This window comes from Pecten maximus, chromosome 8, assembly GCF_902652985.1.
Source record: "Pecten maximus chromosome 8, xPecMax1.1, whole genome shotgun sequence".
Lineage (NCBI taxonomy): Eukaryota > Metazoa > Mollusca > Bivalvia > Pectinida > Pectinidae > Pecten > Pecten maximus.
The window spans coordinates 23,753,519-23,897,697 of NC_047022.1; the positions used below are offsets into that span (position 1 = coordinate 23,753,519).

Genomic DNA, 144,179 nt, shown 5'->3' on the forward strand with positions numbered 1-144,179 from the left:
GATTTAATGACGTCATCTACATAAAATACATGATTATAAGCTACATCACTATGATACATGCATGTAGCTGTTTAGGGCAAACAAATCACTAAAACATGCATTATATAGACTTAAGGAGACAAGTGACATTTCTGCTGAAAAGTGTTATGCAAGAAAAGTTAAAATACACTGTGTTGTAATTTTGGACGTAATGACTTGATAAAACACAACAAATATTTACAACCACTTACAAATTGTAAGACAAGGAGAGTTACAACTAAGGGGGACAAATCTTACACTAATTAGAGACATAACGAGTATAGCAACATAATACCTTAAGATAGAAATCTCAAATGAATTCCATGCCACATTATTATCTTCTCTTTCAGGATTATTAATCCATGGAAATATGAACGATGTCCTATCAAGTGTAAATATTACCTGCCCAAGAATGTTGTCTATTACACTACAGATATTGTATATTACAGGTACTACATTATTGACGACTTTATCGATCCGCGTGAAATCGACATATGTCATAAATCAGCTGTCCGTATCTCCAGTAACAATCACCCAACTAACCACCCATTGTTAACCAATTTGCTTAGAATGTGTCGCTACATTAATACTGCATGGGAATTTGTCTTCGGCCATTGTGCTTTTAAACGTAACGACCTTCCGTAAAACATATGCGATTCGAAGATATATCAACCAATGTCATCGCGTGGCGTGTCAGGATGAAGAGATATTTTTTGACACATGGTACAATCAAAAGACACTTCATTTATGTTTTATCAGAGGGGATCTCCGCCATTATTTCTTCTATACAGAAGATGTCTCTCGCCTTGTCGCTCAGACGATGGCTCGATACAGGACACGATTTTGAACAATAAACAAATACAACAATACGAATGGTTTTGGTCACTCTCTCTCTTATAGGGACACAGTAGTGGTCACCACCTATTTCTAAATTAGCTTTAGATATTTAAGTCTCTTTAAGTGTACTAGATATGTGTGGTCAAACGCTTAACGTTCAAATCTTTGTAACCTGTCAAATGCACCGTAAACTGAAGTTCTACCAAATCACTTTGAATTCTCTACACCTCTCTATAAAGATAAACCTTATTTAGTTTACTACAATAATTGCGAAATAAGTTACATCATCTTATATTTCTCACTGTTGTTGGCGCGGGTTTGATTGATTGATTGATTGATTGATGGAGCTTGACGTCCTTGCGCGGGTTGAAGCCCGCGGGGGTCTTAATGTGGGAGGTAACCAGCAATCGGAGAAAAACGCACGTGGTCGGAGATTTAACAGGTCGGGGATTCGAACCCTGGTTGTCTAGGCGAAAGGCGTATGTGTTACCACTGCAACGACCTCTTACTTATGGGGACAAGACTGAGCGTATGACAAATAGACATTCTGACAGACTGTGATTCTGAGAGACAGACAAACGGACGGACAGATATATGGAATGACAAAACAAAAATAGTTTTACTTATACACAGTTCACTACGACATTGTTAAAATATTTATCCTAAAATCATAGGAGGGGATTTCACTTTTCTCTTCAATCAAAATGTATACGTTGCATCATATTAGAATTCGGCAGTTTCCGGAAAGCACCGAATGCCTCAATGTCGCTTGTGACACATTTCCGCTACAACATTACCTCGAGCACCTGCGGACGACATTTAAATTCTTCTGTGTTTTTTTTTTTTTTTTTTTTTACAATTTCCGAATATGAATCAAAATCCAGCCGGATTATTTTGTACTCAAGGCTGAAGACCATCTGTTGAAACATCCTCATTCACGTTATCAACTGAACGCAACATGTTCATAAAATTCTGTACCGGAATGTTAATTCTGATCATTTAGGGAGGAAGGCGGAGTGGTGATTGAAGGATAGGGATTTCAATTACGCATACCAGGACATCGTTTATATTGAAGGCCTGTAAACAGGTGCGAGCTATTATGATAGAAAAGGATAATTGTGAACAGCTCTGATCTCTACGGTAGCGAGGTTTTGTTCTGCATTGACAATCATGCAATTATCAATAATGATGTTTTAAATGAATTCTAAAGGAATAGCACATATAAACATGTGTGTGTCATCATCCGCCTACTACAATGACCAGGTATTATACACATTTAAAATCAAAGGGTCCTTCTTTTGCACATTATTATCTAGTCAGATTTGTAAAGGTATCTCGAAAACGGGACCCTGGATTTTGATGATTGCTTTCAGAAGCCGGAAATATTTTTTTTGCACTCTGTTAAGAATAAACGTACATTTTAAATGGAAATAACATGGTTACTCCCTTTAAAATTCCATGTGGTGAAAGTAATTACGGGTACATTTAGTAGGAACGTGTGGCGATTTCACAGTAAGTTCCATTTACACCTCTTTATGAACGGCTCTATATATATATATATCGACGCTCTAGTAATGTTGTTCATACTCTGTGGGTACACGTGTGATAACAACACACCCTTGTTAAAATAAATATACTTTGATGTGACCTGGTCAACGGTAAGCCGGCAGTATTAGGTAGTTGGCGAATCGAATTTCTTCTGAAAGTGTGGATTTATCGATAAAATCAGAGAGTCGTGTATTAACTAACACCATCACAACGAGTAGGCGTATACACGTACTGTATTGTTTATAATAAGCTGAATCATGCTGTACCAAAACCGAATAGACTTCTAAATCACCTAAGCTGACTTTAAAATGACACTAAACGAGACTAAATTCTATTGAAAAGCTTGAATATGTATCAAACTGACTCTCTTTCAATATTACGTTCATTGACATAGTTTTAATTTAATTTGCTCGTATTCCTTATTTGTCGAGATATGTTTAGTCCATCTGGAGAAAGTCATTTGGAATTTCAAGATATGGTTTTTATTTCAGTTGATACAGATTTCATCCAGGTGTGTCATAATGATTTTTGGACGTATATCAGATTCCCATACGTTTATACGTAATACTTCTGTATGTTCATACAAATGTATACCTATACCTTGTACGATCCCGCCCTGTCACCTTTCCTGTGAAGCAGAGTATCATTCGTTCGAATGTATGTATCGATTGCATGATTCAGCACCTAGATATTTTGTTCATAACGATTCATGTTACCTGCAAAAATCTACTATTATAATCATGATCAATCTCAGAGCTCCAGAAATGTATTGTGTTTAGATTTCGAGTATCATGTATCAAGTCGTACAAGTACATACTTCACAGAGTATAAACATGTAGATTTTGTATGTATAATCATGTAAACATATCAGTACAAGTCGCCATTTAAAGCTGTCTGTCAAAAAAAATCTTTCGCGATTCCAGATGGTTTCTTTTCGCTATCCTAACGATATTTTGATTCAGATATGAAAATAAAGTCAAACACCAAAATAGTTTTACTTTGGAACAGATGTCTTGACTATGGAGCCGGTTAGTGTCACACGAGGTAAACTGTGGCGTATTAATTACGACATAACTGTCTTGTAATTACGACATAAAATATGTTATATATGTGTTGTACCCCCCTCCCCCGTCTACTCGTCCGTTATACGTGATAAACCAAATCATTCTTTGTCCATCTGTATGCGTCCTGACTCCACTACTGATACGTCATAGTGAGGTGTCACGAGACAAGGAGGCCCCAATTAACATAAAATTAATATGCACGCTTGGCCACAAAACTAAAAAGATTTTATTCCATCGATGAAAACAATATTTTCCCATTGGAAATCCCATTGGTTCAAACAAAATCGGATAGGGTTTACCGTAAGATACTGCTTTCCGAATAAATCTTTTCATCAGGATAGGATCTTTCTCGTTTTGAAAAGCGTCATGGATATTTCACAACTTAATAGAGATGAACAACTAGTATATATATATATAGATTCTAAGTACAATATATGTAAGACCCAAGGACTGTATAGTATAGGAATTCTGAAATTCGTGGAAATATATAATCTCAACAACTGTTCCTTGAGAAATCTCACTGTTCTATGAAAATCACATCATCATCATTAGTTATTTCTAATTCGTGATGACGAGATAGCTATGTCATAATTACGACATACTAAGTCGTGAATACAACACACAAAAAAGTTTACCTCATGTGGCACTAACCGGCTTCCGTAGGTGATCCTTAGAAAACTTTTTTCCGTTTTTTTGTGTTAATATTATTTTTTTTCTGAAAATACCACATTGAAATAAAATATTCCAATTTCAAAAAGAAGAAATCACTATCATGTAAACAAATACAACATACATGTAAGATAACTGAATAAGTTACAAAACGAAATCTACAAGGTCAAATGAAAATCACCTACCTATTGTTTTCTTAATCCATCATCGGCAAAGAAAATCTCCCAAAATATATTGCCAAGTCCACTTGCAATTCCAACTGCTTACGACAACATCTTCATCTACATAAACAGACTGATATACTTGTCAATACCTTATATAGAATTATCAGGCACAATGACGTCAAACAGGTGTACCTGTGAATCCAATTAGCATTGTTTTCCTACCTGTATAACATCTGTACAATGCACATGTGTTTTACCCTCCAGGTATATAGGTCAAAATCCAGCCACTGGTCAAATCAAGTAGTGGTCAAACACAAAAAATCAACTCCGACAATTGTTGATTAAGTACACATAAATCCAAACCCGGTTTTAATTTTTCGCCAGGTAAAACTGCAGGTAATCCTTTGAAGTTAAAATCGGCGTATCAAGTTAAATATCCATTAATTAATCCCATTAGTCAGGATCAGGTTTTCTCTCTTCACATTTTCTGTATGGTAATAATGCTATTTCTATACTTTAAATCAGCGCGTACTTGTTACCAGTTTTGTAGTGACTACGCATGTTTGAGTAGTGCCGTACGTTTTCATAGCTCGGCGGTATATAGCTGGCGGACGCCTCGGAAATCGATCACGGGGTAGAATACAGTACACTGTCTATTGAGCAGCATGAGTAGGGATCGCTAATAGACACTGTATTTCTTTCATTTTTACCTGCGACATTGGCGGATTTCATTGAATGCTGCTGTAAAGATATATGAAAATAAAAAATTCCCCATGTGGTTCCATATATGAAAATGTATGGTGTTCAAGCATACGTTGATTGGTTCATGAATTTGGATCAAATATTATAAGTTCGAGTTAAATACGGTATGGCTTGATAGTACATAACATGCTACCTTGCCCACGACGTACATTGTGAGAAACAATGCATTTAGTTCAATTATGGACATGTTCTGAGGTACATGTAACTATGTGGTTGTACATGTATGAACGCGTAAAAGATTTATTAACCGTAATGAGGATCAGGGTTAATGAGCTGTATCTAGGCCAGTATACATGTAACTACATTGTGATTGAAACTAAAATCAGGAGTAATGACTCACTAATTCTTTATTTCTTATATCAGATATGGAAATTGTCTTTGGTAAATTCTGTTAAATAACCCAGAAGGGATGTAATTTACTCTAACTAAAAAAAAATGGAAGTATTAAATTGAAGCAATCTTTCACTCGAAGGTGTCCCCGTCGAATGACTATCATCTCCCTTTCCTGTGTCGATATAGATCATATTTCTTCTGAACCGGAAGTGAGTGACGCTACGCTAGGTAAATGACACGGTGGAAAGTCAACCTTCTCTCCACGTGTACAGTATATGGCACCATTAAAACTTATATTGTTACTAAGATTATCCTAATGTGAATATGTATATGTTATCAAGTATAACATTTGGCTGTAAACGGTACAGGTATGAGGCCGGCGCCGCGATAACTTAGCCGGTTGGATCGCCGACAACGTAATCTAAGGTGAAGATCGGGGGTGCGAGGTGCAATGCTCCCTACCCCGGTGGCGTGCGACAGGCATCCCGTATGTTGTTAAGTGAGGTAGTCACCAACTGCTACAAGAATACCTCGCCTCAAAATGGCGCTGGCTGTTCACGGGCGATAAACCGAGCAAACAAACGAACCATATACATTATATTACTCCTAAAGTACATTGTATGGAATAATGTCCAGATGTTCATTTGTCAGAGTTTACAGGCATAGGTATATCGACTGTGAAAAGTTAAAGAAAATAGATATTAAAAAAATAATAATAATTCAGACGAAATTCTTAAATTCTATAAACCGGGACTGTGGATGTAGAATTAAGAATCCTTACCCTCGTGTTGTGGTTGCTGAAAATTGCGCAACATCCGTACAGGATATTGATTGGTTTCTACAATATATTTCACGAGTATGACAGAATATTTATATTGTATCGAGTACTAAGCAAGAGTTAACAGAATTCGGTATTTTGTCATGTGATTGAAAATGTACGTGTAATTCAACGGGAAACCCTTCAACTTTCTATTTCTTTTAATTTTCAAGACAAGGGGAAAACAGAAAATCATAAGCCTGTAATCAGTTGCATAATTTGTATTCTTTGACGTAACAGTTGACATCAAGACGCTACCAATTTTAGTAGGCTGTTCAACGCAGTTTCGGCGTCTCTGTTGCTGAATGGTAAGGTTTGCTTACAATTTGATGTCGAATGCAAATACTCCTCTCTTCACTTGGATCTGAGCAGAGAAACGGCAGATTTCGAGGCAGCTAATCTCAAGTTTATATTTCTGATATTGTTACATAATTGACCAGTTCACACAGGAAGATTGATATTCTTCGTATTGTTCACGCATCAAGACATGCTATTCAGTGTAGAATCACGGTGGACGATATAGAACACTGCGTATCGACTAGCTCACGGTGGGTCTAGGTGTTGTAGCGTGGTATTCACGGTGACGGATATGGTACGTATATAGAACCAGTGTAGGAGATATAGAGACTGTGAACAACACCTACGTGTAAATTAATTTGTATAAATGACACCTACGGTTTGTAGTCAACTGGCGATGGGTGTCATGGGGTCGGGATTTTGAGAGTAGGAGTTATTTTAGCGCGTGGGAACATTCTCGCGACATAGTCACGTAAATGTACTCGCAATAAAATGGCACTAGTCTAAACACTCACGTCAATGGTCGCCTTACGAGTTCACACTTCGTTCCTACGCATTGACCAATGTTTTAATCATGCTTCAATGCAAGGAATGAAAATATGGAACGGTTACTGAGAATGGGTATACTAAACCTGTACATAGCATTAAAATTGAATGCTTTGATATGTGAATGTCGCTATGAGACTTTGTACGTACAGCTTCAAATGCATGTAAACTTGTAAAACTTAACTACATGTATTAAGTCAGATAAATGTACTGGCATTCAATAGAGACATGATTTGATCAAGAGCTATACATTCTACACCAATGGAGAACTGTGACACCATTGAAACTTCGAAAGCAAGCTTGGGGTAATCGAGAATTTGGTTTAGTTTATTGGTACATTTTTTTAAACGTCCTATTAACAGCCAGGGCCATTTAAGGACGTGCCAGGTTTTGGAGGTGGAGGAAATCTGGAGTACCCGGAGAAAAACCGGCCTACGGTCAGTACCAGGCAACTGCCCCACGACGTGGGTTTCGAACTTGCAATCCAGAAGAAGAGGGCTAATGATAAAGTGTCGGGACACCTTAACCACTTGTATAGACACCACGCGTACGGTCCCATATCGAGGAAAGGGAGAGGGGCGAATTGGTACTTGCTTGCAATAAAAAGTAGCGTGTGAACGTGATCTCGTTTCGGTACCTGTACTTATGATACCCGTTTGATTCGATTTCCAGTCATTTCGGTACTTATGAAAAATACGTTGTAGTAGTTACAGATACTTTTGAGAGGAGAGTAAATTAAAGCTTACATTTGTTATCGTTTTCCTATTGAATGTAGAACTTAAACAAACAAACAAATAAATAAACAAACAAACAAAACCAAAACAATAAAAAGAAACCTTACTCGTATAAGTAGTTATGTTCCGTATGCTATCCTTTGGTGTGATTTACTCGGGTAGTACAGGCGCCGAGATATGGATTATTATACTTTATCACCACAAACAACCCTGGGTTATCGTCACTTCATTAAAACGACCAGTTATTAAAAACTTTGGCAGTAACAACTGGCCATAAACGGCCAGACTTATCAATCAAAACACGAGCCTTGACCATGATTAGCAATTGACCATTATTACTGGTTTCACCACCGTTTGTTTGGAATGTCAGTCAAGATTTTTATCGAATTTTCTTAATTTTCTCTGATTTTATCAGTACGATATTATATTACTCGGTTTTGATAAGAGCGTTTTACAACCACCTTGACAGATTTTGTGATAAATACTTTTATTTAAAATCACATTTCCCGGCTTCTGTTCACACATGTGTGTTATCTCGTGTTTCAACTGGAGGGATATGTATTGTGTTCTGACTTGATGACTGACGGCGATATAGATGGGAATAAATCCAAATTAAAGCAGCTTTTATGTGAATGTTTGTGAAAATTTCCACGAGAATATCATTGGTATTTTTTCAAGGATGAAATTGACACCAAATGAAACTGACACCAGCTGATGACATGAATAGATATCGACTGAAATCATTTTTAATGATTTTATCCCCCCCCCCCCCCCCCCCCCCCCCTCCTTCATTTTTAAAGAATTTGCTATTGTATTGATTGTACCCCAACCTGATTAAGATAATACAATGACTGCGTTATTGATGATCTGTGTTTTAATCGGTTTGGTAATACCCAACAAATGTAGGTCCTATATAAAATACCACGTTCCTATATAACATACCACGTTCCTATATGAAATACCACGTTCTATATACAATACCATGTTGCTATATAGCATACCACATTCCTATATAAAATACCACATTCCTATATAAAATACCACGTTCTATATACAATACCACGTTCCTATATAAAATACCACGTTCTATATACAATACCACGTTCCTATATAAAATACCACGTTCCTATATAAAATATCACATTCCTATATAATACCACGTTCCTAATTAACATACCACGTTCGTATGAAAAACATTGCTGTGTGACCGGTGGTGATTTACATGTAGACGGATCTACATACATGTACCATCTACAGACCTACCACACGGCCATTTTATTGCCAGGCCGGTTACTTTTCCTCCCCAGTAAGATGACGTCTCTCAATGGTTTCAGACTCACTTGTATACAAATACCCTTTATTACTTCCTTCCATAAAACCATACTGCCGCTGAAGATCTCCCAAAATCGCTGTCAAGCACGTGAACTCATAAAAAATAGTTTGTATCTGAGATCAGTTGTGTATCTTATGCCAAGCAGATTTTAAAACTTTCAAACTACATGTACATGTCTACGTGCAATAATTGTCATTAAGTGTATACGGTTTACTTGTAGTTAATGTCATCGATCCCGTGCAAAACACGGGCGAAACGTTGTGGTGGACAATGACTGTATGTATGCACGACTACGTGTATCATTTTGTAATGATAACCAAACTCGTATACTTACACATGTATTTATCTTATCAATAGTATAGTACATACTGTAAATACTCACCTGTACCTATATTTATGACCTTTCGGTGGTTTTTGATGACACAGATTGGAATAAGACACTTTGGTATTTTGACCTTTTAGTGAACTTTTAAACAACTGTATATTATCATTGTGCCGTATGAGTTCTGTTGTATTTAATACCAAACACCTATATCGCGTGTGAGGTCCTTATCTATGATCGATCTGTGACAATCACTGATCGATAATCAATGGCCCCTCCTATCACATCAGTGCTACATTGAGAAATGACACGGTTCATTAATACTCTAAGCGAGAAACCATCCAACCGAACTTAACTCAAATTAGCGTCGTGACACTATAAGGTCCGCTTGTAATTTATATAGAAATATCTTCTGATATCAGCATGAAATTTAATATCAAGCGAGATTGTCTCTATCAATACATGAAACTAACGTGCTATCTGCTATACCGGCAGTAACCCTAGTTATGATTATGATATGATATAAAACCTCATTAATGCGCCGTTACGCTATTTCATCAGCCCGTTCATGAAATATACCTGGTGTATATCACTACATGTCGTGAGAGGCGACTCATTGTGCCCCCCCCCCCCCCCCCCCCCCCCCCCTACCCCTCCACAATCCCCCCTCCCCAAACTGTATGGCCGGTGATTTTCTTCCGTGTCTTATTTTCGGAGACATTAATGGTCCAAACTAGATCTTATGTCCCAATTAAAAAACTTGGAATCTTAAATCTTCCCTTACTTTTCACACTGTGCTATGACTTTCTGTGCTTTAGTTTCATCTATATATATAGACTAACGATCTTATATCAGCCTGACTGGTGGTGTCTCCTTGACACTCGTCCTCATATTACACTGACTGGTGGTGTCTCCTTGACACTCGTCCTCATATTACACTGACTGGTGGTGTCTCCTCGACACTCGTCCTCATATTACCCTGACTGGTGGTGTCTCATTAACACTCGTCCTCATATTATCCTAACATGTGGTGTCTCCTTGACACTCGTCCGCATATTACCCTGACTGGTAGTGTCTCCTTGACACTCGTCCTCATATTATCCTAACATGTGGTGTCTCCTTGACACTCGTCCGCATATTACCCTGACTGGTGGTGTCTCCTTGACACTCGTCCGCATATTATCCTAACTGGTGGTGTCTCCTTGACAACCGTACTCACATTATCTTGACTGGTAGTGTCTCCTTGACTCCCGTCCTCATATTACCCTGACTGGTGGTGTCTCCTTGACTCCCGTCCTCATATTACCCTGACTGGTGGTGTCTCCTTGACAACCGTACTCACATTATCTTGACTGGTAGTGTCTCCTTGACTCCCGTCCTCATATTACACTGACTGGTGGTGTCTCCTTGACACTCGTCCTCATATTACCCTGACTGGTGGTGTCTCATTAACATTCGTCCTCATATTATCCTTAATGGAAGTGTCTCCTTGACACCCGTCCTCATATGACCCTGACTAGTGGTGTCTCCTTGACACCCGTCCTCATATTACCCTGACTGTTGGTGTCTCCTTGACACCCGTCCTCATATTACTTTGACTGGCGGTGTCTCCTTGACACCTGTCCTCATATTACCCTGAATGATGGTGTCTCCTTGACAACTGTCCTCATATTACCCTGAATGATTGTGTCTCCTTGACACCAGGCCTCATACGACCCTGACTGGCGTTTTATCTCTGTAGGACCAAGACATGTTTTATCTCTTTAGGACCACGACATGTTCTATCTCTGTAGGACCAAGACATGTTTTATCTCTTTAGGACCAAGACAGGTTTTATCTCTGTAGGACCAAGACATGTTCTATCTCTGTAGGACCAACACAGGTTTGATCTCTTTAGGACCAAGACATGATCTGCCTCTTTAGGACCAAGACATGTGTTATCTCTTTAGGACCAAGACATGTTCTATCTCTGAAGGGAAGTACAATTATAAACAGTTATTGTCACATGTAATATATTACATGTAAGTTACAGACGTGAATTCCAAATTCCAAACCATAGTACTTGTACATTGTACTTACATTAAACGTGTCAATGTTATACTGCTCTTTCAGATATAACTTTAAAGTTAAGGATAACATTCAAGGTTTACTAATAATTCATTAAAACATATGGTAAACAACAAGGAAGTTCTCTGTAAAACAAGGAAGACTGGAAGGCTCGTGATTGTAGGAGAAATAAATCGAAAATAACGTATCGAAATCGCCTAGATTTCAAGGTACCTGAACGAGTTTTTATCGGACATTAACATTTTTGTTGAACTGCAAAACGTTTGAAAACTTCAGCTTGAATTATCAAACTAACACGATCAAATTAACTCAGGATGCGTGAAGTTCTTTTTACAATTTTAACTACTTTCCATCGATTTAGATTTTGAACGGCATTGACAAACTCTGTTATGTCTCCGGAAATATCATTCATAGTTTTCATCACAAAAGAGTTCCAATGTGGGATATGTTAGTTATTACATTTACTTAACGTCAATATTCAATTTCAAATTGGTACAATTATGAAATATTATTTTATCGCCCAGTTACTTCCAATTGACGTTTAAGGCTGAAATGAACGTTGATAATACCGATAAATAGCACATTTCAATGTCTTGTACTGAAGTATCATCATGGTCAATGGGGCGATTGACGTAAACGGGCGCACAGCGATGGTCTAACTGAAAACTTCAGTAATTAGGGGGTTATAAATGGGTGATTATTGAAACCATCACAGGTCATGATTAGTCTCAGTTTCCGGACCAAGCACCGCCAGTCTATCTCACGATTCTAAATGAAGAAGACCTCGTCATAAATCACTTCGTTTTTCAATATGTAGTCCCAATCTGATCTTTCTGGCAGACCATTTGTCAGCTTAACAGCAAGGCAAAATTTCTAAAATTTAGAAAATATTTGGATGAAAAAATATTACTATCAGTTTGAAGATTGAATACGGATTGATGCAACTTTTCCTCGCGTGCAATTATCAAACCCCTGAAATGAAGAAAACAATGGTCGATCATTGGTTTCATTTTGAGGTGTACCATAGAGTTGACCTGACTTCGGCCAACTGGACAATGGCGTTAATCTGTAAACTATGTCCAGCATGTCCAAGGACGTGACTGACAACACTGCGTGTCGACAGCTTTTTCACAAAGGATGGAATGCACCAGATGATACCATTGTATGCAAATGAGATGCTGATTGAAGGCTTAAGATTTCAGAATCAATCACGAATATAGTGTATTAAGAGAATTAGGACCCCACAGGAATAATTATTGACCGTTTTGATGGCTTCATTATCGCGTACATGTGCCGAAATTTCATCCCATCAAGCTGTTTCCCGCCTTGCCGGATGTAGGTGACTAGCGAGCAAAGCAATAAAATGTTTCGGTCTGAAGAATACGGCTTTGACTGATTGGATTTGGTTGCGGATGGTCAAAGGTCATTTGTGAACCCTTAGTTAGGGCGTGACTGGTCAATTCAGTCACTGGTCATGGATCATTTGTAGTTTTTTGACAGTTTCATGTCGCCATGCATTTGGGTGGGCTTAAACGAGAAGAATAAGTGTTAAAAAATTTGCTGGAAATATTCAGAACTTGTTTTTCTTTCATCGGTACAAACAATAATTAAAGGACATGTACGAACCGAATGGATATGTTACATTTAAATGAAATCATTGATACACTTCTTTTGTCGGCTAAATTCCGTAACTATAGAAATGTAAATTGGTACATGATAAATATTAATATTAATTTAATTTCACACAGGTAAAAATATCATGTCTTCGTCTCACGGATATGAAGCTGTTGTGATCTTAGAAAAGAAAAGATAAAGATCATTTGTCTATGAACGGCCACCAGCCGACTTTTGGTCTGGTGACTTCCTGTTCATACCATCACGTCCTGAAATATTTTGATATTTTGAGTTACACTCCCTTTAACACATTGTTAATCTGGGTACGTATTAGATGGCAATAATGTGACGTCATCATCGTTGTATTATATTCATGTCGACTTACATACAGTTTTATACAACAGTACAGTATTTTTTAATATATATATAATTAATTTTTCTTTGTTTTCATGGTAAATACTCAAATGTGATTGGTCGAAAAATTCTTTTCATTCTTCTAAGAAAGAAATTCCGAGAATGGCGCGAAAAATGTGACGTCACAATGCGACAATTGACGTTGCGTATTGATTTGAGAAAAAGAATCCCATTTAAAACCAGTAAAATTGTACATAAAACATGTTTTAAATTAGAAAATCATTTTCAAAAATTAATTATAAGCGTTGATGTCATTTTTTTTAGTTTCATCGGGGTATGAAACAAATTTTGTTTGCAAACTGTATGAATTTAGTTTCATCGGGGTATGAAACAAATTTTGTTTGCAAACTTCTGTAAGAATCCGCTAAGCGGATTCATACAGTTTGCAAACAAAATTTGTTTCATACCCCGATGAAACTAAAAAAAAATGACATCAATGCTTAAATGTAGAAATCGCTATGTCAGGATATCGGCCTGGCCATCACTGCGCCATTGAAACGTTCTTTTTAATAAGCTGCGGGTATATCTGGCTAGGTGGTGTAGATCGTGTTTGCCTGGTCAGGTCAGGAGTCATAAATTGTCTTCCTTCGTCAGTTGTGTTACTATGCTGTAAATCAATTTTGCATGTTTATTATGTAAGTAAGTAGTTTCCGGGTCTTTCAATGTGGATATGAACACGTTATCTACCGAGATATGATTTTAATATCATGTCATATGTGGACATAGATGATAAGATGTGTTTATTACTGAGATACGTTGACATTATTCTTATATACAGACACACACAAAGACTCCGGAGAGTTTATCAGCCACGCTATATAGATATCAATATTATACATGTACTTGTCTGTCTCTAACGTACAGTACCATTACCGCGACGAAAAATAAACGTAATGACCCCAACTTTATACCTTGGAGCTATCTAACGTGCGATTAAACTGTAATAAATACTGCAGTGTTCATTAATACTGCAGTGTCCATTAATACTGCAGTGTCCATTAATACTGCAGTGTTTATTAATACTGCAGTGTCCATTACTACTGCAGTGTCCATTAATACTGCAGATTGTTGGATACGATATATACATGGAAGGGAAAATAGATGAATGTATTTCACTTTTTACATTTTGACATTGATATTCAAACAAGGTATTTGTCCTGAGGACTTACTTTACGACTATTGTTAAGATGTTACTCCGACACTTGTTTCCAATGTATAAGAGGAATCCGACAAAGACATTAGCTGCGCCCACAACTCTGTCATTCATCTAAACGTAGCCACGTGAACAGGTTTTATGATGTCATGAGTGAGCCGAGGATAAAATCATACAAGAAAGGAACCTCGCGGAGTTTGAATAAACAAGCACGTGTCTCTGATGTAAATGTCGGTTAACAAGGACTATTAATCAGTTTGAAGTCGATTACTCTTACTTTGTCATCCAACTTTGAAGTTCGTTGCTAGTTACAATGATATAACCTGGTCACGTGATAATATTGTTTAAATGATTTCGGAAAACGCTGATGAATTGATTTAACTCACGAAGAGGAAATCTCGTGCTCATTTCATTTGTCACGATAGCCAGGTCGGCATGACGTTCAAAGGAGACAAATTTTCATTTTTAATTTCCGTTTATAAATCAACAATCCTCGGAATACTGTGCAATTATATATTTAAACACTCGTATGCACAAATAGCCATCACTCACATCATAAAATCGGGAAAACATTTACCTTCTTGCATAGATAGGTTTTGCCATCAGATGTCCATCCTTTATTGGACCACATATATATATATATATATTAACAGGAACTTTGACCATTCATGTAGTTATTGAAAGCGAAACCCTGTAAATTTTGTATGCATGTTGTCAGGTTTTCCTCCGGGTACTCCGGCTTTCCTCCACCTCCAAAACCAGGCACGTCCTTAAATGACCATGACTGTTAATAGGACGTTAAACAAAAACAAACCAAACCAGAACAATCTATGTTAGTGGTATCAAAGTGTATATATATAAGTTATATGCAGCAACCTTACCGAATTAAAGGCATTGTGTCAAAACAAAACCTTTGTGATCTCTGCTGATTGTCTCTGTCAGGTAAACAGTTCTGTGATCTCTGCTGATCGTCTCTGTCAGTTAAATACATCAATGATCTCTGCTGATCGTCTCTGTCAGGTAAATACATTTGTGATCTCTACTGATCGTCTCTGTCAGGTAAATACATCTGTGATCTCTGCTGATTGTCTCTGTCAGTTTAATACATCAATGATCTCTGCTGATCGTCTCTGTCAGGTAAATACTTCTGTGATCTCTGCTGATCGCCTCTGTCAGGTAAACACTTCCTTTATCTCTGCTGATCGTCTTTGTCAGGTAAATACATCTGTGATCTCTGCTGTTTGTCTCTGTCAGGTAAATACTTCTGTGATCTCTACTGATCGTCTCTGTCAGGTAAATACATCTGTGACCTCTGCTGATCGTCTCTGTCAGGTAAATACTTCTGTGATCTCTGCTGATCGTCTCTGTCAGGTAAATACATCTGTGATCTCTGCTGATCGTCTCTGTCAGGTAAATACATCTGTGATCTCTGCTGATTGTCTCTGTCAGGTAAATACTTCTGTGATCTCTGCTGATCGTCTCTGTCAGGTAAATACATCTGTGATCTCTGCTGATTGTCTCTGTCAGGTAAATACTTCTGTGATCTCTGCTGATTGTCTCTGTCAGGTAAATACTTCTGTGATCTCTGCTGATTGTCTCTGTCAGGTAAATACATCTGTGATCTCTACTGATCGTCTCTGTCAGGTAAATACATCTGTGATCTCTGCTGATCCTCTCTGTCAGATAAATACATCTGTGATCTCTGCTGATTGTATCTGTCAGGTAAATACTTCTTTGATCTCTGCTGATCGTCTCTGTCAGGTAAATACATCTGTGATCTCTGCTGATTGTCTCTGTCAGGTAAATACTTCTGTGATCTCTGCTGATTGTCTCTGTCAGGTAAATACATCTGTGATCTCTACTGATCGTCTCTGTCAGGTAAATACATATGAGATCTCTGCTGATTGTCTCTGTCAGGTAAACACTTCTGTGATCTCTGCTGATTGTCTCTGTCAGTTAAATACATCTGTGATCTCTGCTGATCGTCTAGATTCCAAATTCTTTATTTCTTTGTGTTTTTCAACAAACCAGAGAGACATTACAAAACAATACAATGTAATATAGTATGAGTACACAAATACAAAAGTACATGTCCATTACGCTTAATAGTCTAACACATATATGTATACGTACACTTTAGTATTACTATATATTATAAATAGACTAACATATAGTAAATTAAACAATTAAATGGCGTTATTACGTTGTTTTGTCGCTAAATAAAGGAATTTCCCTAGCTTACTCAATTCACACACATTTTGAACACTTAATAATTGTATCAACTTAAAAACACTTTGTCTTCTATAATAATATGGCTAAATGTACATGTATGTACATTTGATGTACTTCGAATATTGTTATAAAAATTACATTTGAGAATAAAATGATATTCATCCTCAATATCATTATCTTGACATAATGTACATATTATTTGCTCTCTCTGCTGATTTCTGTATCTTCCTTGTTCTATATTGAGATTGTGAGAGCTAAATCAAATATAGCTTTTTTTTCTTGACATAATGTACATATTCTTTGCTCTCTCTGCTGATTTCTGTATCTTCCTTGTTCTATATTGAGATTGTGAGAGCTTAATCTAAATCTAGCTATTTGTCTTTTATACTGGTCATCTATAGGCTTACACAAGAAGAACTGTAAAGAGAATTTATCAATAACATGTTGATATAGTTTACCTTTAGAAATATCACTAATATTAGATAAAAGCTCCTGTTGATAAACATCATAAAATCTTTGTTTAATCACATTAAAAGCTATTTTCTCGCTACAATCAGAATTCCTTAAATAATCTAATCCTAATTTGTTCAGCTCAGCTTGAATATTCAATACCTGCTGACATTAGATGCTACCCTTTCTTCAATCGTCTCTGTCAGGTAAATAATTTTGTGATCTCTACTAATTGTCTTTGTCAGGTAAATACATCTGTGATTTCTGCTGATCGTCTCTGTCAGGTAAATTCTTCTGCGATCTCTGCTGATCGGCCGCGGTGGCCGAGTGGTTAAGGTGTACCGACACTTTATCACTAGTCCTCCACCTCTGGGTTGCGAGTTCGAAATCTATGTGGTGCAATTGCCGGGTACTGGCCGTATGCCGGTGTTTTTTTCCAGGTACTCCGGCTTTCCTCCACCTCCAAACCTGGCACGTCCGTAAATGACCCTGGCTGTTAATAGGATGTTAAACAAAAACTAACCAAAATGATCGTCTCTGTTTGGTAAATACGTAGTCATAGTAAAATGGTTTAATCAAAAATGCATAAATCACATTACAAATACCTTAAATACATTTTAAATGAACGAAATACATTACAAATGAACAGAATACATTACAAATGAAAAAAATACATTACAAATGAACAAAATACATTACAAATGAACAAAATACATTACAAATGAACAGAATACATTACAAATGAACAAAATACATTACAAAAATACATTACAAATTAACAGAATACATCACAAATGAACAAAATACATTACAAATGAACAGAATACATCACAAATGAACAGAATACATTACAAATGAACAGAATACATTACAAATGAACAAAATACATTACAAATGAACAAAATACATTACAAAAATACATTACAAATGAACAAAATACATTACAAATGAACAAAATACATTACAAATGAACAGAATACATTACAAATGAACAGAATACATTACAAATGAACAAAATACATTACAAATGAACAAAATACATTACAAAAATACATTACAAATGAACAGAATACATTACAAATGAAAAAAATACATTACAAATGAACAAAATACATTACAAATGAACAAAATACATTACAAATGAACAGAATACATTACAAATGAACAAAATACATTACAAAAATACATTACAAATTAACAGAATACATCACAAATGAACAAAATACATTACAAATGAACAGAATACATCACAAATGAACAGAATACATTACAAATGAACAGAATACATTACAAATGAACAAAATACATTACAAATGAACAAAATACATTACAAAAATACATTACAAATGAACAGAATACATTACAAATGAACAAAATGCATTATGGACCAAAATATTATGGCGCCCAGCTACTTGGGTATATGAGACATGCATGCATACAATCAAATATACACGTATACACATATATATATTCATTCATCTGGTCTTGACTAGAAAATTTCCTTCGGTAAATCATTAAACAAACACACAAACCACCACGCACCCACACACTTACGCACATACACACATGCATGTATTAATACACACACCTGCATATGCATGTATGCATACATCAAACATAATAGATTTCCTGTGATAAAATAAAACAATAGTTTAACATTGGCTTTTCTTCTTTTTGTACATCGCTAAAAGTCATCATCGTTCATAATGTGTAAGAATTTTTCAAGTTGAACTTAAGAAATTCTGATGTCTATCAGATTTAAACTTCAGGTAATTATTGATGCTATCAGAATTCCATTTTTGTTTAACAGAAAACTGGTTCTCATCAGTACCTCAGTACCTCAGTTTAAGTGAGTTTAAAAGTCACATGACTCTTTTGTATCACGACTCAACATGATTTTATTTGGAACCTTTTCACCATTCGTTCGTTAGTAGCAAATTCTGAAATCCTCAGTCTTTTGTTTTGTCTTAAAAGAGGTCAATCCCAGGTCGCCTCTTGTGTTGTGTATGTACATTATGTAGGTTGTATGGGTGTTACAAGATCCATAATTGTACAGTCTAGGGGAGATAATCTATTTCCATATATATATGAGTTATTCCCCTTTGTTGTAATGCTTTTCGTTTGTGAGATACATTTTGATTATTCATATAAAAGACATGGAACTGGAAAGAAGTGTCTGGTTTTGCTTGCGATATGTAACGTACATCGAGTTCCCCATACCTCACAACATTACACTTGTCCCTACACATTTGATACGTTTTTGGAATCACCCAAAATATCTACAAGCTCTATTCTGTATGACTTCTAGTTCCCTGTTTTCATTACTACCCCATATACCCACACCATAAAGTTGTACTGATTGTACAAGGGGTCATATGCATTGTACTTTAGTATAAACATTTTACCTAGAACTTTTCTGGCTGTTAATAGGACGTTAAACAAAATAAACCAACCCTTCTAAAAATGTCATTTTGTTTTATTGATATTTTATTATTATTATTATTTATCTTTTTTTTACGTTGAGAGACAGTCACCACTTCTGACACCAACTATTAACTATTAGCTATGCGTTCATCATTGTTTGTAACGATTCTTCATCAGGAGCTAGTAAGACAATATCATCCGCATGCAATAGAAAGGATAACATTGTTTCATCACTGTCAATCAAGATTCCTGTTTTTAAAGAGTTAATATCTTGTGCCAAGTCGTCTGCATATACTTCAAAGAGTGTCGGAGATAACTTACAGCCTTGTGTTATTCCATGATTAACAAAGAAATCATCAGTTAGATTATCATCAATCTCATTTCAACGTGTTACATTGTTATAAAGGGAAATCACTCCATTTAAAAACTCCCCTCTAATTCCATTACGCTTGAGTTTGTTTGTTTGTTTTTTAACAACAAATCTCTGTTGAGAGTTTCGAATGCTTTCTTGGAATCAATACAGAATGTGAAAGTTGATTTAGGCTGTAGCTTTCGTCTATACTTATTATACCAGTAAGAGCATAAACATGCCCTAAACAATTTCTATTTTTGCGAAACCCATTCTGATCATCAGCGTTATTTATTTTCTTCTAGCCATTTGGAGAGACGTTGATTCAGGATATCTTCATATATTTTACATACCGATACGATATAAATATCTATACAAAAATCATTTCGAATGTACTTTGAACCTACTTCATCAATGTTCATTGATTTGTTTAACTTTGTTCTACAAACTGTCCTTCTAACCTCTTCATAAGATATAGCACAGGCGTCTGCATCTGGTTAGTACATGTATTGATAGAACCATAAATCTCCTTCTCCTACTATAGCAAGGCAGACGTCTGTGGATATATATGTATGTTTAGAAGTCATTTTTCATTTTATAAAATATTTTTATAATAGTTATTTTCCTTGACCGTCAATCATAATTTTCTTTATCACATACACAGTCCCATAGACGTTCAATCTACTTTTACCCGTTGTCACATGTTGTGTATTGGGTATTTTCACGAAGTTTCAACTTCTCTGAAAAATGTAAATCGACGATTATTAAAGTTGTAGCGATTGCTTTCTTTTCATTTAAATGGTTAGATTTTAAAATATTATTATGAGTTTATTGCAAAAAAATGAAATTTATTCATTGAGTCGTTGTTGAAAAAAAAAGTAATATGTATATTCCTGGTACGGGGATCGGGTCCAGGTCCGGGTGCGGCGTACAAGAAATCACGGGGACCTTCGAATATTCCCAATCGGACCTTTCCGTCATAACTTCGGAAATCTGAAAGGTCTGAGTGGTTTTCTGATTGAGATGGAATGTGTATTTCAATTTTGTGTAAAAATATTATTTTCAGAGATTAATAATAGATAACGATATTTTACCTACCAGCAAGAAAGCTATTCTTATATTTAAAAAAAAAAACGGCTTCATTACTACCATGACCATGCTGTTTCCGGTTAGGCCTAATGATTTCCGGTGATGTTACACGTGTTTCGCCAAGAAATGTAAAAAAAATTGTAAGGTGAGTTTGTGATATACTGTGTGAAAGCATGCTTGGCTGATGTTGGTGAGTCTTTTTGACATATTTCAATGATTTTGCGTCTTCAACACGTACTTCGTTCACTTCACCTTTCCTTTTCTTCTTGTTTTTCTGACCTTTTCGTACCCTTGAACTTCTTGATTGAAAGCTTCGTCTGAACTTTCACATTGAGATGACTAACGTTGAGGCAATATAGTTATATAAGCTCATGGTTGCTAATGGTTAATGTGATTACACTGTATAATCTCTCAAATCAGTACATAAATAGATCTATTATATATGATGTAGGGACATTACTGGTCATCAGTTTAAAATTAAAAAGTTGAGGAAAATTATGAAAACCGCTAATATTATAGATTAAGAAAGTCATCTAAAGTTGACAATAAACATTTGCTGGGATTGTTTGACTGTAGATTAATTACAATTTGCAATTTAATCAATGTGTTATTAACTGGGTCACGATCAACAAGAGGGATATTTCATAAATTGTTTAGTAACGGAAGGGAAATAACTCCTAGAGTATATATAATATAGTCGGTTTCTCTGGTAACAAATAAACTTAAAACTGTTTTTTGTCGTTGCTTCTGTTTTAAAATTACGGTCAACAAAATACATAGGGAAACAAGTATATAGTCAAATATGTTTTTATATCACGAGTTGTTTGTTATAAATTATATGCCAATTTACAACAAAAACAAGTCTACCCGTAAATTTTTTTTTCTGGAAAAGGCTATACCATGAGGGGAGGTAACAGTTTGTGTGATTTTATAAAACAAAATTGATAATGAAATTATCTTCTTTATTGAGCAATTAGATGCTTGAAACAAAAAGCTCACTAAATGTAATGGCTTTAGTTAACTGTATTAAAGATTATACCGTTCAAAATATATTACATATGGAAAAGGGGAATATTATCTTAACTTTACAAACTATTGGCAAAAGTTGGTAAAAGCTTCAAAAGAAACACCAGATGACAGTTAAATGCATATATGTATCACAACTAGATCTCTAGGCAACTAGACATTACATGTACTCGTTTGCGTATTTTGTCACCTAATTTAGTAAATTTATCAATTTTCAGCAATGTTAACTTGGTTTAAATATTTTTAAGTTGTACATATGGCAAGAAGCGCAGATTTGAGTATGCCTGTCTGTGAAAATTTTCTTTTTCTCTTCCCTATTTCTATTTGTTCACTTGAAATATTTTTCTCTATATTTATCTTTCTTTCTTTTTCTATCCTTCTTTCTTTTTCTTTTTTGCCGCCTTGCCTACCTTTCCTTAATTTCTCCTTCTATTACAGAAAAGCAATGTAACAACTTTGATTGAAAGTGAATTTTGTGATGTACGGATGAAATTTCATAGAAATTATTTTGTATGTTGACATTCATGAATATATATTGTCTTGCATTGTAAAAAACCTCTTGAAAAAATAAAAAATGTAAAAAAAAAAAAAAAAAAAAAAATATGAGGACACTTCATCAACACCTATGTAATCTGACAGGTTCATCTCTAGAGTTATTATCACCAACACTATATGTTTTGATGAATATGCACTTGCTCGACTAACTTAAAGAAAAATTGTTCTACATCATATGTGTACATGACCTGGTGGATTCAGAACAGTTTGTAAAAATGCCAACCGGATAATTATAACCGACTTGGGCTTACCAAACTATAACCTGATAACTTCCAGGAAACTAACAGCAAAACTTATATCAATGTGTCAACAAGTGTAACATGTACTGACTATCTTTCATGTGGTTCTATTTGCGGTACGTGACTGTCAGTACAAGTATCGCTCACTCATATGCTTGCATGGACAGGTAATAATCCAGCGCTCGCGTGATGGCCTAGTTTTGGAGTCAACCGCTTTCGAGGCGAACTTGCACTGAAAAGTTTAACAATGTTTCCGAAATACAAAATATTATCTTTCTTAAATGTACATAAAAAGAAACAAAATTAGTAAGTAGGTTTCAGGATACGAAAAAAGGACTCGTCCACTCGTCCTGGACGAGTTAAATTTGGCTGGGTACGAGTGAATGTCGTCGTGCACTCGTCCCTCCCAGCCGAGTGAATGTCGTCGTGCACTCGTCCCTGGTGACGAGTAAATTTCAAAAGAAAATAATAAATAAATCATGTTTATTCATATTGTCTTGGGCGTTTATTCCACAAATTCTATAGAATTTTCTAAACAAATTACAATTAAATCATACTCAAAGTAAGTTTCATCGAGCAGTGAGCCCTCTCTCCACGATTGCTCTGCAGAAGCGTCTACATGATACTGATGCGTTTTTGTGATCAAGAAGGGCGAGACTAATACAGTTAAATCATAGAAATAAATCAGGACCCGATATCATATCAATTACGACAATTTTTAACGGCACTCAGAATGACAATATTTGAACACAAGCGAGTCACACTTCTGAACACTTTTATATCTCATTTTTGTGTATTCTAATACCTAATATTAAAAAGTATCAAAGGCGAATACATTATTGAACTTTATTTAAAACCAAATCCGGAAAAAAGATTTTACTGATTAGAACCGACTTGTTAGTTCCTGTTATAAGGCCATAGCGAAACGAATGATATACTGACTCGTTTTTTTTTAATGAAATGTTCACAAAACTACAGTTCAGATTGTATAATTACAACTAGTAATGATCAAAACTTTTTTTGGAAAACATATTTACACAGGTTTTGTGTGTATGTTTTTTTTTTTTTTAATTGAAAATTTTAAGTCGGAGGGACTAGTGATTCTATCCAAATCTATCGTCTATCATTAGTCAGTCCATAATTATATATAAACAGTCCTTGTCATCACTATTTCTTGAAAAGTTCTGGAAAGATAGTCCTCAAACTTCATGTGCAGGTTTCCCTTGGTCTCTAGTTGTGCATGTGCCAATGAAATTTGAAATTTTGACCAAAAAGACAAAATGGCCCACAGATGGCCATCTTTGATTTTGAGAATTGAAGTTTGTTATCACTATTTCTTCAAAAGTGTTGGAGAGATATTCCTCAAACTTCATGAGTAGGTTCCAATTGGTTCTTAGTTGTGCCAATTAAACTTAGATTTTTGATCAGAAAAACAAAATGGTTGAGATACGACTTTCTTTGATTATGACAATTGACCTTTGTTATTTCTTTATTCTTGAAAAGAACTGAAGGGATGGTTCTGAAACTTCACATGTAGGTTAAAGTTGTTCTTGTTATCAGATTGTAAAAGGAAAAGGAGGTAAAAGTAGAAAGAAGATCAGTCTTACATACAACTGATCAAGATATAATGGTAGGTAGTGCTGCAATGATACGTTTCCCTGATCATGATACGATGATTCCATATATATATGTATCATGATACATTTATTTCGCAAATAAACAATGAAATGAATTCAACACCACTTGTTTCGATTTCACAGAACACGAAATGTTTCTAAATATGTGATTTTAGTGACGAAAGCGCTTCCACAGAAAACCAGAATCGGCCTGATCGTGGGAAAACTGGGTGTACCGCAAAGTGAGAAAAAAGGGGTACCTGTAAAGTGTGAAACGAAAGCAAAACGAAATCCATCAAAACGAAATCAAACGAAATGAAAACATTGAAAAAAATAGATAAATAACAACACACAGGAATAAATTTATCGCAATAGGAAGAAAGAAGTATGGCGAATGCTAACCCCTATGTATGATGACATTCTTTTAACTGTATCGCTTTGAAAATAAAACAAAATTATTGAACCTGAAAAAGATTATCGCAATATTTGTTCAGTTCTTTAAATGTGAAATAACTTTATTCAGAATATGTTTTCTTATCTATTTAACGTTTTTTTTCAGTCCGCTATTACGGACTTATGGTCTTTCAGCGGACGAGAATAGATAGGAAATTGAGTAGATGGGATCAGTATAGAATGAAAAAGGAATTAAAGTGGGGTGGAAGAGAGTGGCCTGTCTAATTGATGGTGTGATTATTTTTTGAAAGCAACTCCCAGATTCTAATGGGTCCTAACCTATCACTTTTTATACCCCCCCCCCCCCCCCCCCCCTATACTGGAATCACCTTGTCCGTTCGTCTGTCACAAAATTTGTCCGGCTAAATTTGGTATATAGTTAGAAGACCATATAAACTTGTGTCCCCTGCAGTGATTTTGCGATTTAGCCCTTTTGCCCCTTTTTCATACAAAATTCGTCATAATTTTGTCCGGCTATGCATTCACTCAGTTTTTGATGGATTTTCTTGAAACTTTATACAGAGTTGAAGGATGGCATGAAGTTGTGTCTCCAGTAACGACTTCTTCCGAAATAACCCTTTTTACAGAGTTATGCCCCTTTATGTAAAAAAAATGGTTACTAGCTTGTCCGGCTATGCATTTGCTTTGTTTTCAATGGATTTTCTTGAAACTTTTTACACAGTTGAATGACTGCATGCACTTGTGCCTCCAGTAAATGCTTTTTCCAAAAAAAACCTTTTTACAGAGTTATGCCCCTTTATGTAAAAAATGGTTACTAGATTGCCCGGCTATGCATTTGCTTTGTTTTCAATGAATTTTCTTGAAACTTTTTACACAGTTGAATGACTGCATGCACTTGTGCCTCCAGTAAATGCTTTTTCTGGAAAAAATGCTTTTTACATAGTTATGCCCCTTTATTTGAAAAATGGTTATGATTTTGTCCAGTTATGCATTTCCTCAGTTTTCACAAAATTGGTGTATAGTTAAAAGACCATATGGTGTTGTGATTTTCCCCAAGTAGTCCTTTTAAACAAATTATGCCACTTTAACCCTTTTTAACAGAGTTATGCCCCTTTTTCATACAAAATGTGTTATAATTTTGTCCGGCTATGCATTCACTTAGTTTTTGATGGATTTTCTCGAAACTTTATGCAGAGTTGCAGAATGGCATGAAGTTGTGTCTCCAGTAACGGCTTCTACCGAAAAAAAAACCTTTTTACAGAGTTATGCCCCTTAATGTAAAAAATGGTTACTAGCTTGTCTGGCTATGCATTTGCTTTGTTTTCAGTGGATTTTACTAAAATTTGGTTTGTAATAAGAGGACCCTATGAGGCTTAGCTCTAAGCAAAGATTTTGCTGAATTACCAGTTCTAATAGAGTTATGCCCCTTTTTCTTTAAAAACGAGCAAAATTTTGTTCGGCTATGCATTCACATAGTTCTTACCTAAACATAGAACATGTTTGATTTGTTTATAGTACCATAAATAGGCAGCTTCATGAAATATCCAAACCAATCATGGTAAAGCGGGGGGTAGACTTGTCACCCCGTTGGTGACAGCTCTAGTTAGTAGCAGTTACACGCTTACCCTAGCGAAGATGAAGGGAGAAGAGAGACCCTACCCTGTGAATTTTGTTTATCAAGGTTTTTGACGTCCATCTAAACACCTAATAAATATTTCAAAATATTAAATACTGGCCTAAAAATACCCTATCATCTGTGCCGGCGTTATCACACCAAAAGACCACTGGTGGATCTTTATTGTGCAAGTTAGATATTCTCACACGGGACACCAATTTAAGTCCTATCAGACGGACTTGATGTTAGCCTTAACCGCTTAATTTAAGAACTAGTGCTTTATTTTTGTGTCCGCACTTGTAAGACTTCCTTCGATGTCTGATTCAGAATATACGATTAGTCCATTATTTATAGGCATGCAAATCGCGTAGTGTATTGTGTGTACAAAAATATTAATTGTGTATATAATATTAAACATGTTCTTCTACCAAAAATAATCACAAATACTGGTAAAATATCTTCTTACCAATAGATTTATAACCATAAACTATATACACTATTTCTTACCCACCTGCTAATTTTACTTCCAAAATGAAGGGACGTTACTCTTACAAGTAACGAAGTTAACGTTGTTCAACTTGCTATAAGCGTTATTTCAAGCATGCACGTTCAGCTACAGTACGCTATTTAATGCATGTCTGACATGGGGTTTAGATGAAAAGAACAAGTTGGTCTTACGAAAATATCCGAGCAAAGCTGAAATAAAATAAAATATATTCCTTTTTCAACCATAGGAAATGCGCTTAACTTATGCAGTACTTAAATATTTTCTAAAACATATCCAGAATTATTCACAGTTCATCAAAGTTACAGAAATAGAGTCGTACTCTGATGCTTCCATTCTGTCTACACACCCGACACCAGCAATACAGGAACAGCGCGTTAAGCCGTCGTTTTTATACGAATCGCGCCTTTCAAGTCCAGCAATTTTCCCGGAACTCTAACTTTTCGCGATCAGATGCACACCTCGCTTTCCTACTATAAAATGATTTGCCTACAATCACCTCTGTCACATGATTTTAGATCGAGTGTGAACCAATACACTACGCGATTTGTGCGCCTATAAATTGTGGACTAAGCATATTAATTATCGAAATAGAGTAAATTTTTTATATCTAAAAAACTGAGTGAATATTGCGATAAATTCATTCTTTCCTGTGTGTTGTTTTAACACCGATCGATGAGAATGGGACACTAAGGCGTTTGCAAAGTCTAAAATTGTCTATTTATCTATTTTTTAATTTTTTCAATGTTTTCATTTTTCATTTCGTTTGATTTCATTTCGTTTGATTTCGTTTCGTTTTGATTTCGTTTTGCACTTTACAGGTACCCAGAAAAAAATACTGAACCATGATTTACACGAGAAACATTTTGTATATCGATTACCATTGCAGCACTCATGGTTTTGCCAAGATCCCTCTGGGATTTCTTCTTCTTCTACAAGTTAATAAAAAGATCAAAATTCATCTGTGTATTTAGAAATATTTCTAATTTTCAGAATTTTTGAAAAATTCTTTCGTAGATCCATGAAGTACAGTACATGCATATGTCATTACAATGATTTTAATATTTTCAATTTTTCGGTAACATTTGCTGTTTACGTTGTGCGCCATTTTGAATAATTATTTTGATCTTTTGGAAATGCTGATAATGCAGACGATTCACAGTTTATATCAAACTTACTCTTTAATTCCACCAGTGAGATGAGATTTACCTCAGACTTGCCTTAAATGATCCTGATAGATGGTCCTGTCAAAGTGTTGTTATTTTCAGGTCAGTTCAAAATCCAAGATGGCAGTAATCTTGAAAAACACATTTTAAACCTCTTCCTGTGATCATTTTGAGAGGGCCATGGGGCCTTGGTTTGTTTGGTTTGTTTTTGTTTAACGTCCTATTAACAGCCAGGGTCATTTAAGGACATGCCAGGTTTTGGAGGTGGAGGAAAGCCGGAGTACCCGGAGAAAAACCACCGGCCTACGGTCAGTACCTGACAACTGCCCCACGTAGGTTTCGAACTCGCAACCCAGTGGTGGAGGGCTAGTGATAAAGTGTCGGTACACCTTAACCACTCGCCCACCGCGGCCCCCTGGCCATGGGGCCACCCACATGATTAAGAAAAATCCTTTTAATTTCTATAAATGGCCCATAAATTATATTACAGATAGTTCTTTTTCTTGAAAATGACCCATCCATTTGGTAACCCAAAATAATTTGTGCTTTTCTCCAGTTCCATTGGTAGGGATGTTAAACAACAATAGCCAATAAAGTGTTTCAATTTTTCATATTCATAGAAACTTAAACATGGCAGCCACGAGAGCCATTTTGTAACATGGTTGCACAATCATGGTTTTCCTGAACAACACATATATAGTTTGAACATCTCATGTCCATTATAATTTAGTGAGATTCAGCTCAAATTTCTGAAAGGTCCCAAGATAGTCCTGACAAAATTTGTGTTGGTATTTTCAAGTCAATCCAAAATCCAAGTTGGCTGCAATCTTAAAAAACACATTATAAACTTCTCTAAACTTTTAAACATGATCAGCCTCTCATTCGCTGTTGCAGTCATTCATAAAAAGTCAAAATGGTAGAAGGGTTGGATAAAATCTGCTTGATAGAGCTACAAGTAGGAGATAACTTTATGGAATTGATCGACTGAAACTTTTAACACATACAAATGAACTGCATTTGAAATCTGGCCAGCGAGGCAGCTTTGAGGCCTAAAGAAGTGTGCGAACTCAATAATCCGAAGTTGTGCAAGAGATTATTGGTAAACAAAATTATTAACCTGCAGACTACCAGACCAAACAGCGCATAAGAAATGATCAGATGTCTGCATTTCCAATGGGAAGAAGAAATACCGTACTGAAAGGGAAATTTCAAAACAGTTATTTAGCCACAATTTTTATAGAGTTTATGGCTCGCCCAACACCAAATTATGACGTAACCATCTTGACTGACAGATAATTTTGCGACAGAAAAGTCACCTAGGTACTTGGAATCCGAGATAAGACTCCAGGTGTGAGAGATTGTCAATTCTCTTACTGCACAAGAAATGATGAACTGAAATCACTTAAGTCAAATTCAACACTGGCCAAACCCCTTGCCATCCCGGGAGGTGCCATGATGAAAACAAATTCGCGATATTTGCCACTGCGGACACAAGACGTACCAGCTGTGCCCTCTGCTTTGGGCAACTTTTTTGGAATCTCCACTAAGCATTGGGAGTTCAAAAGAGAAGTTCATGCTAAGGTAAGATGTCTGTAAATTCAATCAAATTTCTTGTGTAATGCATTGAAATTGTACTTTAATTCCAGTTAAAAAAAAAAAAATTCTTATGGTACCAAGTTCAGATTCAAATGTTTTTGATAATTTTTGAATATTTATACTAAAGTACAGAATATGAATTCTTATACTACATTGTAAGTTCTAATACTGTAACTGTACAGACATTTCAATTTTATATATCAAGTTAATTAAAAAATACAGAAGTCTATATTTTGCTTGGAAAAAAAGTTTACATATTTCCACCTCATTACCTGAAATTGTATGGTCAGTTGCAATATTTGATAAATGTTTAAAAGGGGCGTTTATATTCCTTCGTTTGGACAGCAGAAACATGCAAAATTTCTATTGATGAAATCTATATCACAACAAGGCCCCTGCGAAACGATTATGAATAATTCATGAACATTCATGAATAGTTCATGAATTATTCATGAACAAAATTCATGAATATTCTTGTTTTATTCATGAATATTTTCATGAAATTCATGAACTTAAAACTTCATGAACATTTTTTTCAAATTATGTTCATGAATATTCATGAATTATGTAAGAAAGTTTTTCATTCATGAAATCATCATAGTTCATGAATGTTCATGAACTTTTCATTCATGAAATCATAGTTCATGAATGTGCATGAACTTTTTCATTCATGACAATTCATGAACTTAAAACTATGATGAATACTCATGAACTTTTTCATTCATGACCATTCATGATTAGTTCATGAATATTCATGAACTTAAAACTATGATGAATATTCATGAATGAAATATTTCATGAACATTCATTAATCCCGAAATCAAGATTTTCATTCATAAAATCGGCATAGTTCATGAATATTCATAAACTATTCTATTCATTATAATTCATGATTAATTCATTTAGAAAATGAATTTGCATGTATTTTACCACTTAATTTCATCAAAGTTTGTCATGAACTGTATCACTATGCATGTTTGACAATATTCTTGTAGTCCTTCCATTAAAAATTACATTCAAATTGATCCATCACTTTGTTTCAAAATTCATAACTGCTTGAAATGAGTATATGTATACAATCATTTGGATGCAAAATCTTTTTAATATTCTTCAGATAAAAGTGATTTATGTTCATTATTGCATTAATTCTCATTGTACATATGATGTGTGTTTGTACAATTTAGTTAAATGGGCAATGCAATTTAAGAAATGCCAAAGCTGTTTGAATATTATGTGCACTATGTAAATTTAGGTCACATGCATGGTGATTGGTTTTAAGTTAATTCTTACCTATAAACAGGTTGACATATTTCCAGAGTTGAATATTTCATTTCCTGGTAGTCTTGTATTGGTCATGAACCAGGTATGAAAGATAAATACTTCATTTGTAAAATAACATGTTATTCATCTCTGTGAGAAAAGCCTCATGGCTGCCATGTATTGGAACTCTCCTGCTAGAAGTTATTGGACGGGAAAAAATTGGCGGGAAATTTGAAGTTTTCTTATTGTAAAGGGGTTTAGTAAGCCTGTACAGTTTCCTTATTCTTCTGTAAGCCAACAACAAAATTGTTATAGACATGGAATTAAATTCAAAAACTTTTTAGACATTAAGTTTGTTATTCAATTTAAAATGTAAGGTATTTTTTTAATCAAGAAAATGTTCAATTTTAAAGTCAAATTATCATTCATTAAAATTCTTCAAAATTCATTACTATTTTATTCATTTTGAATTGAACTCATGAATACCATCTCACGGGGGATTATATGAGTGTATGTGACGAATCGCTCACAAAAACTGTCTGTCTTTGCCTAAATTAGGGATACAGTGTACTTCGGGGCGAACTCAGAATTTCTAGGACTTGGTACTTGAAAAACTTTGGTTTAATTTGCAAGTAAAACTGCCATATTAATGTAAAGATTATAACTTTTACTGCTTGGGGAAAATACATATTTTCCCTTAAGTTCCATTTAGGTGACCTAAACTTTATTCAAACGAAGAAATACCCTTTAATTTGTTTAGCTCACCTGGTCCGAAGGACCAAGGTGAGCTTATGCCATACCGTGTCGTCCGTCCGTCCGTCTGTCAACAATTGACTTCTTCTCCATAACCACAGATCGGAATTTGACCAAATTTGATCAGAAGCATCCCTATGGGGTGGGAACTCAAAATTGTACAAATGGTGGGGCTGACCCCCCAGGGGTCTGAGGGGCGGGGCCAAAAGGGGTCAATTTGGCTCTATTAATATAAACGACTTCTTCTCTGAAACCAAGGAAATTATATTGCTCCTATTTGCCTGGTAGCATCACTATGGGGTGGGGATTCAAAATTGTACAAATGGTGGGGCTGACCCCCTAGGGGCCTGAGGGGCGGGGCCAAAATGGGTTAATATAGCTTTATTGATATTAACGACTTCTTCTCTCAAACCGAGCAATGGATATCACTCATATTTGCCTGGTAGCATCACTATGGGGTGGGGATTCAAAATTGTGCAAATGATGGGGCTGGTTAAATTGATATAAACAACTTCTTCTCTGAAACTAAGCAATGGATATCACTCACATTTGTGTGGTAGCATCCCTATGAGGTTGCGCCAAAAGTCGATTTCATTTCATGGATTAATGCATTTTTTGGCATAAAAACCTCACGTATCCATATAGAATGCCTTTGATATATTGACATAGCAATACCAGTGACAAATATACTTAATCATCATTCTTGTTTCATATCTCATGAAATCCAGGTGAGCGATACAGACCCTCTGGGCCTCTTGTATAAAGTTATGTTTGTATTCCTGCTTTTGAGACTTCTGAGAATCCTTGCACCGCGCCAAATAGATTGTTTTTTTCTTTAAATACTGACATCATTCTTTTGAATATTTACAGGGGGAAAAGGAAGTATATGTTAACTTGAAAAGGAGCTTAAATGAAACGAGGAGTCACTTAAAAACTTGAAAGTATTCCGGATTACAAATCGTACTAATTTCATCAGTACAGTCCGACCAAAATTACGGGTATTAAACCCTGGCAGATATCATGGTAAAGATGGAAACCAAGCATTACAAAAAGATCTCTGGTTGCTGCAAATTGCTACAAAGAACACAAATCCCTGACGAAATTGACACTAATAGGACAAAGAAAAAAAAACACACAGCAATTAGTGCTGGAAAATAAAAGGTCATGTACACTAGTTTTGACTTTCATGTTGAAGAAATGGAGCCTATCAGAAGTGCTTATCAGCAATACCAGTTTCAGCATAACACGATGAAAACCCACATTTTCGGATTCTGTCCATGCATGGATGCAGTGGATGCCTCCATCACCTATTGCACCGTCTGTAATACACCCTGGAGAGTCGGCTTGTACACCCAAACCCACGTGCACCATCAACAGTCCTAGGCCTAATATACAGCATCTTCTCCCAAATCAACCCAACTATGTAATGCAATATTTCTCCATCCTATCCAACATCCCCAATGCAAGCTTTAAGACAGTAAATTTCCCTCTATGCCTGACGTAAGGTTCACTGAACCAGACGCCCTAAAACTGCCCAGAGGCAACAGGCCCTGATGGCATACCATCAAAAATATCAAAATACCTTGCCAAAGAATTCGATTCAGCGCTTACCAAACAAAATGCAAATTTCACTTTTGTTCTGTTCCACCTGACTTGCTCGAAGTACATACTGTCTCTGTCTTTAAAAAGGGAGAAAACTGTAGACCAGTTTTATTGAATTGCATCACCTGAAAGTTACTGGTACACTTCATTCACAGTAACGTAATGGCTCACCTAGACTTACCCAATATATTTACCAAATTTCAACATGGTTTTCCGTGAATACACTCCACAGAAACACAGTTTTTACTTACTTACTTACTAGACAACTTAGTAAGGAGCATTAATAACCAAACACAGTACATTACCCTGATATACTTCTCTAAAGCATTTGAATAAGTCCTTAATGAACGCCTTCTTTCCAAACTACACTTCTGCGGCATTAGAAACAATTCTCTCCCTTGGATCAGGTAATTCCTAAAATGCAGAAACCAACTAGTATTAATACACGGTATTAACGCAGATGAATTAAAGCGCCTGTTTTGTCTGGGCCACCACGGATACAGTAGTCTGACCTCTGCTGTTCTTGGTGTACATCGATGGCATCGTATGGTCAGTCTCTTGGAAGGTGTTATTTTTTTGGACTATTGTCTCCTTTATAAGTCATACAACGACTGCTGAATTGCTTCTATAAGAAGATCTTGACAGACTAGAACAGTGGAGACTTAATTGGCAAATGACTTTTAATACTAACCAATGTTGCATTATAAATGTCATTAAAAACAGAAGTCGCCATCACATTTTCAAACCATCTGCATAACACACTGCTAGACAACCTGGCCGCTAGACAACCTGACAACCTGGCCGCTAGCAATACATTTGGATTTACGCTAACAGGTGGTCTCAGCTGGGGTAATCACACCAACTTGATGGCTGCACGCACTGTATGTGATTCCCGCTCACTTGCAACACATGTCATCTGTCGGTAGTGCACATTATCATTTACTTTAATGCTGACATGCTCTCCAACTTTAACTTCTGACACTCTCTTGTTTTCAATATCATTTATATCATTAAGTTATTTTATCTAAACATGTAATTCGAAAATGCCACCTCCAAAAACACAAACAAATGCGACAAATGCACTCGAACCTTTGTGATCTGTCTTACAATGTGGAAGAAGAAAAAACGACAGCTATCAGCCAAAGATGTTCAAAGTATATGAACAACGGAATATTGACCATTAAATGGACAAATTAGTCAAACATGTTTTTTATAATTCAAGCAGTATCAATCAAATACATTCAGACAAAAGGATATGCAGTCATTACGACTCAATAGGTATATGCTTCGTAGCCAACTTCCAGTATCGTCAGTTTCAGTTTGAGGAAAGCCAATTTCAAATATAGCAATACACCAAATATAGTGCAACATACTACGCCCTCTGGTGGGAACAGAGTTGGTTGTTAACATCAATACGATCGAAACAGTGACAACACGGTATATCTGATTTCGCGCATACTTATTTCTTTGGATTTGAATTTCAGAACATGCGTGGCAAACAATTAATTGTATCACAATTAATCGATTCAATGATGAAGTATTACTTTAATGATTCAAATCGACCAATAATAAAGGGGTACCGAGGATGAATCGGTGTTCATGAAATTGTGAACACATAAATACGGCCGGTAGGTCTTTGCGTTCACCTGACGCAGAAAATACGATTATTATGGAAATATGTGACAACCACACGCAGGAAGAGGATATTCAACTCTCTTCCAGAACATTTGATATCTGCCTCTTACACAAACATATTGAAAAATAAAATTTGGACAAACCAAGACCTTGTTATTTTTAGAACGAAACAATTAATTTGACTACTAGTATTGATATAATCATTACAGTCTTTGTTATCTATATTACATGTACATTTTGTCTACAATATCAGTATTATGTGTTACTGCTTTGTATGCTTTTGAGTCCGGTGAAGAGGATTGTACAAATCCTGTACTGGAATAAACTTAATATTCTAATAAGCGCAAGACTTAACAAACTCATGTGACCTATACGGTCGTTACAAATGATATAAATACATGTATTTAATGTGTTCGTCCATACTAACGACATTATCGACGTTCTTGACAATATGTAAATCGTGGGTTTGGAAATGTGTCGCACCCTTGTGATTACATGTAGTCGGATATAGATGTGCTGGAAAACTCGTGAACTCTTAAAAACGTCATGTTTACATATAACTTTGCACTTTGTTTCACAAAACCAGGGGCGTACATACATGTATATATGTAAATGATTTTGACAACATCATTAATATCATCAAGTTCACATATTCCAATTCGCTGACCTTTAGAAGTTTTCCCCTAAATAGACCGTAAATTTCCTCTTGTCAAAACGTCAAATGTGCCGCTTGAACACATGTTGCATTGACATTTTAGAATATTAAAGAAACAAAAGATTGGATAATGATATCTGACCGGTTGGTCATGGAAACTCTCAACATAGCATTACTAATAAGGTTGTCACTTCTTTTACAAACGATATCTTTCAATGACTTGGAGGCTTCCGTATAGAGAGTTTGGGACTCAACAAGTTGGGATGGATTGAATGCATTAAGTATTTCTCGTAATTTGGGACGGTTGGTAATCCCAGTCTTAAAGGCATTACCAATAGATTTGGATATATGAGACCATAAAACAAGAGGTGAATTTTGAGATCGGTAGAAAGTACCATATAGTAATATTTCTGAGCCAAGAACAAGTTCTTGTCAAAACCATTAAACATTTCCCCGCTCTGTATCGGACCTTCTTTTTGCTTGAAGATTTTCTTTCACATAAACTGATATACCACCGCGCATGCGTTCGGGACTAAAGTAGTAGAATGGGCTCAGAATAACTGGCCATATTTAGAATGAAGGAAACATCACTTAAGTTTAACTTTGTCTCAGTAAATGATAATTTTTATGTTACCTAATTCCGTGAAAAGAATATCTATTTTTGTTTAATGCTACGAACATGAAAATGAACAAAAGAAAAAAAAAATCTGCATGAAACAGAATACTGACATCTGAGCAAAAATAGAGCCATGATTTGGTTCTATGTCGCCAACTATCAGCAAATGTCAAAGCACTAAGTGAAGATATAGACAATTTATCTACAACGAACGTGATAGAAGTGTCAAACTGATGAAGCATCGATTTTAGGAATATCGGAATGGCCTCTCGTGGAGAAAGTTGAAACTGAAGATACAGAAATTGGCTTGAGTTTAAAAACCAAGTATGGTTAAATATATACCATTAGTTAACGGACAAAATACCAAAAAATTAGACAATTTAACCAAATATATCAAAGCGGCAAATGTCAAAAGAATTCCTTTAACATAGGTATGCTCTCCGAGTATATGGTCTCTGGCACGATTTTTTTGATGTTGTCAATGTTATGTTTTGTATATTGTGTATGTGTAGGATACTGATGAGTCGAAGGACTCAAAGTTAATAAAGGACTTGAACTTGAAGTCAATATACCACCAATATATAAGAACAAGACCATCAGTAAGTAATGTATCGAGATATAAGCAGGAGAAAGGTGATATGATAACATGAGCTACTTCGGCACCACTTGTCGATATTTAGCTTACATTAGAATCTCTGTCAGGTAAATACATACGAGATCTCTGTCAGGTAAATACATACGAGATCTCTGTCAGGTAAATACATACGAGATCTCTGTCAGGTAAATACATACCAGATCTCTGTCAGGTAAATACATACCAGATCTCTGTCAGGTAAATACATACCAGATCTCTGTCAGGTAAATACATACCAGATATCTGCTAATAGTCTCTGTCGGGTAAATAGTTATCATATCTTATGAAACATCTTCGTGTTTGTAAGAAAATAGCGTCTTCACTCAATCGCTTTCATCAAGAAAAGTGCCAGCTAAATAAATAAGCATACGTACAATGAGGTTTTATGTGTATGAGAATTCTGTGATCTCTGTTAATTGTGGATGAAATATAACCATTTTTTTTTCATTATTTCATTTTCTTAATCACACGTGCCTGATTCTTCAGTATGTTGACATAGCAGGTTGTACAAGCAGATTAACATTAATGATATACTCGCAACTTTCATACTTACACATATACAACTAAAAAATATGTCTTCTAAAACCATACAGTTTTAGAGTTACCTGTATTACGGTTTGTTGGCCTGTTTCTGCTTCAAAATGTGGACCTAGGTTCCAAGGGGTATCATACTTACAGAGAATATGTGGGAACGAGACAAATTCCTCCTCGTAAAAAGGCTCAATATGGTATCTATCATTGCAAGATGCCATTAAACCTAATGAATCCATCGCAGGTGTGTTTTATGATGATTTGTTCCTCCGAGTATAAGATGGACACACGTCCTGTGTTCACCATCACACGAAATATCGGAAGAATACGTCAGGCGGATGGACAAATTGTCAAATTCCCACAGATTCTGATCGTTAAAATCTCGAAAAACATAATCATGCATTGATGATTTTTTCATAGATCATATTTGTTCACTCAGAGGAATGACAGAAAGGCCCGAGTGATTCCCGACCGACACGTCGGCGACCTAATAGCTGACGGGTCAGGGGAAGTCACTCGAACAGCCTTGACAGTTTGGCTACTTTGCGTCCATTTTATCTACCGGCGAAAAGTGGTTTTACTTGAAATAATTAATGTTATCAGTATACGTCATCATATCAGTAGAATATTAATACAATAATATATTTAAAATTAGAAAAGGGAATCTAAATAATTGTTATGGAAAAAAAGATATTTTATGATTTTTAAATAATGTAATTCTGTATGTTTATCTCTTCTTCACAGACTGTGCCGGCGCTATTACAACCAAACATGGGACACAGTTTTATTGTTAGTTCATGTCTGAGCATTCCGATGCTCCCAAACAACTGGATTTTGTTTTATCGTCTGTGTGTTTACTGGTATTTGGGGTTAATCATCAGATTTTGATATTGTGTTTCCATGAAATATTAATTCGATGAGTTAAAATGGAATACAATTGTTAAGATGCCATTGAACTGTACAGGAGTATATTTAGTTATCGATGCAACTAAAGCCATATTAATATCAAATTTGTATTTTTTTTTTTTAATCTCATCAAACTCGAGGTATATAAAATATCTGTTTTATTTGAGTTCCGAGTAACCTATAAACGGTATCAATCTATTTAAGATTTGATGTTCAATTTAACATACGGAGTCAAGCAAAGTTACTTTGATGTTCATATTTTGAAAGAACACTTCATAGAAAAGTTAAACATAGCCCGGTCGACAGATGCATGGCTTCACAAATGGACACCAGCTGACGGTGGCCATGCATATAAAGTTATACGAGTGACCTCCCTTACTTTACTTTACATGTGCATGTCCATCTCGGACGCTGCATCACACAGTTGTTTAGTAATTCTAGAAATTGTCAGTGATACTAAGGGCCTAATTTGTTTGATGGTAGGAGGCGACCAAAAACTAAACAAGAAAGAAATACTAAAATGTGGATGGGGAGGTGTTCTGTAAATTCTATTATTTTCCATTAATTTAATAATTTTCAATATCTTAATTCCAAATGATCCGAACCATGTCACTATTGGAATGAATTAAACCGCAACAAACAGGTTACGACGAGTAATCATGAGATAGAATGTGATTTAAATCTTAATCTTCCTTGATAATCTGTTATGACATATATGAAATAAGCTTAAATAGGAGATTTTAAGATCATGTATGCCGGTATGTTCTGGTTGCATTTTGAATACTGTAGTAATTTAAAAATTCAAATTTCATTTCGTTGCTATATTTCACAATAGCATTGGTTTAATATGTAAGTAAATGAGATTTAACTGGGACCAATATTAGAAAACGAGGGTTATCTAACAGTCATCTCAAAGACAATATATTATATATCAAGCTAGGCTTACATTGTTATCACGAATCGAAGTACAAAAACAGGTGCTTGGGATAGTCCCTTTAAATGTACAAGACTCCCCAGTGAACATCAACATTGAATTATAATTATGAAAAATATATATTATATACAGAATATTGAATACAAAACTGTATCACACAACTGCTTCGACCCTCTAGGACTTATCAGTGATGTCAAGGACATCATACAACTGTTTCGACCCTCTAGGACTTATCAGTGATGTCAAGGACATCATACAGCTGTTTCGACCCTCTAGGACTTATCAGTGATGTTAGGGACATCATACAGCTGTTTCGACCCTCTAGGACTAATCAGTGATATTTAGGGACACCATACAACTGTTTTGACCTTCTAGGACTAATCTGTGGTGCTAGGGACATCATACAGCTGTTTCGACCCTCTAAGACTAATCAGTGATGCTAGGGACACCATACAACTGTTTTGACCTTCCAGGACTAATCTGTGATGCTGGGGACATCATACAGCTGTTTCGACCCTCTAGGACTAATCAGTGATGTTAGGGACATCATACAACTGTTTCGACCCTCTAGGACTAACCAGTGGGTCCAATTATAGCCCGTTTTCCCTCAATTATTTATGTTATTGCAATATGCATAGCTAAGAAATAAGTAAAGAATATCAAAAACATTAGAAATTAAGCATCAATATGAATTGATTCGTGCACAAAGTCGCAAAAATATGAAGCAAATGGATAAAGAATAAGTACCAAGATCAGACAAATATTGTGGTTCGATGAGGTAATACTCAGTTTTAATGTTTGTGTTTTGTCAGCACGGTAGCAAGTGTGCATAACTTCATTACGAACCTGTTAGGCTGTCGAGTCGAGTAACTCACAGAAGCAATGCAAATTCCTCGTTCGACTCGATCCACGCGGTCTCTTTCGTTCTCTCCTATCTTTTCATCTATTTGCCGATATTTGTACGACTTTTCATGACGTTTACTATCTTGTGTTCTCATTTTGCGTCCGCTTTTTTTCGTCAACTTATCTTTGCATGCTAAATTTTCAAAATCTTGTATTTTCAAGAACTTTGGGTTATCTTCGGACTTTAAGTGTCGTATTACGGTTAAATTTATAACGTTTACTAGTTCAGACAATTGCCAGATTCCCGTTTACTTATTTTTTTTATTGCCTCAACGACAGAATGCCTTATCGTTCTTTTGCAACCCAATACCGATATGTTGGCACCTCCCCATCCTATATCGATCTATTATTAAGAGTTTGTTGGTCTATCAACACTTTGGGCCCTTAACAACACTGACGAGTCCCACGAGGACGGAACAACTGTATGGTGCGGTCTAATTCATTTTGGCTCCGCTGTATCAATATGTTTTGAAGTGTGTTGATATCTGATGTGTCTCCTGTCTGTACAATAGGAACTAGTCTGGTCACTACACCAGAGATTCACCACGTCACGCCGTATAATGATCGTGAGTTTAGAACTAGTTTCAGCTCATATTGTTGACATATTGCTTAATATATGGGAATGTGTTACACGGAAGTAATTAATATACAATTGCGGAGTGGAGTATTTAAATTCAATAGCTTATCTACCTGTGCCTGTCTGAACACGAAAACCTAGAATTATCACAGTTCGTCGACCATTAAAAGTCAAAAACATGTTGATATTTTCCTGGTATGGTGGTGTTTGCTATCAAAATATCTTCAGGAAACTGGAAAACATGTATACAAGTGTTGGCATCGGGAAACAAAACGGACGTTTCCTTGTGATTTTTTTGTGTGACGAATGGAATATATCTAATTGAAAACCATCTTGATATTGGGTTGTTAATGACATCGTTTGGTGATGGTTTTGTTAGCATTATTACACTTCTAGATTTACGGCAAATTGCTTAAAAACAGGTAATTTAAATAATTTTAGTTATTAGAGAAACAATTGCGTACAGTGCTACGATTATTTAATGCCGTATTGTTTGTGATATACTCAAGAAGTTTAAATGAAATCTTTGAACCACTGCCTCCTATACATATATACACTAGACACGTGGTTATTCTCTTGTTTGGTCAATGTTGGTGTTGATATCACGGACAGTGGGGTCTATGATTGATCATCATGGCTTTTATTTTTGCCCCATCCTTTTATCAATCCATATGATGCTTCATTTTGTTTAATAGATAAGTTCAGTTTAAATGTTAAATGTTTGGCCGTCATTTATAAAGTAGATTAATTGAACAGTTACTAACAAACATTTTTTATGATTAATTGAAAAAGTCACGTTACGTTTGTATCATGCCAAAGAGAAATCTGTTGCCATTTTCTTATTTTGTGAAAATGTCCCTTTATTTATTCTCATTTAGAGGTATTGAACAAGGAAGCATGCTAACCGTTGAGTATGTTTATCATTATAATCCGGCCTTCTTTTTATAACTTTCAATTTGTCAAATGGATAGGACTTTTCCAAATTATTAAAATCAAAAAGTATATTTACCTGAATTATACTGCTGTGGTATACCCTATCGGAAGTAAAGGGAGATAACTCCAATTTATTTTTAAAACTATAAGAAATTCATTTTATGCAGATTTACTGATGAGCTGACTTGAGAGTAGCTCGACACGTAAACTGGAAAGAAATTCATATAAAATATAAACATGTGACGTATACACTACATACTTATCTCTTAGGCCAGTGTCACAGATTATAAACAATTTAACAAATATCCTGCATCTTCTGTGTCTCATTCTAAATATTTTGAATCCATATGTTATAATATGTATTCCCTTTATAATAAGTACTGTATAAATCCAAATGCCATCATTCTCTGTTATCATAAGGGACCGCATAAGCCATTAGATCAATCGACGAGAACGGTTAAACTCAAGTGAATATCCTAGGTATGTGGTTTGACACTCCCTACCCGTATCGGTTTGTGTTCTCGGGAAGCTGAGAAACGGACCGGTCTGTGCTGTCATGTGTCCTTTGGCAAAAACATTTACCATAAGTGTTCTGGATGACATACGACGGGCCTCCCGTATGTTGTTCAGTGAGGTAGTCACCAACTACTTCAAAAACCTCAAAATGGCCTCGGCTGTTCACGGGGCAATACACCCAGTAAACAAACAATCAAGTTAAAATTAGACTTGTCATTTCCATTGCTTTACAAGTCCAATTTTAATTAGATTCAGTAAACAAACAAAATCTCATAGGATTAAGTAACATGTCGTTTGTTACTATAATTATTTAAGTGTATTTCTGATTGAATGTAACTTTTGTATGTCGTTGAATGTAATGCTGGTAACGTATCGAGACACTGGCTAGTATGACCATTTTAGAGTCTTGCTTTTTAAACGAGTTGCACGTCCTAATGATGGTACGTACATGTACAATTATTCATTATATGTAAATATATGTAATACACGGAACTAATTGGTATGCAATTAACGAGTGCAGTATTTTAATTTAATATCAGAAATGCATGTTCGAGATTACATGAAAACCTAGAGGAATTATGATTTGCTGACATTCAGCGCGCAAAACGTGTTGATTTTTTCCCCTGGTTATGATTAAATATAACACAGGTTTAGTGGTCACTGCACCTGCCGGAAGCTTGCAATTTTATACAAGTGTTGATGCCGAAAGAGTAAGGCGGACATTACCTAGTTCTCTTTCTAACCTTTTATCACCAAATCGATAAAACGTCAGAATTATTCGGGCAAATATGTCCCACTGGAATTTCATTGTATGACGTCAAATGAAAATATAATATCCTGTCGCAAAGCGTTTTAAGAAATGTGGTTAGGCGGCGTCAGATACAGCAGAGAATGCATAATAAATGGTAAAAAACAGAGGTGAAGGCAATCTTTTGAGTTCTTTGTGACATGCTTTAATTATAATGTCATTATTGATTGTAATTTTTGATATTCCCATTTAAAGCGCCCTGTGTCATTGCTAAAGCTGCAGTACACAGACCATGTTCTTCAACAAAGCTATCCGTCAACAAATGTAATAACGCATTTGTAATGCAAGGAAAATAAGGAATTTGCTGTTGTAAAATGTATTGGTGTAGAGTTTAAGAAGGTTTTACGACGTGACCTAGACCTTTGACGAGCACAATATCGAACATTCCGTATACGGTTTTCAGCTAAGTAATCTCTGATGTATTCTTATTCCAATATTGCATAAATAAATCAACATCAACAAGTTTTATATGTCAACAGTCGTCAATATGACAAGACAATACTGGAATATTGCACTCTATCATATCATTTGCATGTACTGAAGTTGGTTTATTCAACACAGTGTGTGATTCTACTAGAGTGCAACCGAGTTGATGCAGGACTCTATTAAAATACATATGAAGTTATATTCGAGTACAATTTGTTTGCAATAATTGATTTAACTCAATATGTGATACTATTATACTAAATTTGATTAAATATGTTCATGGCTTGTTTTACGCATGAACATCCCCAAGTGGCGCGATCTGACGCCCAGACGTAGGTCATAGTAAGTACGCCTTGTATATGGACATACTATTTTACACATACTCCATTTAACTGTATACAGAGTTTATTTAACAAATTTTATGAGAGTCCCTTAGAGTATATAAAACATTATATTATATATGATTCTATTAAGGTAAAATATGGCTGTAATTTTCTATGTGTTTATTTTTCGTTATCTTGAGAGATACCGTACTGTAGTTGGTAATTTTTGCGGGTATTGGATTTCGCTATATTTGCAGTCATTAAATTTAGCATTAAAACTAAATATATTTTATATATAAAACAAATATATGAAAATTTGAGCAAGGTCCTAATAGGACAACCGTGACATATACCAACTACACTGTAAACAGTAGATAGAACATTCGCCAACCTAATAATGTAAAGTTGTATCCATCATTCGGTTTTACAACATGAAATGGATCTATTATACCCATTCAATGTGCAATTTTTATGTGTACACGTCATTTTGAATCCTATAGCAGGATTACATGATTTCCGTGGTTTCAGACAAGGGGACTGCAACACCAGAATGATTTGTATTCATTACTGAGTTGACCTGTACCATTTGATGTAAGCCACTTGTAACATCTGGCTGTTGCTATGACTATGATGGTCTTCATGGGAAATACGTAGTGGCGATGTCTCCTTTAATACACATATTTAACGAAAACATATAGGCTACACTACAATTTTTACCTTGACGTTAGATGGCCCGGTCCGACAATGTATATGTGGTGTGGGATAAATACAACACATCCTGTTATTGAAACTGGTGGTGAGGTTCGCTAAGTGGCATCACAATTGAGCTTAATTCAGGTACGATATCAGTTTCTAAACTTAGTTGATATTAAATATAAATTGGTGAGGATAAAGTTTCGAGATTTAGGTTTTACTCTTATTTGTTTCATATTCATTGATTGATTTATCAAATTAGAGTAAATATCATTTACTACTTCATTTGAAAAATATATGTTTTGATTTATTTTACAGTGTGATACTTGTTTGATATTTGAAGGCGGATTTAAACATTAAACAGGATACAATTCATCACATACAGACAAAGGTACGTCTCCCTAATCGTATGTTTTAGATATTTCATGTAAATGTCACGAAGCTTAAGATCATGGATTTAGTTACATATAGTGTATCATGCATCTGCTTTCTCTAGATCTAAACTCTTTTGCTGAACCTAAGTTCTTTTAACTCGGAACACTCCACCCCAGCACCCCTACTCTTGAATGGTGTATGGTTTATTAACGAAACTCATTAGTTTTTTGTTTTGTTTTTGTTTTTTTCCCCCTCAAGATCTGTCAAAACGATATACTGTGCTATATAATGTATAAACAGACTATTCGATTATCAGTGAAAATCTGCCGTACCTGTCTTTGTGATAGTCCTTCTAGGACTTTGTCCGCGTCAAGTTCATTTCGAATTAAATAGGTATACTTAATATGCTTTTTTGTAAAGCGAATCGATATTCTTTTTTTAGTAATTTCTTTTCCCTAAGTTCCGCTAGTAGTCATAGTTTTAAACACTACAGTTTTAATTTCATTGATGATAACAACATTACTGTGTTCAAATGTCGCTGAATATCTCTTAAGTATACTGTGTATCTCGGCATAATGTTGTTACTTAATACCGTACACCACGTCATTGGGTATTATTGATCATATCTCTGCATTGCGTTGTTACTGAATACCGTACAACACGTCATTGGATATTATTGATCATATTACCGTTTATCATATACTTCCTACTAAATACTGTATTCCCGCCCTGTGTAATACGGCTAAATCACGTGGCCCATTTCAGACCGCCGGTCGGAAAATGTATATCACGTATCGGACCGCCGGTCGGAAAATGCATATCACGATTTTCGGAACTCCTCTTTACTGTTTAAGTTCGGAACGCCTCTAGGATGTAGCACGCAGCAGACGACAGTGTTTACATTAATTAGAGACGCGCACAGCTCAGCTGTCAGCTGTCATTATGTCGACTAGAGAAAGTGAGGGAGGAAAGGTCATAAACTCACTTGCAGATCGCATAATGGAACTTGATTATCTAATATATAAACGGAACCAGTCCAGTGAAGCTACAAATGAACCGAATGACAGATCGGAGGAGGAGTTTCCTCGTACTTGTGTTGATGAGTCGGAGGAGTCAACTCGTCATTTTGTAGAAAAGATGAGGAACCTAAATACTGTGAGAAAAACTGTATCGGACTTGAACAAATTTTCTTCATGGTTGAAATCTAGAAATGAAACAAGACAGATCGAAGAACTATAGTCAAAGGAACTTGACCGATATCTAGCAATATTTTTCATGAATGCCCAGAAATCAAACGGGGAAGAATACGAGCCGGACACATTGAAATCCATTCAATCGAGTATCACTCGCTACCTTAAACAGAAAGGTGTTGACGTAATTACTTTCAGTATTGAAGTATATGATTAACAGAATAAAACATGGGAAAATCCATATCACATGCCATATATCAGCCCTCGACCAATATCAGACCTCGGGCTAGAGCCCTCGGTCTGATATTGGGTCTTCGGGCTGATATGGGTATTACGTTGTTACTGAATACCGTACAACACGTCATTGGATATTATTGACCATATCTCTGCATTACGCTGAATACTATAAACCAGGATTTTTAGGGGCTACTTAATTTTGCGTTTTCATGCCGACCGACTTTTTCGCGTCAATTTAATTTCGTGATTTATAGTCATAAAATTCCCACTGTACCTGTGACCGAATCTATTTCGCGACGATTATATTCACGAATTTGAATCGCCCGTAACTACTCGAAAATTATTCGCACGTGAAAATGAGTTGGTTTATATTTGGTAACCGAATACTGTTCGATGTATTTGACCATTGCTGAATAGCTTGATTCTGTTCAATATATATATATGAATGCTATTCTGATTTCTATTCAATGTACATTTTGTATCTGAATTATGTTTAATATGTCACGAATTCTAGTCAATATATCTGTAAAACGTTGAATTAGGTTGATATATCCTGGATTATATTCGATGTATCTTCACGTCGAATATATTAATGAATGATATACTATTCGATACATTGTGTATCTTTGTCGACATACGAAATGTCCCAGTGTCGATCGTGATGATAGAAAATTATTATTTCGTCACAGAACGTGCAGGTATACAGGATATTCGGACGAAAGGCCAGGGTCGACTAGTGGGGTCCATGGGGCATGTCGATCAGAATTTCAAAATCTGTTTTTATTTCCGTTCATTCCGTCGCTAAAAAAGCACATGCGCAGTGAGATTTAATGTTGATTTATGGGTAAAAAAGAAAAATACTTTAAAAATCGTCTCCTATAGGCGACGAAGATATTTTTACGCACTGAATCGGTGAATGCACCCCTCAAGGATATTGAGCGAGTACGTTCACACGTACGTACAGTCAATATCAGTTAAAGTCCAGTCGGCCTTGAAACGACACTCATACACATTGTTACGTATGCCGTTTTTGTATGAATGCTGCTCCATATTTCTCTGCATATCGTTGAATATTTCACTGAATTCTTTTGATATATCTAAACAATGTGGGATATGTTTACAAATACTGTCAGCATGGAGCTGAATGGATTTTCATTCCACTGAATGTTTTTCAATATATGCTAAATACTGCTAAATATAAATTATGGTTTATATACTATAGTGGACTGGCTGTAAACATAATGCCATTTCTACACAGTATCCCCAGCTATTTACATACACAATTATATATATTACAATATATATAAGAAACATGTTTCTGTTTTAGATATTAGCTTGACTCCCCAGACATTGTACACAGTATGTGTTGCATGTACCGATATCTCGCATTATGTTATCCATGTATGGTTACCTATTCCGTAGTTGAGGTTGATATGAGGTGTCTTTACAAAACAACACTATTTTACGCCTACGATCGGTCTGTATGACCAGGAATATGTTAGTCTGATTGATGACTACATTAACAATTAATGACGCCCACCTCCGTAAACGGGGGTTTTGCATCCACATTTTAGTGGTTGGAATCTTCAATATTTGGATACTTTCCATAAAGGATTGGTTAAGTCCATGTTTCGTCTTCACTATATAAAGATTCATTTGGGACTCAGAAACACTCACTTAAACTGACGTCATCTGCTGTCAACTTTATGTTCAGGATTTCCCTCGGTATTTGATAGCAGGCAATCACCTGGTTTTAATGACGTTGTTTGACATTTAAATTTATACCGAGGATTCCCTTGGATGTTATATGACAATCCAATATCTTATGTTACTAACGTTGTTTGATATTTAATCCATGCCGGGGATTTCCTTCGAAATTATTGAACCAACCTATACATTGTACATAATTTTATAATGTCGTTTGATAGTCAATTTATACCAGGGATTTTAACATACTTATCGAGTATTTAAACAAATTATACAAAAAAAAAAGATATACAAAAATGTATATTTTTTGGCATGAGGTGAAACTAATGCACCGCGTATGTTTAAATATGATTTATTTGCTCCAGGCCACCATAAATTCTTTCGCTGTCTTAGATGTAAGGATAGCAGTGAGTTGCGTCCTCACACTCAAAAGTACATCTATATCAAATATGACGGACAATGCAATAACTACACCATTATACTTGCGTCCGTGTACATAAAAGTGTCCATGAATTAAGTTGTATCACGCGTGGGTCATACCAGTTGCACGGGTAATTACTTAAGCTAATTAACGCCAGATTAGATTGATGATGTTTTGATTGTTGCACTTTCATTAAACGCACACCGTTAACTCCGGTCTATCAAAATGACAACTTGTCACATATCACTGCGAACAACTTGCAATGAAACAGATGTAGAAATATTAATGATTTAAATATTTAAATTATGTTTAGATTACCCTACCTGCAGGTCTGAAATTATAGCACATCTCTCATATATCATACAATATATATCCCCTACTTATAAACCTCAGATTTGTCGGACATCGGTCCACTATTACATCTCCGAACCTAAGACCATAATTCACTCCTCCTCAATGTTAACTATATAAAACTGGAGATTGTTACTAGAATATTCAATTCATGTTCAAATATTAAATCTATTTATCAACCACCAATTCTGGACCAATGAAATTAATCAAATAATGATCATCATCACATAAAACAAACATGAAAATTTAGCTAGAGATAAACATTATCATGATACATACATTTGTGTTTAAATCAATGATCATCATTAAAAAACCCACGCACACAGAATAATAACGGATGCAACCGTACAAATCATTATCCATGATTTCTAACTAGTCTAATAGTGTATGTTCTTCTAGATATGATCACGATAACAATTGATTAGCATTTAAATTACAATTCAATAGTTACAGGAATATCTAAACACTCTACCTACCCTAAAACCTAAAAGTCACCAGCCTAAGATTGTCAAGATATACGAGACAAGCTTCAAGTTGTTACACTGAAAGTTTACACAGACGTATGGGCGGAAGAAATCCATTGCAATGCCCCTTAAAATATTCGCAGAGTATAAAAAATCTACAACAACAACAACAACCAAATCAAAAATAAAAATACCACATTACGATCGGACACCGAACAGCATGCCGTTAATGCACTATAAAGCTAATCCATAAACCCCGAGAGACACGGAGAAGACCTGAAGGTCATATCTTACAAGATCCCTGTGACATTAGTGTTTTAACCTGACATTTGTTATTGGCCTAACGGTAAACCGATTAACACCTGTTATGCATAACCATTGGCTTTAAAGACCAATTTATAATACGTCCATCTCCAATTGATGTCTGTAGTGTTGTTTAGTTACTATAAACATCTTCGACTAAATATGAAAAATTAAGAAATACAGATTACCATCGCCCCTCTCAGACCCTAACACATCCATATAGACGTAAATGTAGTTCTATAAAACACAAGCGTCTATATACATGTATTAGCTCAGGACAATTCCCACCATGGTGATTCTATAAACCATGACCTGCATATTTGTATTAACTTTGTTTACATGCACACTTTGAAAATGGCACTTCCTTGTAGCGACATAAACCTTGAACGATCAAGACATGTAATTCACGTAAACAAAAATATAACAATTTACCTGATAATGAGCACATGCTAGTCACGAGAAAATGTAACAGAATGTTTACTTATTAGTTAACTAGCCTGTTATGCCACAGAGTACATCCATTACGTAAAACGTATGAGCCACACATGCACAAACACTATATCACTATCATTTCGGGGTACAATTTATGTGTTGAATAAAACCCTACATTCATGTGATATTGAGTTAATTACAGTAGTTCTTAAATTGAAATTGATATTTAACTAATTCAGATTAATTGAAATTAATATTAAATTTATGTCAAGTTTGAAATTAATGTTTACCTCATTTAAAAATATGGCTCGTCCCAAATCATATTGTTAAACTCGTTTGATGTATTTAATTGACATTGAGTGTAATATTCTATTCATCAGTGTGTTAAATCAGGGACGTGCATACAGGGATTGGAAACTGTCTCTATCTGAAAGTAACGACGTAGCGAGATGACATCGAGCTACCAATACTACCTTATTGTGAACCACTTTTCTCCAAAACTTCTCGTCTAATCGTTTCAATTTTTGAATCTGTGTATAACTGAATACATTTCACGGGCACTGATCAAGTTTTTGTCGCAAATAATTTTGAGCAAATTGCTAAATTTTGCATGAATAAACGCCTATTTGACGTAATGGCCGCGTCGTGTTCGTAGTAAATAACGAGTAGTATCGAAATAAACAACCTTACTGTGAACCAATTTCTCCAAAAATATTCGACCATTGGCTTTACTTTTTTACTTTAAATAAATATCAAGAGTACTGATTAACATTTTTTTGTTATCAAGTTATCAAAATTTTGCATCAAATAAAGTTTTTAAAAAAAAATATTTTTCCATTATAAGGGGATTTACATTTCGGATGGAAATCCCTATTATTTTCATTATGTTTTTTTTTGCCTATTGTTATTATTCTTAACACTGCTTGTGAAAACTTTTACTCAAAAACGAAAACAGATACAACGTTCGTATTTTAGAACATTACAAAAACAATCGAGCTGATAAATTCAAAGGTCAAGGTCACGGATCTAAATATATGATTTCTTTTGAACGACAATAGCTTCATGAACTTCATATGTCATGTACTTTATGCTCGGAGCTCATTTTTCTCCATGCCATGTTATCAGAAAATGTGTCAAGGTCATAACCTAGCTATGGGTTCAAAATTAGGTCAAAAATAAAAGTCTCAATTTGAATTAAATTTTGAAAGAGCATATGAAAGAGCATGATCCATTGAGATGAAAGGTGCATCCTTTTTAATCATCCGATGAAAAATGACGGATATATGGCACATTAAAAAACATGAAAGTTTTCCCCGCCAAAATTCTAAAATTAGGCAAAAATGCACTTAAAACCTTACAGACTTGATATTTGACACAACAATAGCGTGCAAGAGTTGCTACAAAAGAAGTTACTTCTCAGTGATTTTGACCTTCATTCAAGGTCACAGAGGACAAAAAATGAAAGAATTCTTTCGAATCGGGTTCTTTGACAGTTTGTTCTATTTCTTACACATTCAGTGCATCTTGTAGTTAATGGTCGGAACTAACTTTTCACCGTAACATGTTCTTAGAAAAAATGTCAAGGTCAAGGTCAAAGAACGAGGTCAACTAAGGGTAAAAAAAATTAAAAATCAAAATGAATATTCATTTTCCCGCCAAAATCCAAATAAATTTTTCGAAAAATGTACATCTGTACTATTTTTTTTATTATTATTATTCTTACCCTTTACTCTTACAGATTTTTCATCTGACACATTGATATCATGTATGTATGCCTACCATACGCATTTCTTTTCATTGACCTTTACCTTCGCTCAAGGTCACAGAGGTCAAATGAACACAAAATCAAAATTTTCAAATTCTAGTAAAAACGATTTATTTGTAACATAGATAGAAGAAAATGCAATTTTAAAGATGTTTGCACCATTTCAAGGTAAAATCATAATCAGGCAGAAACTGCACTTGTGAAAAACATTTTCCCGTCAAAATTCAAAATTATCATCAAACTGCAATTTATATGCTTTCCTTCTAATACTCTGACACATACATACTTATTATTTAGTACATTTATAGTATCTATGGCTGGCAACAAAGGCATGCAAATCATTGACCTTGACCTTCTTTGAAGCTTCAGGTCATGGTCAAGGTTCAAAGTCAAATGGCCGGTTAGAGAAGAGAAGTGATAACGAAGAGAAAACAAAGGTTAAACGTATTAAAGTGACCGTCAGAACGATAACATGTCTACGATAATTTTCTGGATAGAAATCCCATGTTTTGACCTTGATCAAAACTAGTTATTGTTATCATTTTTTTTAACCAATTAAAAGCCGTATAGGTCTCACAATGATAATTGTTTGTAACAAGAATGTCATGTAAATGCATAATTATCCACAAGCATAACTCCAAATATAAACAAAATTAAAGCTGCAATCATGACCAACAAACTGAAGTTAGAATCGGAATCACGGCAGCGTTCAAAACCGAGTAAAGTTACGAAAACTTACTCAGCCGTGTGATGCACCCGAACAAGTCAGCAGCCATTTTGAATCTACATATAGGCTACACTTTAGATGTATCTTCACGTTGACTGGCCCGGTCCGACAAAACCTTCAGCGTACTTGAATTATGCAATGTGTGGTATAAACAACACATCCTGCAATTGAAGCTGGTGGCGACGTTCATGGATATACACTTTGTGTCAACATGATTGAGTTTAGGTCAGTTTTTATGCTTAAATGAAATTATAATAGATTTATTAGCGAGGATTTAATTTCGGGATTTAGGTTTTGAGTTGATCCATATTCATTGATTAATTTATCAAATGTTTTTTATTAGGGTAGATATCTACTGCTTAATTTACATATTTTTATTCATTTTATAGCGGGATACCTGTATAATATATGAAGGCGGATTAAAGCATTAACCAGGATACAATTCATCTCATACAGACAAAGGTACGTCTCCCTAATAGTACATTGTATGGGTTTTTTTCTTCAATATTTGATATAAATATCACGAAGCTTAAGATTATGGATTAAAATAAATATAGTGTAGCATGCATCTGTTTCTGCATTAGGAACGAAAAGGATCTTAACCCTTTAGTGGAACCTTTATTCCCTTAATTCAGAGCACTCCACCCAACCACCTCTTCTATAAAATAAAAACGTAATAAGAAAATTAAAATATTTATATATATATAACAACAGAGGGAGTATGGGATATGTCTCATTTTCAAGACAATGGCTATAGTTTGTCGATTTCAACAGGTAGTGTGTAGAAGAGTATTCCCTAGCAATGTCAACTAAAGGTGATTTTTATTTAAAATAACAATAACATAAAGAATTGTTTTTGTTTTTCATATGGGGGTAATATTTCACTCATTTATTCTGTCAAACATCTTTCTTTTCTCAGTCTGCCTTACAGTTTTCAATCGTTTCCATTGTCACTTTCAATATGTGTAGAATGTCTACATGTACACTAGCACTGTATACCCTAACTAATACCTAGGAAACTCACGATCGAAACAATATCCTGCGGCCTTAGCATTTGCAAATCTAAAACAAAGAATGCACGGCAAAAGATTGAGAAAGAAAACGATCTTATGTATTCTATGTAATCTAAAAACTCTGCATTAATCTCGTATATACGAGAGAGAAACTCATGTCTGGTTTAGGGCCAGAGCGCGCTACTAATTATAAATGAAAACATTAATTTCGCCGACACCGTTTGGTGTCGCTAACCATCGGGCATGACCAAACAACTACCTTAATTATGGAAAAAGGAGATGTTTGCGTACCATTTAACACCCATTTAGTCCCATCTTCACAATACTGAAGTTGGCCTGAATTCTGTTGAATATACAGATATGTATCAAAGTAATGTTGAGTATATCCTGAATGACGTTCAATGTATCTGAATTATGATCAATATGTCGTGAAATCTAGTCAATAAATCTGCTAAATGATATATATGCACTAAATACTGCTAAATATTTCTTAATTATATTGAATAATTCCTTGATTATGTTCAATTAAGGATTGAATAAAGTTATGTTGAGGTGTATGGGGGTATAAACCTCAATAGGTCTTGAGACTTTCCTTGACAAATAGGGACTTGTGCAAGTCTACCACGGAACTTGCCGAAATGTACGTCATCACTCTTCGGCTACATATGGTTATTACTTTCAGGATTTCTTTCGTGAACAAACTTAATAACGAATTAAAAAAATGGTATTTTTAATAGAATTTATTTCATATACATATGATCACTTTTGAAAAGGAATTAAAAAATATAGTCCAAGCTCGACAAATGTATTCCTACGCCGGACTTGATATAGTTCATTGAAAAATTAATTGAGTTAACTGTGGTAGGTTCATTGAGTCTGAATTAAGTGGAAATATAAATATTATATCTTAATCATGCTTAAAGCTAAATGAATACTGCTCCATGCTTCTCTGCATAATGTTGAATACGTCACTGAACACTTGATATATCTGAACAATGTGGGATATGTTTCCAAATATTGTCAATATGGAGTGAAATATTTTTCAATATTATGCTTTAGATACTATATTGGTCCGGCTGTAAACATAATGTCATTTCTACACAGTAACTAACGCTAATTACATACACAGTATAGAAGATAAATGTCATTTTTTATGCGGATGAGACAGAAACCATGTTCCATCTTGAATTTATTACATAAGAAACATGTTTCGGTTTTAGACATTAGCTTGACTCCCAGATATTGTGCGGAGTATGTGTTGCATGTACCGATATCTTGCATTATGTAACCATGTGTGGTTATCAATTATTTGAGATTGATATGAAGGTTTTTTTGCATTCTATTATAGTGGTTGAAATCTTGAATTTATTTTCTGGATACTTTTTCTAAATGATTGGCTGTGTTCATGTTTAGTATTCACTAAATAAAGATGCATTTGAGACCTAGATGTAGAAGCGCTTACTGATTCAGTAATTCACTCGGTATCTGATAACAGACATCTACCTTGTTTAAATAATGTCGTTTGATGTTTAATTTATACAGGGATTTTCTTCGGTGTTATATAACAAACCAATGTCTTATTTTACTTACGTCGTTTGATATTTAGTCTATACCGGGGTTTCCTTGGGTGTTATATAACAAACCAATGTCCTAATTTACTAACGTCGTTTGATATTTATTTTTGTCCGGGTATTCCGGCTTTCCTCGACCTCCAAACCTGGCATATCCTTGAATGATCCAATACATATTTTTCTAATGTCGTTTGATATTCAACTTATACCAGAGATTTTAACATACATGTACCTATTGAGTATTTAAACAAATTATACAAGAACTCTTCAAGGACAGAAAAGCCTAGCGGCAGAATCTTGTTTGTATATATATACATTGAAACGTTCTTTTTTAAGAACGCCGATGTGGCGCAGCGGTATAGGCTGCGGATATTTCTGGCTAGGCGATTGGGTGCCGTAGATCGTGAGTTCGAGGCCCGGTCAGGGTACGAGTCAAAAAGTTGTCTTCCTTCCTCATTTGTGTTTCTAAGCTATATATATATATATATAATAAAATAAAAAGCCAAACACAGATCTGCTGTCTCCCTAGTACTTTCGCGGCTACATTCTGCCGCTCTTCGGGGGATTATGAATTTTATACTCCCTCTGTTGTTATATATATATTCCCCTGAAGAAGTAGCCACGAGAGTACTTGGGAGACAGCAGATCTGTGTTTGACCTATTTTATTATATATACATGTGTATATTTATATAAACTTGGCACGAGGTGAAACTACTGCACCGCGTATGTTTGAATATGATTTATTTGCTCCATGCCACCATTAATTTGCTCGCTGTCCTAGGTGTTAGGATAGTAATGCGTTGCGTCTTTACAGACAAAATTCCATCTATAACAAATATGACATACTTGTGTCCGTATACGCAAAAGAGTCCATACATTAAGTTTTATCACGCCTCGGTCATGCAAGTTGCATGGGTAATGATTTGAACTAATCAACGCTAGATGAGATTGATTATGTTTTGATTGATGCATTTCTCAGGTTGAAATATAGGTCTTAACATGTACTGGGGCTCACATACATATGTAGGTTCCTGGTCAAAATAACAAAACAACTTAAATTATACGATCCATGAAGTTACGTTATATGAAACTGAAAATGATGAAACCTAAAGAAATACATCAGATATGCATACGTATTGGCTACACTAATAAACAGAGAGTCTTTAATTATATCTCCTGTCTATAAACTTTTATCATTTGATGTTTTTTTAAACGTGGATGAACTTCTTCAAGGTTAGAGAGGGTATACTTATCTTTTTACAAATTTATTTCTGTTGTGAGATAATGCCCCCAGATTTATATATTTGCATTATTGTTTAATTTTATGATATTGTTAGTAAGTGTAATATATTAATCATATTAATAACCAGGAGAAAAAGAGATGATAATAAAAAAAAATGTACTAGCGTTAACTTTCCTCTTTACAGTTTAAAACAGATATCGAAAATGCTCGTAAATGCGAAAAGTGTACTCCAGTCCATTGAAATGACACCTTGTCACTTATAACTGCAAACAAGTTTACGATGGCCGATAGCGGCCGACAAAACACTCCCATAAGTAAAAAGTGTTCTGTCTGACACTTTGTCAATTCACTAGGAGACAGTTTACAGTTTTCAAATAACTATAATTCTTTCATACGGAATTTTCCATAACTTCTCTATTTGGCGGCTATGTCGTATGTGAATATTTGTCTTTATCACTTATCGTAATATAATCATATACCCCCTCCCCTCCCCTCCAAGCACACCTTAACTGTAACTACCTCATCTCCTCCCCCAGATGTTTATTTTGTGAAAGTAAAAATGTAAAGTGCCCGCATGAACCTACAAAGTGTCATGACAGTTCACTTTTTTTTTACAAAATATGTAAACTGTCTCCTAGTAAATTGACAAAGTGTCAGACAGAACATTTTTTCCTTATGGGAGTGTTTTGTCGGCCGCTATCGGCCATCGTACAACTTGCAATACAGTGTGACAATTTGTGTAGAATTTTTAATGATTTAAATATACTTTCCCATGTTAGGCTTATACTACCTGCATGTCTTAAATTTTCCAAACCTTTTCTTACTGGAATATTGAATTCATGTTCAAATATGTAATGTATTTTTTTAACACCGATTCTGGTGCAAAGAGATTGATAAAACAATGAGCATCACCATATACAAAAAATACGTGAATATAATCTAAATATAAACATTATCATGATACAAATATTTGTGTTTTTGAATCAAAGATCATCGTTAAAAAAACACGCATGCACACGCACACATACAATAATAACGGATGTAACCGTACAAATCAGAAATCATGATTTATAAGTGTTGGAAAAGAATTATATTAAAACTAAGACCATGATCATTACAAAAAACACATCCAGATTTCTAGTTTAATATTGTATGTTCTTTTAGTTGTGACCAAGATAACAATGAATTAGCATTTAAATTATATTTCCATAGTTACAGGAATATATATAAACACTCCCCAAATACTTGAAGGTCGCTAGCTGATGATTGTTAATATATACGAAACAAGCTTCAAGTTGAAACACTGAAAGTTTACACAGAAGTATGGGCATCAGAAATCTAATGTAATATCTCGTAAAAACGTTCACAGAGTATAAAAACCTACTACAACAACAACCAAATCATTGTGTCTGATGAATTTATCATCAATAAAACCCTGAATCATCAGGAAAGCGACATCGCCGCAACAAAAATATCACATAAGGATCGGACACCGAACAGCATGTCGTTAATGCACTATAAAGCTAATCCATAAACAGCGAGAAACACGCAGAAGACCTGAAGGTCATATCTTACAAGACGCCTGTGACATTTGTGTTTTTAATCTGACATTTGTTATTGGCCTAACGGTAAACCAATGTTATTCATAAACATTGCTTTTAAATACCGGTACATACTACCAATGTGAACGTCAAACGTCTAGTGCCTTATAAGGATACATGACATAATCCCAGGATTGGTGTATCTGATAATGCAATAATGCATACATGTAGATATAATTAATAAGGAATTGTTACCGGAGGTGAGTGTGGCTAAAGCGTGTATGAAGACATCGTTTACTAGGATTCTTAAAGGTAAATATCATGCTCCTCACTTAAAGGTAAATATCATGCTCCTCACTTAAAGGTTAATATCATGCTCCTCACTTAATTGGTTTCCTATCAATCATTACTTCTATTATGTTTTCTTTAAGATTTGGTTTCGATAGACCAAAATCAATCAGCACAATACAGATTTGTTAAAAAGTACAATAGGAATCATAACATTGGAAAGATATTGAAACTATCCACAAAATCGCTAACCCACCGTCCTAAACCTTCACACACTCATTTGTACGATCTCACACCTGCTCACATCGTGTCATACTCATAGCAACTCACACAAACACCTTCTGTTGCATTTTCTCACTTTCTAAAACTCTAAAAATTTCATTTATTTCCATTTTCATATTCAACTATGTGATATTCTTTTATATACACTAGAAAAACTACACATTCAGAAATATCACATTCACTAACTTTCTGAAATGCTAAAACGTACACTCACTTTATCATGATAAGTATACACGTGTGGTATCCTAACCCATCAAACTACAGTTAAAATCAACGTTCTTTTTTTCAGTATTTGCTCAAATTTTCATGTACATGCATATTTCCTCTCACATTCTCATACTTTCGTTACATAAAGTGGATTAATTAACGAAGTTTATCGATTCATCGTTAAAGTAGTTGCGTTGGTAATTTCCATCTCCAAATTATATCTTAATTGTTGTTTGGTTATTATGATAAACATCTTCGACCAAATATGATAAATTAAGAAATATATATAACGCATCGCCCTTTTCAGACCCATACTTATCCGTATGAGGACGATTCCCACCATGGCGATGGCCTACATATATCTATAAAACAAAAACTTCGTTTGCATACACACTTCAAAAATGGCACTTCCTTGTAGCGACATAAAACATACAAAACAAAAACCTTTAATTGCGCTATCACGTAAACAAAAATATACCTGTTTGTGAGCACATGGCAGTCATGAGAAAATGTAACAGAATGGTTACTTATTAATTAACTAGCCTGTTATGTCACGTATTACGCCCATTTCGTAAAAAACATGAGCCACACGGGCAATAACACTATATCACGATTACATCGGAGTGAAAAACCCAACGTCTGAGACGAGCTTTTTCTACCATTTATGGAAACCATTAATGACTATTGCACAATTTTTCACATCTGCAATTTATGTGATAAATAGAACCATACATGTCTCTGTCTTTTTGAGTTTATTACAGGAGTTCTAAAATTGATATTTATATTTAACCCTTTTCAAATGAATTAAGATACAAACTTACTTTAGGTTAATTTAGATTAATAGTTTACTCATTTAAAGCACACAATATGGCTCGTCTCAAATCAGATCATTGGACTCGTTTTTCTAAATTCAATTTATAGGATTCTATTGATCAGCGTGTCATATTCTCTTTAAATTTATTTCACTTAATTAAATAAGTGCCATATGCCTCACAGGTAGTTATCATTATGTGAATGCAGTATTTATAGATACAGGTATATATTAAGAAGAATTTTGTATATAAATATGTTCCATATAGTCGTTAATTCCTCCTCGAACGCATCAATGATGCTTTGGGCCAAACAGTGTAGAAAGTATCAAGATAATTGAGGACATTCCCAGCATTGCAAACAATTGTGTACAAGTAGCAGCAGAGGAGCGCTCCCCCGTAATGTTATCAACATAAGAATATGCTGTTGCATATTGAAATAGCTGTATATGTTCTCAACCAGTGTCGCTTTGAGAACTGTTTGCATATTCTTTGTTAATAAAAAATGCTGATTATTAACTATAGAATTGTTCGTAACTATAGAATTGTTTTCACAGGGAAAAAAGAAGTTGTGTATATTTAAGAAAGGTTTTGCATTTTGTGGTTTGAATGTCAATATTTGCAAAGACTGATTTCAATGCTATAATTTTCAATTACGTAACAAACAAATATGTCTTCATTTTTTTTCATTATTTTCCTTGAAACGTGTGTATGAAGAGTGCACATCAATGTGTGGGACACGTGTATCTAGCGATCATGTACATAACTTCCCACGGTATGTACATAGAAATACAAGAACTAAAGCAATTAATATACACATATAGGACATGAACACAAACAGTGTCAACAGGACCAATCTGGAAGGGATAACCTTTATTATCAGAATATAAATAATAGATTTAATACATATATGTATAATGGAAATGTTAATTATTGACAGTATAACTTTCAAACTTCTTTTGACCGACATACTTTTCTAAATGTACCAGCTGCAGGAAGTCACAATAAGCGGTGGTGGAAACGTTCGGTGGGATTTTGCTATTTGGAAGTTTTACATCATCTATACAAATATAATTGAAGTGTCTTGATTTTTCGCCCCGTTACATATCCCTTGGTATGTTTTATTCTTTGGTAATTATACAGATTCACCTTCAATTTCAGCGTCATTTTAACAGCAATTAACGTCCTGGCAAAATAATGTTACGATAGCAATAATATAAAAGTTCCATGACATGATTATTATAGCATATATGTATATAATATACATGTAGAATGAGATAATTTGTATATATAGGAGTTTTGAAATGGAAATATTATTAAAAGGGACATAACTATCATGTCATAATGACAAACATTGTTTACTTTAAGTTTTTACTGTTACTTGAGATAATTCATTCAATTTGTGATTCAGTTTTACATCCCAGTAACAGTCATATTATAATGATAGAGGTTTCGTATAAAAAGTAGATCTCGAGAACGGAGGACAATTTTAAATGCTTGCAATAGGAGGAGGAGATAAAAGTTTATTTGATTCTTACAAAGTATCAATGTATGTAAATGCATTGCGATCCAGGTATTCATATCGTATCAGCAATTGCAGATTTGTTGTCCTTTTTATAGATAGATTTCTATGCTCGCACACACTAATCTACAATTATGATATGGTTTCCTGCTTAATATAACATTTATTTCGCGGGTATGACAGAATATCGATATTTTCACGAGTGCGAAGCACGAGTGAAAAGTATCGAAATATTCTGCCATATGAGTTATATTAAGCGGGAAACCATTCAATTTCTTTTTATTGCATTTAATATTCTTTAAAACAAAATTAAAAACATAACAAGAAGAAAAGTGTCAAAAAGTGCGGGACTCAGAAACATAATTCATGACGTCATATCTTTGTGACATTACTCACGTCAAATTGACGGCGCCATTTTGAAAGGACTTATCAATGCAATTTAAGCGTTTGCTGCTGTTATCTGAGAATATGTGCATAAATAGCTAACGCCAAGTGAGTATTTTGTCAAAAACTAGTCTGAATATTTCAGAAATACAGCAAAATAACCATTTTTTCTATCTTCGCTTCGATTGGAAAAATCGGCAAGTATCAATGAGGTGAATACAAAGGTTCGCTCTGATTGGTCAAAAACGAGAAACTTATATTTTCACTGCAAACTCTTATATTTTCATTGGTCATCGATGCAGTAAAAATTTTTATCAGTTTGATGAATTTCTATATTTCACTGACAAAAATGCAATAAATATCGTTTTTGTACCGGAACACAAGGTAACACGTTTCTATAATTATTACCCCAGTGAAGTTACATGTACCTTGCATTTCTGTATGTATATCTGTTAACATATCAAATACATGGTTCATTACTTTATAAAATTGAACCATGTAGACGTTTAAGCAATGGTCATTGGTTCGTTTTATTATACTTATATTTACCATCAAATAGTAGTTATTAAACCATATTTCTGCATGATTAGTTTGGTCATTCATCGGACTGTTAACTTGTACAAACAACTGTAAATACAGATGTAAAATGAAATCGTGAATGTTATTGTTAAATAGTTAAACGCTCGATCATATATCCTTGTGAGTAAGTTGTGTCGAACTTTTCCGTGTACCTTATAATGACGATGTCTGAAGTATACTAAGTAACTTTACACGTGAAGAGACATATGGTAGAGACAGCAGTGTTACAGGGCAAAAAGGGTCACTTGGTAGATATTTGTTAGGCGAGGATTCTAAGCATTTGACACATTTCTTCAAATCAACGTTAGTGGAGCACCACAGACTACAGAGTGTAGGAAACATATACCACAATTACTATTTTCAAAATGTAGTTATTAATTACTACATCAACAGGAGTACGTCTAAGTAATTAATACATTTTTTTAATGATGAAGATTGTTGTAGTTTTACTTAGGAAGGTTTTCATGAATAAGATAAATATGTTTATTATCCATCAAACACTTCACAATTATGGATAGTTATACCAGCAGAATGGTTTTATTATTTTATTTATCGAACGCACGCCTAAGACTAGACAAGGGTGCCCGTGACCTCAATATAAGACATACTGATCTCGACAATAACGTACAATGTATGTCTTGAGGGATTGTACATAAGCTATCAGGACGTGTCAATCCAAATCAAGAGTACTATACATTAAAGCCAAAAATGAACTGCACCATACAGTTGCTTCGTCCTGCTAGGATGTCAGTGGTGCTTTGGGCAATAAGAGTTAAGAAGAGGAGGCGACCGAAAAACTCGAAATAGAGATAAACTAATGTCAAAATCTGGATTGGGAGACCCATAATTCAACAGTTTCATAAGCTGGAATGTAAAACTTGCTTATAGGGATTGTACCTAAATAGTCTCGTAGTTAATAGGAGGACCACTATCTGTTCAACGACAACGTGTTATTGGTATTTTGCTGTTTATGTTGTTTAGTGGAATGCATATTAAAAGGACCATCACCAGATATGCTTCAAACTCTTATAAAGCGTTCTTCACTTAAATCTTTTGTAGACTTTTGTAGATTTCCCTTTGATCCCAAACGTATTTTTAATGATACGCAGCATATAAATCGGTTTTTTAAAATAATTAAGCTGTTTTCGATTTTAAACATTCCAGCAAAGCCGACGTGCTCCCCTAGCAACTGAACTAACCAATGATAGCGGTCAGGCAAAGAAAATGTATGAATTGAAAAGTTGCCAACCCGGATGTAAAACCGATTGACGATTGATGTAGGCGATTTTTATACCAGTCACATGTGATGCTAGATAGACATTCCAGATTGTTTTTAAGTTGTAACAGGGAATTAATTCGTTGGCAATCTATCAACAACAAAAAACCATTGACAAACGTGAATATATATATGTGATTGATACATTTGAAATTAAACTTAAAAAAAAAATTAAATCTCAAACTACAATATAATTCCAAATATTCCTGTATACTTTCTCTCGTGGTTTTAAAATTATTCCTTGGGCACAATCTTTCGTGATTATTCCAGTCGACAATTATATTCCAGCAATGCATACACCGTTATTCATTGTATTTATGTTCGTGGTTCTATAGCAACCACGAAAACAACGGACGCCGTTTCATGGCATTCAGTAACGATTTGACTTTTCTATCGAGTTAACATTCGCCGCACACTAGGCATCAACACTTTACAGCCAAAGTGTCATTGTCGAGTCCAAGAAGAAAAATTAACTGTATAATGCAGTTTGATTCAATTCTGTCCCTACTATTGATAATTTTTGATATCCTGTGTGTCTTTTGGAAAAAAAACACTTTGAAAACAGTAAATGTGATCAGGGGTAATGTAATTGAGCTATTTTCATGCCCATCTAAAACGAATAGCTATGTACTTCTAAACATAATTTTGTTTATATTTAGAATACATAACGAAGCACGAAATTACCTTACTCCACAATCCGACATATGGCATATGATATATACTTGATATATACATATTGTGTTGCTCTTCTGTTGTTCTGTTTTTTCTTTCTTTCTTGCTTTATGTTCTGTTCGCGTATTATTTAAATACTAAACAGAGTGGAGGGACAACGTTATAGCTGACAGCGACATTAGTCGGATTTGATATGTTAAACACATCCTTTCTACGATGCGATATATACCCCGATGATTTCATATCATTATCTTTTTTTGCTAAAAGATGAAGCGATAATATGTATCCTGGTTATATATTAAAACCTAAAAACAAGGTACATACTGTCAATGTATTCATATTTTAGCGGCACAACAACAATTGGCACAGTGGTATTCAAATACAATGCTTCCTTGACGAAACATGATCAACGCTGAAATATATGAACGTAAATGTAAGATGTTTAGAAAGAATAATTACTCTTCAGACAGTTGAGATCCAGTGTCCACATTGGACAATATTTCCATATAACTTTTAATGATTTTATACATCCGGGTTTACCGGTATGGTGTAGATAAAGCTGTGTGATAACACTGAGTCTAAGGAGATCATATTACCTGTCCTACCGACTGTTTCAGTCCGTTTAAACAACTACCGGTAAGTTTTAAGGTTGTAAAGCAGTAAATATATATAACCATGGGTAACGCTACAATACCAATTATGGAGACGCTTTATCAAATCGTATAACCTGCTCTTTGGGAAACAGATTTTAAAATTGTTCACGTACAATGTATTTATTTAACTTCTCAAGCCCCGGTTTCCTCAGCATTCCTTAACTGAAGGATTCCCTTAAGTTTAAAAAAAATCAGAAGAATGTATTACAGAATTAGAGAGAAAACATCTTTGTTAAGGAACATTTCTTTAATTCTGCCATGCATGCCTATTGAAATTCGTAAGTTAAAGAGTTTCCTTAAGTGAAGTAATATTAATGAAATTCAAATTTGGAAGACATTCAGGGATGTTTTATTAGGTAACAACCAACCAATTGAAAAAAAAAATACTTTTGAAACATCCCCTGTGTGTAGAAAGTTGAGCCTGGGATAAAATGTCTGGCAGCCACTGATTGGCCAGTATGTCATGAAGTAACAAAATAGATATGTAGCCTGATAGGTAACTATCCATAAGAAATGTTGATGTAAATTTTGTAAGTCCGATTGAATCTTTCCCCAAAAGTTCAGGTGATAATAATTAACAGGTAAACATTTCAGATTTCTGAGAATTCTTACTGCGAAATTCACCCATTTTCACAATGGCTACCCTGGACAAAATTTGAGCTGAAGCACCCAACTTTTTTGTTTGATAACGTGTTATATGAGACCCTAAGCTTTTGTTATAAACCATAATTGCCATATTGAATTCAAGAATTTTAATGATATACTCCTAAACGTTAACACTAAAGTCTATGGAAAAACAATTAATTGGTTGGTCCCTATTAGCAATTCGATCAATTCTAGTTTGGGTATTTTGCAATTTAATTGAATAAGTGATTGCATCTTCTGCAAAAAAAAAAAAAAATACACCTTGATAAACTTAATCCGCTCAACAAGCGTTTCTTTTTAGGGATCTATGCAATTCTAGTTCATATTTTCTTGTAATGTGTTTTGAAATCATAATTGCAAAGTAATCAGACTATCAAATTATAATCATTTCTTGTTTTGTGGGAAAGGACATCTGATGATTTATGTTATTAATGTCAAATTAAGAGTAATATAACTATAAGGTTTTTGCTCTATTGTTTGAATGTTGATGTGTATCTGAATAAATATGTTGGTCTTGTCGCGTTTGCAATAAGCGATGTAATGAAGTTCTCATTCTACCTAATATGCCCTGATTAGCATAAGCTTCTTTAAATTTGTGCTACAGAGGCTGAAAGAGGGGAATGACACAGACATAAAGTGATTGGTTTAGGAAGGATTGGGATGTGTTTTGTCATGTTTATAGATGAGATTACCATGCTTCCATTTTACGTTGTTTGGCAATTTTTCAGATCAACATGAATCTATAAAAATGGATATTGACACGAAAAGATTCAATCATTCATGTTCGTCTTTTTTTTCTTCCTGTTTCACATCGTGTCTATGTTTTGATAAATTGAACGCCTTTTAATGCACTTCTATAAAACAGGATTAACTGTTGCGCGATCCCTGATATATTCTTCTTTAGTGTTAAAGGGCTTCCATGTGTTAGCATGTAGCCAGTCGGCAAACGCGTCCTTTTTCATTTGTCATATTGTATATGATATGTACTAGTCATACAAATGTATATTTGAAATCACTCTCTAATTCTAAACAATAAGAAATCACTTTAAATACTGACCGGCTCAAAATTCATATTAGTGATATCCTTAGCAACATTTGGATTTGATTGACCTTTGCTTACTTCAGTATTTAAATATTATTAGGAAATCTTCATGTTCAGTGTTTTTCTATCTCTTTGAAATTAAGTAGAGTATGCTTAATAATCATGATATATAGTGATGTTTTCCTGTGCAGAATTTTGATTTAACTATTTGCAACATTATTTCCATTTTTTCAGTATTTCTGATTTAGTCTGAAGAGCCTTTCCTACATTTTTCATCCAATTTCTTTTACTCTTAACATGATGAGCTTGCTGTGAAATGTCATTGTACTTTTTGTCATTGGTGTTTCTAATGGAGAATTGTTTCATTTCCATATTTGTCCTTTCTTTGATGCAATAGTGCAGTTCTTTTTAGTATGGAACGGGTGTTCATGGGTCCTGTCCGCGATACTCTTGTTTAGTTTTGACTTAATATCGAATCAATATTTGCCCCCACGCATTATACATTCATTATCATTATCATGGTAATATTACTACATTAATACGAGTTATACTCTAATGTTATATCTATCATCGTAGTTCTTATTCCAAACTGCATACTAGATGGAGCTAACATTACAAGGTTTTCTCAGTCGGACCTATAACGCAGGAATTGAAATCGAGTACCCACGCCTAGTTGACATTTCGCAGTTATCATTTCTGTATATATTTGTTTGTATATAGAAATGTTCGCGGGGTATTTTATGCGCTATATGTAGTTACCACGAATATAGCTAAATTAAATCCGCCACGAATATTACAAACTATACAGTATATTGTCTAAATCACATACCTTTTGATGCTATTAAAATGTACGTTCCAAGGACATAATTGAATAGTAATGTTTTGTTGTGGTCAAACCGCAACTGACCATAACTGACCACAGATGCGTCACATATGGGTCATAGTATATGCACATACACACAAACACCTCTAACTGACGTCTAGACCCGCAGGCGCAACCACACAGTGACGTCATTAAGATATGTGTATATGGTCTGTAGCCAACTATTTGTCTGTTTGTTTTTAATTTCAAATAATGATCAATCGAATGATGAAAAGATAATAACAACGTTGAGTTTTGTTTTCTGATTTTATCTGTAACTCTTTGTCTTAATAATATATTGATTTTAACATGAGTCCACTTTAATGTATTAATTTATCGCACATGATAAAAAAAAGTAGGTCACAGTGCCGTCACCGCCTATCCCTGCAGCTTATGGTATATTAGCTATTCATTATTGTGAGTAAACTAAGTAAACAGTTGCAGCGTATGTATACTCTTTTTGCTACAAAATAGTAAAATCTTGGCCTTTTATTAAATTGTTTTTTTTTCCAGTAAAATACTTTTAAACTTAATCGTTTGTTTACTTGTTTTTTTGTTGTTGTTTGTTTTTGTTTTTTCCAATACATTGTAGTTATATACACTGTACTATTTTTAGTAAGCAAGTATGAAGGATCTGTGAAAAAATGTAATTATAACATCTCTAATTTGTTCATATAACTCGGCATTATAGGCTTTTCTTAATATAATAAGACGATTTAAAGGCTCCATTCACGCTTCCTCAACGACAGTGTTTACACTTCACACGCTTTGATAATCTATTGAACTGTTCACTAGCTATGGTGTTGATTGTTTATTGAAGGCACAGATTTATGTTGTTTGTTTGCTGGGTTTATCGCCCGTTGAACAACCATTTTGAGGCGGGGTGTTCTTGTAGTAGTTGGTGACTACCTCACTGAACAGCATATAGAGGCGGCCGGTCGTATGCTGTCAAGTGTAATAAGGGTAAAGCCTCTTGTCGAAAGCCACAACCACGAAAGACTGGTCCTTTCTCTGCTTCTCGAGAAACACAAACCGACACTGGTAGGGAGTGTCTAACTACACCCCTCAGATCTTCACCTGGGGGTTACTTGGCTGGCCCTCTAACCGACCGGAAATTTATGAAGAATGTCCATAACAGCTTTGTTCGCTATAATGATTTCATTGTGAACTTTTATTTCAATAAATCTTATTGTCTGTATATTTGGATTGTATTCCCAGCTAATATCTATTCTCTCCAGAACATAATACATTTATTGCAAGTAGTGTCCAGTAATAATCAAGAATGGTAAGCACAGTGAATATATAAATACATAATCTATAAATAGCTGTATATTACCAGTACGTTAAATCGTAACCACATTTTGTTATTATGGAGTTTAAATGCCAATCAGTACGTAATGGCAAATATCGGGAATGCGTGACATTTCCTTTGCTTTGATCGTGAATGGCAAGGTTTCTAAATAGAGGTAAACGTCCATATTATCTTGTCCTATTCTTCTAGTTTTGCTTTAGCTTATTTCTGTGTAAATCTGTTCTGACTTTCACTTTTATTTAGTTTGATTTTTTGTTTTTGTTTTTTGATAATCGGATCAAACATATTCATTATCTAAAATGCATTGCTTTCTTTTTGTTTATTGGCTCTTTCTCGTTGTCGAAGCAGTATGAAGCCAGATTACAAAGGATAACTATTGCTTTTTATTCCAATATAGATTATGACGTTATATTTAAGCAATGAACAGTGGTTTTGGTGTTGTTATTGTCCATATGGCAGCAAGATGTATGGTGGGCAAATGGCATGGAAACCCGTTTGACATTGTCTTACCTTTTCCGTCAACTTTGAAAAAAACTGAACCAACAAAAAAAATCCTGACTTTTTTAATGTCACATGACCCACTGGGTGTTTTAGCCTGAGGCACTGGGTGTTATAGGCGTATGGTGGCAACTGCCTCTTAGCATTGTGTCAATGGGGAAATGCGGAGCAAATGTAAATAAATGTAGGGATTTTTTTCTAATCCCGGTTGACTTGGTTTTCATCCAGAGAATTTTCTCTACATGTCTTATGTACATTTTATGTTTTTGTATCGCTAGTTTATCACTAACTTTAAAAGATTGGGAAACGCACAGTCGCAAAAGCCGTTAGTGCTTAAAGGGGATATATTCCTGTCAGAGGTAACAACGCGAGTGACATATATATTTTTATCTCATTTTTGGGTTCAAAGTACTGGTCTTTTGATGACCACTCTGTGCTTTGCTGTCTATTCGACTATTTCTTAGATACATTCAGGATATCTACCTATATCAGTTTGACTTACATTGATTTTGATATATATATAGTTTATTATCCAATGAATGCTAATAAATTTTACACATTTTGTAAGTTTCAAAAGATCGAATAAACTGTTTTCATGTTGTTGTAACGTATGGCGCATGATTATGATATACCATTTATTGGATGTAGATATACGTACATTGTAGTTGAACAACTTTTGACCACATAGATGATACTGTACTTCCGGAATGAGGAGCAGTAAAATTGAATGAGGAGCGGCGAGATTGATTATTGTTGCCCGGTTTTCGTCACACTTTATAACGTGACGCAGGTTAACTTCACATGATATAGAAATATATGGTCTGTAATGCCTTGATATGTCATATTGGGTTTGTTAAACAAGCGCATTAGCCCTTAGATTACATTATTGAACGAATTTAATCAATTTCAGAGATGACAGCCTTTAAGATTCTGTGTAAGACATAAGTCATTTTTATGATACGATATTATTGATATAATATATTATATACTATATAAAGAGATGTATATATATATAAATATATTTATATAAAACAGTAAATGTTACTCTATGGAGACATTCGTGGGACGTCATGTTTCAATAATTAATTTTTCTTTGTTTTCATGGTAAATACTCAAATCTGATTGGTCGAAAAATTCTTTTCGTTCTTCTATGAAAGAAATTCCGAGAATGGTGCGAAAAATGTGACGTCACAATACGATAATTGACGTTGCGTATTGATTTGAGAAAAAGAATCCCATTTAAAACCAGTAAAATTGTACATGAAACATGTTTTAAATTAGAAAATCATTTTCAAAAATTAATTATGTATAATACTTCATGATGAAATATTTAAGCATTGATGTCATTTTTTTTTAGTTTCATCGGGGTATGAAAGAAGTTTTGTTTGCAAACTGTATGAATCCGCGTACCTTATTACTTACTTGGTAGAAAGACCTTATTACGTGGTATAAAGACCTTATTACGTGGTAGAAAAGACCTTATTACGTGGTAGAAAATACTATTACGTGGTAGAAAATACCTTATTACGTGGTATAAAGACCTTATTACGTGGTAGAAAATACCTTATTACGTGGTATAAAGACCTTATTACGTGGTAGAAAATACCTTATTACGTGGTATAAAGACCTTATTACGTGGTAGAAAATACCTTATTACGTGGTAGAAAAGACCTTATTACGTGGTAGAAAATACCTTATTACGTGGTAGAAAATACCTTATTACGTGGTAGAAAATACCTTATTACGTGGTAGAAAATACTACTACGTGGTAGGGTAGGAAAGACTTTATTATGTGGTAGAAAAGAACTTATAAAGTGATAGAAAAGACCTTATTACGTGGTAGAAAATACCTTATTACGTGGTAGAAAAGACCTTATTACGTGGTAGAAAATACTACTACGTGGTAGGGTAGGAAATACTTTATTATGTGGTAGAAAAGACCTTATAAAGTGATAGAAAAGACTTTATTTCGTGGTAGAAAAGACCTTATTACGTGGTAGAAAAGACCTTATTACGTGGTAGAAAATACCTTATTACTTGGTAGAAAAGACCTTATAAAGTGATAGAAAAGACTTTATTACGTGGTAGGAAAGACCTTATAAAGTGGTAGAAAAAACCTTATTACGTGGTAGAAAAGACCAGTTATCTATTAATTTGTGTAATAGATTTATTTTCATGAAATAGAATCATGGTGAGAGATATGGAAAAAAAGTTAAACATAATTTTCATTGTTCTTAAATTAGACAGGCGAAAAAAATAAAGTAGATTTTAACTTATAGGATTATAAAAAAGAATGATTAAAATAATTTTCAGTTTTTTTTCTTTTAACGATGGTTTTTCTGCACATCTGATATATATCTTATTTCGAATTTTGATAATTTTTCAAGACTGTTGACACTAGTGCATGATTTATGTTATTGCACAGACCATGTCTCGTGATTTTATCAGAATATTTACCTGGACGACATCACAATAAAACATGTGCCTCATGTAATACTAAGATAGATGAGATCTGTTTTCAACTATGACCTCTTACTACCACTGTTATGTTATGTGTCACAACAGGTAAACTTATTTATATCATAAACATCTCTACTTCCCAAGCTCTGTGTGGTTGTGTATCCACAGGTAAAATATCTCTCGACCGTGCAGCCGTGTGTCAGATTGTATCAAATGTGCCAATGCGATATACCGCCTTCATGTGTTCGTTTGGGGATATGATGGCATCATATCATTGAATTTAATACACGGATACTGTATAGTACTTTCCTGAATCTTTGATTATATACAAGAAACCTCAAATTTTCTTGGATAAAATATACTGGATCACCGTAAATAACAAAGATAATGTAAGTAAGAAAACTGTGATGTTATTTTGTGTGACTTCATTATAATACATGTACATACGCATACTTACCCCTAATGCAGAGTTACATCCTCGTTCGCAAAAAGTTGGGTAAAAAATATAATCGCTGCACCTCGTATATTAGTTTCAAATTGCATATTGATTCGACATTCTGAAATAAGTGTATCAATTATGTGTCTTAGAACATCTTACATTTGTATGCGAAACACCAAGTAAAATTAACTAAAGGTGTGTGTGACCTGTTGAGGCTACATTAATGAAAATGGTCGCTAACGGACCAACCAGATCTAGCTCAGCAAAAATACGTGCATCGCATTGCATAAACGTTCAACCTGGTTACGACGAAAAGCGCCGCCTCTCCACTTCAACACTTTAAATATTTATAGAAACAACCTTGTCACATTGGAACAGTTTATCAAGATTTCATATTAACATTCATTTTAATCTCAGAGCTTTTTTTATATTTCTTAATAAGCGGTCATTTTTATCAATATGAACATGATGGATATACCATTACTCGTTATATGCAAATATATTCTCAACATGCGCATGTTTAACAACGTTACGTCGTAAACAGATGACGTCACAAGATTGTCTCTGTAGCAGAACAAACATCTGAATTAGCTCAATTATTAATTAAGGGTTAACTGTAAAAAAAATTTACGTTATTGAGCAATAACACAAAAAACTGGGGTGTACTCTGAATAAACCGCGAAGCGGTTTATGAAAAGAGTACACCCCAGTTTTTTGTGTTATTGCTCAATAACGTAAAAAAAATATTACAGTTAACCCTTATAATTTAATAACAACGATAAGAAACATTTTCATTAAGTTTAACATGTTTATTTTGCTCCAGATATTTAAAAACACATCGATAAATACAAAATCCCGTGAACAACGATTACTCCGCTACTTCCGGTATAACTGAAAGTAGTTCCTTTTATTTCTTTTATGTTACGAGATGATAACATAATTTTTTGAGACAATGAAAATGCTTGTTACAAGCAAAATTAAATTATTTCAAATTGATAAAATTCGTGAAATAATTTATGTACAAACTGAATAAGACATCATGACAAATTAAACAACTTATATGTTTTAATAATTTCATTTAACAATGGCAATGAATAAAGACACTTATGAATCACTAAAATACTGTGCAGACTTATTTAAAACAAATTCGTAATTGAAAATGATTTGTGATCAATCAAACAGAATAGAGGTGAAACAGTTCTAGGTATCTAAAATGATGTTTACTATAACAAAGGACAATGCAGAAACTATAACCTTGGGCAATGAGGAAATTATAACCTAGGGCAATGAGGAAACTATAACCAAGGGCAATGAGGAGAACTATAACCTAGGGTAATGAGGAAACTATAACCTAGGGTAATGAGAAAACTATCATCTAGGACAATGAGGAAACTATAACCTAGGGCAATGAGGAAACTATAACCAAGGGCAATGAGGAAACTATAACCTAGGGCAATGAGGAGAACTATAACCTAGGGTAATGAGGAAACTATAACCTAGGGTAATGAGAAAACTATAATCTAGGACAATGAGGAAACTATAACCTAGGGCAATGAGGAACACTATAACCTAGGGTAATGAGGAAACTATAACCTAGGGCAATGAGGAAACTATAACCTAGGGCCATGAGGAAACTATAACCTAGGGTAATGAGGAAACTATAACCTAGGACAAAGAGAAAACTATAACCTAGGACAATGAGGAAACTATTACCCAGGGCAATGAGGAAACTATAACCTAGGGTAATGAGGAAACTATAACATAGGGCAATGAGGAAACTATAACCTAGGGCAATGAGGAAACTATAACCTAGGGCCATGAGGAAACTATAACCTAGGTCAATGAGGAAACTATAACCTAGGGCAAAGAGAAAACTATAACCTAGGACAATGAAGAAAATATAACCTAGGGCAATGAGGAAACTATCACCTAGGACAAAGAGGAAACTATAACCTAGGGCCATGAGGAAACTATAACCTAGGACAATGAAGAAAATATAACCTAGGACAATGAGGAAACTATAACCTAGGACAATGAAGAAAATATAACCTAGGGTAATGAGGAAACTATTACCTAGGGCAATGAGGAAACTATAACTTAGGGCAATGAGGAAACTATAACCTATGGTAATGAGGAAACTATAACCTATGGTAATGAGGAAACTATTACCTAGGGCAATGAGGAAACTATAACCTAGGACAATGAGGAAACTATAGCATAGGGCAATGAAGAAAATATAACCTAGGGCAATGCAGAAACTATAACCTAGGACAATGAAGAAAATGTAACCTAGGACAATGAGGAAACTATAACCTAGGACAATGAAGAAAATATAACCTAGTGTAATGAGGAAAATATAACCTAGGACAATGAGGAAACTATAACATAGGACCATGAGGAAACTATAACCTAAGGCAATGAGGAAACTATAATCTAGGATAATGAGGAGAACTATAACCTAGGGCAATGAGGAAACTATAACTTAGGGCAATGAGGAAACTATAACATAGGGCAATGAGGAAACTATAACATAGGGCAATGAGGAAACTATAACCTAGGGCAATGAGGAAACTATAACCTAGGGCAATGAGGAAACTATAACTTAGGGCAATGAGGAAACTATAACATAGGGCAATGAGGAGAACTATAACCTAGGGTAATGAGGAAACTATTACCTAGGGTAATGAGGAAACTATAACCTAGGGTAATGAGGAAATTATAACCTAGGGTAATGAGGACACTTTAACCTAGGGCAATGATGAGAACTATAACCTAGGGTAATGAGGAAAGTATAACCTAGGGCAATGAGGAGAATTATAACCTAGGACAATGAGGAAACGATTACCTAGGGCAATGAGGAAAACTATAACCTAGGGCAATGAGGAAACTATAACCTAGGACAATGAGGAGAACTATAATCTAGGGTAATGAGGAGAACTATAACCTAGGGCAATGAGGAAACTATAACCTAGGGTAATGAGGAAACTATAACCTAGGGCAATGAGGAGAACTATAACCTAGGGTAATGAGGAAACTATAACCTAGGGCAATGAGGAAAATTATAACCTAGGACAATGAGGAAACTATAACCTAGGGCAATGAGGAAACTATAACCTAGGGCAATGAGGAAAATATAACCTAGGGCAATGAGGAGAACTATAACATAGGGTAATGAGGAGAACTATAACCTAGGACAATGCAGAAACTATCACCTAGGGCAATGATGAGAACTATAACCTAGGGCAATGAGGAGAACTATAACCTAGGGTAATGAGGAAACTATAACCTAGGGCAATGAGGAAACTATAACCTAGGGCAATGAGGAAACTATAACCTAGGGCAATGAGGAAACTATAACCTAGGTAATGAGGAAACTATAACCTAGGGCAATGATGAGAACTATAACCTAGGGCAATGAGGAAACTATAACCTAGGGCAATGATGAGAACTATAACCTAGGGCAATGAGGAAAACTATAACCTAGGACAATGAGGAAACTTTAACCTAGGACAATGCAGAAACTATCACCTAGGGCAATGATGAGAACTATAACCTAGGACAATGAGGAAATTTTAACCTAGGGTAATGAGGAAACTATAACCTAGGGTAATGAGGAAACTATAACCTAGGGCAATGAGGAGAACTATAACCTAGGACAATGAGGAAACTATAACCTAGCGCAATGGGGAAAACTATAACCTAGGACAATGAGGAAACTATAACCTAGGACAATGAGGAAACTATAACCTAGGGTAATGAGGAAACTATAATCTAGGGCAATGAGGAAACTATAACATAGGGCAATGAGGAAACTATAACCTAGGGTAATGAGGAGAATTATAACCTAGGGCAATAAGGAAACTATAACCTAGGGCAATGAGGAGAACTATAACCTAGGGCAATGAGGAAACTATAACCTAGGACAATGAGGAAACTATAGCCTAGGGCAATGAGGAAACTATAACCTAGGACAATGAGGAAACTATAACCTAGGGCAATGAGGAGAACTATAACCTAGGACAATGAGGAAACTATAACCTAGGGCAATGAGGAAAACTATAACCTAGGACAATGAGGAAACTATAACCTAGGGCAATGAGGAAACTATAACCTAGGGCAATGAGGAAACTATAACCTAGCCCAATGAGGAAACTATAACCTAGGGCAATGAGGAGAATTATAACCTAGGGTAATGAGGAAACTATAGCCTAGGACAATGAGGAGAATTATAACCTAGGGTAATGAGGAAACTATAACCTAGGGCAATGAGGAGAATTATAACCTAGGGTAATGAGGAAACTATAACCTAGGACAAAGAGGAAACTATAACATAGGGCAATGAGGAAACTATAACCTAGGGCAATGAGGAAACTATAACCTAGGGCAATGAGGAAAACTATAACCTAGGGCAATGAGGAAACTATAACATAGGGCAATGAGGAAACTATAATCTAGGATAATGAGGAAACTATAACCTAGGGAAATGAGGAAACTATAACATAGGGCAATGAGGAAACTATAACCTAGGGCAATGAGGAGAATTATAACCTAGGACAATGAGGAAACTATAACCTAGGGCAATGAGGAAACTTTAACCTAGGGTAATGAGGAGAACTATAACCTAGGGCAATGACGAAACTATAACCAAGGGCAATGAGGAAATTTTTACCTAGGGTAATGAGGAGAACTATAACCTAGGGTAATGAGGAAACTATAACCTAGGGTAATGAGGAAACTATAACCTAGGACAATGAGGAAACTATAACCTAGGGCAATGAGGAAACTATAGCCTAGGACAATGAGGAAACTATAACCTAGGGCAATGCAGAAACTATAATCTAGGATAATGAGGAAACTATAATCTAGGATAATGAGGAAACTATAACCTAGGACAATGAGGAAATTATAACCTAGGGCAATGAGGAAACTATAACCTAGGGTAATGAGGAAACTATAACCTAGGGCAATGAGGAAACTATAATCTAGGATAATGAGGAAACTATAACCTAGGACCATGAGGAAACTATAACCTAGGGTAATGAGGAAACTATAACCTAGGGAAATGAGGAAACTATAACATAGGGCAATGAGGAAACTATAACCTAGGGCAATGAGGAAACTATAACCTAGGGCAATGAGGAAACTTTAACCTAGGGCAATGAGGAAACTATAACCTAGGGTAATGAGGAAACTATAACCTAGGACAATGAGGAAACTATAACCTAGGTCAATGAGGAAACTATAACCTAGGGCAATGAGGAAACTATAACCTAGGGCAATGAGGAAACTATAGCCAAGGGCAATGAGGAGAATTATAACCTAGGACAATGAGGAAACTATAATCTAAGGCAATGAGTAAACTATAACCTAGGGCCATGAGGAAACTATAGCCAAGGGCAATGAGTAAACTATAACCTAGGGCCATGAGGAAACTATAGCCAAGGGCAATGAGGAGAATTATAACCTAGGACAATGAGGAAACTATAACCTAGGTCAATGAGAAAACTTTAACCTAGGACAATGAGAAAACTTTAACCAAGGGTAATGGGGAAACTATAACCTAGGTTAATGAAGAAAGTATAACCTAGGACCATGAAGAAACTTTTACCTAGGGCCATGAGTAAGTACAGGAGTATTTACACGACTGCGGAGAGTGTTACTGATTAAGTCTTCCCATGTTTTCATTTATTGTTTACGAAATAAGTTTTTACATGTATGAGCTCTGTCTATAACAGTCACCGATAAGACTGAAATAAAAGTACCACGTCAGACATTTTAGAGTCATTTCTGTTTTTTACGTGCACTTTTGGATTTCGTTTGTAATTTTTATCATTTAGTATTACTGAGGAGTCCTAGAAGGACAAACTGTTACAGTTTACCTATTACTCAATTCCTATGAACTCTATTATTTTTATTTTGCAATACTTTAAGTTATTGTCATTTGTTCCTCTAGCATAACGAAACATCGCCTAAAATAAGGTGATTAGGTGTTATGCACGTTTCTTCGTCAGACTTGTCATTTGCAAATTAATGATCCGATGAACAGACCTGTTTTTGTCACATTCGTGAAGGAACATTACGGTGATATTACTGCGCTAAAACACGTTTCAGTTGTTAGGTTTTTTTTCTGTCTGAGCCGCAAACATCTGTGATTACTCCCATAGACACTCCGGTAAATGTAGTGTATTTCTGGTGACAGACAGACCGCCGCCCTAATAACGTTTCTTATTGTTTTTATGTTTTCATTATAATACATATCGACAAGGAAATTTCTTATATTAATTGCATTGTTGCATATCTAAATGTTTATATACCGGAGTAGTACATACAAATTGTACTAGGAATACAGATATATCGGTTTAGACGCCATCTTAACAAAAGCTGTTGCAGCATTTTGCCGGAGAACTTTTTTGCACTTTAGTTCAAAGGTATTTTCTGCCATCACTTTTATGCTAAGACATGACATTTATTTATAATATTCAAGTTTTTGTATTACAAGTAATTGTTTTTTTAATTGCTATACTGTACATTTATCTATTATTGAATGGATTGTTGATACCTAATATATTCCAAAACAAAATCACCCATGTATATTGTCTAGATGAGGAAAATAATAACTTATTTTACAGGTCACGTGTGCTCACAATTAAGATCGATGTAGGCAGTGATTAATGATATCAACATTTTAAACGCTAGATATATCTTGTGGGTAATCGAAAACGAATGAGCGCGTCAGATCCAAAACCACTGTCTGTGAATAAGATTTTGCATTGAAAAAAATTAACAACTGCACTAAGTTTTAAAAATTTAAACGTAAAAAATTAAGCGTATATCTATTAATTCATACAAATGTTTGTAAATAGTGCAGAATAGGTACAAGTCGGTGTTGCGTGAAATTTAAGAGCTGGTAACTAGTTCTGACAGGAAGAACCGCGAATCATTTGCCCCACGCAATTTAACAACTTTACAATAAGTTCTCTGTTATTTTTAACGGATATAACAGATATGATTGTATCATTGATAACTCTTACAAAGCTGGCAATGCATTTCAGAACCCTTATCATCCCATGTCAATTGACTTCTGCACTGAAACGCTTGTTAAGCGATTGTGTCAGGTTTGATGTTGACAAACACACGCTTATCCACAGCAGTCATCAATTATAGCTTTAACATGTTTACTCAATAGCTTTCATTGCTAACTGGAACAATGTATCCTTTTATTTCATTTGAATATGTTCTTCATACATCTCTTTGAATTGAAATGATAAATATAATATTACATAATATGTATAAAACGCTATTTATACAACGTATATAGTCGCGGTCAGTGCATTAACCATGTTTATGTAGCAAGATGAATACACATTTATTCAAAAAGTTAACTACATGTATATGAAAATAACATTTATTTATCCATTTGATTGCATCATTATCTGTTGTAAATGGTCAATTTTATCCGGCCTTATTTTTTATGAAATGACAAGCATGATCGATTGCATTGATGACATCAAAGGGTTAGGGTTAGTACATAGAAGGGTTTTGTACATATCAAACCGTAGTTTATTATCTTTTATATACTTCATATCAGTTACACTTGATGAACCTGTCCGCGTCTCACAGCCGCGTTATATTATCAAATATCTATTTAGTTTTAGAAGAATTTTTTTTAATGTATCCGAAAAAATACATTGACATTTGATAAACATTTAGATAAAAGAAAATGTGTCAACGTGATTAATGTATATATATGCGTATTGCTTATATGTGGACGTAACATAGTCTATACATGTTTGTCCTTTTTTCCTTTACTGGTATATGTTTTGATACAGGTATATAGGATAAAATAGAAATTAAAACATTGATAATCATGTTCAGGCATTGCAAAAAAAAATGGCATGACATGGACGGATTCTGTTTTTCTCTGCAAGCCTTCTAAGAATATATCAAAAATTGATAATTGTCCATATGTTTTACTCAAAGAAGATTGAAGTGATTTTCATTTCATTGACTCTGATCTAAAGTCCTAAACAATTATCGCAATATCCCAGTGACCCTTGATTGAATCTGTGTTTTGATAGTGAACGACATCATTTGTTTTTAAGACCAATGATCCTAAGTATAATCGGTCTTCCTTCCGTCTGAATGTTTACAATTTCGGCCCTTAGTATCACTGAATAGTCCTTAAATATGGTGCAGTTTTATATTCCTTACGTTATATCTATCTTTTAGTAATGCCCATTCAAGCTGGATATCCACTGGTATGCCCTAACAATCCATACTGATAATCCTTATTTGACTGAATTGTGATACAGACACACTCTGTTATTTCGAACTCTGATAACTCAGAAACACTTCTTAACTCGGAGATAAAGTTCAGTTCTGACATTGAATATTGTTATATGCGCTATTACTTCGTATACTTGGGATATATCGAAGTTTTTTCATCACCCCTGACTTTGCGATAACGAGGTTTGACTAAGTTTGCATTGATGTAAAGCTTTGTATAAATAACACATCGTTGACTGTTAAGAAAAAAAAAAAAAAACTTTTTTTATTTTTATTAACCGAAAAAATCAAGTAAAACATTGTATTATTTTTATTAACCGAAAAAAATCTAAACATTTAAAAAAAAAAAAAAAAAAAAAGGTTAAATAATTCAAAATATAGATATATTTATATATACTTAAGGGCATATTTTAACTCTGGTTAACACTATTGACCAGAATCCCACCTGGAGTCCATTGATTGCATACATTTCAATAAGATATGAGTATTTATTCGTATTTATTCGCATTTGATAATATATATCATGTAAAGGAAATGTTTGTAGGCTTAAATCCTATATAGATCGCACAGGTGTTTTATCCTATATAGAAACATTAAGTAGAGAAAAAACGTGTCATCTGTCGCAGACGTGTACATTCTTGCATAATAACTGTTGATTTGTCAGGTGTAATCTATTGCATAAGGATGATAATAACACAACAAATAAATTGGATACAAAGTCACATGTTGAGTTGTTTGGTCCATTAAATGTCAAATGTTAAAAATATTTCCGCAGGGTATGTTTTATCTTTTTTATAATCAAATTTAATTAATTAACATTTTTTAACATAGATGTATTTTGGTTAACATATATTTAGAATATTTAAGATAGTGTTAGCATTGTACTAGTATTGTATCGTATAATTCTTTTGGAGAGCCAGTCTATTGTCAAGTGTCAGCAAATGGCTATAACCTTGTCTGTGAATAAAATTTTGCATTGAAAAAATTAACAACTGCACTAAGTTTTAAAAATTTAAACGTAAAAAATTAAGCGTATATCTATAAATTCATACAAATGTTTGTAAATAGTGCAGAATATGTACAAACCGGTGTTGCGCGAAATTTAAGAGCTGGTAACTAGTTAGGACAGGAAGAACCGCGAATCATTTGCCCCACGCAATTTAACAACTTTACAATAAGTTCTCTGTTATTTTTAACGGATATAACAGATATGATTGTATGATTGATAACTCTTACAAAGCTGGCAATGCATTTCAGAACCCTTATCATCCCATGTCAATTGACTTCTGCACTGAAACGCTTGTTAAGCGATTGTGTCAGGTTTGATGTTGACAAACACACGCTTATCCACAGCAGTCATCAATTATAGCTTTAACATGTTTACTCAATAGCTTTCATTGCTAACTGGAACAATGTATCCTTTTATTTCATTTGAATATGTTCTTCATACATCTCTTTGAATTGAAATGATAAATATAATATTACATAATATGTATAAACGCTATTTATACAACGTATATAGTCGCGGTCAGTGCATTAACCATGTTTATGTAGCAAGATGAATACACATTTATTCAAAAAGTTAACTACATGTATATGAAAATAACATTTATTTAACCATTTGATTGCATCATTATCTGTTGTAAATGGTCAATTTTATCCGGCCTTATTTTTCATGAAATGACAAGCATGATCGATTGCATTGATGACATCAAAGGGTTAGGGTTAGTACATAGAAGGGTTTTGTACATATCAAACCGTAGTTTATTATCTTTTATATACTTCATATCAGTTACACTTGATGAACCTGTCCGCGTCTCACAGCTGCGTTATATTATCAAATATCTATTTAGTTTTAGAAGAATTTTTTTTAATGTATCCGAAAAAATACATTGACATTTGATAAACATTTAGATGAAAGAAATTGTGTCAACGTGATTAATGTATATATATGCGTATTGCTTATATGTGGACGTAACCTAATCTATACATGTTTGTCCTTTTTTCCTTTACTGGTATATGTTTTGATAAAGGTATATAGGATAAAATAGAAATTAAAACATTGATAATCATGTTCAGGCATTGCAAAAAAAATGGCATGACATGGACGGATTCTGTTTTTCTCTGCAAGCTTTCTAAGAATATATCAAAAATTGATAATTGTCCATATGTTTTACTCAAAGAAGATTGAAGTGATTTTCATTTCATTGACTCTGATCTAAAGTCCTAAACAATTATCGCAATATCCCAGTGACCCTTGATTGAATATGTGTTTTGATAGTGAACGCCATCATCTGTTTTTAAGACCAATGATCCTGAGTATAATCGGTCTTCCTTCCTTCTGAATGTTTACAATTTCGGCCCTTAGTATCACTGAATAGTCCTTAAATATGGTGCAGTTTTATATTCCTTACGTTATATCTATCTTTTAGTAATGCCCATTCAAGCTGGATATCCACTGGTATGCCCTAATAATCCATACTGATAATCCTTATTTGACTGAATTGTGATACAGACACACTCTGTTATTTCGAACTCTGATAACTCAGAAACACTTCTTAACTCGAAGTTTAAGTTCAGTTCTGACATTGAATATTGTTATATGCGCTATTACTTCCTATACTTGGGATATATCGAAGTTTTTTCATCACCCCTGACTTTGCGATAACGAGGTTTGACTAAGTTTGCATTGATGTAAAGCTTTGTATAAATAACACATCGTTGACTGTTAAGAAAAAAAACAACTTTTTCTTATTTTTATTAACCGAAAAAATCAAGTAAAACATTGTTTTTATTAACCGAAAAAAAATCTAAACATTTAAAAAAAAAAAAAAAAAAAAAAGGTTAATTAAATTCAAAATATAGATATATTTATATATACTTAAGGGCATATTTTAACTCTGGTTAACACTATTGACCAGAATCCCACCTGGAGTCCATTGAATGCATACATTTCAATAAGATATGAGTATTTATTCGTATTTATTCGCATTTGATAATATATATCATGTAAAGGAAATGTTTGTAGGCTTAAATCCTATATAGATCGCACAGGTGTTTTATCCTATATAGAAACATTAAGTAGAGAAAAAACGTGTCATCTGTCGCAGACGTGTACATTCTTGCATAATAACTGTTAATTTGTCAGGTGTAATCTATTGCATAAGGATGATAATAACACAACAAATAAATTGGATACAAAGTCACATGTTGAGTTGTTTGGTCCATTAAATGTCAAATGTTAAAAATATTTCCGCAGGGTATGTTTTATCTTTTTTATAATCAAATTTAATTAATTAACATTTTTTAGCATAGATGTATTTTGGTTAACATATATTTAGAATATTTAAGATAGTGTTAGCATTGTACTAGTATTGTATCGTATAATTCTTTTGGAGAGCCAGTCTATTGTCAAGTGTCAGCAAATGGCTATAACCTTGTATTGTGATGCACCAATTCATCTAAGTGTCTGATGGTAGTTGTTTTTTTCTCGAATTGCATTTCGAAGAATAAATTATTAACTATGCTTATCCAATTAGAGCATGGATCATCTTCGTTATTTCTTAATGGTTCGTTAATTATTTCGTTTTTTGAAACTGTTTTAAATGTGTTATCACTGCACTGGCCTTGTGCTAAGGTGTACTCGATAAGAAATTAATGACCTTATATAATGTAGCAGATTTTCGGTAATTACCGTTACTTTTTCATTCTACAGATTTCAAATTTGACTAGTGACAATGCCGACTGATGCTGAAAGTAAGTATATATACTTTTTCTTTAGAATATATACGTCGCATTACTTATGCATTCACATCAAAACAATTACTTTGTCTTTTGTGCGTCATATTACAAAATATAAACGAATGCATTTGGAGTTGTATAATGCAATAAGTCGAAGGCGGACCAAGCAAACCATTCGACTTATCCGATGGTTTGACTTCACCGTGTTTCTATGTACGGAGATGTGCCTGAATGACTAGAAATCATTTGGTTGTCTACTGTTTATATCAGAAATGTAAAACAAGCGATAAATGAATAAAACATTTTAAAATTTTTTAACATTACAATGGATTTTCAATGAACTAAAAATCTTAAAGAACTTAAAGTCCATATGCACAGATCTAGAATACAGAAGGATACTGTAAACACGTAAAACACATGAAAACGCGCACACACGCATACACTCGCACACAAAATAATAAACATTTCGAATCATTCGTTGTATTCAATTTAAGCATGTGAGTTCTTTTGTATGTTTTCATTTCTTCGTTTATTTTGTAAAGATCATATCATTATGATTGACAAGAAGACAGCTCTTCAAAAATAAAAGCAAAAAGCATAAAAACAACAACAAAACACTAAACCAATCAGAACAAAATCATAACAAAATTATCGATTTTTTAATCGGAAAGAATATAAAAACAACAACGTCATAACAATTTAAAAACAAAGGTATGCAGTTAAAATATACAATTGTATGTGGTTTGGGAAATGCATTGATGAGCATATTTGATGAATGCCATTTTATTCTTTTTTACATTTAGTTTACGGATATGGCACTCTTGCCAATATACTGTGCTGTCTATGCTCCATTGGTGGAGCGTTCGTGCTACCATGTGTTAGGAGACATCAACATGCATATCACGTGATCCTGTCGATATTCATGGGACTGGCGGTCGGGACATTAGCTGCAGATGCTCTTCTTCACCTCATACCAGAGGTAAGTTAAATATTCATCTCTGAGTTTTGAAATTACATATACATATACTGCGTATAGGAATTTGATGATAATACTTCCCTGGTTCTCAAATTAAGAACAATACATTTTGTCATTACTCTCGACGACGTTCACCTTAACAAAGCGCATTTTTCTACACGTTCTCCCACAAGTTGGGTGGAAAAAAAATTAACTACTTTTCCCATTATACGATTAAAAATTGGTCAACGGTCAAAGGTCAAAGGTCACGGATGCATTACAGTACTAGCCAGTACTAAGTGAAACAAGCCTTCCATAGCTAGTCAACAAGTGAAAAAGACCTTGTCCAAACTTGGTCAAAGGCTGTAATTTGTTTGTTTCTATTATTTGAGACATCATATGTTTCACCAACAGTTACCATGGAAACATAATGGACACTGCTTATTGACAAAAATTGATCAAACCGAAAACTGATAAATAAGGATTTTAATGATTGCAGAAACAATGGTTTTATTTTCCAAAACATTTGATTTGACAAATTATGGAAAATCAAAAGTAAATCATAAATTTTCTTAAAGGAATGTTGTATCTGCGTGTCATTCAAAAGTTGATTAACTGATCAAATTCATGAGATTGCTTTGTGAAACCTGGATGACATAAATTTATCACCACGTAGCGTATGTAATTTCATTTTTTACTAAGATAATGCCTTTCTATAACGTAAATGAGTCTACACAATGGTTTGATAGTTTTGCTGGCCTCTGATGAAGTATGAATATGTTGCATATGGGGACAGAAAAGATTAGTTGAATAGAAACGCACAAAATGCCTGAATGTTTGTTTCATAATTCAACGAAGACCTGGGGGATTGACGACTGATATATTGAAGTAAAACATATATGTTTATCAAATATTTACCAACTTGGAATACAGGATATTTCAGCTAAAATGCCGAGTGAAACAATGTCCTGTGGATGTGGAGTTTAAACGATCATTTTATTGGCAAAGAGTTTTATCCTCAACAGTAGACTAGGAAAACGAGAGTGATGGACTATTCTGAAACATGACATATGAAATCCTAAGTGCCATATATAGACCGCTACGTGTGGCATAACGCCCGGGGCGTGGACGTATTTGTATAGTTTACTGGTCATATACATGTTTGTGTTTAGTCTTTCAGATCATGTGTATTATAAGACAACTTTTTTCAGTAGACCATAAGGACAGTCATCTACGTACACCTTACAAGAAGCTGTCATTTACAATTTCAGTTTTTGACGTGCACTTCCTATTGCTAGTATTAATTTCATAAGTTGTTTTAAACACTATACAAACTATGCAATTTCATGACATTTTGACTTAGTTCATTAATTATCCATGTTAATTTCCGTGTTTGGAATAAAAGGAAAAATTAGAAACTAAGTAATTTTTATAACATGTTGCTATGTACTTTTTGCCGAGCTTTTATTTTCATCGATTGTTATAAAGAAAATTTACTAAGTGCCATTGGTAAATGTACATGTATATGCCTACGCGACAACAATGCCTGCCATGAGTATACCGTAGCATTATAACAGTTTGACAGGTCATGATATCTTGATTAAGATATATGTTAACTAACGTATTACACCTTGATGAGGAATGTATATATGTGTGTGAAGTTTGTCGCTACGTAATAACGTAGGTAATTTGAGCAACATTTTGACATTGTACAAAGTATGCCGCGTGTAGACACCTGTTGAATTTCGATTGGCAGGATTTAAATGTCGTGCCCATAAGGGTTCACACACTATTATATATGAAAAACAACAAGAAGTATAATAAAGAAGATTCATAGTTGATTGTTAGGACTCACACAACTAAATAATTTACTATATGTTATTACTAGTGACCCCATCCCTTTATTCGCTCGTTTGTTGTTCAAATGATGTGAAACATATATCAAATTAAAGTTTGAAGTTTTTTCTATTGGATAAATGTTGTTATTGTATAGTTTTAATGGCATATTAGAGCACAGGGGTACTCGAAAGACAGTAACCCTGACATTAACAGTACAATGGGGTACCCCCACCTGGGGAATTCCCGCCTTTTTACAGCTCGAATCCTACGACATTCTATTTTCAGTAGGAGTGTATATTTTTGACTTTCCAAACCTCAAGACCCTACACTTTATTCTCGTATATAGAAAGTACCCATTCCATATGTTATTTACTCAGGAAAACAGCTACAAACCTAAGAAACACATTTTCCTCAGGGACTTGGTTCAGGTGAAACGCCAGCTGATTGGCTGATTTAGTTGTGTGAGTCCTTTTAACAAACGTATTTGTACCGCCAAAATAATGCTGGATAATAAAAATGATGTGTGACAGTTTTACTATTTGCACTAGAGGCAAAGACTATACAGAAGAGGAATAATTTAGATATGCTACCATACATTGTAAGCAGGGAATCAATCCCATACTAGAATTGAGACAAAATCCGTATGCATGTGGAATTTAATAGAAAGGCTGAAATATTCATTCTTCTTTGAGTGTGACGTGTACTTTGTTAATTATGTTGAATTATTTTTTTATTAAAGTGCTTGTTTCAAACAAATTCCCTCCTATATGTTTTCTCACAAACTTAAATGACAAAAATCATTGTATTTTTCTTCTGGGAGATCGATGTAATGTGGAATTAAGTATGAATGGGAAAACTTAATGGTAATCGAATCTTAATGTTTGATAAACTATATACTTATATCAATTTTGATTGAAATGTAACATTTATAGTGTTTGATTGACATAATATCTTCTAAGAGAGGAAATAAAGAATGTAAGTAGTCTGACTCTTTCATTGTGAGCGTCATGATACATGATCTGAAATGAATGTTAAGTGGGTTAAGGGCAATAACACAACCGGTCACACAGAGTCAAACTTCATAATAACATGTAAAAGTCCCTATATTTTGTGCAACAAATTCATTCCGGCGACATATTTTAATCTGGAAATATTTGTTTTCATGCATTTACTTTTCGATCAAATATAATTATTGTTATAAATTATTATAGAATTATTATTATATTATCTATTATCATGCCTTAGAACCGTTTATATGATAAGGTCATATGCTGTTGCTTATTTTATAAATGTACAAATAAGTCTAAAATTAAAATATGCTTGATGCTTACATAGAAATACAACTGTGACTGCTTATTTTTAATTATGTAAACGTGTTTTCGCTTATTTAAGTATTTATACGCCATGCCATATTGTTACATTATATTGTTATGGCCTAACTTAATTATGATAGTTATTACTGTAACAATTAAAACTGTCATACGTGTATATTTTATTTCTAGATAAACAACTTTTGATGTATCAATCTTAATAAGTGACAAAATCATGACACATGATAAGTGCTTTAATAGCAAATATATGTTACGAATAAAACTGGCATATAAAACAATCTTTTTTTTTCTTCTTTCAGTTGTCGGTAGTTCGTACGTTTAATTTAGTATTATTTGTAATAAGTGCTTATGAACGGTATAAAATGTCCACATGCAATTAAAATTGTATAAATATTACAAAAACGCTGCATCTCTAAAAACTTATATCATTTGGAAGTGTTGAACTTCTATTTGCGCTATGAAACTCGATGTTCGTTCTGTGAATACATACCTGGTGTCGTTCTGTGTATATATACCTGGTGGTTCCGATATCACTACCCTGATTCTCAGTTTGAGGGATGGCTATGACAAGGATTTTACACTAGATATTTGGTGTGTGTTGACATTTAGACAGAAGGCGTTAACGCTTCCGGAACACATGATTTTCTTCTCTTTGCACATATCGGTTTATATTTATATCTTGTTTATATTTTGCCCTTTTTTTATAGTTAGAATTACTATTTTGTTTTCACATCTACATTTCTTCGAGGTTCACGTTTTAGTTTGTATAGTCCAGTAGACGCATGCATTGAAAACTGATTTTCAATGCAAATTATATTCATATACAAAATGTATAATAACAGCGGAAGTATGCAAACTTATGTAAGATTTTATTTTCTTTTTCTTTTATATACTAATGCAAATAGGCATCTTTGATATATTATATGTATACTTTAAAACATCAATATATGAACATCACAAAAGAATGACAATTTCAGTGGTAGAAAATGGAATCACTGGGTATATAATCATGTCTGACTCATGTATTATAGGGAAATACGGATAGAATATTTTCGTGATGTAGACCATTAAACTTTCTCATGGGCTTTACAACCTGCTTCTCTCAAAACCTTGTGTAGTCAACTTCTCTTTCAGTAGTCAACATCGCTCGCAGAAATTGTGACAATGAAAACAAGCCCATGGATAACGTTTCAATAGAAACATTTAAACACTGTATGTAGGGAATGCAGGAATGTTGCAAACTAGAAAGGGAAACAATTGGAAAATTAACGTTATCATGCTCTTAATACACCTTAGATGAATCACGATTTAAAACCTGTATTTTCATGTGATATTTTTATTGTAGGCGCTTTCCTTACACAGCCACCACATCGAGGAAGATGGACATGGGGCTAACGACACACATGACGATGATCACGATGATCATGACGATGAAATACACGTGGAGCCTTATGTCTGGTACTGTCTCATCGTGTTGACAGGTAAAATGAGAATACGTAGCATAAATACATCGCTTTGTTATGTAAATTAGGTATGTGTACTGTGAACACGTCGGGAATGAACTACTCATACAATGCAGAATATGACATGGATAATGCGTTATGTATGACTGGTACGTCTTAAATCAGTGATACCGAATAAGAGCGGGGAAAAACACATTTTAATTAGAATCTCTACCTGTCTAAACTTCCATTTCAATTCACAAAGTTTCACAAATATCATCAAGCAATTCAAAACCTTATCATTTATGAGATCACCTTTTCTAAAATTGATCGATTAATTCATGTCAATGAACGAACCACCATACAAAACTACCAATTTATAAATAACTTTGTTCGACACCGAGTCCATTGATCTATAAGCATAGATATGAAAAAAACATATATATTGATCTGAAGTTATACTTTAGACTCTTTTCATATAAAATTAACAGCATAACCCCACCAACGATGTAGTCCACGGCTTTATATATCGTCCTTGGACTAAGTCTACGCTTCATGAGTTTTACGAACAACTGCATGCAAAGTATCACTTTTTTCTATATTTGTGTCCAAAAGCAGTATTGTTCGAACTCACGCTCTAAACACATATTTGTTATAAATGATGAGTGATATCTTTTCGTAAAAAAGTACGGTATTTAATGGCCTGAGGGAAAATTACTTTCTAATGTGATATACAAGAAGACATGCTTATTGGTTTTGTTTGCATCACTGGGGCTCATGTGCGAAAACATGACATTGTTTGCACAATAGATTGTTTGTATCCTTACTACAGTACTAGCCGCATACCGTTTTGAATTGTGAATTTTATCTTCATGCATTTAAGTAGTTTTATTCCGTATTTTTCAGTACTTTTTATACAATGATATCGTTTTCTATACTTTGTCCTCGATTGGTTGATTTAAGGTAGAATTACTACAGTTCTTTAATATTTCTGTGTAATTATAGAATAACTGTATTGGAAATTAAGAATGTCATATATGCACCAGTTCTTTCAAACACATATGCAGCGTTGGAATGAATTTGATATGAGGTTAAATAAAGAGTTCCAAAAAGGCCATGCAAATATGATTTTGTCAGATACACGTGAAATTAATTCCATTATTGCAATGATCTTTACACATATCCTAAAGAAAATGAAATTCCTCAGCAAGATATATGTATTGTATTTAGTAATATTAGTATTTGAGAAATTTTCAAAGAATTTTTAGCATATGCATAAGAAACTAAACAAACTCTAATAGACGTGGTTTCAGATGCCGATCAGTAATGTCTTTTACTATCAGGGCTTATGTTTGCAGTGCATATGTCGATTTTCCTACCTTCATCAATACATTTGTTTTAACAGGTATTTATGCATTTTACATACTGGAGGTCATCATGGCGTCTTTACACGCAAGAGGAGTAAGTATATACAGTTTTGTTTTAATTAGTCACTTTTATTAGTTACAATTACACGATTCTCGAATAGAATCTGTCAATATCAGTAAAAACAATTCCCCAATATCTACAATCGGCTTCTAGATGATAAAGGGTAGTGCTTTAGATCAGTCATCTTTCTAGTAAGAATGCAGCATGAATGTTGTGAACGTATTTATTTCCAGAGTAATGTTATTTTAGCGCTTTTTTGCCTTGTAAATCATCCGCTGGATTATGGTTACGTTAATTCAAATGTCGGTATATTGTTTTTTGCATCAAGTACTATAACTGCGCCAATTCAGTATAGCTTTAAACTGTTGAAATGCAGGTATGCGCCTTAAATGTGAGCGCACCAAGATTAATAAGCTTGTAACATTTTACTACCTAGCCAAATAAAATTCAATGTGCCTTGCACATTGCGTAAGTTGCTTGCTGATTTTTCATAATTGTATTACCGCTTTTGCTTGTTTAAAACAGAATGATTACACACATCTGACGGTGAGTAAAAGCACTGGTTACAACCATGACATCATATCAATGGTGACTTATAATTTGGTTGTATCGAAAATCGGTAAGATTATATTGAAGCTTTGCCATACAGCAGTTATGATTCTTTCTTTTTCTTTTTCGTTTGTTGATGTCGTGGTATACGTTGTGAACTAAATCTTTTCACTTGGTAATATGCTTGCTCTTCTGGAACACCTGGTCTTATTCTCCTTTTACGTTTCTTAAGGATCTCCATACAAATCTAGATTTGTTTATCTTATGTTGCCCTGGTGTTATCGATATTGATTTAGATTTTCCTCCTTTTTCTCTGATGTTTTCTTTATATCAATGCCACATAGATGTTAAAACTTTGTTCAGTCGATTCCGCGCTTACGTTTTGTTCCAAATAAAGAAACATGTTTTTATGTATTTTTTTTTATTAATTACTTATGTCCTGCATATAACCGCCAGCTTCGTTTGTCAGCACCATATTTGGACATTCACGTGACACAAATGAATCCCTAACGCATAATGTATTTTCCCGGTCCAACCAAACACACGAATAAAGTACAGACATGTATAGACAGGTAACCAAGGTTTTCTATCCAATAGCGCGTGCTTGGTAGGACTCAGGGAGAAATCCCTGGCAGAACGCAGTTTAATCGAGAGATCAGTCAACAAATTGACACCTGCTAAATATATGCAGATACATCCATGTACAAAACTTTCTTTTCATTGACACGTTTTTGGTTTGGAATAACCTCGATAAAGCGTATCTTTAAAGCTAAGTTAACAACTTTAAACAGTCCCTAAGTGGCATCTTAAATCAATTCAACAAAGTTTGTATGATTTGTATCTCACGTCTTCTATATGTTCATGTAGTTCCAGTATTACTGAACCCAGGGTCATAACTTGTACACGTATACGTACAGCACATAATGCAAAAGGTGAATAGTTTTGAACTGTTCGTTAGAAAGTCTCAGAAGGAAATGTCATTATAGTAGATTTACAGAAGCGCATGGAAGGCGGATACCTATTTAGATCTGAGATAAAGTATTTTCATTTTATTGCACTGCGAGTTCCTCTCTAAATTTGGTATTGAAGCAACTCATGCTGAGGCAATTGAGGACAAATATAAATTATCCAATATTGTCACGGGATCCACAACCGAGCGTAAATATGCGGGAACCCATCTTTGAAGATAAAGTACATAATAGGTAAAACAGTTTTTTTCTTTCACAAAGCAGTTAAGGTCCACGTGTGTAGGTAGTAAACTAGTATTCAGCTTCATTTATCATAATTTATTTTTGAATAATGACCTAAATATGAGCATTGTCATTTAGAGCATATAAAGGAAATGGCATTCTAAAATATGCTTATTATTTTACTGCACTCGTGAAGTATTTATCGCATTCCGTGTCATATTTTATAATAACATATGCATGAATTGAATAAAACAGCTGTTATCACATACAAATGAGGATTATAATTGTTTCCGCAATCATTTGATGTAAGATTTATGCTATCATTAAAAGATTGCAAAAACGTTTGACGAAGTAATTTATCGTTTTGGAAAGGGAATTTTACCATTTTCATGCACAATTTGCCTACATCGACTTGGCATACTTCCAACTATTTTTTTTAGAAAAACGTATACCTGTCCCTGATTGTTCTGTATTAAGGATCAAATGTTTCAAAAATATAAATATCAATTATCTCCAGTTCGGCAAATTTATTCAATAAGCGTTCAACGTAGGACGTACACTTTATTGGTTAGACAAACCCTTATTTATCGATATTCATGGCCCTTTGAGACTTTATGTTCTTTGAAACAACCACCTTAGGCGATCATCGCTAAATTTCGCTAGAACGAATTCTTGCGGAACTCTCGGGGGAATCAAGATGTCGCTTATTTCTACGATAAATCCCAATGAGTTCAGGATGGGACCGGTAATATTTGTTTTCTCAAAAAACGCTAGCAACACACTAGACAATTATATATCCTTCCGCGAAGATTTTTTTTTTACATTCTTCATATAGTTGATGCGACATTGGAAAGTCACATCGAGCTCTTTGGTTGATAAAAATGGCCCTCGTCCGTCGAATATTGTTTTTAATCTGGGATTTTTCAATTTGAAATCGATAAGTGAAATCTCCGATTGTTTTTACATCCATGCTTAAAATGGGAGTACATTGTAGAATACTTCTGATAGGTTCATCATTTCCAAGAAATAGGCCACATAAAAATGGCCGTGCTGGTTGAGCTAGTTAAAGTTATTTTTAGGTGAAACCTAACATGAAATTGTTTCTACAAGAGAGATTCCGATAACAATTAGGTGGTTGCATGTTTTAAATCAGTCGATGGTGAAATGCTTGTACAAAGTGTATTACATGAACGTGCTATTCAACCAGTTACCGGAACAGATAAGGTAGGCCCATTGATCAGGAACAAATTAAATATCCGAGACAATTTTCTTCACGAAAGTTGTTAAGTATTTAATCGTGGTACAGATCAGTTAATACACAGAGAGAAAAAAACTGTAAATATTGAGTACAATTTAAAAACTTGGGAACCAAAATATACTGTGAGAGTAATTCACAGGAATCTTATACACAGGGAATCGCGATGTGGTTTATCCAGAAACATGACTGACATCACGGATTAATTGATCTAAGAATTAAACTGAAAAAATTTTATTGAATGTCAATTCAAGTGAGGGTTAAAAACGTAATTATTCACTGTTCATCACAACTTTTACGCAACCAGAGCCTTTTTAAAGTAAACAAAAATCCTTAAAATGACATAGGATAATGATCCGTAAAACAATCAGGAATGTAATTACAAATGTCTTCTTATTTCCTGCAATTATATATTTATATGCTACTTGCGTTTCTTCTGTATTTCATACGCTCTTCCTATGAGTGGCATTGGCACTTTGATTTGTCATCTTAACACTTGCGATACTTTAACGCAACCACATCCTTTTTACAGTAAGCAACATTTTATAAAAGAGTATTATCATCAGTAAAACAGTCAGGAATGCAATTTAAGAAAGAAAAAACCAATCTTCTCATTACATACCATCTTATATTGATATACTACTTGCTTTTCTCCTGTATTTCATTCCCTCATGCACAGCACCTTTGTGTGGTCTTGGCACTTTGATTTGTCATCTTAACACTTTGATCTTTTTAACATCAGTCGACTTATTGTTTGGCTATTTAGTTTATCGATGTTTTCATTCATAACAAGTCGAACAATGCCATTGTCATTAAAAAAATATCATGAACTTAAGTAATCCATCTTGAAAAACATACACCTTCTAATTAATGCCTGTCTTTCTCGCTCGCCCAGCCGGAGCCAGAGTGTACTTACTTTAAAAATTTAAAACCGGCAGGTGCAGTGGAGGAAGTAAATGTTGTTGTTGTTGTTGTTGTTGTTATTGTGCTACTAATGCTACTTAATCTTTTGCAGCTTTGTGTCGCAAGTAAAAGTAACGCTATCATCCTGTCTTCCCTGTAATGCTTATAGCCTATAAATGAACGCATTGTCTTATTCCTCTTGTACTGTTTCAAGGGTTTCCATCTAGAATTATGTTCATATTTCGCCTTCGTTTGATCGATTTTGAGTTAGATTATGTTATCATATTTGTATTCAAAGTTGTTCTTGATAAGGATAAAAGGATTAATGCTTTAACAAACTAAACTCTATTTGGACATAAAACCTGATTATAATATAAATAATTCAAGCTATCAAATTATTTTGTAAAATGGCGAGTCAAATGAAAAAATGTCGTGTGAAGTCACTATATGTTTAGATTAATTATTTGTCATCGATCGACTTTCTCATAGTCGAAGTATCTACGATATTCACGTGAAAATATATGTTCAGTTCTCAGTACAACGACTCTCAGGTGAAATGTGAATTTTAAAAGATCCCTTCCATTGCTTTGTTAACTGTCTTAATCGTAAGGAGATATTGCTGATTGTTTTCCGCCAACTCATTACTTATCGATAGTAATTAACTACCAGTTTTAAACATATATAATAAGCATTTCTGGTGTTACATCAAAAAATTCAAACGTTTGTTCATGACACATCATGCAGTTTTATCAATCAAAACAGACGATGTTTTTGTGAGGATATCTAACATCCTTAAATGACACTACCCAAATCAGATCACCAAACACGCATGCTATTCATTTGTTTCAGAAGATGAAGTAGATATATTTATGGTTATATCAAAAGAAGAATATCGAAGTATGTTGCAAGCTCGCGTGAATTGTTTTGAGCGCTCCGACGTCGCCAATTAGCACTTCCGCTTTCCCCAAATGTCAGTACCAAAAACGGATCACGGACCTCATTTTTCAAAGTTGTATATTTCAAATGAACATTTTTTTGTAACCACGCCATTATTTAAGAATGATAATGGAATTCGTATTAAGGAAAGAATTTACATACTCTAGATTTTTTATGTGGAAACACAATATGAACAACGTAATAATACTCAACACTTTGAAATATTTATTATTGTGACTCGTAATTTGATAGTTTACAAACATTGTGATCCGATTTTGGTACTGATCCGATTTGGGTACGGTCACCTTATGCGTTTAACAGAAATATTGACCGAAACAAATGACAAATATTTCTCTATTTGTAGAAAAGTCCAAAGATAGAGGATATGGACGGCGTGGGCAATGGGATCAGTGAGCAAAAACTCGAGACGATCTATAAGCTTGATGGGGTGAGTGGATTAACATTTTCCTAAAGTTTGGTTTCAACATCTTTTTCAGATAATACTCATACCTTTTAAATACATAATCACTACACTAAAACGTAACATTGCATTATTGAATAATGATATATTCCTCTTGTCTTTGTTGTAATTGTGTGTGCAAAATATTGGAAATTGCTGGACAATGACGAGAGAAAAAAAGTTTTTTAAGTTTTTCTCGAGCACGAGGGGCCGATAATGTTTTCTAATGGGGGTCATTTGAACCATGTTCCTGTATTTTTTCAAGTATCTCAATGCAAAGTTCTATTATCAAACTCTCACATCATCGATTTCGAGTTAAAGATTTCAATGATCAATACTTTGAAACAATTATTAAGTGGTTGTTATGTAGAAAAATGATAATTAAAAGAAAATTAAAATTTTGCAAGATTATTTGCAAAACTTATATCAGGAAAAACATATTGTCTGTGTTATGGACTATCATGGCTTAAAATGAGATTATCTAGTATGAGAATTCGGGCTTTTTACTATAAAATATGCATAGTAAAATGGGTAGATATATGTCACTAAATAAAATAATGTTCCAGTAATGAAACATTTATCTGCCATAATTTAGTACAGTTCAATGTACAATCCACAATAAATCCTGACACATTTTGAAACATTATACATTTACTGTTTATAGCAAATAATTTTTGAGCGAACCTAATCTTGTTTATTTGGTGAAAATACATTAAGGCAAAAATTGAAGTCAAAACAGTTGAATTTTCTAAATTATGAATAAACGTCTCGATTTTTGTATAATTGTTTCCGTATTGAAATATACATTTCCGAATATTTACTGCATGCTTTTTGTTATATTACTGACTGATCATTTTGTCGTAATCAAGCTGATCTAAACAATAATCAATTATGTGATGGCGCTTTCGATGATGCTTTAGTGTTTCATTATGAAACATTAAGAATATATTACACAGTGTGATGTTGACTTGTCACGTTATGCTCTTTTATAGTCCATATCATACATTTAGCACTATTAACGTACAAAGGCGTAATGCTCTTTTATAGCCCATATCATAAATCTAGCACTTTCAACGTACATAGACATTTTAAGGAGTTTTCCGGCAGTGTCAAGACCAACCATTATGTTATAAATCGTCCGATAAAAATCTCTAGGCGCAACGAATGACCAATGTGTGTTTATATTTAGTACATCAATTATGTTTTTTGTCCATACATACAAAAGTAGATTTTGTACCTCTTTTGACATTGCAGTCATGCCTTCATATATACAGGATCTTAAGTAAGTTAGCCGGCTTAGGTTTTCTTCTTGAATCTTATCAATTAAGCTAACAATGGCATTTTCAAAAATAGGAAAGAGTTTTTACAATTTTATCCGTCATAATTGATTTCTACACTATTCAAATGGCTCTGTGTCATTATTTTACTGTCGTTTGTGCTTTTTTCTTGCTATTTTTTTTTATACTTCACAAACATTTAATCGTGCATGTTTCAATCTGCATTTCATAACACGTTCAATGTAGTATATAATATTATAATCTAATGGATTGTTTTAATGAATATATGATATCTGCGAAAGTTTGAAGCTTTTACATTGCTTTTCAATTAGAGCTCAATAAGCTCAACTGACAGTGGCGAAACAACTTAGCTTTGAATATTTTTTGTTCAGTTTTTATTAGGTCATCATGTTTCGTCCGTTGTCGTGCGCCGTCCGCCGTCCGCCGTGCGTAAACTTTTCACATTTCAAACTTCTTCTCAAGTTCCACCAGTGGGATTGAGCTGAAACTTGCCTGAAATGATGCTGGGATGGTCCTGACCAAGTGTTTTTTTTTTTTTTGGGTCGGTCTGAAATCCCAGATGGCCGCCACAGCCGCCATTTTGAAAACACATTTGAAACTTCTTCTCAAGTTCAACTGGTGAGATTGAGCTGAAACTTGTCTGAAATGATCCTGGGATGGTCCTGACCACGTGTTGTTATTTATCAGGTCAGTCAGAAATCCATGGCCGCCATGGCAGCCATCTTGAAAAACACATTTAAACTTCTTCTCCAGTTCCACTGGTGCCATTGAGCTGGAAATTGGTGAGGATGTTAAGGAAGTAGAGCCAACAAAGTGTTGTTATTTTTCGAGTTGATAAAAACTTTGACATGGCAGCCATGGCGGCCATTTTGTAACATGATTGCGCAATCATGGTTTTCCTGAACAACACCTATTTCAAACTTCTTCTCTCAAATTCCACCAGTGGGATTCAGTTCTTACTTACAAAAAAGGATCCTGAGATGTTCCTGGCCAAGTGTTGTTATTTATCGGGTCAGTCAGAAATCTAAGATGGCCGGCAGGGCAACCATCTTGAAAAACACATTTTAAACTTCTTCTCCAGTTCCACTGGTGCCATTGAGCTGGAAATTGGTGAGGATGTTAAAGAAGGAGAGCCAACAAAGTGTTTTTATTTTTCGGCTTCGTAAAAACTTTGACATGGCTGCAACGGTGGCCATTTTGTAACATGATTGCGCAATAATGGTTTTCCTGAACAACACCTATTTCAAACTTCTTCTCAAATTCCACCAGTGGGATTCAGTTCTTACTTACCAAAAAGGATCCTGAGATGTTCCTGGCCAAGTGTTGTTATTTATCGGGTCAGTCAGAAATCCAAGATGGCCGCCAGGGCAGCCATTTTGAAAAACACATTTTAAACTTCTTCTCAAGTTCCACCGGTGCCATTGAGCTGGAAATTGGTGAGGATGTTAAAGAAGGAGAGCCAACAAAGTGTTTTTATTTTTCGGCTTCGTAAAATCTTTGACATGGCAGCAACGGCGGCCATTTTGTAACATGATTGCGCAATTATAGTTTTCCTGAACAACACCTATTTCAAACTTCTTCTCAAATTCCACTAGTGGGATTCAGTTCTTACTTACCAAAAATGATCCAGAGATGGTCTTGACCAAGTGTTGTTATTTTTCGGGTCAGTCTGAAATCCAAGATGGCCGCCACAGCCGCCATTTTGAAAACACATTTGAAACTTCTTCACAAGGTCAACTGGTGAGAGTGAGCTGAAACTTGCCTGAAATGATCCTTGGATGGTCCTGACCAAGTGTTGTTATTTATCGGGTCAGTCAGAAATCCTAGATGGCCGCCATGACAGCCACTTTGAAAAACACATTTTAAACTTCTTCTCCAGTTCCACTTGTGCCATTGAGCTGGAAATTGGTGAGGATGTTAAGGAAGGAGAGCCAACAAAGTGTTGTTATTTTTCGGACTCATAAAAACTTTGACATGGCAGCCATTGGGGCCATTTTGTAACATGATTGCGCAATCATGGTTCTTCTGTACAACATCTATTTTAAACTTTTTCTCAATTTACACCAGTGGGATTCAGCTCTTACTTATCAGAAATGATCCTGAGTTGGTCCTGACCAAGTGTTGTTATTTATCGGGTCGGTCAGAAATCCAAGATGGCCGCTATGGCAGCCATTTTGAAAAACACATTTTAAACTTCTTCTCCAGTTCCACTGGTGCCATTGAGCTGGAAATTGGTGAAGTTGTTAAGGAAGGAGAGTCAACAAAGTGTTGTTATTTTTCGGCATCGTAAAAACTTTGACATGACAGCAACGGCGGCCAGTTTTTAACATGATTGCACAATCATGGTATAATGAACAACACCTATTTCAAACTTCTTCTCAAATTCCACCAGTGGGATTCAGCTCTAACTTGCCAGAAATTATCCTGAGATGGTCCTGGCCAAGTGTTGTTATTTGGGTCAGTCAGAAATCCAAGATGGCCACCATGCCCAACAGTGCCACTAAACCTGCTACAGAGAATGCATACTACAATAGTATAAGGGTCTTTAATTTAGAGTCAGATGACCGTTAAGGCCCCTGGGCCTCTTGTTTCATTTTCTATGTGACGGAAAGGTCGGCTTAAAATGTTCCTGTGATAGCTGCATCGGTGTTGTTGGTTACACAAATGTTTTTTTGTTTTTTTTTATAATAATGATGAGATATTTTGATTTTCTCCAAAAATCTTTCTTAATTTGAACATCGCATCTAGTTGTGAAAATACTGATACCTAGTAACCCTAGCTTAGTGCTGGTCAGGTGATCTCCGTTATGGTCAAACCAATGTTGATGGGGCTATTAATAAACCAGCTTACCTGTGATATATTTGTATATACATTTATATACATCCTTGTATACATTTGTATCTAGGTCGTCACTATAACTGACCTATATTCATAGATTATAATCTGCATTATTTCGTCTCTGGGTCTAATTGATATATGTTCTATTAACGTTTTATCTTTGCTGTATTACAAATATACATGCCATGTACATTAGCGATAATATTAATTTCTTGTGTTACTTATGTAAGAACTGGTTTATGTATGGAGTGAGATCCTATTTTAACATTTTTACGACTTAAGAGAAAATGCTATTGTTCAAATCTGAAGAGTTTTATCAAAATGTGTATTCGCCATGTATGCTTAAGACATCAAAGGTTCTGGGTTTACACAAAAGGAACTTTTTTTTTCATTTTGTTGCAAATCATATACATGTATCTTGTGTAAAAACACGCTCAAATGGATCAGGTGAAATCTGTTTAGAAAGTATGATGTTATGATATTACAATATTTCTGTATCAATTTTAAATCAGTAAATCATAATATGTACAGTAATGTTACAGCATAAACATATACGCGGGTAACATTAAAGAAGAAAATCATAGGGAAAAAATAGGATAGAATATAGTCAAATCTTCCCTAAAGACTGTATTTAAGACCATATCTCTATATAAAAAAACACTCATTTTCTCTCCTGCTTTTGACTTTTACAGACATGTTTTGCTTAAATGAAGAACTCAAAATAAATATTTGGTGATAAAGTATTTTATCATAAAACCAGGATATCCCCCAACGTGAGGATATTTGCACTTTAGATAAGTTATTTCTGTCAAATACATCCATATTTCAAACAATAAAAAAAACATTGATATGCGCAACCAATAATTTATCGATAGTCAAAATATGAAATATCATTAAACAATATTAATTGTCAATCCGATCCTTTAAATGAAAATGTACATTAGTGTTTTTGAGTAAGTTATTGAAACCCTCATGATACTTACATCGGTTTTATTTTTACTCTTTTCTAAACTCAATCATTGGTAATACTCTGTATTCAACACACACCTTACTTTTCAGAACCATCATATGCCAGCCACGACGGAAACTTCGGTAGCAAAGAAGAAGAAACCATTTAGCTGTAGGTATACTCTTATGGAAGAGACACAATGAAATGTTTTTGGTGTGTACACAAGCAAACTCTGATAAACCGAAGCATATTCAAATAGAATGCAATGCTACATCAAGTCACAGTAGTTATATCATTGTAAAAGACGAGGGAACAAAAAGGTTTACTGAGATAATAATAAAGAGCTGTTCACTCGGAATTCTCATCAATAGTTAACTATTTGTTTGATTTTAAATTGCTTCCCTGAACCCCTCCTTACATTTTAGAAATGTTAACGCCATTACACCCATGCTTATCTGTTAAAGGGTGACAAGTGCTTGTTGAGTTCTTATTGCAATGCAATCAACATACCTCTTAACGTCATTTGAATGGAAAAGGACGTATCGGGTGATTTCACAAATAAATAAGGTTTTGCTGCTTTAGGCATTGATAATTTCTGTTACTATGATAATCCAGTATGTGTCCTCATATTCTATTTATAATGATAGTTTCTAATTAAGGTACGTTTTGTCGTTATTGAATCATTAACTTATCCGTTGCGAGAATAATTCATGATACCATTCATATAGTAAAGTTTGGAAAAACCATAGTATTCTGAGTATTATTGGCACTTGATTAACACTTACAAGCGAGAACATCAACTCCCCCTTCAGTTCTCCAAAAATAAACAGGAAATCATTGAACGTTGATCACAACAGAGAAAGATTTTTCGGAATTCGGATTTCCGATTACGGACTTAATTTCGGTTTGATTCTTTGTGATATACATATTTGAATACATATTTCATTATAATGATACTTTTTACAGACGTTAAGCCGATAGTCGTGATGATTGTGCTCGGGGACGCTATACATAACTTCACAGACGGACTGGCAGTTGCAGCCTCATTCAACAGCAGCATTGTGGAGGGTGTATCTACATCTCTGGCGATCATTTGTCACGAGCTACCACAGGAACTCGGTAGGTGTTTCTAACATTGGTGTCACAGGACGAATAACAACTCAAAATATTCATCTTCTTGTCTGTTCTTTATATGAGCGGACAACGTCACCATTATAACAAACATCTCTGAAATACAAATGTAGCCATTTATCCAGGGTCATAAATATAAATAACGATTCTAAGAGGACAACATAACGACCTATATTTTTATACTGCAATATCTAATCATGCAAGAAAGATATACTGTACATATCACATTATTACTGAAGGGTATTAGTATATTTTACCTTCCAAGACATTCATCAGCCTGACCAAATAGTCGTCCTAAAACATGTCATACATGTATAGGTAAGCTTAGAACCCCAGAGGGTGTGTCCTTTGCTATGCACGACACACTGCTAACTGGAACGTCCGCGGTAAACGCAATTGATTATAATATTTCACACACTTTTGCATGCTTTCTCGCACTTTTATACCCTCATTTATCACGGTTACCCCCATACAACTAAATATTACAGAAACATGGCATCTAAAACCATTATAAATAAATGGATTCATGTTTCCGGAATATTCTGTGTATTTGGAATGAATTTCGAAACTATGAAACGTAAATATTGTCTGTTTTTTTTTTTTTTTTTTTGTTAGTTATTGTATGAAATAATAGAATGTGTGTATATTGAAATCGGCGTAAGCCTGTAGGGAGAAGATATGCTACACACACTGCTTTTAATGAGGACAATGTTTTCAATCTTATTCTATATGAAGACTTAGCCATGATTTTTTTTTTTTTTTTTTCGTTTTAGGTGACTTTGCTATCTTAATGAAAAATGGACTGAGTTTTAAAATGGCATTGGTAGCAAACCTACTGTCCTCACTAACAGCCCTACTGGGTTTCTATATCGGAGTCTCGCTATCCAAGGGCGTCGGAGCTAGCCAGTGGATCTTTTCTATCGCAGCTGGCCTCTTTCTCTACATCTCACTGGTTGACATGGTAAGGACCAAGGGTTAATAAGAATTGAGATTGGTTTTTCGTATGAGTCAGGGGAGGTAACACCTAAACGATAGAAATATTGCGTCGTAGTGTTGAGCATATTCTATGCTAGACATTCAACATAATTGATAAAATCGAGAGTCAAAGAAAACCCTAAATTGTCAAAGAGCATTATTTCACTGTAAGATGAAACAAAGATAAAGCTGTTATTGCACACGGTAGATGGGTCTTGGTAGATTCTCAGTATTTTCCATAATGTAGCAAGAAGGACAACTTGTATATGATCTAGCTAACTAATTATGTTTTTAACTTAATACACATAAATTAAACATCAATAATTTCACTCCCACTAATGTATACGTAAACCTTTGAAATTAAGAAAATGAAAAGTAAACGAAAATGTAGATCTCTAGGAACAAAATAGTTTATTAATGATCGATTGATTATATTTCCAGATTCCAGAGCTTATCAGTGCAGGAGCTGGCCGCCTGAAGACGATTATATACCACAACATTGGAATAATTATCGGAATATTGATTATTCTCCTCTTGTCAATATTTGAGGACAGTATACATATATAATCATTACAACCTTCATGAGACTTTGATTCATGAACACAAAAGGAATGGGAAAGAAAAACAATTTTATTTCAAACTAGCATTAAATTTTACCATAAATGACGTAGCTTCTCACAATATTAACAGTAAACGAACTCTTTCGTGTTTCCGTGATGACATTCAGGTAAATACACGAGTGATATTCCACTTTGTAAAGAACATTCAGTTTTTATAGGAGAATTATGTTGGGTCTAATCCGATGTATATAGGATATTAAAAGGTTTTGATCAATCATACACAAGAATACCAACCCACAGTAACTGAGTATTTATCTGGCCCATTTAGGAATATAATACTATTCTCCACCAGGAAACTTAGTACTGTATAAAATTATCAGATTCTGATACAAAGCAAGTCGGGCCTTGGTATAGAATTCAAGAATTCAGCACATTGAAGCTAGTATAAAGGGGGAACATGCAAAAAGTTATATACTTCAAAACAACGAAATAAACATTATCGCGCACATTTACACCCCAAACCATCCATATACTTATCTATACAGGCGCGAATCCAAGGGGAGCCTACCCGGCGTTCGCCACTCTCTCCTAAGAGAAACGAAGAAAAAGGAAAATAAGAAAAAGTGTAGAGCGAGAATAATATGATTTGTTCTACGGAAATATTGGTCGTCTCATATCTTTGACCACGGTTATTTTTTTTCAATTTCAGAACTCAAATTGCCGATGATGTCAAAAGTTAATGTTTTCACCAAATTAATAACAAAAACAAAAAACAGCAATATAAACAAAAATGTTCCTCTCGTAACAGTGCTCTTCTCTCCAAGATCTCACTATCGAGACCATATCCCGCCTCCTTCGCAATCTTGAAAGAGTGCAATGCATCACACACCGAAATAAACATTTGTGTTAAACAAACAAAAAGTAATAATAATAAAGTGAAAAAATGTTCTTCGACACAAAATTCAAGGCCCCGCCCATCGGGAATAAGATAATTGATGCCTATAAGCGCCGTTTAATTGCCAATCCTATCCTGTCTTTTCACATGTCTAACATATCATTTTCTCATTCTGGTCACAATGAACATTTACTTTTGATAACATCTGTGATGATACCGCTATTATACAACAGATTATAATATACCATATTTTTATTGTTTTCTCAATTAGTCGCATACAATCTACATTGATAGTCTCTTATATAGTCTAAGAACACACTATTTCTTTCAGAGAAGTAGCCCAAAGATCTTTCGCTCAATTCCGACTAGGACTCAAATGCTGTTATACAAAATACTACATGTGCCTTAAAACAGCTTTATTTTGTTGGAAATGGAATCCCGGCAGTCTAAGAAATGCAAGATTTTGACCATTTCTTCGAAAGCTTCTTGGGGCCTAGGCGGCCTCAAAACCCTTCGCCATAATCTTCTGTCTCTTGACGCGCTCCTGTTATATGATACGTACATATCTCCACTTAAGCGATTCGTTACACCAAACAAGTCCCAGCATACATCCACAATCACGAGAGTCCCTTCAGTATTCTCTTTCTAAATTAATGGCTGCCCAAGCCACTGCACATCAGCACGTCACTCTTGTTAAATATAACTCGCACACTGCAAATATGATGACTGAACTGGTGATAATCCTTTTTATAACTTATCTTGCCCCTGATGACCTGGCCCCTGATGACCTGGCCCCTGATGACCTGGCCCCTGTTTCACCAGCGTTCCTAGATTTAAAGAAAATCCCTCAACTTGAAATTTTCCATAGGAAAGGTTTTCTTTTGAACTTCCTTTACTACTTAAGTTAAAGAATCTCGACTGATTCCTTCCAGTTTTGTAATTATGATTTGGTAATATACATCATATTCTGTTTTCTGTATCCATTTTTATGAATCTAAAAAGCATTTTTGAATAAAAGATGTCAGTTTTTGTCACTGGTCCGTCATACTAAGGACTATTCGATTTGTTTTCATTGTCACCCAGTGTTACACACTCTTGAACATTTAATGGGAGAAAATGAATGTGATATGGAATTGTCAACATACTATCTATAGAAACTTTTAAACACATTGAGATGCAGTAAATCCTAAGTTCATGTGAATGATACCAATGCTAACGCCTTATAGTTTTCTGTTGTACTATAACTCTGACCAATTTTTCATGTGGTTGTCTTTGTATTAAGTTCAAGCCGAGCTTTGATTGTAATGAGATGAACATATTTTAGTAACAATATTATTTTAAAACGTACAGCAAACGTATACAAACGAATTTCAAATCCTGGAATCTTTTCCGTCCTTGTCTTAGCGAAATAGTTTGCCCCCTAAATAGTGCTGATGTGGTTTTGACCATATGCACATATATCTCGTGCATACTGTTAAACATCGTATGTAAATATGCTGTGTTCAGGTCATTAATGTTTGTATTGCCCTAGATTTGTATAAATTGAAAATGATGTAATTTTGTGTTCATACTTGTGACCTATGTTGGAATTCTTTACTGATAATTTTACTCCTTGGAGATCATGCATAAGATTTGTATGAGATGTTTCCTTTTTGCAAAACGTTTTACAAGTATCATGCAATTTTTGCTTATAATTTAAGATAAAGTGTATAATGCTTTTATCTCATTTTTCATAAAAATATCACAGAACCTCATTTGATAGTTATGTATTGCCTGTATGAATACAATTGCTATGACGTTATCGTTATTTAAACTGTCACATGTAATGCAGTCATATTGACAATAAATGTAAGCTGATTACCGTACGATATATGTACATACATTCCAGAGATTTTTTCTTACTTTTCTCGAGTTTATCTTTAGATTTGTATATGCTCTTTCTTGTTTGCTTGATCATGATCATCAAAGAGATTAAGGCAAAGCTATAGTATGCGTCATCTGTAGCGACTTGCAAAACATTTACATAACGTGAGGATGCATTGCGCCATATTGTCGCCATGTTAAATTTATGATTACTAAATAATTTAAAGTATGATGCATTATATGATACAATAGAATATCATATCTCATTAACGTCCTCAATTGATACCATCAATCAATACAATGTATTAACATCTTATCATGTTCCAATTATTATAATTATCATTTTTTGTTTGTTTGGTTATTGGTGTTTTCATTTATATATGTCAGCAGTATATTTACATAGCAGGTTTTCACCATGTAATTGCTGTAAACAAAGAGTTTGTTTTATAGCATGCCGCCCTTCAAAAACATGCTTATTTCCTTTTGAAAGGACTTTGATAATATTGCCATTTGCACAGTTCTTATATTATAACTTTATATATTAGACCAAGCAAACCTGATGAACGGTCAAGAGGCAAAGCATATGAACGATCTCCTTTTCGAGCTCTGAACCAATTAGCCTTTACCTTTAACCTCAAGTGTATTTAAGCGTGCACATTAGGAAAGTAACTGGTTAAAATGCTCAAACCGCAACCAGTTCGTACACATATTTAAAGTATACTCTTTCTCAGACATGACAGTAAATTGCTCATATGAAGTTGAAATACCTTATTGTCCTATTTATATAGTAGTCTGTAACCAATCCCTCGTACCAACGACCATATACAAGTATGACCAACTGAGTAATCTTTCTGATCTATCATAGTTACTTCTTTTCGTTACATTTTTGTACTTTTTATGTATCCTGCTAGTTTTTCAGGGGTATGCTAAGTCATTTGACCCCTCTAGGCCAATGAGTGCTTTATGCTACAGGCGACTGGGACAAATGCTATTGAAGAACATTCTTTTGTATATTTGATATGGTACCAACGGTTATGTATTTTAAAGTTTATGCAAGGGATTATTTCAGGTAGCTATCAATGTTGTAAATATTTTTTCCACTCACTTGTGTTCATTAGATGCACTGTTTGACTTTATAATTCAATTTTATGCTTTTGTGTGGCAAGCAGTATATGTTCATCAAGTAAAGCATTAGATTCTACCACTGATATAACATTATTTCCATGTGATTGAGGGTATGGTGGCTACCACTTATAATGCATACTAAGTGTTATTATTGGGCTGCCACATATATCAGCCCTCTAGTCAGATCTTAACTGAAGGCGTCCTGGTTCTGATGTCCGGTTCCGGCTTCGAGAGAGCAATGATAAAAATCTGCTTTGATTTTTCAACTGAGAAAAATGTAAGCAATCAAATATGTATTAAAACAATAATATCTTGACAGTTTGCATCGTGAATAAGAACTACCTTCGTTCTGGTTTATACAGATGTAATTTTACATAATCATGTTTTTAAGATGTCTTGTCAAAGAAATGAAACATGCTTTCAATGACGGTAACTTAAATTTCATATCCAAGACCGCCACGAAATTATATTGATGTATTTTGTAGGTTTCTTTTTGTGCCTTATTCTAAATGTCATCAAAAAAGGTTTATATGACAATTAACAGATGACTGTAGTAAACTGTAATATTTTCTGAACCTTAATTTTTGCTTTTTACGTGTGAACATTGTATATATTGCTGAATGAATATGTTACAGAAAACTAACTGTTACTGAATGTTAAGATATTATATACTTTTGCTACAATAAAAACATTTAACATAAGAAAAATGCTTTCTAATGTTATTTCACTACTGACTCGTTTTAACTAGACATTCATGTTATATATAAATGTAGTATATAATGAAATAAATTCTTAGCTAAAATCAGACACAAAAATCCTGAAAAAACGATAAACATGGAACTCGCATTAAAGATAAAATGAAAGGATACCGTGCTGATTGTCAGTAACCTTAGGGCCGTGATAATGAAATATGGCAAACAGTAGCAATTTCAGACAAACTGTTCAAATCCCAATACAGTATTTCCTGGCTAATTCGGTCCCTTTATAATCCGGATTAATGGTATGACTGCTAACGCCGGTCCCTGTATAATCCAAATTTACAGTATGTTCTGGTAAAGCCGGTCCCTATAAATTATGGATTTATAATATAACCTGGTTAAACCGGTTCATGTATAATCCGGATTTACGGTATGACTGGTTTACGCAATTTATGCTTTAGTATCGTTCCTGCCTTCCATACCGACATGTATGGTGTTAACACGTCCAGTTAACATCTGTATTTCAATTGCAAGAAAATGCACACGAGTACCCCTAGGCCTTCAACCAAAATGATTACTATATGACTTTTTTTAAATCTCTCAAACGTGCTTGTTTTTCGTCTGTAACCTAGTTTATTGAAAGGACATTATTTTTGAAAAGTAATGTTGAAGTTTAAAACGAACAAATACCCTCATCTTTCCAGGAAATAGTAATGTAATATACCGAAATGTCTGGACGTGTCAAAATCATCAATTATTTGCTGTAGATGTTGATAGTTTCTTCTATAGCGCTACTCTGTCGTAGGATGCAGCAGGGAACAATAACAAGCCATACAAACAAACAAACCTGAAGAATAATCATGCCGTCATGCTCAAAAGTATCTATAACACACAAAAGGATCATTTGTTTGACCCGTAAATGTCAGTAAATCACAGTGACGATCGACCGAGAAGTTACTATGTCTTATTCCTATCCCTACTGAGCATGTGTCGATAACATAAAGCATCTTCTATGAAGCAACAGTAAGCGTGATTACTAGAGAGAATGTTCCCAAAAATACAATTACAAAGTACAACCGAAAGAAAAAGTGATCTAGTGCGCGTGCTGCGTCCTGCCAGGTCATGTCTTCTGTTGAAACAGTCACACTCGAAGGCCTATCTGCTTCCGCTTTAGGAGTTGCGTCCGCAGCATCTGAGATTTGTCGATGGTTCTTCCTTTCGCAGAACATTTCCTTTAACTTTGTCCTACAAACTTGCTGGAGGATGTTTGGAACTGGTTTGTCTTCTTCGGAATGGTGACAACGAATGACGATGATTGTCAAAACTACAGACAACATTCCAAGGATGAGGGTACTGATGATGTAAATTGCTGAAACATTAAACAGGAAAAAGACAATATCAACTAAAAATAAAACAGAAGAGGAGTCCATGGATGTGGTGACTACAATGAAATCAATATGTTTGTTCTCATTTTGCGATATCTGATTTTCGAATGTGTAATGTTTATTTCATGAAAACATTAGTTGACCCTCGCAAATTATACCAATACATTGAAAAACAGTTTTTCAATATACCGGCTTCGGATATTTTCAGCATCAATTATATACCGTTAACTACAATGTGTGGACAGGCATTAAAGCACCTTCAAAATTAGTCAAAGTATGCTTATATGAAAAAAAATAATTATATATATATATTTATTTAAATATGTACATAGTATGCCTTATTGTAATTATTTAACAGGAGAAATTAACTTCCACAACGTTTTTTAAGGTTGAGTAGCTCAACTCTGTTTCATCCATGTAACTGCCGTATTTATGTAAATCAATAAAGTGTTCTTAACAGAGTCAAAATTAATTTAAACTACAAAAATGTACCTTGGTGATGTTTCTGACAGTTTTTTAACGTCCAAATTGAAAGTTTTAAGTCGGACTTGACGAACATTGGTTTTTATAATTAGGTACTATTTTACTCTTCATACTATAACTTACATTATTGTCTAGATGATATTTATTTAGGACTTCAATTCTATTTTACATTTGCTCCTTTTATGTCTTAATTTACTTTTATGCTATATTTTAATTATTTGTAATCAATCCCGTAGTTGGACCTTCGGGTCTGTTGAACTTGAAATAAATAAATTAAAATAAAATAAATAAATCAAATTTACAAACACAAAATATATATTTGATAATTTGATATGCATTTATAAAATTCCTTTTTCTAGTATGCACATGAATTATACGACTACATGCAGTATTTCTCTTCATTGCTTTGTGCAGTGTTACCTCCCATAATCTTGGAGTTATCCCCCTTTGCACAGTATATCCAATAGGCAATTTGGAAAAGCTACTGAGAAAGGCAAATCCCCACCCTCCCTGCCCATTTTCACACCTTTTCTGCTTTGGGCTATTCTGTTTTATATTGCAGGCACGTTCTCCAATTCGTCAAGACTTCGACCACGACATGCAGAGGTGCTGGCGGTATTTTTCTGGTAGACAACAGATTGCTCTGCTTTTTTGGAAAGTCTATATCATGTTACATCACATTATAGTATCAGCTTTTGAGTCTGGAGGAATATCCTGTTCCCAGTTTCCTCCAACTCTTTAGCTGTCACGTGGTTGAAGTTTTTGGCCATCATTCGCCATTTACTTGTAAGTTTAGGAACAATTAAAAGACATAAGTAGTAAAGAAATTGTTATCTTTGTTCTTTGTTCAGAGTGTCTTCTATCTGATAAATACATTCGATGGTCTATTGCACATGACAACTCTTTAAATTTTAGCACACCATGTGTTTTGATAATGTCTGACCCTTGACATGCAGGTTATTCATCATTCGACATTCGCGTGATTTTTCATTTATTTATTATTAATTACACTATAGCCAAGTACGAAAACGACTTTGCTTTGAATAATGGCAATAACTATATTTGATTTTTATAATAAAAACATAAAAATCATACCGCTGTATATTGAGCTCACTTGCTTTAAAAATGGCAGACAATATTTATTTTCAATAATAGAAACATGAGATTTATTAAAGTTGCATAATAATCGAATGATTAATCGAAAGCAGCTGCGTTTTGAGGGGGGAAATGTCTGGGGCAGAGTATGAAAAGCATACACATCTTTATGATTGATCAGCTAATTACCATTAGCAAAATATGATAAAAGCAAATTCTTACATAGAACGGAGACTGTCGTAGAAGACGAAGGGATGTTGTCGGCTACTAGCGTCAAGTATACGGCATAGGACAGGACGACAGTCAGACTGTAGCCAATCTTTTCACCGGAGTCGACAGGAAGCTTGAACACCATGCAGGTCAAAAATGCTAGTGATATCGTAGGGACTAATGTATTTAATATATGGTAAAGCGGTCTACGCTTCAACTGGAAACCAAACGTCAATGCAGAATATGTCAAAACCTCCCTGGATACTAGGTTCCTAGACGTTCTGAAGCCTATATAAATCCATTCTCCATTTGCATGTAAATCTTGTGCATCGACAGGCGTGTCGCGGAAGGCGAGATCCACTTCTTTCAAGCTGTACGCCAATGATGTCATGCTTATTGAACATGTCTGTGTATCAAATGGATAAAGCAATGTATCTATATCACAGTAGGTATCGAATATCCCTGAAATCCTCCAGGTTAGAATTCCTTTGGTGCTAATCGCTATAGGACTGCCGCTATCGCTCATGGCCGATATGTCGCTAATTCTGAAAGACACCAAAACAATGAAGAAATAAAGCAAATAAAACAATAAAAAGGTCGATTTTTTTTTAACCAAGTAATTATAGAATTGGAATTGTATCAGGATAATGACAAAATTGCGAAAAGACCATGTGTAAATCGAGGCACCTATCGTGCAAACGAACAATTGAACCTTAATGTACTATCGACAAAGGGCGTGGTCATGAATGTGTGAAATGTTAATGGTATGTTATTATTCCAAAATGCCTTATGGAAAATAATCATTCAAAGTATTTATAGACGGGTGTTGAAAACGTAATTATTAATGGCATACGTAGTTTTAACGCATAACCGAAATCAAACACATGACATAATGGACCAGATTGATTACAAGTAATACTAAGCATATCAAACAATATCCTGGAGCTCGAATCAGCACAATCTTTATTTAGCGTAATGCATTTAACTCGCAAAGCGTAAAATAAGAATAGCGCTCACCAGTCATCAAATTCAAAGCTGTGAATTTCGTCTGCACGAAAGCATCCCTTCATAACTAAGTGAATCGTTTTCCAAAACCTATAATTCCTGAATACTATCAGGAATGTGTAAAATGCACAGATGAATGTCACCTAATACAGATGTTGAAACAGTAAAACAATGCACATTATATCTGTTTCAATCATTTTCAAGAATTATGTGTCACAAGTGGACAATTGCTTTCATTTAATAAAAAAAAACATAACATTCGTATAAAGTCTCCTATATTTGAAAAAAAATGAGAATAAACAGATAAAACATCCAATCATTTCTGGTGACAATATACTCACGAATTATCTACGACAACGGATGGATGCCAAACATATTCCTCGGAAGTGAATAGAATAGTTACATCTGATCGATATGGATGTATATTATCCCAGAAAAGGCGGTCATCCCGCCACGTCTGCAAATAAAGCATATTTATCATTTTAAGGATCGGTTTCATAGGCTTTTCAAAATCTGATACTTTCTTTTTCGGATTAATTATCGAAAGCCACAATAGATATTACTGAAGTATCGCCTTAAAATACTAATTGAGAGTAAGAAACAGTGGAGTCAAAATAAACACAACGGTATTATACAGCTGTTTTGTCGTGAAAGAAACGTAAAAATGAAGATTTGGAAGTTCGATAGCCCCATGATTTGATACATATTCTAATTTTCAATATTGGATCGTTCAACGATACCAATTTGCCGATGTAACTGCCGAAGATTGAAATAGCAAACTGTTAAAGAATCACTATAAATATGATCCTCCCTTGATTGTAATGAAGACATCACCAGCTATTCGAAACCCCTCGCTGTGCTAAGTTGACAAAATATGGTAGAGTTATCGAATCATAATGCCCCTTAAGAAAACCCTGCTAAATATCAACACAAGAGATGATAGTTATGGCAGTTTGTTTGAAGTAACCGAACTATCTTATAATAAATTTCGCTGAAAGAAAAGAGGACGACGAAAATCTTTAATTAATAAGGGTGACCTCAATTTGTATCCCGGGAGAACGAAATGAAAATTCATTCAAGTGATTATTGTTATGAGTAAGTGAATGAAGTTTTATGACAATTAGATATAGGTCGTTAGAACGAGGATGTTAAGATTCTTTTCATAGCAACAGTGACATTGTTTTTACCTCAGGGTTGTAAAACCTGAACTCTTGACGGATGAACGGAAGACAGACGACCGAGCACGGACGAAGAGCGATTTGAATAGCCCACCATTTGATAACAATGGACTATTATTTTTTAATACTGATAAGTTACCTTGTACGTCATTCAATTGCTTTCTCTTATAAAAATGTAAGTACAAAATTAAAGGCCTCCTTTTACCAATATACAAGCCTGAATTATGTCATTAACCTGGATTTTGTCTTTTTTTTTTACATTTACATCATAAATGTTGCTGACTTACCAGTAAAAAGTAAGCTGTCGTCGTCAGCTGCTGTTCTTTTATATTCTGAAAATGAACATATCACTTTATGAATATTTTCTGAAAATTGGAATGTTTTAAAATTCAAATACACAAACGAAACTGTTGTCTATGTTTACATGAAGTACGAATCATTCGTCACGAGCCCTCAACACGAAGCATTAAGAAATGTGTATAAGCCTTGGGCGAAATTTCATCTATTAAAAGAAAACGTACTCTCTTGCAGTATAATGCCATTTAATGTTCTCCCAATGTCTTAGTATGACGAGCACATTTAAAAAGTTAAATATCAAACTTTTATCCGGGTGTCATCTTTTTTTAAAATACATATATGGTTACTTGTGGATTTGTTTCCCCCCGATGAACGTATGAATCTGTCAAGAGTCAAATGCTGTATTTATAAAGGACGATTATTAATTAAGAGCCGTACATTTTCAGTTGTGATACACTTCGTAAGCGTTAAGTGTCGATTAGCATTTTCATTGGCGATACATTTCCATTAGCATTATATTTTGAAAAGCATTTTCATTAGCCAGTATGTTTCCTTAAACAATCCCGTTTTCATTAGAGTTACATGTGATTTCTCAGTCGGTGGGTCACTTTGGCTTTCCCTATGCTGGAGGTAGTTGCATTATTCAATTATAGTCTTTTGATAGGTATATACGTGGTTTTATTCACCTGAAAAAAGTATCGACCGAAGACAAAGACTGACGTTGATATTTTTTCAGGTTAATAAAACCATGTATTAACCGAAATAAAAAGCCTGTAATAGTTACATTACACAATGACTGTATTGATTTAATAATCATGAAATGAATGCAAGAAAAATTTAATCTTGTAATGATAGAGACCGATTTTTGAAGCACTTGTAAATATTTCATTTTATCTTTTAAACACTTAACAATCAAATCGAATACATTGGAATGCATTCGATACACTGGTACTTTTGATTTTTGATATTTTAACAATTAAAGTTATTGCTTGTCATGTTTCAACAGCATGCAAGACATTTTATACTGTTGGACAATACCAAGAGGAAATAATTCATAATTGATCTATTTGGGAAACAGCCAGTCAACCAGCATTTTACCAGCCTTTTTGCACGGCTGGTCAATATGACTTTTTATTGGGAATCATGGACACTATGAGGGAGATTGCTTTGTTGTGAACCTCATATTGAAGGATTTGAATTTTGCCGGACATATTGTATTATTTTTCAACATAATCCCCTTCAGTTTCTACACACTTTTGCCAGCGGTGTTTAAGGGCCCCAATGCCACTTTTATAGAACTCCTTTTCTTGGCTGTTCAGAAAGCCATCCATTGCATGTATGAAGTCCTCATCGGACTGAGATGTTCCTGAAACAGTTGTTTTCAGTTTTGGAAATAGATGGAAGTCTGATTGAGAGAGATCATTTGAATAAGGCCCTATATAGTCAAGTATTTAAAAGAACATCATTGTGTACCTCCTTCAATACGAAGCTCACAACATATCAAATATCCTTGTAATTTAGCCAATCAGAAATTGTGAAAAATATCATTTGATAAAGCAGAGCTAGTGAAAATAAGCCGTCATTAGAAAGACAGTCAAACCTCGTTATCTCGATCACTTGGTTACAAAAAAAACGCTTTCGAGGTAGCCAATCATATTTTATGTAGAATGTTTAATGTTATATATTTTTTTACTTTACTGAGTTAAGTTAGGTCGTCGACTTATCGAGTTCGAGATAGCGAAATTTGACTTTTAATATTTCTCACCAAGTCGTTGAAATTGATGATGTTTAATGAAACTTGTACATCTACAGTAGCACTGGGACGTGAAAACATGTTGTAGGATTGGTTCTCAAAGAGAAGTGTCCGGAGCTCATTCTCTCGTTGAAATGAATACATCTGAGAGACGCATGTTCCAAACACTAACAATAAAAGATATCGGATATGAAGGTGTGTACCAATGTGGACCATTTTGTTGTTATTTAATGAAAAAAAAATTTTTTGCTGGAAGATACAAATAAGCAATATTCATTTATTATGCTACTCAAAACATCAGATTCATATATAAATACACATGTTAAAGCTTAGAAACGAAATCTCACACAGATAAACGTGTGAATACATCTACCAAGTGGAAGAAGAAACGAAATGTCACACTGGGTTGAAAACACCTACCCAGGGTAAGATGAAACGAAATGTCACACTGGTAAAAGTGTGAAAACACCTACCCAAGGTAAGATGAAACGAAATGTCACACTGGTAAAAGTGTGAATACGCATATCCAAGAGAAGGGAAAATGAAATCACACACTAATTAATACTTGTGGATACATCCATCTAGGGTAAAGCATTAAAACAATTGCAAAATTACATAATTAGAAGTCGGAATCACCCGTCTATGGTAATAGGAAAGTTACTGGTTCTGGTACACGTGTGGATACACTTACCCAGGGTAAGAGTAAAGGTTAGCACGTGACATTCCTCTTTCATAACAATTACATGACGCCACGACGAAATTACAACGACGTCACCGAAAAAAAAGTCTGTATCTTTCTTCTTCCAAAACCTGGAATGTGCGTTTGAAGTGTTCGTGATAATTGTTCTTATGTTTTTTCATGCTTTGTATTTCCTTCATATTACCTTGAGCTATATGTAATATATATATAGATTTTATAATGCATCTGAGTATAATTGTATGCCGCTACTCGTTCAATATTCTGTAGAAAATGACATTAAGACACACGTGTTCGTGTAAGTAATACTTTAAACGCACTACAACATGAATAATAGATATGATACGGTACAGATGAAGTAGCAAAATTAATAGCTCTATAAAATGAAAATATATTTATAGATGCATTCAATAAATACAGTGGTATAAACACACCTTACCTGCAGTTATTATCCAAAGGATGACCAATCCCTTCATTCTGGTGTCTTTCCAATGATAATCCGAATGTATTGATTAAAAGCAACGCGAATAAATCACTACACTACTTTATTCCTGCATAAACAAGTCGTTCCTAGAACATGTCACTATACATATAGAGTGACTGACATTTTAAATTAGTTTAAATCTATCACCAGGTATAAACGATAGGTATACAAAATATTTTTCGGCGCGAGCGGTGGCTGGTAGGTTATTAATGTCATTTACGATTTGAGCCCCTCGGCAATCAAAATAGTCTAGAGATAATAATAAAATGAATCGAAACGAAGAAAATGGATTCTGAAATACTTTTTTTTCTTGCTTTTCACTGATTGATTAATATATCATAATTATGTTTTAATGGTCACTGTCTGTAATATCACCATATTGCGAGCAAGATCTTATATATAGATATATATATATAAAATAAATTTACATACTGGTACCAATGTGTGATCGGTATGTGTTTTCTCATACACGTTTGTGTTTAGGGCTGAGTGTTACTATCTACAGATAGGTACCATGTCTGGATTTCTCTCCGATTAAAACAAAACGGGGATTTCTCAAGACGAAACCTAGCGATACTGCGTCATTTAGGCAATAAACCATTAAATAACAAACTGTTTAAAATCATTCGAAATTCATTGACGCCAAAGGATAAAACCATTTAAAAGCTATTAACGATGATATCAGCGTCCCACGAAACACTTGTTACTGTACAGACCACAAATCTTGTATAATGAAAGGGCTGAGCAGCCCAGTCAGTTAATGCATTTTTGAAAGTTTAGGGAGAGGAAGGGTGTTGCTTGGGCTGTTGAGCTAAAATGTTAAGAACTTGCTCCATTCTCATACTGAACTCATTCCGTTACTTACAGCTCATTTACAATGTACCATAACTTTAACAAGTACGACAAAAACAGTTTTAGGAATTTTCAATGCTAATATTATGCAAAAGTTGACATGAAAGAAGGTCATTAAATTGTAGACTTTTATCGGCACTCGCTTTTATATATGTAATATGCAGCAGCCGACATTTTGAGCACATAGCCTAACCCAATACTCTTATATCTTGCCACTATCAGCGTCCAACAGTCACCGACCTTACATCTCGAGGTACCAAGGTTCCATGGTACCAAACATATCCGTATACATGTCAGTAAAATGTTTATGCAAGATATATATGTCAAAATCACAGCTTGATGTGTTTATCCTTCGTTTATTATGACACCATCGCGAACGTTGGGCGAATTATCCAACTCGGTAATTTAAGGGAAATTCTGAGTCGGAACGTCACACAGATGAGTTACCGATGCATGAAAATACGAGAAATATGCTTGTTTGTTGAATTCTTTGAATTATATATCCTAATATGATCTATAACAAAACTTGTCTAACATATTAGAATAAATAATTCAACGGATTTAACAAACAAGTATATAACTAGATAACTTATCTGTGTGACAATCCGATGTAGATTTTTTTGGTCATCAATGCCAATTTTTAACCCCATCTTTGCTGTTAGATTACAAATGTTGATTTCTCCAGTCTTATACTTTTTGGGGTATGCCAATAACATTTTTATGTAATTGATATTCAATTTGAAATGTGTCCAGTCATTGATAAACGACATAAACAACACATAATGGTCTCCTTTATCATTCTTGTGTATTTCAAACAACTGTAACCCTGGTAAATACTAGCCGCAATATACCGCTCGGCTAGAGAGATCTCTTTAGCTCGATCGGCTGAGCGTAAGACTAGTAAGCCAGAGTTCCCGGGTTCGATCCCTAGCGGAGGCAGTGATTTAAATTTAATTTATCATGCGCTCTGTTACATTGGCGCCCATGTAGGGACTCGGGAATGATACTCATCGCTGCTTGCGAAAGCATCGCTGTTACCCCTGGAAACTCGAGGACGAGTTCTTTCCTGGAGGGGGAGTATGTAACCCTGGTAAATACTAGCCGCAATATACCGCTCGGCTAGAGAGATCTTCTCTTTAGCTCGATCGGTTGAGCGTAAGACTAGTAAGCCAGATGTCCCGGGTTCGATCCCTAGCGGAGACAGTGATTTAAATTTAATTTATCATGCGCTCTGTTACACAACAAACATGGCAGTTGTCTCTAGGCACAGTTTCTTGACAGAGATGACATAATGCTTGTAATATGCTTGTTTGTTGAATCTACTGAATTATATATACTTATATGTGAGGCAAATTCTGTTTAATTTTCTATCTAATTTAAGACAAAAGAAAGCTCGATGTCGAGATGTCTAAATTGCGGACCTGGGACGAGTTCCGGATCACCTCCATGTTACCACTAGGTGTTTATCGTACGTTTTGTGGTATGTTTCATTCATCAGTGGAAAAAATATTGATTTTAAACTTTATTTGGATATTTATAGTAATCCTAAATAATGGGACAACGAGATGTACATATGTATTTTGCAAATTAAGTAGAAAAACGCCCAGATTTGCTCTTGATGTTCTGAGCCCAGCTTTTGGTAAGAACACAGTTTCAAGTTTCAGAAAGTGGAGAAGAGGAGTGATGCTACAATTATGCATGTGTGTACGTGATACTCGCAGTGTAGTATACTGTCTTCTCAAAACTTGGAATATGTCTACTATATGCTGTAGAAAAATTTAGTGACGCAACATTTAAGAAAATATAGGTAAATTTCCCATAATCAATTTCTTATATGTGTAAAAGTAGGAGAAATTTGTAAGCACATAACAATATATCAGTGTGCAGTTACGGTTCATCTCACCTTATTTCGGCCTCCATATTTGTTTATTCATTCGGAACCTATAGTTACAGTAAGTGTTCCGAGTAACTTTCCGCGGGAATATGCACGTGCAGATTGCCGCAATCTGGCTATATAACTCGGGGATTTTCAATAGTCAGAAGTCTTACACAAAGTCTTCGTTCGACTGGTATGACTCGCCTCTCTCTCCTTCTCTATAGGTTTAGTGTTAGATAGGGTATCATGTAGTCAGTTGTTTAACAACCTAGGATAGATTAGTATTTAGTTGGGCCGTAGGTTTGTCGTGACCATGTAGGGTTTTAACACTCATTTTATACACCGTCCGTCGTCTATTCAGTAGGATTATGCCGAGTAGCCATTAGTTATATTTAGGTGGGTGAGCGATGTACGTGTGTGGGTGGAATACCTGTTGAATTTACTGTGATATATAAAACAGTACTTTACATTTGTTGAGTCAATAAATTATACGTTGATCTTTATATCTGAGTCTGCGTTTCATTTGCCATGTGCTTCCCGTTGTCAAATTCTAAGACTCCAATGGGCCCCGAGATCCCCGAACCTGGGTTAGGTTTCTAGTACAGAAACCGTGACTTTTACATATGAATCTACTTCTAATGAACAGAAAAACAGCCAATAACACCGTGGGAATACGCATGACAACAGAACTAGGTGTTCCTGGCTATGCAAACAATATTACATTATTAACCAGTTCCAAAAATGGATACAGGCAACTGTACACGTAGGAAGACTGGTGAAATTTAACTGGCCTCAGCATCATGCATTACAAAAGAAGATTATGTGAACAATAACCAGGCGATATGAACAAATTCTTCTACCTCAGATGTACAGTGTGTGCTGGATCAGCAGCCCTTATTATATGATTTATCTCCCTTTGTATGTAACTGTGAAAGTGTGATGTGTACGTGACATTTTTGGTGGCTTGTAGTATCCTAGAATTATCTCCCCTTTCTTGTCGCTCTTCACACCCAAATGATTCACCGAACTCGTTTTTCTACAGAGTTTGGTTTGGTTTGTTTTTGTTTAACGTCCTATTAACAGCCAGGGTCATTTAAGGACGTGCCAGGTTTTGGAGGTGGAGGAAAGCCGGAGTACCCGGAGAAAAACCACCGGCCTACGGTCAGTACCTGGCAACTGCCCCACGTAGGTTTCGAACTCGCAAGTTCAAGTGATTTTAAAGATTATATCTTGCATTTTGAGCAGGAAGCTCAGTGGAATCAGTGGGGGAAATACTAGAAAGCTCAGCAATTAGCTATGAGTTTACGGGGGCCAGCGCAGAAAGTTCTTGGTACTTTAACCTTGGTCCAGATTGGCGACTTTGGGAAGATAAGGGATGTTTTGTCAGCCCAATTTGACCCCCCGGGGAGAGAAACTGCTTACAGGTGTCAGCTTAAGCACAGGTCGCGCAATTCAAATGAAACTCTTAATAGCTATGGCCGAGAACTTAGAAGACTTGCTGCTTTAGCGATTCCATGTGTGTTCACTCAATCCTCAGAAGTTCATGTTGTAGATTCATGGGCTAAACAGTATGGAAATGAAACGTCATGAACAGTTCCATCATCCAGCTTCCCTGGAGACTGCGATTACACTTACGATTGAGTATGACGCTTTTGATAGGGAGTTGCGTATTCCAGAGAGGAAATCAAAAGCATTTGTTGATGAGGTAGAATCAAGTCAAGTGCAAGTTGTTCAGGAAATAAGCTCTACAGGTGAAAAATAAAACAGAGACTTAGCAACCTAATTGATAGAGGGGTTTGACAAACTAGGAAAGCAATTAACTCGTGCTGTCAGGGGATAGAGGTCATAAGTCAGGGAGAGGTAAAGGTAGAGGTGGACGTCAAAGTTACAGTCAAGGTCAAAGTAATTCTCAGGAGTATGAGAGAAGGTATTATCGATGCAATCAACCAGGGCATTTCATAGCGGAGTGTCCACTTACTCCTAATTACAAAAAAAACTAGGTTCGGTCAAACTTGAGCCCAAAAGTTTGACCGGTGTCTCAGATCTACGCGAACAGTTATCATCCGATGAAAAATCAAAAGGGCTTACTAAGGTTAGCTTGAATGCTATTGTCAAAGGTTGTCTCTTCATAGATGCTACAGTGTGTAGTCAAGGTTCAAGGTATCTTGTAGATTCTGGATCTGCTGTAACAACAGTTACTCAGGATATGTATAATGCTATGCCAGAGGGTAATAGACCAGAGTTAACAAGCAGTGGCATCATGCTTTACTCTGCCTCAGGTGACAAGTTAGTGGTGGCTGGTAAGGCCAACTTCAGGTTTAAAGTGGGCAAGCTAGTGTATGAACATGAGGCTGTAGTGGCAAGGTTTGACCAATTATCAGGGATTCTGGGTGTAGATTTCCTTAGTAAACATGGAGGAGAAATCCATTTTAGGGACAAGACTCTTAGGTTAGAGGGTCAGTGTGTCAACCTAGTTACAGAAGGGTATACAGGGTGTGCCCGGATTAGGGTTTGTGAGTCTGTCTCCGTACCAGCTAAATCTGAGTGTCATTTTAAGGGGTACATAGAAGATGCCATTGATAATACAGAGGGTAGAACCAAATACTTGTGTAGCTAATCAGGGGGTTATTGATGGCAAATGTTGGTAGATGCCACACGGAATGAGATCACTCTCTCTGTCATGAAACACGGGGCTCAGGATATTAAGTTACAACGTAATACAATTGTGGGTGACTTGTCTAAAGGGGGTTCAGCAGCTAGGGATAGACGAGTGTAACCCTAGTATCCAGCCCGATTATTTAAATCTATGGTAAACAAGTTCTCATCTGAACTGACACCTTCGTAGAAGCGTAGGCCATAGATCTTGAGTTGGAATAAAAGGATATTTTTCAAAGCCCTAAAGGGGAGATATGTCAGACTAAGTTAGCAGAACATACTATCGACACTGGTGAAGAGCACCCTATTATGATACCTACTAGACATATTTCACCAACTCAAAAAGGTGCTGTAGAATAGAGTTAAACAAGATGTTGGGGGATGGCATTATTCAGTCTAGCAATAGTCTAGGGAAGCTCCAGTGGCACGGGTATCTAAGAAGGATGGGTCAGTCCGTTTTTGCATAGATTAACGGAAGCTAAACACAGTTACCAAGAAGGATGCGTGTCCTCTACCTAGAATATATTATTTATTCATTATATACTTTAGCTGGCACCAAATGGTTTAGTACCCTAGGTTTAGCCAGTAGCTACTGACAATGTTGGATGAGTAAGACGGACAAAGAGAAAACAGCCTTCAGTACTCAAAGGGGGTTGTACGAGTTCAATGTAATGCCCTTCGGCCTGTGTAATGCCCCTGCAACCTTCTCCAGATTCATGCAGTTAGTGTTAGGAGGATTGAATTGGACTAGGTGTCTACGCTATTTAGACGATGTCATCGTGTTTGTTTGGTCACACATTTGAAGTAGCTCTTAACAATCTTAGGGATGTGTTTCAATGTTTTAGAGAAGCTAGTCTCAAACTTAAACCACAGACATGTGATTTGTTTCAGACAGCAGTCTCCTACTTGGGACATATAGTTTCAGCAGCAGGTATAAATTGTGACCTCAACAAATTCAAGGTCGTTCGTGAATGGCCCACACCTACACATGTTAGCGAGGTCAGAAGGTTTTTGGGGTTTGCTGGGTATTATAGAAGATTTATACAAAACCTTTCAGCAGTAGCCTCTCCTCTCACCAGGTTAACAAGGAAGAATAAAAAGTTTTCCTGGGATGTAGATTGTGAACACTCATTTGAAACTCTTAAAAATCTCATAACTAGTGCTCCACTTTTTAGCTACCCAACGGATACTGGAAAGTTCATGCTGGATACAGACGCTAGATTGTCAGGTGTAAGTGTGGTCCTTTCTCAAGTACAAGAGGGGGAGGAAAGGGTTATTGCATTCGGTAGTAGGACACTGAATAAGGCCCAGTCAAATTACTGCACTACCCATTGGGAACTGCTTGCAGTAGTCACGTTTGTAAAGTATTTCAAACATTTCTTGTGGGGAAGGCCATCTCTCCTTAGAACAGATCATGCCTCTCTCACTTGGTTGAAAAATTTAATTTGTCTAGTTCTCTTCTACATAACCCGATAGGATAAACAACACAAATACAACAACTGTATTTCACAGCGCAATATGCACTGACTGATGAATGGTAATGCTGATAGTTTGTCTAGGTATCCAGTGTCCAGCATCCAGGATTAATTGCCCAAGTTGTAGACCTCAGCAGCCAGTTGTGTCTTCTAGGCCAGTTACCTCCCTTGACTCTGTAGAATCCCCCAACAGGCAGTCTTGTGGTGAATGACTCTAGCCAGTCTGTCAGAGCATGTCCAGTCACCCCAGATACTGTAGACAGCTCCCATTGGATACCTAAGGAGGAGAGAGAAAGTGTGTTAACAAACTGATTAGATGCTTGGGGTCCTAAACAGATTAAATCCTGGCAGGAAGAGCCTTGGGAAGTTTATACCTTTGAAGACAAGTTTTCTTACCAAACCTCCTTAGTCTATAGTTGCAACATTTCCCTCATAACTCAAGAAGCTCTACTACATGTGGGAATTACTTGTCATAGATGACCAGGGTATTTTGTGTAAGACAGGGGTAGATGATTTGTCAGGCAGGGATACAAGTCAGATAGTAGCACCTGCATTCATAAGGGAGAAAAATTTATTTAACATCACTTACATAACTCCAGAACATCCGGGCATCTTGGTCGAGATAGGACCATTAATATGATCAAGAAAAGGTTTCATTGTCCTCGTCTAGTAGAAGATGTCAAAAACTGGTATAATTCCTGTGATTCATGCGCCCGAAAAAAAAAACCTGGTCCATCAATGTGTCGAGCTTCTGTCTCCATCCAGTCTAGTAGGGGCTCCATTAGGGCGAATAGCAATAGACATTTTGGGTGGTTTGCATGCAATAGAAAATGGAAATAGTTACATCGCAGTGGTAGGAGAATATTTTTCTAAGTGGCGAGAAGCCTATGTTGTGCCTAACCACACTGCACAAACAGTAGCTGAGAAACTCATAACATAACTTATTTGTAGATTTGGAACTCCTATAAGTATACATACAGATCAAGGTCGTGAGTTTGAATCTGACCTGTTTAAAGCTATTTGTGAGAAACTGGAAATAGATAAAACTAGAATAACTCCTTACAGGCCACAGTCCGATGGGCTGGTAGACAGACTAAACCGTACTTGGGTGCAGGGTGCTTCAAGAGCCGCCTTCGAGTTTGTACATAAGAAATTAGGTAACGCTGCTACCAGAAAGAAAATTCCAAAGAGAGCAGTTTTGATAAAGGTGGTTTCGTATTGAGGTGGTATCCTCCTGCTGTCAGTGATAAACTAGGACAGGGTTGGACAGGTCCTTATAAACTGATATTAATTACAAAATCCAGACGTCACCTTTTTCTAGGACATTAGTGGTTCATATGATCATATGAAGCCTTACATGGGTAGGGAAACACCTCACGCTTGGATGGATTTAGACTCTGATGCTGGGAATGAGAGCGAATGTGATGAGTCAGATTGGCGTGATATTGATACTCAGGTACTTAGCAGTCCAAGGGTGACAACCCCTCGGCAAACTAGAGTTGGCAGAAATATCAAACCAGATACCGCCTTAAAAAGGGAAAAAAAGTCACATTGTGTTAATTTTATGCCAGTCATGTGTTTCCCGGCTTAACTGGTGAATTCAAGCAGTAATTAAATATTCTGCTGTCATAGAAGTGCTCACTTCACTTTATAATTGAGGTACAATTGTAATTGTGGGCCCCCTCGATAATGAAATGTACTGAGACATTTTCTTCTTTTACTCAACAGCTAGTCCTCACTGGTGTGTATATAATGACAGCTGCCATGGACGTACTGGACCTGATGGTGCCACCCAGGAAGCGGGAGTGCTTGGATGAAGACATCCATCCTGCCTGGACCGAGGACATGAGGTATCCAGTGTTGGCGTATGGGGAACAAAGTTATCAGAAGTACTCGGGTATCCGACTCCATTGGAACCTGGTACATTGTCATGTATCACATACCTCTGCTGCGATCAGTGTGGTTTCCGCTCGCCCCGTCGGAATCAACTGAAACGTTATTATAATCAGAGGCATCATCTCTCTGCCGAGGAAGCGAGTTCCCGTAGTTTAACTTGGAGAGAGCTATATAACAAACAAAAATTGTAGATCCCAGGGGCAAATTGATGCCAATAGTAAAGGTTTCGGAGGTCGCGTAGAGTCCACTACACGTGTGCTCTCCTCACGTACAGTCAATGTGGCACGGGACCAGGAGGTGGTACCTCTTAGTCATGGTCAGGCACTTATCCGGGACCAGGTCCGTTGGCTTCGTAGTGCTGTTGCAAGGTCGCGAGAAACTTATCAGCCGGTAGAGACTGACTTTTACCAATTTTAAAATTGAGCAAGGTATTTGTGGAATGAAAAAAAAACAATTTGGAAAGAAAACTGTACAATTTCAGGGGTAGTGGTGTGTTAACAAAAGAAACAGAGAAGTATTCTAGTTGTTTTGTTTTCATTTTATTTTGTTCAGTATTTGTGTACTTTATATGTGAATGTGTTCCCAGCTTACTATCAGATTATGATTTCTTTTTGGTACTGGTGGTCATTGTTTTTATATATTTGTGGAGTATAACTCCTATTTATACCATTTTGTGAGAAACTGATTTGTTTTTTTAGTAATGAATTCGGTTTCAAACTAAATATATATTATCTTAAGGAATTCAAGAATATAATTGTAGTAATGAATTCTTTCCAAATTATTATGCAGGGTATGCAATATATTTTTTATACTGATCTATATTATTGGTAAATTATTGAATTGTTAAGTGAGTACCAACTGGGAATCAAATTGATGTGTACATTTTATTTTTTATATGGTATTGTTAAGAAATATTGCCACACTATTGTGGTTTAATGATCATGATTGTTCAATTTGCATGGGTTCCATATCTAGAAGTTGTTTGGAAATATCTTCGAACAATAGAATATTGTTTTGTTATAATGAAAGGGAACAATATATGTGTTGAAAGTGTAGGATGTTTATTTCTGGATACCATTGTACAATTGGAATTTGGTCTGTGAAACCAAATTACTGTTTTTTCTTTGTGAATATAATGGAGTAAGCATATTTTGAGCATGTGATTGTATGAGGCTAGTGTGATTGTTCATAAGTGCTGTTAATGTGTTGTGGGCGGTATTTTTGAAGACATTTTTGAGCCACAGCCATGTGATCAGATATTTAGGATAGGTTAGTTAAGGCTGTTGTAGAATGTTGTTGTCCTGTGTGAACTTAGTACATTGTAAATCTATTCTAAGTATCTTTGGCATTCATCTAGCTTGGCAAATTTGAATTCAGTTATTGCCAAATGATAGAACATTTGTCTTAAGGGGGGAGGAATGTAAAAAGTAGGAGAAATTTGTAAGCACATAACAATATATCAGTGTGCAGTTACGGTTCATCTCACCTTATTTCGGCCTCCATATTTGTTTATTCATTCGGAACCTATAGTTACAGTAAGTGTTCCGAGTAACTTTCCGCGGGAATATGCACGTGCAGATTGCCGCAATCTGACTATATAACTCGGGGATTTTCAATAGTCAGACAGTCTTACACAAAGTCTTCGTTCGACTGGTATGACTCGCCTCTCTCTCCTTCTCTATAGGTTTAGTGTTAGATAGGGTATCATGTAGTCAGTTGTTTAATAACCTAGGAAAGATGAGTATTTAGTTGGGCCGTAGGTTTGTCGTGACCATGTAGGGTTTTAACACTCATTTTATATACCGTCCGTCGTCTATTCAGTAGGATTATGCCGAGTAGCCATTAGTTATATTTAGGTGGGTGAGCGATGTACGTGTGTGGGTGGAATACCTGTTGAATTTACTGTGATATATAAAACAGTACTTTACATTTGTTGAGTCAATAAATTATACGTTGATCTTTATATCTGAGTCTGCGTTTCATTTGCCATGTGCTTCCCGTTGTCAAATTCTAAGACTCCAATGGGCCCCGAGATCCCCGAACCTGGGTTAGGTTTCTAGTACAGAAACCGTGACTTTTACATATGAATCTACTTCTAATGAACAGAAAAACAGCCAATAACACCGTGGGAATACGCATGACAACAGAACTAGGTGTTCCTGGCTATGCAAACAATATTACATTATTAACCAGTTCCAAAAATGGATACAGGCAACTGTACACGTAGGAAGACTGGTGAAATTTAACTGGCCTCAGCATCATGCATTACAAAAGAAGATTATGTGAACAATAACCAGGTGATATGAACAAATTCTTCTACCTCAGATGTACAGTGTGTGCTGGATCAGCAGCCCTTATTATATGATTTATCTCCCTTTGTATGTAACTGTGAAAGTGTGATGTGTACGTGACATTTTTGGTGGCTTGTAGTATCCTAGAATTATCTCCCCTTTCTTGTCGCTCTTCACACCCAAATGATTCACCGAACTCGTTTTTCTACAGAGTTTGGTTTGGTTTGTTTTTGTTTAACGTTCTATTAACAGCCAGGGTCATTTAAGGACGTGCCAGGTTTTGGAGGTGGAGGAAAGCCGGAGTACCCGGAGAAAAACCACCGGCCTACGGTCAGTACCTGGCAACTGCCCCACGTAGGTTTTGAACTCGCAACCCAGTGGTGGAAGGCTAGTGTTAAAGTGTCGGTACACCTTAACCACTCGGCCACCGCGGCCCCTTTTCTACAGAGACAAACTCTGTGGAAATATGTAAGTTTCACGTAACATTAGAAACAACGTTTTATCTTTGTTTCATAAATGCAACAAAATTGTGCCAAATGGTTTTCAAGGTATAGTTTGCGAGTTATTCTCATTTAGGTTTGTAAAATTTTGTAACGTTAAAAGAGTAACCTCGCCCAAACTTCCTGTCACACGGTAATTGTGTGCCGCTATCTGAATGTACTACTGTATATTAGTTGATAATAGTTAGAAACATGAATGTAAAGTCAGTAATATTACCCTTTTAAGTTGCTTTACAAGTATTTTAGTATAAATATAATTCTACCTTTCTAGTTAATCCGTTTAAATGTCCGTCCTTGGAAATATCTATATAATCAAGGTTATCAGTATATATAACCAATATAGTACGCCGTCCCATCTGCTATGTGCGTACCTTTGTTGTAGGTGTCTATTTTTGTAGCAGGCTATCATAAAGCAATCTCATTTTACCATGTTTTTATTGCTCGATTTTAGAGAGTTGTACACACATATATGTGCTATGTCTAGAACCCCTGTAACTGGTACGGTCGGTCTGGTGTCGCCACAGCGTAAGTCTATATTCTATTGAAATGAGGTCTTTTTCCCTAAATTATGTAATAGATTTTTCTGTACAAATTTTGAGAATCATTCATGTTCATTCATAGACCCTGTTGGTCATAAATGAGGTCATATTGTCATAGTCATTAAATAAGTTGTTCTTTCAATGTATATATTATCCATGAGTTGTTGTTATGAATATAATTGAAACGCAGACTGTATCTATGGTAATTTTGACGCACATCTGAATTAATGGTACAGACAATTGTTATAACATCAGGAGTCAACATATCTGTGTTAGATTTAGGTAATAAGAGCGCAGCTCATCGCGCCCAAAGGGCGCGAGAGCGAAGCTCTCTTTAAGACAACACGTGTATAAGCTATATTTCCAATCAAATCTATACCCCTTCAACATTGAAATCGTGTCCCGCGGGAAAAGTCGCGCACCTCCAGTAGAGGCAGCCATGTTTGAAATCTCATTCCCTACACGACGAGATCTGACTGGTTTCTCTCTCGTCGAAACAAATAACTGAAAGTTAGTTCAAATTACTTAATTCTCGAAATATCCACACAACCCATGTCAAAGACCTGATTCCTTTAAAAGCTACCATTTCTATTTTTCTTTTGACTGACGAGGTAAATGTATTTTGCGAATTTGATTGGCTTGAGATATTTTGTTAGTTACCTAAATTTGAACCCTCCCAGTTTCGGTGCTGATCAAATTGGATGCGAGAGTGGACTAAGAGGATATTTTGCTGCATATGTGCGTTATATAGAACAGTTTTTAATTGTAGTACCATTAGATAACAGCATTGTAAGCACAACTTTCCAGGTTACAACCGAAAACCCTGAAATAATACTGAGTTGAACATCCCATTCAGAATGGTGCTGTTGTCGTCAAGCGTGACGTCATAAGAAGTCAACGTCAAAGATTTCGCCAATGATTCCCGCCCTTTCTCAGCCCATATATTTTTTCATCTTCCAGATGTCTTTGAAATATGTGATAATCTAAGGGAAACAATGCAACATCTTCTGTATTTTCTAAGTGGGTATAGACTGTATTAACTGCAGTAGTTGTTGCATTTTTTTTATTTTAGAATTTTATCAAAACTTGTATTTCATTAAGAAAACTTCATAATCAAAACAATCTTACTGTGTCGACCTCTTTACACCCTGACCTTAAATTACTAGATATTGTGATTAACAAGGTATAATGAAAAATATATAGCCCAAGTTATCATTGTACAGCGTGTATCAAAACATGTGAATGAGGAGATTTCATTTTGTTTGTATTAGTCTATCCAGAGACGTGTATCTTTCCAAAATCTATATGATGTTCTATTACAAACTTCCACGTTATAATTCTCATTGTCTAAGCATACAGGACGTTACGTATACCAAAATTTCCAGGAGAAAACAGACTTTGTAATTTGTTTCTATGTGTAGAAAATGAAACCTGTTTTTCACAACTTGTTCAATACGCACTCACTTCAAATTAAAAACCTCGATGTTTATAATATATTTCAAATAATAGTCTAAGTGAGTGATTTTGCTTCTTATTACTTCAACCACGGTTTAGATATACATACTAATATATGTCCGTGCTTCAAAAACAAAACCAAAACAGAATCAAAACCCAAAACATGCATAAAACAAAAGATAATATACATAATTAAGATTAAATCTTGGTCCTCTTTGCGTTTTCATTGTGCAAAGACTCAAATGTCCTTCATTTTGTATTATGTGGTTCTCACGGTGTTACTGTCATAATGGAAATAAATGTTTGATGGTACCGTTGAATGTTCGTTATCATTCCACGATTGAGTGGCGGAATAGATTTGGTAATCAATGCACTATCTACATCAAAATGAGAGCCATCTTGAACAAATTGCAAGAAAGAAAAAAGAACATAATATTTTTAATCACAACGTCATATCGGTCTTACACTACGGCAGTGACACATGAAAAATGACAAACAATGCTCGGCAGATCCTGGACACACGTCTACATACATGCGAACGAGAATCCCGAATACCTACTGCTCACAGAATGTGCGAAGTAAAACAGTGAATAAAATTGCTGGAATCGAGTAAATAAGTACCATCATCAGGGGAAAGGGATACAAGTGGATAAGGACAAGTTGTGCTCATGAATAAAACAACTATGACATAACAGCATTGACATCAACACCGGAATGACAAGAGGGCAATACCGAAAGAAACTTGGAAAAGTACTATGGTGAGACAACGGAAAGAACTAGTTAAGTAGATCTTCAGGGTTTCTCGTTCAGCATTTGAGTCCAGGATATATATTCCCGTCCAGCGTTGCTCATTGCAACATATGTTCTACAACAGCGCCGAAAGTAAATAATTTTCGTTATAATAGGTTGTGAAAGCAACACAAATGCTTCATAGTTATTATTCCAGAAGTTTTGTTGCTTGAGCAAAGCGTTTGACTGTACGATTGAAAGACATAACCAAATATTTTGTTTTACAGTTTATAGTCCCGTAAACAAGAAGGGTGATTTCAGACGGCGTTTCGTAGGAATATGCTTACCAGTGAATTACATATCAGATGCCATGTAAATGCTATCCAGGGCAATGATAGGCCTTGAAAAAATTGCAATATTAGTTGATAACTTAGTCAAGAATAGCATGATCTGTCATCTTTATATCAAAGTAAGAGTACTTTTTAATGAACTTTTTTTTTTTTGAAATCACTTATTTTAGTATATTATTCGGTTATAGTTTTAAAATATGTTTATGTTAAATACACTCAAAAGCTTGAAGGAAGAGTTTGTTTTATTCATTTTTACTGATAAAAATTCCATTCGGCGTTATGAGATACATCACTGTATCAAAAGGTCAAATATTGAGATTTGATACTGCAATGGCAATTATGTACGTAGAATATGTCGATAGTGCCACTCATTCTTCCTTGAATCTGTTCAAAATCTTTGTTATACTCGAAGTGGTATTGATGGGACTTTCTATGTGTGTTTCAACCTGAATTCACAAGTTGTAGTATCATATATTTTAGAGGCGATGGCGCAGGGTTTTTGTTTTTGTTTTTGTTTTTTTCTTCTTTTTTTTGGGAGGGGGGGGGGGGGGGGGGGGGGGTGTTCTTTTTTTCTTCTTCTTCTTTTAAGTAATGCTTTTTCTTTCTGATTAATTTCACTATTCTCTGTTGTCTCTTCTTATCATCATTTTCAAAAGCATCATCAATGCAAATTACGATTCCAGTCCAAATGCTTTATTATTTTGCTATATATGATATTCCATTAATGAATCACACCGTCAGTTTGATATTTAAGGAATATACTGTAGGCTGTTTTGGTCTTTTCATGGATGCAAGTACGACGGTACATTTTCGGGTTCGACACAAATCTGGAAAAAAAAGAGATTTCAATACATATAATAGGTATATCAGGTTTAAACATAATTTCTAAAGCTCGTTAAATTCCAACATTCTTCTAAATATGTTAACACTAACACACTTCTATAACTCGTTACATTGTATCACACTTGTATTTCTCATGACACTCTCACCTACTTCTGTATCTTGTTACACTATCATCTACTTCTGTATCTTGTTACACTATCACCTACTTCTGTATCTCGTTACACTTTCACCTACTTCTATATCTCGTTACACTATCATCTACTTCTATATCTCGTTACACTATCATCTACTTCTATATCTCGTTACACTATCATCTATATCTATATCTCGTTACACTATCATCTACTTCTATATCTCGTTACACTATCATCTACTTCTGTATCTCGTTACACTATCACCTACTTCTATATCTCGTTACACTATCATCTACTTCTATATCTCGTTACACTATCACCTACTTCTATATCTCGTTACACTATCACCTACTTCTGTATCTCATTACACTATCACCTACTTCTATATCTCGTTACACTATCACCTACTTCTATATCTCGTTACACTATCACCTACTTCTATATCTCGTTACACTATCATCTACTTCTGTATCTCGTTACACTATCATCTACTTCTATATCTCATTACACTCTCACCTACTTCTGTATCTCGTTACACTATCATCTATATCTATATCTCGTTACACTATCATCTACTTCTATATCTCATTACACTATCACCTACTTCTGTATCTCGTTACACTTTCACCTACTTCTATATCTCGTTACACTGTCACATACTTCTATATCTCGTTACACTATCATCTATATCTATATCTCGTTACACTATCATCTACTTCTATATCTCATTACACTGTCACATACTTCTATATCTCGTTACACTATCATCTATATCTATATCTCGTTACACTATCATCTACTTCTATATCTCATTACACTCTCACCTACTTCTGTATCTCGTTACACTTTCACCTACTTCTATATCTCGTTACACTATCATCTACTTCTATATCTCGTTACACTGTCATCTACTTCTGTATCTCATTACACTATCACCTACTTCTGTATCTCGTTACACTATCACCTACTTCTATATCTCGTTACACTATCATCTACTTCTGTATCTCGTTACACTATCACCTACTTCTATATCTCGTTACACTATCATCTACTTCTGTATCTCATTACACTATCATCTACTTCTATATCTCGTTACACTATCACCTACTTCTATATCTCGTTACACTACCATCTACTTCTATATCTCGTTACACTATCATCTACTTCTGTATCTCGTTACACTATCACCTACTTCTATATCTCGTTACACTACCATCTACTTCTATATCTCGTTACACTATCATCTACTTCTGTATCTCGTTACACTATCACCTACTTCTATATCTCGTTACACTTTCGCCTACTTCTATATCTCGTTACACTATCACCTACTTCTGTATCTCATTACACTATCATCTACTTCTGTATCTCGTTACACTATCACCTACTTCTGTATCTCGTTACACTATCACCTACTTCTATATCTCGTTACACTATCATCTACTTCTGTATCTCGTTACACTATCACCTACTTCTATATCTCGTTACACTATCACCTACTTCTGTATCTCATTACACTATCATCTACTTCTGTATCTCGTTACACTATCACCTACTTCTGTATCTCGTTACACTATCACCTACTTCTATATCTCGTTACACTATCATCTACTTCTGTATCTCGTTACACTATCACCTACTTCTGTATCTCGTTACACTATCACCTACTTCTATATCTCGTTACACTACCATCTACTTCTATATCTCGTTACACTATCATCTACTTCTGTATCTCGTTACACTATCACCTACTTCTATATCTCGTTACACTTTCGCCTACTTCTATATCTCGTTACACTATCACCTACTTCTGTATCTCGTTACACTATCACCTACTTCTATATCTCGTTACATTATCATCTACTTCTGTATCTCGTTACACTATCATCTACTTCTGTATCTTGTTACATTATCATCTACTTCTGTATCTCGTTACACTATCACCTACTTCTGTATCTCGTTACACTATCACCTACTTCTATATCTCATTACACTATCATCTACTTCTATATCTCGTTACACTATCATCTACTTCTATATCTCGTTACACTATCACCTACTTCTATATCTCGTTACACTGTCACCTACTTCTGTATCTCGTTACACTATCATCTACTTCTATATCTCGTTACACTATCATCTACTTCTGTATCTCGTTACACTATCACCTACTTCTATATCTCATTACACTATCATCTACTTCTGTATCTCGTTACACTATCACCTACTTCTATATCTCGTTACACTATCACCTACTTCTATATCTCGTTACACTATCATCTACTTCTATATATCGTTACACTATCATCTACTTCTGTATCTCGTTACACTATCATCTACTTCTGTATCTCGTTACACTATCATCTACTTCTATATCTCGTTACACTATCACCTACTTCTATATCTCGTTACACTATCATCTACTTCTGTATCTTGTTACACTATCATCTACTTCTATATCTCGTTACACTATCATCTACTTCTATATCTCGTTACAACACTGATGTTCTATCGATAATTTGGCCTGAACTCTAGGATGCTGACGCGAAACCCTCGACCTCACACAGAAGGTCGTCAAGCTCCTAGTTGATATCCATGCTGAAACAGGACGCTTGTCAATGTACATTGCCTGACGAGGATTATTGTAGGTAAGTACCAGTTGATTCAACCCAAACTACGGTGTTATCATGTCCCCTCATTGTGTACCTTTCCCTTTACCAAAGGACCAGGTTTCTAACTCTCCGACACTTGAATTTACTACCATTCTTGAATCTAATTTGTTAGAAAGGGCGGCTCGGATCATAACTATTACATTCATACGCAAGTATTTATTCTATGCATTTGGAAACCGGATAAGAAAGACTATCTGATAGACGTAAAAGAAGAAAAGATTTCTACCACAAATACGTCCTTTTGACCATCATCCTTTCGTTTAGACAAATCTATCATACCAGATTCAAATCCTTTGTAGTATTTTGGATTTGGTGATAGTTAATTAAAATAGGCCATACAAAGTTGGGTCAACAAAACCGTCCCCCCAGATACAACTGATTTCGTGGTGATCTTGTAGAAACCCCTGAGTGTTTATGTGCTAACCCATTTCATGTTTTCTTTGATTGCCCTTGTTTTGATCTTGTAAGGCGTTTACTTTTTCACAATCTTGGCGTTTTGGCTGTAAACATTAACATTACTTCACTTATTCAATTTGTACTTGTCTTGCTTGAGGGCGTAATAATTTTGTAATAACTTGTGCGCAATCATATTGCTATTCATTGGCAATAAAATGTGTTTAAATCAAACATTTTGCTTTATATCAAAACATGAGTTTTCACATCATAAAAAAATTATCAAATCTTTGATTTTCTGTTTATTTTTATTTTTTATTTTTTTTTTTTAAATAGTGAATGAATAGTAAAATAGAGCCTTACGCTTGCGGCTTACCTGATTAATCCACGAGCAGCAACAGTCGGGCAACCAGCTTCCGGTAACGTTAGTTAAGCCACGAAAACATGGTAATTCACATGGAAATGATGTAGTTGTCAACCCTGGTTGTGGTCGTCGTGTCGGTCGTGGTCGTCGTGTCGGTCGTGTCGGTGGTGGTCGTCTTGTCGGTCGTGTTCGTCTTGACGGTTGTCTTCGCTGCCTTATTATTTCCCAAATTTCTTCTTCAGTAAGGTAAGCAGTTCTCTTCCTAAGGGATAAATCAGCAGAATTAACATAATTCTATTCAACTTTAAAAGCACTTTTACAATTTGAATTTGATGGCTAAACAAGTAATTAAATGGAAATGGGGGGAGGGGGCACTAATGACAAAGGGAGACAATTTTTGTCTCGTGACATGACCGTGACGAATTTCTATATCCATTCTATTACAGTCGTAAGTGAAAAAAATATAGGATCTGTTCCAGTGAGTAAATTTAAAGAGAAAACTTCGGCTTTCGTCGTTCAGGACATATCAGGAGATATTAAAGCATATTACAACGTGACCAAGAAACAGATGTATGTTACAATGTAATCGGATATAGTTATGTTACAATATAACGGGATATAGTTATGTTACAATGTAACAGTATATAGTTATGTTACAATGTAACGGTATATAGTTATGCTACAATGTAACGGGATATAGTTATGTTACAATGTAACGAGATATAGTTATGTTACAATGTAACGGGATATAGTTATGTTACAATGTAACGAGATATAGTTATGTTACAATGTAACGGGATATAGTTATGTTACAATGTAACGGGATACAGTTATGTTACAATATAACGGGATATAGTTATGTTACAATGTAACGGGATATAGTTATGTTACAATATAACGGGATATAGTTATGTTACAATATAACGGGATATAGTTATGTTACAATGTAACAGTATATAGTTATGTTACAATATAACGGTATATAGTTATGTTACAATATAACAGGATATAGTTATGTTACAATGTAACGGGATATAGTTATGTTACAATATAACGGTATATAGTTATGTTACAATATAACGGGATATAGTTATGTTACAATGTAACGGTATATAGTTATGCTACAATATAACGGGATATAGTTATGTTACAATGTAATCGGATATAGTTATGTTACAATGTAACAACAGGATATAGTTATGTTACAATGTAACAACAGGATATAGTTATGTTACAATATAACGGGATATAGTTATGTTACAATGTAACGGTATATAGTTATGTTACAATATAACGGGATATAGTTATGTTACAATGTAATCGGATATAGTTATGTTACAATGTAACAACAGGATATAGTTATGTTACAATGTAACAACAGGATATAGTTATGTTACAATGTAACAACAGGATATAATTATGTTACAATGTAACGGGATATAGTTATGTTACAATGTAACGGTATATCGTTATGTTACAATGTAACAGGATATAATTATGTTACAATGTAATCGGATATAGTTATGTTTCAATGTAACGCGATATAGTAATGTTTCAATGTAACGGGATATAGTTGTGTTACAATGTAACGGGATATAGTTATGTTACAATGTAACAGAATATAGTTATGTTACAATGTAACGGGATATAGTTATGTTACAATATAACGGGATATAGTTATGTTACAATATAACGGGATATAGTTATGTTACAATGTAACGGTATATAGTTATGCTACAATATAACGGGATATAGTTATGTTACAATGTAATCGGATATAGTTATGTTACAATGTAACAACAGGATATAGTTATGTTACAATGTAACAACAGGATATAGTTATGTTACAATATAACGGGATATAGTTATGTTACAATGTAACGGTATATAGTTATGCTACAATATAACGGGATATAGTTATATTACAATGTAATCGTATATAGTTATGTTACAATGTAACAACAGGATATAGTTATGTTACAATGCAACAACAGGATATAGTTATGTTACAATGTAACAACAGGATATAATTATGTTACAATGTAACGGGATATAGTTATGTTACAATGTAACGGTATATCGTTATGTTACAATGTAACAGGATATAATTATGTTACAATGTAATCGGATATAGTTATGTTTCAATGTAACGCGATATAGTAATGTTTCAATGTAACGGGATATAGTTGTGTTACAATGTAACGGGATATAGTTATGTTACAATGTAACAGTATATAGTTATGTTACAATGTAACGGGATATAGTTATGTTACAATGTAACTGTATATTGTTATGTTACAATGTAACGGTATATCGTTATGTTACAATGTAACAGGATATAATTATGTTACAATGTAACGGGATATAGTTATGTTACAATGTAACGGTATATCGTTATGTTACAATGTAACAGGATATAATTATGTTACAATGTAACGGGATATAGTTATGTTAAAATGTAACGGGATATAGTTATGTTACAATGTAACGGGATATATAGTTATGTTACAATGTAACGAGATATAGTTATGTTAAAATGTAACGGGATACAGTTATGTTACAATGTAACGGTATATAGTTATGTTACAATGTAACGGGATATAGTTATGTTACAATGTAACGGGATATAGTTATGTTACAATGTAACGGGATATAGTTATGTTACAATGTAACGGGATATAGTTATGTAACAGTGTAACGGTATATAGTTATGTTACAATGTAACGAGATATAGTTATGTTAAAATGTAACGGGATATAGTTATGTTACAATGTAACGGGATATAGTTATGTTACAATGTAACGGGATATAGTTATGTTACAATGTAACGAGATATAGTTATGTTACTATGTAACGAGATATAGTTATGTTAAAATGTAACGGGGTATAGTTATGTTACAATAGTTTGTTGTTGTTAAAATAAAAATGCAATATTTACTTTCGAACTTCATCACAGGTAGTACACTTCTTCTTCCAACAAACCCCGAAGCCTTTAGTTGGGTCCGCACATCGACAAATCTGGAGCGTCCCTGATTGGCATTGTGAATGTTCATTAGCCCCCTCAACAAGTCGCAGGAACACGACCGCTGTGATTAAAACAAAAATATGATAGCTTTAAAAATTGTCTAAACTTTTCATTGCCATCTCTTTGTTCATTATCGTAACTGGCACTTATCTATATTTAGACTCGGCATCCATACCACATGCTTATGCCTACAAAATGTCAATAACTATCACATGGTCATAACTATCACATGGTCATAACTATCCCCTGTCTATAACTATCCCCTGTCTATAACTATCACCTGTCTATAACTATCACATGGTCATAACTATCACCTGTCTATAACTATCCCCTGTCTATAACTATCACAGGTATATAACTATCACATGGTCATAACTATCACCTGTCTATAACTATCACATGGTCAAAACTATCACCTGTCCATAACTATCACCTGTCCATAACTATCACAGGTCTATAACTATCACAGGTATATAACTATCGCGTGGTCATAACTATCACCTGTCTATAACTAATACAGGTCTATAACCATTACCTGTCTATAACTATCACAGGTCTATAACTATCACATGGTCATAACTATCACAGGTCTATAACTATCACCTGTCTATAACTATCACAGGTCTATAACTATCACAGGTCTATAACTATCACATGGTCATAACTATCACAGGTATATAACTATCACAGGTCTATAACTATCACAGGTCTATAACTATCACCTGTCTATAACTATCACAGGTCTATAACTATCACAGGTCTATAACTATCACAGGTCTATAACTATCACATTGTCATAACTATCACATGGTCATAACTATCACCTGTCCATAACTATCACCTGTCCATAACTATCACAGGTCTATAACTATCACCTGTCCATAACTATCACCTGTCCATAACTATCACCTGTCTATAACTATCACCTGTCTATAACTATCACCTGTCCATAACTATCACCTGTCTATAACTATCACAGGTCTATAACTATCACCTGTCCATAACTATCACAGGTCTATAACTATCACATGGTCATAACTATCACCTGTCCATAACTATCACAGGTCTATAACTATCACCTGTCTATAACTAGCACAGGTCTATAACTATCACATGTCTATAACTATCACCTGTCCATAACTATCACCTGTCTATAACTATCACCTGTCCATAACTATCACCTGTCCATAACTATCACATGTCTATTAACTATCACATGTCTATTACTATCAACTGTCTATAACTATCACCTGTCCATAACTATCACCTGTCCATAACTATCACATGGTATATAACTATCACAGGTCTATAACTATCACAGGTCTATAACTATCACTTGTCTATAACTATCACCTGTCTATAACTATCACAGGTCTATAACTATCACTTGTCTATAACTATCACCTGTCTATAACTATCACCTGTCTATAACTATCACCTGTCTATAACTATCACAGGTCAATAACTATCACAGGTCTATAACCATCACCTGTCCATAACTATCACCTGTTTATAACTATCACAGGTCTATAACCATCACCTGTCCATAACTATCACCTGTCTATAACTATCACAGGTCTATAACTATCACATGGTCATAACTATCACCTGTCTATAACTATCACAGGTCTATAACTATCACATGGTCATAACTATCACAGGTCTATAAATTTCACCTGTCCATTACTATCACCTGTCTATAACTATCACAGGTCTATAACCATCACCTGCCCATAACTATCACCTGTCTATAACTATCACAGGTCTATAGCTATCACCTGTCCATAACTATCACCTGTCTATAACTATCACAGGTATATAACTATCACCTGTCTATAACTATCACCTGTCCATAACTATCACCTGTCTATAACTATCACAGGTCTATAACTATCACATGGTCATAACTATAGACATCACCTTTCTCTTACTCTGGACAGGGAATATCTCGCAGTTTTACCGGGGTGAGATTTTCTTATTTCACCTTAGGGAAAAGACAAGCTACTCGTGCTTTTTTCACGTTCTCAACAATATTGTATTTCGTCACATTAACAATACCATGACGTCACAGCAACAGTAAAATGACGTCACGTCGACAATTCAATCACGTCACGTCAACATTTCCTTGCATTGATGTAACGTTAATATTAGATACATAAGAGGGTAAACAGGGTAAGAGAAAAATAATCATTCACTCCCATGGAAGTGAGACAGGGGAATCGCAACCCTCGGGGTAAGATAATTAAGCCGCCAAACACTCGGCAAGCCTCATGTTTGGTAACTTAAGAATCTCCCCCCTCGGGTTGAGATTCCCCTGTCTACCCAAGGGGTGAAAGATTCTGTTAGTCTATAGCTACTAACGGACTATAAATATAACCGGTCTATAACTACTACCTGTCTATACATATTACTTATGTATAACTACTACCTGTCTATACATATTACTTATGTATAACTATTACCTGTCTATACATATTACTTATGTATAACTACTACCTGTCTATACATATTACTTATGTATAACTATTACCTGTCTATACATATTACTTATGTATAACTACTACCTGTCTATACATATTACTTATGTATAACTATTACCTGTCTATACATATTACTTATGTATAACTATTACCTGTCTATACATATTACTTATGTATAACTATTACCTGTCTATACATATTACTTATGTATAACTATTACCTGTCTATACATATTACTTATGTATAACTATTACCTGTCTATACATATTACTTATGTATAACTATTACCTGTCTATACATATTACTTATGTATAACTACTACCTGTCTATACATATTACTTATGTATAACTATTACCTGTCTATACATATTACTTATGTATAACTACTACCTGTCTATACATATTACTTATGTATAACTACTACCTGTCTATACATATTACTTATGTATAACTATTACCTGTCTATACATATTACTTATGTGTAACTATTACCTGTCTATACATATTACTTATGTATAACTATTACCTGTATGTGAATATTATCTGTCTATAACCACTACCTGTCCATAAATATTACTTATCTATCAATATTCCCTGTCTATGAATATTACTTGTCTATAACTAGATGTATGTTCCATAATTAGGACCAACACTCGGTTGCTATATAAGCTCGTCATTAGTTTTCTTTCTCATAAACGCATTCTTCATTATGTATTAGAAGGACTCTATCCGATAAAAAAAACCGCGTTTACATAAAACCCTTTCTTAAAATCTGTAAAATGTTAAAACCACATACAATGTCATGTATTCCGCTGCGACCGAAGTGAAGTCAATTTCATGGAAATGGAAACTGATAAGTATTGTGGAATTTTTCATGAAAATGAAAATTATGGCCAATGAAATCACTTTTTAAAACATTATGCATTACACTTTCATTTCAGAATATTTCATTGTGTAGATCACAAAGGGATCAATATGATTGACAGTTAACTAATGCGATATACACCTTATTTAAAGCAAACCAGATTTTAGACAAGCAGACCAAAATTTACAATTTCTGACCTTATGATTTTTTGTTGTTTTTTTTTTTTTTAGTTTTTTTAAGTGAATAATTATGTTTTCGCTATTTGTACGCAGAACCTTGCTTACCGATTCGTTAATCTTTTTTTTTTTTTTAAAGTTTCGGTGGCAAAAAGCTCCGTCCACTTTGTAATGATTGGAGGAGTCAATAGCAACGCGATACCTTGCGGAACTACTTCTTTTCCATGTATATAAACAAAATACCTGGCACGTATGCTCTCCGGTGCTACCCTTACTTCCACTGACATAAAATTGTACGGCATCCTCGTTATATTTCACTACTGGTCTTGACGCACGATGTTAACCAAACTCGTACTTGTCCCGTTCCTGCTCTTCGTGTAGGACCCCGGTTATTCCATCACTGATCATTGGCGTCTATCAATAAGAACTTAACCTCCTTTAGTATCCTTATATATGTGTGTCCTTTCTTTTTGGATTTCTACATCGGTTTTTGTTTTTCCGTGGTAATTAAGAAATTTATTTTAAGCATAGCATTCATTATTAGCCCGAAATTCGGTTTTTCTTTCATACCAACATAAAACTAAAATATATTCTTTACAATGAAAGAAAAAAAACCTTTAATGAATCCAGGAGGAATGGCGCCAGGGCCTGTGGGTTTCTTAGTAGGGAGAAGATGCGATTAGTCAATAATGTCTCATTTAGTATTGTCAAGATTTGAAAAATCACGTTGAGATCGAGGTAAGCATTCTTATTAGTTACAGATATGGATGTAAAGTATAAGTAAAATGAGTCAGCTTTGTCAATGGGATGGAGTTTTAGCTCGCCGTTAATAATGATAATCTGTTTCACTTTTTTTAGATTCATACTTAGACTAGTAACTGATTAAGCAACCTGCCACAATTTTCATGCGGAATAGATTTATAAATTAAAGACGATTGCAATTTAGATAGATATTTTCCTTTGGTTTCACGGATTAAAGAAATCAACAGGCTACGAATAGTTCTAAATTTGGTCAGAGAGACAGGATTATTGTGAAATTTTGCGTTAGAATGCTGCTGACGATGTCATTCGTCATCCAGATTTTGTCGTTAAGTCTAAAAGTTACTGATTAATGAGGTACAGTACCAATATATCTATAGCTGTCAGGATTGTATAGGTAACAATGGAAATAATGGTATAAATATCGCCTTTTTATTCAATACATATTGAATGGATTTGAATTCAGGGTTGATTTATTATTTTTGCATATTATGGCAGCTCTGTCATGCCAGCAAATTATTAATTAAATGATACGTATCATAAATAAAATCGTGGTTCGTTAACCACGACAATCATTAATGATTAATCATCTGGATATAAATTCCTCGGCGGTATCGACACGAACAACAATGGAAAACCTGATACCTGCCCCCGCCGGTACACCTGAAACCT

The 144,179-nt window shown here is 34.8% G+C and overlaps 5 protein-coding genes across 9 annotated transcripts in view; 1 reads left to right on the forward strand and 4 right to left on the reverse strand.

Annotated features, from left to right (window-relative positions):
* The window catches only part of LOC117332858, a 25,817-nt gene extending 20,975 nt beyond the window's left edge, over positions 1-4,842 (reverse strand). Inside the window, exon 1 of the mRNA XM_033891909.1 lies at positions 4,322-4,842. The gene's annotated coding sequence lies outside the window, so the exon portion shown is untranslated. The remainder of the gene's footprint in view (positions 1-4,321) is intronic.
* An 11,123-nt stretch (positions 4,843-15,965) lies between these two features.
* LOC117332219 (polyribonucleotide nucleotidyltransferase-like) lies at positions 15,966-16,307 on the reverse strand. Its single transcript, XM_033891104.1, has one exon. It carries the CDS (start codon positions 16,305-16,307, stop codon positions 15,966-15,968), a length of 342 nt encoding a protein of 113 aa, XP_033746995.1.
* A 4,983-nt stretch (positions 16,308-21,290) lies between these two features.
* On the forward strand, positions 21,291-107,748 carry LOC117332860 (zinc transporter ZIP12-like). Of its 5 annotated transcripts, none has more exons than XM_033891912.1 (13): positions 21,291-21,381; positions 44,992-45,064; positions 53,035-53,107; positions 83,946-83,986; positions 84,775-84,950; positions 89,442-89,577; positions 90,944-90,999; positions 91,492-91,512; positions 96,164-96,247; positions 101,455-101,515; positions 102,311-102,463; positions 103,249-103,436; positions 103,892-107,748. In XM_033891912.1, exons 4-13 carry the CDS (start codon positions 83,968-83,970, stop codon positions 104,015-104,017), a joined length of 1,020 nt encoding a protein of 339 aa, XP_033747803.1. In that variant the 5' UTR covers positions 21,291-21,381; positions 44,992-45,064; positions 53,035-53,107; positions 83,946-83,967; the 3' UTR covers positions 104,018-107,748. The 5 variants fall into 5 exon arrangements, with proteins under 5 accessions (XP_033747803.1, XP_033747807.1, XP_033747804.1 ...); XM_033891913.1 differs by lacking the exon at positions 21,291-21,381 and adding an exon at positions 44,713-44,817; XM_033891916.1 differs by lacking the exon at positions 91,492-91,512.
* A 635-nt stretch (positions 107,749-108,383) lies between these two features.
* On the reverse strand, positions 108,384-116,187 carry LOC117332859 (acetylcholine receptor subunit beta-like). Its single transcript, XM_033891910.1, has 5 exons — positions 116,010-116,187; positions 114,235-114,279; positions 113,111-113,226; positions 111,777-112,309; positions 108,384-109,960 (listed from the first exon to the last, which is right to left on the reverse strand). The coding sequence occupies exons 1-5, from the start codon at positions 116,139-116,141 to the stop codon at positions 109,602-109,604; spliced, it is 1,185 nt and encodes a 394-aa protein (XP_033747801.1). The 5' UTR covers positions 116,142-116,187; the 3' UTR covers positions 108,384-109,601.
* A 15,833-nt stretch (positions 116,188-132,020) lies between these two features.
* The window catches only part of LOC117332861, a 13,902-nt gene continuing 1,743 nt past the window's right edge, over positions 132,021-144,179 (reverse strand). The window contains exons 2-4 of the mRNA XM_033891917.1: positions 139,141-139,288; positions 136,215-136,464; positions 132,021-132,623 (exon numbers count right to left, since the gene is read on the reverse strand). Of these exons, the coding sequence (XP_033747808.1) occupies positions 132,579-132,623; positions 136,215-136,464; positions 139,141-139,288 (443 nt within the window). The 3' untranslated portion in view covers positions 132,021-132,578. The remainder of the gene's footprint in view (positions 132,624-136,214; positions 136,465-139,140; positions 139,289-144,179) is intronic.

What these genes read in the sequence shown, in the direction of transcription:
- LOC117332860 (XM_033891912.1), top strand. An exon ending in TTCTTCACCTCATACCAGAG is followed by an intron (nt 84,951 to 89,441) that starts GTAAGTTAAATA and finishes TTTTTATTGTAG; the next exon opens with GCGCTTTCCTTACACAGCCA. An exon ending in ATGATTACACACATCTGACG is followed by an intron (nt 91,513 to 96,163) that starts GTGAGTAAAAGC and finishes CTCTATTTGTAG; the next exon opens with AAAAGTCCAAAGATAGAGGA.
- LOC117332859 (XM_033891910.1), bottom strand. Translation starts at nt 116,141, where the DNA reads ATGTATTCATTTCAACGAGAGAATGAGCTCCGGACACTTCTCTTTGAG. An exon ending in TCATCAATTTCAACGACTTG is followed by an intron (nt 114,280 to 116,009) that starts GTGAGAAATATT and finishes GTTCATTTTCAG; the next exon opens with AATATAAAAGAACAGCAGCT. An exon ending in TACGACAGTCTCCGTTCTAT is followed by an intron (nt 109,961 to 111,776) that starts GTAAGAATTTGC and finishes TTAATGTTTCAG; the next exon opens with CAATTTACATCATCAGTACC.
- LOC117332219 (XM_033891104.1), bottom strand. Translation starts at nt 16,307, where the DNA reads ATGTATTTACCTGACAGAGACAATCAGCAGAGATCACAGAAGTATTTA.